Below are 125,541 nucleotides of genomic sequence, written 5' to 3'. Positions count from 1 at the left end.
CAAATGCTGGTGTAGCTGAGGCTGCAACCCTTTTGAGAGTCTGTGCTTGCCTCTTTCATCAGAAAGGGCTTTCCGCCCCCGCCCCCCAAACAGACCCAAGACAAGGGTCAAATATAGCTAGAATTGGCATAGCAGAGAGTCTGAAGGATGTGGGGCAGGGGTGACGGTAGTGGGTGGAATTGCCACAGTCCTGAGATGTGTCATTCTTGGGGGATGAACATGGTTCAGTCAGTTGTAGTGTAGAAAATACCCAAGTGGCTACATTATTATTTGATCTTGGCTATGAGTGCTGGTAAAACTGGTCAGGGTTGTGATAGCTCATCTCTCCTGCAGCTCCTACAGAAACACCAGTTCAGTCTACTGATAATGTATCTGTAGAAAAGAGCAAGAGTCCAGTAGCACCTTAAAGACTAACAGCATTTCTGACGGGGGTCACAGGTCACTTCTTCAGATACAGCTAGAACGTGAGTCCTTTTCGGAATACCACCACCATATGGTTTGCCCACTTATACTTATTATTTGACAACTCCTCGTCTCTCTAGAGACTTCTGTTTAGCTAGACTGAATGCCAACCCCTCTATGGTAATGCAAGGCAAAATTCTGAACATACCATACCCAGACAGGATTTGTCCTTGCTCTTCTGGCTCTATTGATTCATTAGCTCATGCCCTTTGGGAATGCCGCTTTTATGAGGAACTTCGATTACGTTATATCTCTCCCGTTTTAACATATAAATCTAATGCCTCTGTGTCTGACTTAATGCCTTTTTTATTAAGTGACAGGGATCCCAAGGCTGCATGGTCAGTGGCAAGATTTATTTCAGTCCTTATATCCCTCAAACATTAGATCTAAAATTACACTGCTCAAGATCAATGGATCAAGGAGCTTCTAAGGGATAAAGGAAAAAGGACGTGAGTCCATCTATCCTTAAGTAGAGACCGAGTGAATTCAGACACACAATGGCAATAGTATGTAAATGTCAATAGCAGGCAAAGACATTAGCAAACATGATTGTGTGGTGATAATGTATCTGTTACTTTTTTATACTATCCTTCCTCAAACCAGCAAAAACCTGTTCAGCAGGGTGGATTAGTCTGCCTTGGTGGGCCGACCTTGGGTAGTATTAAAGGACAGCAGAATGCCACAAGGGTATGAGTCCTGCTGGATCAGACCAATGGACCATCTTGTCCAGCATCCTCTTTCCCTACAGTGGCCACCCCCCTTGGCACAGAGGTCAAATCCCCTGTCATTGATGTTGGCCCCTTGGGGAAAGGTAAAGCAACTTGAAAAATGCATTTACTGGCCAAATAGATACTCTTCAGCATTTCTGGTTTAGCTAAGACTTGCTCAAGGAGGCTTGAGACAGATGGATAAAGCCTTTTATTCAGGAATCTGTCTCTGAACTGGATAATCCGAGGGTTCTTTTAGCAGGGGTGGATTTTAATACTATATTGGCAGTTGCCAAATTTCTTTCCCTGCCAATTAAGGTTAAAAAATACTAATTTCCTTATGGGTTATTTAGATAGATCCTTTTTTTTAATTCTGGTCTCAGTGTGACCTTGTTCAGGGCCAAACTGGCCACATGAACAGTATCATTAAAGAAAAATGCATTTATACTAGCAGAAGCCTTTTCCAGTAGATGCAATTCAAATAGCAGTTTGGCCGAATTTCTCTCTTAATCACACAAATCAAAGTAGCAGTAGAAAAGAGCAAGAGTCCAGTAGCACCTTTCTGGCAGGGTAGGAGCTTCTGAAGAAGTGAGCAGTGACTCACGAAAGCTCCTACCCTGCCAGAAATGTAACATTTAAAGGTGCTGCTGAACTCTTGCTCCTTTCTACTGCTACAGACAGACTAACATGGCTACCTGTCTTAAATCAAAGTGTGAGGAAGGACACAATGGAAAGGTTATTTTTGATCTAAGGAAAACTAGAGTTGTTCTCAATGCATCCAATCCACTCAATAATTCTACTGTAAAAATCAGAATATGCTTCTGTTCAGCTCATGATTTGGATGACTCTGCAGGATGTTTTTATATAACAAGGTTGGATAAACCTCTTAACATATTGGCTCTGACTAGCTGGGGTAGGACTGTGACAGTTCTGCTCTGCAACAATATTTGGGAAGCTTGATTATCTTCAGCCTGAAGAAGAAGAGTTGGTTTTTATACCCCAATTTTCTCTAAGGAGTCTCAAACCGGCTTACAATCACCTTCCCCTCCCCACAACAGACACCCTGTGAGGTAGGTGGGGCTGAGAGAGCTCTAAGAGAACTGTGACTAGCCCAAGGTCACCCAGCAGGCTTCATGTGTAGGAGTGGGGAAACCAAGCTAGTTCACTAGATCAGCCTCCACAGCTCATGTGGAGTGGGGAATCAAACCCAGTTCTCCAGATCAGAGTCCATCGCTCCAAACCACTTCTCTTAACCACTATACCACGCTGGCTCTTGGTGAAGCTGGGATTCTCTGGTTCTTTTCTGCCACAAAAAGGGCCCCTGTATAAGTTTTATTCTCCGGTAAGCTGGTGGTGATTGAGGCGTTCAGAGGAAAAACATAACTGGCAGTGTGGATTTCTGGGATCTCTGGAAGATGTCACACCACTTGACATTGTGTGTTCAAAGTGTTTTGTCTAAGGTATTCCTCTTCCTCCTTTGTTCCAGTGTTGGAGAGGCCATGCGCCATTCCACAGAAGCTCAGGAAAAAATGGCTGTCGGTACATATCCTGAACACACAGCCTTTGTCTTGGAATGTTTGGATAAAATCGCCACTTTCTTTAAAAAGGCTGTTCTCACATTGCGTACTGTGGCCCTTAAATTACCGTATGTGCTTGAAGAAGGCCAAACCACAAGTGAATTCTTTGCTTCTACTGTGGAGAACTTGAGTTCTTTGAACAACCACCTGTTTGGGACTGTGGCTTTTTGCATTCCAAACTTGCCCTGTCGCTATTTCCTGCATTGGAAGAAGTTCTGGGGATATGCATTGGTCAAATAGTCTTTAATTGGGGTGGGGGGTGGGGGGTTGAGTGCATATGTAACTTAATTCAATGGTAAAAGAGTACAGAACAGATTTTTTAAAAAAAGGTCTAGCATATTTCAGACAGACCTCATTGCTCTCGAGTATCCCATTAACTTTGCTCAGGAATCTTATACTTCGCCATACAAAGAGCATATTTAGTTTGAAAACAGCCATGTATCAGACCAAAGACTCTGCTTTTAATGGGGACTCATCAGGTACTACTTAGGAAGCTTACAAGTAAGATACAATGAAGATACCACGAAGAGCAAGCGTGGTGTAGTGGTTAAGAGCGGTGGACTGTAACCTGGTGAACCTGGTTGGTTGCCCTACTCCACATGAAGCCTGCTGGGTGACCTTGGGCTAGTCACAGTTCTCTCAGCCCCACCTACCTCATAGGGTGTTTGTTGTGAGGAGGGGAAAGGAAGGTGATTGTAAGCCACTTTGAGACTCCTTAAAAAGGCAGAGAAAAGCGGGGTATAAAAGCCAACTTTTCTTCATTTCCTATTGTGACCCCTTACTCTTTCCCATCTGCTACATGGAGGCCTCTCAGCTGACTGCTGGCTAGCAACTGTTGGAGAGATGTATTCTCCATGAATGAACAAAGCCTTTAAAAAAAAAGTTTTCTAAGGTAGTAGCCACCACCTGTGACAAGGAAGATCCCTTCATTTGAGAAATGCTTCGTTGCATGCTAAATTGATTGGCAATCAATTTTTCTGGAGAGTCAAAATACTAGAATAACTTCTGTGTTCCCTCTGCCATGAATGTGTTTTCTTTTGCTCCGAGTTTCTGGGCTGAGCAAGAAGCAGGACCTTAGCAGAGCTACAATGCTTTCAAGTCTCCTTAGTTTTCAGTGCTTCAGGTTCCCGCTTTAAAACCAGCATCACTTGGATTTCTCTGAATTCTAAGCAATGCACTCTTAACATATTGGCTTATGTGTGCAGACCTTGACTGAGCTGATGCTTTGTATGTTTCACAATGTGCAGTTTTCAAACTAGTTGTTCAAGTAAGAGAAATACGTATATTAACATATATTCTGTACTCTTCAAACTTTGTGTTTTACCTGCCACTAAGGATGGCTAACAGGTTTTTTTGCAAAAGGGGGCATATGATACTGGAGCTTTGCTGAAGCATCTCATGGAGAGCTCCAAGCAACCCTTTACTATTCTTAATTCTTAGGCAGAACCAAGTGGCATACAGATGCTGAATTCAGATCTCTGAATGGAAGCTGCTCAGGCCTTTGCGTGTCATGTGACTTGAGAGCTGTTAATTGAACACACGAGGCATTCAGACCAATCTTGTAAATACTGGGGTATTTGGTTAATATAGCAGAGCTTGCCCAGTCATAGAAGCGTGATATTGAGTGCAGTAAATAAATCTCCCCGAAGTATGTTGCAAAAAAGTAGAACTTGCGTTTATTCAAGTAGATTCTGTTCACATTCAGATTGCAACCGAGAGGAAGAAAAAGAAACCTAATCTAAAGAGCGCTTTCCCCCTGTCACAAGTGGACAGCTGATCCGGCATCAAATGTATGGGAGTATGAGACATTGTTTCTGCAGGGGAGACCTATAGATACATGTGACTCTGTGAAGACCATGTGGAGAGTGGGAGAACAATAGAGGGAGGGAGGAGGGGTCAGAGGGCAGCTCTCAAGTTAAGACAAAGAGAGGGACACCCCATTCATTTATACACACTTAGAGTGATGTAGAACCCCCTCCCAAATGTCCAGCCATGCCAAATCCTCACTCCAACACTAAATGCAAAGTCATACTGTGCTAGTGCGCACAATGGTTTGTGTACCAGAGACGGTGTAGAGACAAGGTGCTTTCCTTTGCTTTTTGCCTGTGGCTCTCCAGACTCTTAAAGTAGTAATGGGCAGTGTGAACAGGTAGCTATGCTAGCACCATTGAGCACTTGCCAGCACTTGAGTGGAAGCTTTGTTAATGTAAAAACATGTTCCTGCGTCCATGTATTCCTATTCAGGCTTGAATTAGATATGAATGAATTCTAGCCATTGGTACAGCCTGCAGTGTGTGTTGTATCTCCCACCATCTAAATCTACATTAGTGCCTGTGTTCCATTAAAAAACATCTGAGTTTCACAGCAAGATGAAGGCCCAAGTCTGCAACATCCCCCCTTTGTGCTCAGTATTCAGTGTGACGAAGAGTTCTGTAGAACTCAAAAGCTTCCTCACTTTCTGATGTTTTGGTTGCTCCTTCTAAAGGTGGGATTCTGCCTGTCGAATGCTTTTATCTTTTGGCTCAATGTGTAGCGTTTTGGGGTCTCTGCCTGCTCCCTCTGTGATCTAAATAAGGAGCCCATCAGAGAAAAGCACAAGACTGAACTAGCTGCAAGTGTGTGGGATCTGAATTGGGTCACTGACACCAGATCTCAGGTGCCATATCCCTTAAGTATATCTGTTGTTTTGGACAGCTATGAGCCTGAGTGATTCCATCTGTAAATTTATCCTGCTTTTCTATAAGGCAGCTGCCAAGTAACCATCAGCTTTGGTTTATAATATTTGGGAATTATATAGCACTTCCAGTGTTCAAAGTGCCTCCTGTACAAAATCTTCCTATAATACTTTTAATAAGCCTTAACTATTATCCCCATAATGCATATTATTATCCCAGAGTCCCTCAGAGTTAACGGGTAAGATTTGAACTGTGACCTCCGCCCAGCTCATTCACTTTACCACTCAGCTACTGCCAAATGCTGTATACTGCTAGCACCAGTTTTGCTCTTAAGGCCCCATGCCCAGATCTACTGAATCGGGGTTGAAGCCTGATCTTTGCATGTTTTCTGGAATGTAAACCCCTCTGAATTCCAGCGGATTTCCTTACATGCACATTTAGTAATCCTACCCACTTCCCTGAAACGAAAATGCATAGGAGGCAGTAGCAAGTTTAACTATTGCTTTGCTTCTTATGTTTTCCTGTTACCCCATGGTATGAATGCGTATAGTTGAAGGGGTTTTAAAATGTTAGCAAAGCTATTGTTATGGGCTAAAAGTGTGGAATCCAGATGAGAGAATTCATGGTTGTGCTTCAGTCTAAAAGCAGGTGTGCGCGTGCTGCTTGTAGGCCTAGGAAGCTGACTTGCAGGAGCCTCTCTCCCTCCATTGCATTGTTGCAGAGGTTGGCGAGTGATAGAGAGACACTGCCCATTTGGGGAGGGGCTGTGGCTCAGTGGTAGATCATCTGCTTGGCATGCAGAAGGCCCCAGGTTCAATCCCCGGTATCTCCCGTTAAAGGGACTAGGCAAGTAACTAACTAACATCTTTGCTAAAATTAGGGTGGGTACTTCAGGCTCATTGACTGAGGAGATGCCTATAATTAGAGGGGTAAAGCAGGGCTGCGTGCTGGCCCCTTTACTTTTTAATTTGCACTTAAATGACATCATCCTGAGATTATCTGGCTCTGAATTTGTCCCCCCCTCTCTGGGCTCACGGAAAATTTCAGTTCTCTTGTACGCTGATGACATGGTTCTGATCTCCCTTACACGTACAGGTTTAAGGAAACTCCTTCATAGCTGGGAGATTATTGTAAAGAAGAGGCCTTAAATATTAACCACTCCAAAACTAAAGTAATAATCTTTAGAAAAAGGCCTTGCAAATTGAAATGGAGCATAAATGGCTCTCTAGTTGCCAAATGTAGTTCCTTCAAATATCTTGGGATAACTTTTACTCAATCCTTATCTTGGAAGGAGCACCTAGTAACAATCAAATAACAGCCTTGAGATCAACTGGTGCTATTCTGAGATTTTATTTTACAAAAGGAGGGTTTCTTATAGCTCCAGCTATAAAACTTTTCCTCAGTAAAGTTATTCCCCAACTATTATACGGCATAGAAGTTTGGGGCTGGAGTGATCGTCTGATTTCCAGCCTGGAATCTATCCAAAATTATTTCATGCGGAGAATCCTTGCTCTACCTAAAGGAACCCCTGCTGCTCTGTTGTGGGCAGAACTTGGCATACCCTCTATACAAACCCGTGTGCATGTTGCCCTACTAAAATACCGAAGAGAGCATCGTAAAACTTCCACCAATATACTTGGCCATCTTAGCTTTGAGGCGATGCTCTCAAAAGATGGGGCTTGGTCAACATTTTATAACAATATTCTCATTCAATATTCTATCATGAATGATTCACAGGGTGTGCCTATCTCAGGTTTTACCATGCGGGAGTGGGTATTCAGGTGTGATGCCGCATCCGATGGTCAGATAATCTCTCGGTCTAAATTTTCACCTTGGTTTAAACTGTTTAATAGGAACCATGAAAGAGCCCATCTATCCAAAATTTCTGCATTCAAGCTCAGAGCAGCGTTTATGTCATTAAGATTTCAGATCATGCCAACAACCATGTTAGCTGGACGCTATGCCCAAATCCCGATGGCCTCTCGTGTATGTATCTGCGGATCCTCAGAACTCGAGGACCTCCCCCATTACGTGCTGAACTGCTCTATGTACCATGAACCCAGATCTAAATTACTTGTGTCTGTTTTATCCAAGGTTAGCTGTTTTAATGATCAGGAGAAGCTCCAGAGAGCTCCTGTCTGATACTGACTCTGCTGTCACTTACAATATGTCTCTTTTTGCCCTAGCAGCCAGGAAAATTAGAGCCAGCATTGCAGTTAAACCGGACATTTGTATTTGATTTAAATTTATTTTTTTACTTGATTTTAACTGTTTTCTTGTTGAATCTGATTTGATTGTGTCTACTTGATTGTAACAGCCTTTGGCTATATGCAATAAATCTGTACCGCTGGGTGACCTTGGGCCAGTCACGTTCGCTCAGCCCCACCTATCTCACAGGTGTCTGTTGTGGGAAGGGAAGGTGATTGTGAGCTGGTTTGATTCTCCCTTAAGTGGCAGAGAAAGTCGGCATATAAAAACTTCTTCTTCGTCTTCATCTTCTCCGCCATAGAGTCCAATTGCCAAAGCGGCCATTTTCTTCAGGTGAACTAATCTCTATCGGCTGGAGATCAGTTGTAATAGGAGATTTCCAGCTAGTACCTGGAGGTTGTATGTTAGCATTGAATAGTTAATAAATTGTTAAGTTGAGCCAGCGTGCTATTTGTTTGTTTGCAGTGCCTGGAGGTTGGCAACCCTAGTGGAGAGAGGCAACCCTACATACTCAAAGGTTGTTTGGCAATCAAAAGGGTTGTACAGGGAGTAGACAAAACTGACTTTGATGGATCAAGGGTCTGATTCAGCATAAAGCAGCTTCATGTGTTCATTAAAGAATAACAAAGGGCACTTTCAGACATGCTGAATAATGCACTTTCAATCCACTTTGAAGCTGGATTTCACAGTGTGAAATGTCAAAATCCACTTGCAAACAATCGGGGGTTATTGCACTTGTATTCCCAGCGATGTATTAAGAGTTTGAAAAAGGTTATAAAAAATACTGTTCGCACTTTCTATGTATTCCCAGCGATGTATTAAGAGTTTGAAAACATTATAAAAATTACTGTTCACACTTTGTTTGGCCCCTTTAGCTGTGAAGACGTCTTCCAACCATTTATAAGCCGTGGTATCCAAAAACCCTTTTAAAGCGATGTTTTTTATAACATTTTCAGACTCTTAATACATCGCTGGGAATACAAAGTGCAGTAACCCCCAATCGTTAAAGTGCATTGAAAGTGGATTGAATATTGTCTGTAACAATATTAGGATTAGAATCTTAAACAAAGGAGATTACAAATAAATGACAAGATTGAGGGAGGTGTAGGGGAAGTCTCTACATTTTACTTTTCATCTATATATGGATGTATTTTCAACAATTATTAATTAGAATTTATACTTTGATGTTTACTTATATTGATTGTTGAATACTTTGTCTAATCCACTGGTTCCCAACCGGGGGTCCGTGGACCCCCAGGGGTCCATGAGAACTAAATTAAGGTCCGCGAAACAAAGTTATAAACCCATAATAAATTAATATTTTCAATTGAAAGTTCTCTATTATAAAAATATATATTCAAATATTATTCTAAGTTTAATGTTTAACCAACAGTTACGATTAAAGTTTATTTTCAAATTCTCCGAATTTTTATTTTGAACCTTGGGGTCCCTGCACCGAACAAAAAAGTCCTAGTGGTCCCTGGTCAAAAAAAGGTTGGGAACCACTGGTCTAATCAGTATAGAAAATAATAATAAAAATTATTTAAAAATAAACAAATTAAAAAAAGAAAGAAAAAGGAAGTGGATTGAAAGAGCCTTATTCGGTACGTGCGAAAGTGCCCAAAGATGCTCCTGGGCCACATAACCCTGGCATGCCGAGGGAACTACATTTCCCAGGATGCACTCGAACCCCCCATTTTTTCCCCCTTTCTTTTGGGAAGGTGGGTAGAAGGGGATGACATAACTCCTCGAGCGTGGACACCTCTCGGCCCCGCCCCCTCGCCGACGTCACCCGGCGGGGAGCCCCGCCCTCGAGGGGGGGACGTCTTTGCAGCCAGTCGCTTGCAGATCGCCCCGGGCTCGTTCCGCTGCACGCGATTTCCTGCTGCTGCCGTCGGCGGAGAGCGAGAGAGGGCGAGTCCCGGACCTCTTGCCCTGCCTCCCCCCTTCCCGCCCCGGGGAGCCGGGCTTCCCCTTCCTTCCCCACCGGGGGTGGCCCCCGAGATCTGACCCCCAAATCCAGCTTTGCAACCCCGGGGGGCCGGGCTGGGGCGTTCTTTTCTCCGCCGCCCCTTCCAACCTGGGTTATGGCGTGTTGAGTGGGGGGTGCGTGGGTGGGCTTTTTTGTTTTTCTCCCCCCCCCGGAGCTGAATCGTCCCCCCCCCCGCGCCGGAAAGCCGCCTTCCAGGGTGCGTGTGGCGGCGGAGGGGGGGGCTGAGCGAGGGGGCGGGCGAAGGGATCCCCCCCCCCCTGCCTGCATTGCATTGCATTGCATTGCGGCTGTGCTCCAAGGGGTGCGGGAGGTCTCCCCCCCCCCGCGCCCCCGCATGCTGGCTTTGATCGACGTGGTTTCCAGTTGGAAATAGGAAAGCTATAGAAAAAGGTTTTTTTTTTGTTTGTCGTGGGGGGGCCCTTGAGGTCCAGGGTGCTGCTGATTCCCCCCCCCAAAAAAAATTGGCAATAAAATAAAATCACCTCGCAAGGTGGTCCCAGGGGAAAGCAACCTCGCCTCCCCCGTTTGCGTTTTTGGGGTTTTTGGTTTTGCTTTGCATTTTCCCCGGGACTCCCTCGCCGCCGCGTCCTGCAAGCTGGATCGCCATGGAGCTGGAGAACATCGTGGCCAACACGGTCCTCCTGAAAGCCCGGGAAGGTAAGAAGAGGCTCCCTGTCGGGAGGCGCGTGGGCGACCGAGCCTTGCTTTAGGGTCGCCGAATGGAAAATGCAATCATGGGAAGCCGTCGGCTGGTCTGAGCGGGCTCGAGGGCTGGGGCGCGCGGATTCCGAATTAAGCCTCATGGGGCGCTTCCGCACAGGCTGAATAATGCGCTTCCATTCCGCTTTCAGTGCGCCTTAACGATCGTTGGCGAAAGGCCATTTACGCATGGGAGGTTTTGCCTTGCGTTTGCCGCTCGCTAGGTGCACATTTCCCCCATCCGAATCCTCAAAAATCAGCAATAAGCCCCCATGCAGAGTTTTGAGAATTCTGATGGGGAAAATGTGCATCCAGAGAGAGGCAAATCCAAGGCAAAGCCTCCCGTGCATAGATGGCTGAAGAAGAGTTGGTTTTTATACGCCGACTTTCTCTACCACTTAGGGAAGAATCAAACTGGCTTACAATCACCTTCCCCTCCCCACAACAGACACCCTGTGAGGTAGGTGAGGCTGAGGGAATGTGACTGACCCAAGGTCACCCAGCTGGCTTCATGTGTAGGAGCGAGGAAACCAATCCAGTTCACCAGATTAGCCTCCGCCGCTCATGTGGAGGAGCGGGGAATCAAACCCGGGTCTTCAGATCAGAGTCCACTGCTCCAAACCGCCGCTCTTAACCACTATACCACGCTGGCACGAAAATGCTAGTAACGGGCCTATTTTACAGGGCTGTTATAAGGATTTCCAAGGAAAGGGACACAACAAGCGGCAATATAAATGCTTGCATCTGAAGGTAGGCTGAACGCCTCTTTGCAGATTAGGAGGCCACAGGTGGGGTCAGGGTCCCCTCCCTGTGTGTTCATTCTGGAATAACTGTCATGCCAGAAGTGTACATTGATAACCTGCCTTGTTGTGTCCCTGTAAATACGTCCCCTATCAAATGCGTTTTATGTTAAAGATGAAATATGTATTGTTCATGATCTAGCTTATATATTTGTTTTCCTGTCTGGACACTTTTTTTTTTTTGCAAAGGAAAGCAAGGACTGGTGCTTCTCTTTGGCACCAGTGTGGCACATGATGCTAATTCCCATGGTGTGAGATGGTGTCGGCGGGGCACATGTTTGTTTAGAGCCACAGGTTGGATACCTCAAATTGGTGCGGAGGACTATAGTGAAATAAAGTGCAGAATAGCTCAGGAGAAGTGTAAGCCTGCTTTCTTTAAGCACGTTTGACCTTAAACACACAAACAAGGTTATGGCTGATCTTTGAGGATGGAGATCGGGAATGCATTGGCACGAGTCAGGTAGAATGCTACCTAGCCTCACTTCCTTTAGGCAGGAAGCTTGTACATGAGATTGCTTGCCGCTTGGAATCCATTCCTTCTCTAAAAACTTGTAATGATGGGGAAATGGAGAATGCCTTGCAGAAATGTGATTTTGATGAGCACACGAAAAACTAGAGCAAAAAGGCAAAGTGACGAGTCCCTTCTGCGTTTGATTTCCAGAGATCAGCCTTGGCAAAACTGATACGTAGATCCAAACCGATTTGCTGTGCCTAAGAATGATCGATGCATTGGATCTAATGGGATTTCTTGCCTCTCTAGGTGTCTGGAACAAAAATCTTCACCTTGGTAGGTTTTCTGGTCCAGCAGGGCATGCTATGACTGGGTTCTGGCATTGCGCTCTGTGTCTACTCATGATGCAACAATCCCCCTTAGCCCAATGTGATGTGGTGGTTAAGAGCGGTGGACTCTTAATCTGGAGAACCGGGTTTGATTCCCCACTCCTTCACATGACTGGCAGACTCTAGTCTGGTGAACCGGGTTGGTTTCCCCACTCCTACACATGAAGCCAGCTGGGTGACCTTGGCCTTGTCACAGGTCTCTCTGAACTCTCTTAGCCCCACCTACCTCACAAGGTGCCTGTTGTGGGGAAAGGAAGGAAAGGATTTTCCTTAAAAGGTAGAGAAAATTGGCATATAAAAAACAACTCTTCTTCGTCTTCTTTAATAGTAACACCATCCCAACCATATGAATGTGATTCCTTGCTGAAATGTTGGTTGTCCTTACATAACCTTTGTTTCTTTAAAAAAAAAAAAAGACATGACAGTTCTTACGTTCCTAGCCTTTTTTAACTGGGCTCAGAGCCTCTCAGAAGGACTAACTTTGTTGGGAGTCAGAGCCATGAATTCCGTCTGGTTGCAACCCACCAAAACAAGGGACTAATTTTCTAGGTCTGAAAGATGCCTTGCCTGGAAAGCCACAATTTAGGTGGTAGAATGGGCGTTGGGTTGAGGGTGGCATGTCCCTTGAGGTCCTTGACTGACCCAGAAGCAGCAGCTAAAGCTCATTTCCTCTATACAAATTAGAGGTTTACTCTGCTGTAATCCAGACAGCAATGCTGTCCATCCATTCACTGAATGCATGATTTGTCCTGGGGGATGTTCACACGCACAAACGTATGGCAACCTGACTTCCTTGTAGGGAATTGCATGTACCCTTGCTTGTGACTCTTTCACCGTGCAATCATGGGATGGGGAGCATGGACAGGCAAAAAGCTCCCTCTGTGAGCTGGACCAAAACAAAGATGCATCGGCACATTTTTATAACTGTTCAGAAAGTTATAAGCTGCTTTCTTGAGAAGCAAGATCCGCCAACAGTTCTACCTTCTCTGATCACTTCCTAATTCGATTACTGTAAGGGATTCTGCGTGGGGTTGCTTATAAAGGCTGGTCTTTTATAGGCAGTCTTTGAAGAAGACTGGTGGGAAATGATCATTGCTCCAGTGATGAATGAACTCCAAGGGCCGGCAGATTGTCTCTGGTAATCAATTTAAAATGCTGGTACTTTCCTTTAAAACTCTAATGCGGTGATACTCGGTGGCTCTTCGACATGCCACCTGTGGATATTCTGAGCACCATCTTTCAGTAAGTGGGCAGTGCCCTTGCCTGCTGGGGCAAGTAGTTGGTGGTTGGTTCCCACCTTAAAACAGGTAAGATGTGAGCTTCCCTGAGGTGCAGGCCTCAAGCCAAGAATGGAAGTAAATGTGGCTGTTTTGATTGATGGGTAATTGCAAACGTGGATCTCTGTGAGCCACAGAGTAAGTGCCGCTGCCCTAAAGGGTCTAGATTCAGGATGCCTGCCAGTCCAAGGACTAAAAATTGTAATCAAAGGCCCTTTCTGTGTGCCTCTGCCTTCTGAGGTGAGGTGGATGGTCAGCAGAGTTGGGGGGTCTTTTCTGTTGTGGCACATTGAGTCCATGAAATGCCCTCGTCCTAACCATTTGCTTATTGTCATATCTGTTGACTGCTTTAATGCCAAGTAAAAAGTCCCTTCCCTTCAGTCATTTGTTTCTGAATTCTGTTATGCTTTCAGCGTAGATTGATATCTTCTACCTGCCAACCATTGCTGTCGTAGATGTCTTTTATATAATTCTCAACTGCCGTTTAAACTTTTAAAGTTGCTGCTTATTCTTTTATTCTTGGCTGAAATATATTATTTTTTTCAGCATATTTTTAATGTCACTGCCTTGCTCTCATTTCGATGTCATGGTTTTTAAACTGTAAGTGGTCCCAACAACTTTTGAGTTCAAAGCAGAGGAAAGAAATCCTTTCAAATAATCACGGCTTGACAGAACAGTCTCTGTCACCCACCCACCCTGTAACTTGTCCATGAAAATAGGAAGTAAAACTAGTTTACTAAAGTTCTAGAAATCCAGAAAAATGCATGGGAGGGATAGTTCTGTTTATTATTGTGAAAGCTAAACAGAACCTCCATGTTTAGAGGCACTATACCTCTGAGTACCAGATGCTGAGGACAAAGGGGAGATGACTGTCACTATTATACTCTGTGTTCAAGATTCCAGCAGCATTGACTTGGCAGCTGTTGATAAAAATACAAATGGGCTTTGTTTTGACCCAGCTAGATAATTTCTACCTTCTTAAGGATAGACGGTGGATTTAAAAAGTACTTCGGAGAGCAATACTATGCAGCCTGCTCAGAATCCTACTGTTCAACGGGGTTTTCTCCGAGAAAAGTGTTCTCAGGATTGCTTTGTCGAGGAAGATGCAAAGACTGCAGGCTTGTGGATAGTAAAATTCACTTCCAGCATGGAAGTTTTACAAAAGTTCTATTATTTTAAAGATCATTTATTACTGACATAAGCCTATGTAGGCAAGAAGGCCAATATCTTTTTTATTTTGGTGAGCTAGTACTTTTTGTGGTTTGTAGCCATAATCTTGCGGTTCAGAAATATTTGCATCATCTCTTTTGAGCATGCTGAAGGAAATTGCAGTGATATTACCACTGGATCTGTAGTAATGGAAGCCCAGCCTACTGTGGCCCAAATGTGAATACTAACTATAATACAGGCAGGGTCAGCTGTAAACATAACTGCAGGGTTGGAAACATTTTAAGACTTGGACGAGGATCTAAAGAGACTCAAAAAGGGTGAAAACGCATGGTCGCTTTATCCTCCTTTAATCCCTGTTTCAGCCAGGATTCAGCCAGGATCGAATGCATGCGTTTCGCCTAATGTGCGTTCGATCCTGGCTAAAACAGGGATTAAAGGAGGATAAAGTGACCATACCCTGACCTGGATGGCCCAGGTTAGCCTGATCTCGTCAGATCTCAGAAGCTAAGCAGGGTCAGCCCTTGTTAGTATTTGGATGGGAGATCACCAAGGAATACCAGGGTTGCTGTGCAGAGGAAGGCACTGGCAAACCACCTCTGTTAGTCTCTTGCCATGAAAACCCCAAAAGGGGTCGCCATAAGTCGGCTGCAACTTGAAGGCACTTTACACACACACACACAAAGTGACCATGCGTTTTCACCCAAAGAGAGGAGAGAACATGTATAAATGCAACCGAATAATCTTGGGCTGGATCCAGCCAGCTTTTCCACTCAATATCACCCTGTTCTCTCCCCCCCCCCACATATTATAGCCCCCATTCCATAATACTTTTGTGCATACAATTTCCATTATGCCCAGTACAGCTCTTTTGGTGGTCAAAGAGTAGGTTGCTTCCTTTTCCACCAGTAGAAAAGCTGATTGGATCTAAGCCAGTGACCAGACCAAGTTCTAAGCAACAAAACCAAATAAAACCTACCTTGAGCCAATTGATGGCAGGTGAGTCTAGCCAATGTGTTGATCTGAAATAACAGGGCAAACTGTCAGATCTGATTGCTGAACAGGGGACTGCTTTTTTCTGTGCTGCAGGATTACCTGTGTTTTAGGTTTATATGTATGTACACACCATCAAGTAGCAACCGACATATGGTGACACCAGCAAGGGGCTTTCAAGGCAAGTGAGAAGCAAAGGTAGTTTGCCATTGCCTTCCTCTGCAGAGTCTTCCTTGGTGATTCCCCCATCATAGTGCCAACCCTGCCAAGCTTCCAAGATCTGACAAGACCGGACCATACCATATCATTCTGCATCTTGGTGTTTTGGTTTAGAACAGGGCTAAAGTTCATTTTGACCAAGTTGAATTCTTTGACTGGGGACTTAGAGGGCCATAAGAAAGCATCGGCAGATATGGACATTATTCAGGTTCCAAAGGGTCTTGCCTACTCAGGAACAATGTTGATGTGTAACATGCACGGCAGTGGGAATGGCTTCCACTGAGCAAGTCAGTGCAAGGAGCAATGCTCAGACTTCTTGTTTTTGATGGAAACTGCAGCTGTGTGTTCTGATTGGCCTGTGCTGAGTGAAACAATACGGACGGAAAACTCGGGTTGGGATTTCCTAGGGTGGCAAAGGATTCCATTTTAATGGGTAGTGCTTGATGTTCAGATCTTTTCAGTACCTTTGATCACGTCCGTCTTAAGAAAATTGGGTATGTCTCCCCCCCCCCCCAGCTCTGGTTTGCTCTCATGCTCTAAATATTCCGGATATATTCTTTCCCATTGGCCTTAAGTCTTTGATTGCTTACCGACACCCAGACATAGATTTTTGGAATGTTTGTGCATGCAAACTTGCTGCCACAGGCATTGACAGAGGTGAAATATTAGGGCTGTAAATCACCTGGTGATGGCCTGAAGCTAGTAGTACATGAAACGTGAGGTCTTGCCAGACGATGGCCGCACTCAAGTGTGCACATGTCCTAAATTCATCATAGCGCAAAAATGTATGAAGTCGCCATCCTTCCCTCCTGTTCATTTTCTTCCCCTTCTGGTGTGTTCATGGTTGTGAGTGTAGATGTATATTTCCCCCAGTTGTTTGGTAACAGAACTAGAAATCTGATACTGGGGTAGTCAGATGAATACATCAGGGGAGCACACTTCCTCATGTATATCGGTATATTTATACGCCTATTTATGCATGCAATGCACAGATCTCAAGCATACCTTCAATGCTCAGCCGTCAGCCAACTCTTTAATGTTCGGTTTGATTTCTGTTTGCTTTGTGCCACTTTCTTAAAAACAAAAGTCTGGGAGAGAGACCTGGTTAGTACTTGGATGCGAGACCACCAAGGAATACCAGGGTCGTAATGCAGAGGAAGGCAATGGCAAACCACCTCTGTTGGATTCTTGCCTTGAAAACCCTACTGGGTTCCATAAGTTGGCTGCGACTTGATGACACTTTACATTATGAAATTGCCTTGCACCACATTTCCATTCACCCACCTTAGTCTAATGTCTGGTGGTGCGTCTTCAGGGTCCCAGGACAGAGGATAATCTTTGCCAGCACTGGCTTCCTGAGGTCTGTTAAGTAGAAATGCTGGGGATTGAATTTGGCACCTCCTGAATGCAAGGTGTATGCTCTGCCACTGAGCCGCAGCCCCTCTGACAATTCCCCCCCCTTTTACAGCGAGCAGATGAGGAACACGTGGTGTTTGACAACACGTGGTGTTTGACGTCTGTATCAGACTGCCTTGAGCTCCTTGGAGGAAGGGTGGGATAAAATTGTACCAATTTTGTGTGAAATGAGAAGGGGTGACATAAGTCCTGGGATTTAATGCAATGAAACAGCCCTTCTCAAATGGTATTTCTGAACTGTAGTAAATTCTAAAGACATCTGATATTATAAATGAAATGTCTTGATCGGTATCCAAAATGGAGTTCCCCAGGCAGGTGCAATGAATGCAGATTTATAGACTACAGGTGTCTATAAATCTCCTAACACCCACATACTGTGTGGATAATTCTTTTCTGCCCTAGGAAGTTGAACTACCAAAAACCTTGATAGCTTTCTAAAGTTTTTGGGAGGCCCTAGTCGGAGCCGTTGAGTAAATCCAGAGCTGTGTTCAAATCCCATCGCAGTTATGCATTTGCTGGCTTGACCCTGGAGAGTTGGGTCGTTCTTTTTTTGCACCATCGAGCTGGAATGAATTAGTTCATTCACCCGATGTAGATTCTGTCGGTCCCCTCCTTGTCACTACTGATAAGCACCAATGGAAGAAGTGACCTATCTGAAACACGGTTATCGCTAGTTGCTGCTTATCGGTAGGCTTGAAGCAATGAATGCAGCAATCAGCAAACTTCTTGAGGCCACAGCCAAAAGAAATGCAATGGGTTCACAGGTCTTCAGCCTATTTACAATCTGTGAAGAGTGATGAGCTCCGTTTTATGGCTTTTGTAGGGAGTGAATGAAATTAACATTCTAAATGCATTGCATAGCACTATGGAAATGCTTAAGGCTGTGTTAAAGCCATTAAATGTTTTCTTGGGCAGGATCTTGCTTCTCCAATAACTTCAGATTGTGAAAGCAACCTGCTGGATCAGGCCAGTGGTCCATGTAGTCCAGCATCCTGTTTCCCACAGTGGCCAAACAGATGCCCTGGAAGTCCCACAAGCTGTGGCACAGAGGCCGAAATCTCTCCTTGTTATTGCCCACTAGCAACTGGTGTCCATAGGTATACTGCATCTGAACATGGAAGTTCCATTTAACCAGGTTGACTAATAGCCACTGATGAATATATCCTCAATGAGTTTCTCTGTGTCTCAGGTGACAAAAACTAAAACTAAAGTTAGAAAACAAATTATGTAGTAAACCAAAGCAAGGGTATTATTTGGACAGAGGCTCCCTCAGAGTTTGGACAGCATTAAATTAAACTTTATAACAGTGAAAACACCAAATTCTGTCTTAATGTACTATCGTTACACACCTTATAGCATAGGTAACTGTCGACAAAATTATTTGTGTTTTGTCTACAATAGAAGTTCTTTCCCCCAGCATTCCCTAAAATTTCCCAGTTTTTCCAGCGGGGAAAAAGTCCTCAGACTTTTTCATGCCGCCCATTTGGAAAGAGTGAAATGCCTTGTCAGATGAGGTTTTTCTTATTTGAAACAAGAAAATATTTTAAAGGAGGCTTTTTTCTGTACTCTCCAACATTTCTCAATTTTTTTCCAGTGGAAAAATTGAAAGATGTTCTCAGCCTTTTTCATGCTGAAAACCTTGTCTTAAGAAGCATTTCATTTATTTGAAAATATAAAATATTTCGCAGGGTTTTTAAAAATCAGTGTTCCCTCAAATTTTCCATAAAAAGGAGGGGAAAGTCCGGGGTGTGTGTGTGTGTGCCAGAGAAGAACCTGCTGTTGTTTTTTTGCTAATCCCCCCCCCGTCTTCACTACACAGAAGACATCTTCTTGCTTATGCATATATCAATCAATCAATCTTTAATTTACAGTCATGTGACCAAATCAAAATAACATATGATCACCGTAAAACAATATTAATTGCTCAACAAATCCATAGATAAAAATTATCGACACAATCCCAATAAAATCCCATTTATGAAATGGACCATATTCTAACTTCTAAAAGGTTTATGTCTATACATATAATCTCCTCCACCTTCCTCTATCTTAGTGTGTCTTCTTCCAGTGTTAATTGTGAAGCTCCAGTCTGTGCCAAGGGCTTCTCTTCTATTGAAATAGAATTGGATAAGAGTGTTATGGATACAGTGGACTGCCAAAAAAACAAATCAGTGGGTTATAGATCAAATCAAGCCTGAACTGACCCTAGAAGCTAAAATGACTAAACTGAGGCTTTCGTATTTTGGTCACGTCATGAGACGACAAGAGTCACTGGAAAAGACCGTCATGATAGGAAAAGTTGAGGGCAGCAGGAAAAGAGGAAGACCCAACAAGGGATGGATGGACTCAATAAAGGAAGCCATAACCTTCAATTTGCAAGATCTGAGCAATGCTGTCAAAGACAGGACATTTTGGAGGACCTTCATTCATAGGGTCGCCATGAGTCGGAAGCGACTTGACAGCACTTAACACACACACAAATGGTAGAGAAAATCAGCATATAAAAACCAACTGATTGCTCTCTTTAAGTATTTGAAGGGCTGTCACTTTGAGGAGAGCAGGGAGCTGTTCCTGTTGGCAGAGGAGGAACAGGGCTCGCAATAATGGGTTTAAATTGAGGACAGAAAGGTACTGGCTGGATATTAGGAAAACATTTTTTTACAGTAAGAGTTGTTCGGCAGTGGAATCAGCTACCTAGGGAGGTGGTGAGGCTCCCCCTCACCGGCAGTCTTTAAGCAGAGGCTGGACAAGCACTTGTCAAATATGCTCTAGGCCAGGGGTCGGCAAACTCATTAGTCAAAGAGCCAAATATCAACAGTACAACGATTGAGATTTCTTTTGAGAGCCAAATTTCTTAAACTGTATAGGTAGGTACACTGTTTATTAACTTAATAAACTTTAATTAAAGTTTTAAGTCTTAATTAGACTATAGGTACACTGAATAAAACTTGATATCATACTTAATAATGATCTTATTTATTGATACAAATTAAATTGTAAGTAAGGTATCCATAAAATTAAATCATGACAATGACTGACAAACACTTAATGTGAACAATGGCCTTGCATCTCCATGGAAAGTTTGGGTAAGTCAGGTTTGTATTTCAGCTAGAGCACAGCTAGTCCCCAAGATATCACGATGTCTATTAATGTTCTAAATAGCATAAATTGAAACAAAGTCAGCTCTCTCACATGAAAGGCAGCTACATTTATTACTTGAAGAAGAATACTTCTAAAAACAAGCTCTGCAAATTTAATGTGTATAAAACACTGGGTTAAGGGTTGCTTTCCCCAAATCTAATAATTAAGAACCCTATGATGGTCAGTACAGTAACTCAAACACCAGGCCGTATATTAGCAAAATCCTGGGCCGTGGACAATCTCTCAGATGTGCAAAGTACAACAAATACAATTTGGGGGAAGGGGGAGGGGACAACTCGGCTGCGAAATTCAAACGGATGAAGGCCGTTACAACATAAGAAAAGCCAAGCTGGATCAGACCAAGGCCCATCAAGTCCAGCAGTCTGTTCACACAGTGGCCAACCAGGTGCCTCTACGAAGCCCACAAACAAGACTACTGGCAGCAGCACCATCCTGCCTGTGTTCCACAGCACCCAATATAATAGGCATGCTCCTCTGATCCTGGAGAGAATAGGCGTGCATCATGATCCCCAAATCCTCTCCTCCACTTAAGTTTGCCATTTTATCAGCCCTCCCTCCATTTTGGGTGCCTGCCAGAATGTGGTGGTGGTGGTGGAGGACAAGTGGTGGCTCAGCTCTGCCGGGTGCCTCCCGGAGGTGGTGGGGCACAGCAGCGGTGGGGCACCGTCGGGGCCTGCCTAGGTGGCCCAGAACTGGCCGGTGCCCCGCTGTGTGCTTTCCCCTCACACACACACAGGGCCGCACATGCGGCCCCACAGCCTGGTGCAACCGGGCAGAAGCCTTCGGCACTCCCTCTCTGGCCACGCACGGGCCCCGGGAAGCCCAGAAAAGGCCGGGGGAGGGGGGAAAGGGGCTCTTTCACTGGAGATGCCGGGGAATGAACCTGGGACCATCTGCATGTCAAGCAGATGCTCTACCACTGAGCCACATGGCGTCCCAGGCAAACACGGCGTCCCATTCACTCTTCGCCAAGCAGAGAGAAGGCGCTCAGTGAGCCCCGGCTCCTGCCCATTCCTTCCGCTGCCAGGCCCCGAGGAGCCCTCCACCCCCCTCTCCGACCTAAACGCACCTCCGCCCGCCAACCACCTTCTGCCGGCCACCTCCCGCCCTGGCTGGGCACGATCCCCACGCGCATGTGCAGCAGCTGACAGCCCCCCCCCGCCAGACCCCCCGGCGTGTGTGCGACCCCTCCCAGCAGTGTGGCGCAGTCCACGGCCCACCGCGCACCCGTGGGGGGAAACGCGCCTCGCCACGCACCCGCCTGCAGCCGCCTCCGCTTGGCTGGCGGATCAACGAGGGTGGGGGGCTGCGCCGCGCCAGCCTCCTTCTCCCTCCGCCGCCTCCCGGCTGCCTCAGCTTGGGGCCCGCCGCAGTCCCAGGGGGCACGTGGCGTGGTGTGGCCGGGGAGGCGGACGCCGCCACTCATCAGCCCGGGTCCACTCTGCGCCCCACTGCGGCCCCTCCCCTGCCCCCTTCCTAGATCCCCCCGCCCTCTGGCCACGTGTCGGGTCGTTTGTGCGAGAGCCGCACGCAAGGAGCCAAAGAGCCGCATGCGGCTCACGAGTCGCGGTTTGCTGACCTGTGGGATAAGGACTAAACAGTACGTTTGCTCTCCAAAGACCTAGATTAATTCTGCTAGTTAATTAGCACGGCCGTTTATTCCTCCTGAATTGTATTCTGCCCAGGGGAGCGCTCGGCTCTACTCTCTTGGTGGCCTGCAAATATCTGTGTGGTGCAGCGCTTGAGTGAGGTTTTCCATGGCTTTCTCATTCCTCTCTCTCTTCCCCCCCCCCTGAACATGTCTGGCCTGAGGCCGGTGCCTGCCCTTTAATTATGTGGGATTGGAACATCCGGCCAGAGCTCATCGGAAGGTGACCGGGCAGCAAGATGTCTGAAGAGCCTTTCTCTGCCAAGGGTTGTCAGAGTATCAGCGGCTCTTGGGTAGCATTCGGATAGTTGGTGCTCACTTTCCCCCAGAGGCTATCAGCACCGCACTGCCCTCCCCTCCCCCACTGTGAAGCTAGCATGAACATTGTGGTGTATAAAAATAATCAAACTTGCAGAAATATTAAATACGTGTGGTTTTAAGCCGTGGTGAATTTGCTTGCTTGCTTGCTTTGGGGTTTCGTAAGAACATAAGAAAGGCCATGGTGGATCAGACCAAGGTCCATCCAGTCCAGCAGTCTGTTCACACAGTGGCCAACCAGGTGCCTCCAGGAAGCCCACAAACAAGACGACTGCACTAGCATTATCCAGTCTGTGTTCTTAAGCACCTAATACAATAGGCATGCTCTTCTGATCCTGGAGAGAATAGGTATGCATCAGGACTAGTATCCATTTTTACTAGTAGCCATAATAGTTTCCTTGCATAATTTGTATGGGGGTCTATGAGGGGAGTAGAGACACCAGTTTCAAGCGTATGCTAGGAAACTAGATGCAAACTTAATAAACGTCCATTAGACACAAGGGTGAAAAGGGTTGCTGTTCAAGAAGGACAAGCCATATTTCTTGACTTCTGCAACTACAAGCAGGGAGGTTTTGAGGCTGATGTGGTACAGTGGCAAGCGCCACTTAGCATACCTATAAGGTCTTGAACCTATTCCCCTCCTGCCCCATGCTTGGGTCTTTGGCGTAGTGCAGCACTTGATCCAAAGACTATAGCTGCATTCCAACTTTACCGCAGTAGTGAAAGGCTGTTGCAAAACAGGTTAAGCTCAAAATCAAGTGTTTCACTTACAGACATGTCAAACTCATTAATGAAACCATGCACTTATATTCATATTACTCAGAGGCATTAAAATAAAAACCGCATGTTTGAAGCAGGTTTGTAGAATAGGGTTGCCAGGTCCCTCTTTGCCACTGGTGGGAGGTTTTTGGGGTGGAGCCTTAGGAGGGCGGGGTTTGGGGAGGGGAGGGACTTCAATGCCATAGAGTCCAGTTGCCATAGCGGCCATTTTCTCCAGGGGAACTGATCTCTGTCGGCTGGAGATCAGTAGTAATAGCAGGAGATCTCCAGCTAGTACCTGGAGGTTGGGAAATCAAAAATACAGCAGCAGGAAACAATTACTTTGCAAATGTGTCAATTTCATTCACCATATAACATTGTTTGGTAGACAACAATTTGAAACAAAATAGTAGTTATATAAATATAACAATAATGCATAGAGTAACCGTACCAAAAAGATATTTGTTTTAGTTGATGTAAAGTGCACTCATTTCAACTGAATTGTCTCATTTTTAGTCCCTTTATTTTTAAGGAGACCATTAGGCTTGTAGCTGTTTAACTTCTGCTTATAGCGTGGGAAGGATTTTTTAGCTTTATATCTTCCGTATTGCAAATATTATTCCGTGGTTCCTGTGATGTCCAGAATATTTTCTTGCCTGGGATCCGGTAATTCCACTGTTTCGATATTAATAATCTTCCTCAGGAATGTCATGGACAGATTGAAACAGTGGAATTACCGGATCCCAGTCGAGAAAATATTCTGGACATCACAGGAACCACATCATAATATTTGCAATATGGAAGATATAAAGCTAAAAGCTAAAAAACCCTTTCCACGATATAAAGGTAAAGGTCCCCTGTGCAAGCACTGGGTCATTCCTGACCCGTGGGGTGACGTCACTTCCCGATGTTTCCAAGGCAGACTTTGTTTGCGGGGTGGTTTGGTAGTGCCTTCCCCAGTCATCTTCCCTTTACCCCCAGCAAGCTGGGTACTCATTTGACTGACCTCGGAAGAATGGAAGGCTGAGTCAACCTTGAGCCGGCTACCTGAAACCGACTTCCGTCGGGATTGAACTCAGGTCGTGAGCAGAGCTTTTGACTGCAGTACTGCAGCTTAACACTCTGCGCCACGGGGCTCTTGTGTGTGTAAAGTGCCATCAAGTCGCAGCCAACTTATGGCAACCCCTTTTGGGGTTTTGATGGCAAGAGACTAACAGAGGTGGTTTGCCAGTGCTTTCCTCTGCACAGCAACCCTGGTATTCTTCGGTGGTCTCCCATTCAAATACTAACCAGGGCTGACCCTACTTAGCTTCTGAGATCTGACGAGATCAGGCTAGCCTGGGCCTTCCACGCTATAAGCAGAAGTTAAACAGCTACAAGCCTAATGGTCTCCTTAAAAATAAAGGGACTAAAAACGAGACAATTCCGTTGAAACTAGTGCACTTTACATCAATTATAACAAATGTCTTTTTGGTATGGTTACTCTATGCATTATTGTTATATTTATATAACTACTATTTTGTTTCAAATTGTCTACTAAGCAATGTTATATGGTGAATGAAATTGACACGTTTGCAAAGTAATTGTTTCCTACTGCTGTTTTTTTTATTTCCCAATATCCATTACAGCAGTCTAACCTGTTTTCTGCCAGTACCTGGAGGTTGGCAACCCTATTGTAGAAGGGGACAGGAAAATGGTGTGCCATCCTTTCAGGTGCCTTTAAACCATTGTCTTTTTTTAAATAAAGGGTTTTACAGGATCCCAAAGTCGTAATTTGAGAGCCCCAGCACCGATGGCCTTTTGAAGGCTGTTGTGAGCAAGCTGGTGGCAGGGGTATGGGGTGGGGGGGAATCATCTCTGCAACATTTCCTGTCTTGTGGGAGCTCTGAAGCAAACGTGACCTGCGTGTACAGTTGTGCTGGTGTCATGAAACACACAGTCTGGAAGGTGTTTCACCCCCCTCCCTTCCCTCATGTGAGCAGGTTTGTTGATACAACAGACCGGGAAACGCTTATGCCATGCCATTTGGTGCGTGGGCTTTTTCTCTCCCCCCCCCCCAACCACCCAGGATAATGGTTTTATTTTACGTTCAACAGTTTGTCTGCTTCCACAGGTCACCTTGGCAAGAGGGAGAAGGGGCTCGTGCATTCATTTGTGGATTTAAACTTCAAGTAACACACAATCTGAACATTGATGGGGGAGCATCTGAGGGCTTGAACGCTGCTGGACTCTTATCTTTGGGGGAGGGGCTGTGGCTCAGTGGTAGAGCATCTGCTTGGCATGCAGAAGGCCCCAGGTTCAATCCCCGGCATCTCCAGTTACAGGGACTAGACAGGTAGGTGATGTGAAAGACCCCTGCCTGAGACCCCGGTGAGCCGCTGCCAGTCTGAGTGCATGTGGATCTCCCCTCCTCATTTTATCCTCACAAAAACTCCATGAGAGAGCATGACTTGTCCAAGAGGTCACCCAGTGAGCTTTGCGGCAGCACAGGGACCCACTTTTTCCATGCCTTAAGGCAGGAGTGTCAAACATAAGGCCCGCGAGCCGGATCTGGTCCCTTGAGAGCTCTTATCCAGCCCGCAAGGCAGCCGAGGCAGCCCCCTCCCCAATCTGTGCTAGCGAGGCATGCCTCGGCCCCCACCAAGTGACATTTATGTCATATCCAGCCCTTGTAACAAATGAGTTTGGCACCCCTGCCTTAGGGTGAAGCTTTAACCACTGGAGCGCACTGTTGCTTGAGTGGACGAGCTGCTTCTCATTGGTGACGCATGACTCAAACGGTTCCCTGCTCTGGTCTGCCATCTCTTTGTGAACGAGGGCTTTGTTGTGCGGTTCTTCTGGATCACCAGAGCTGAAGGCTGCTCAGCCACGCTCGGAGAAATGGCGACACGAAATGCCACCTCCTCGTGCCCATCTGCTCCCTCGGTGTGCCCGTGGTGTCTCTCTGCATGCGAGTCACTGCATGGAACAGCCATTCGGCCTGCGGGAGTGGCGTGAGAGGTGAGCGAGCCGGATCCTCTCCTGTTGCAGCTGTTTTCTGACTGCAGCGTCTTGCTCAAAGGGGATGTCAGATACAGGAGGGGTTTCCTATTGTCAACAGAAATGGGTTGCGTGACTCAAAAGCCAGTTACTTTGTGTGAAGTTGGGGGGGATTGCTTACAAGCCATCTTATTGCGGCTAGATTAATCATAAAGCTGAATACGTTAAAGAACAGGGGCTCCAAGCCAAATGGGAATCTGTAGTCAAACTGGGTTCATTTTTCACGGTGAGAGCCAGAATGGAATAGCAGTTAGAGTGTCAGATTATTGTCTGAGATATCCAGGTTCGAATCTCCACTCTGCCATGAAAACTCCATGGGTGACCGTGGGCCAGTTCTGTACTCGCAGCCTAACCTACCTCACAGGGTTGCTATGAGAAGAAGAAGAAGAAGAGTTGGTTTTTATATGCCAACTTTCTCTACCACTTAAGGGAGACTCAAACCGGCTTACAATCACCTTCCCTTCTCCTCCCCACAACAGACACCCTGTGAGGTGGGTGGGGCTGAGAGAGCTGTGACTCGCTCAAGGTCACCCAGCTGGCTTCGTGTGTAGGAGTGGGGAAACAAATCCAGTTCACCAGATTAGCCTCCCCTGCTCATGTGGAGGAGCGGTGAATCAAACCCGGTTCTCCAGATCAGACTCCACCGCTCCGAACCACCGCTCTTAACCACTACACCACACTGGCTTATGAGGATGAAGTGGAGGCAAGGAAAATGATGAAAGCTGCTTTGGGTCCCCACCCCTTTAGGGAGAAGGGAAGGCTATAAATTAACTTAATACCACTAAAAAAATAAACCACGGGAAATTCCAATACACATTATTCCTGGCCATGAAGTTTAATGTGTGTTTTTTCAGCTCATTAACTCCTGAGCAGATGGCTCAGTTAATGAGGAGAAAGAGAAGTCAGAAATGCTGGCCCCGACGACGTTTTGTATATACAAGGGTCTCTTTATACAGGGACCTCTTCTCAATGCATAGCCTCCATTTTTTGGTAGGGTAGTGACTGCATGTTGGTGTCTGTGCAAATGAGACCTAGAATGCATAGAGCCTAGATGTGGGGCCAGTAGATGTGGTCCTGTTTTTTCCCTCTAAGCCAGGATTGTCAGGCATAAGGCCCGTGGGCCAGATCCGGCCCCTTGAAAGCTTTTATCTGGCCCACAAGCCAGCCAAAGCAGCCCCCCCCCCCGACACTCCTGATCTGGGCTGGCGAGGCATGGCCTGGCGTGAACAAGTGACATTTATGTCATATCTGGCCCTCATAACAATTGAGTTTGACACCCCTGCTCTAAGCATTTATTTCTGCCCTAGAGACCATCCTCCTGCCTGTGCTGGGCAGGAGGATGATCTCTTACCCAAAATAGTTACAATGGCTGCAAAATAGTTACAACGGTAGCCAACCAGTTACTCTGGGGGTCCAACAACAGATTGCGGTCATCCCCTGACTACTTTGGGGCTCTGTTTTAATTATGCTTGCTTTTTCCAACCATCAGAAGTCTCCTCGCTCTCCAGTCACGTTTTCAGGATGCTGTTTTACCCTGAGTTTAAAGTCTGCCTTGATCCCAAATTGCTAGCTGATCCTCTGCGTACTTGTCACTTCGTGTTTTCCTCCTCATGCCCATTCTCTCTTCTCTCTCCCATGTGTCTGTCCCCCTCATCCAACCCCTCCCCTTGAATCCATTATCGAGTGTGCTAGCGAGAGAATAATGCTGGAATAACATGAGGCTGCGTTTCGGTCAGTTTCACAGCAAGTGTTGTCTCAGTTTCAGATTGGACAGATGAGAGAAAGCTGAAATCTCGAAAAACCTATGCCACTGCTTATTTGGTCAGTTTCACAGCGAGTGTGGGTCAGTTTCAGTTCTAAACAGGATGGAACAGGGCTGATTTGCCACCCAGGCATGGAAGCCTTCTTTTTGTTTGCAAGTGCAAGACTACCGATGGAACAACAAATGTCACAAATGACTGTGTGAATGTATTAATGTTCTTATGACGCCTGCATTGAGTTATACAGAAGCAAGTTGGTTGGTAGGGGGTTGTCCGGAACCTTCTCTGCTTTGGTTGTAAAATGGCCACTTAGTTCAGATCAAATGAAAGAATCCCGCTGGTGGGGGCTGGTGACGTATTTTAAAAAAATACACTACAGCCAATTACAAAGCAGTGTTTTCACGGGGGAGGGACTCGTGTGGTTCAAAAGCTCTACATTTAGCTGGGGATGCATAATTGCTCACAAGGTATTCTTGGAATTTCTTCGGGGCAACCAGGTTGGTTTCCCCACTTCTACACATGAAGTCAGCTGGTGACCTTGGGCTAGTCACAGCTCTCTTAGAGCTCTCTCATCCCCACGAACCTCACTAGGTGTCTGTTGTGGGGAGGGGGAGGTGATTGTAAGCCGGTCTGATTCTTAAGTGGTACAGAAAGTCGGCATATAAAAACCAACTCTTCTTCTTCTCCTTCTTTTCCTCCTCCTCCTCTTTTTCCTCAGAGCATAAAAGCAGAGGCTTTGCCATCCAGCTTTTCTCCTTCAGCTTTTTCCCCACTTTTTAAATCCCCACAAGCGTTTCCTTTCGGCAGCTTTGTAGATTCCAGCCATTTCCCTTCCGAAGCTGCGTTTGATGCTGGATTTCATTTGAGCTGCGAGAAGGAAAAATAAGAAAGTGCCAGCTGTCCCGCACTCCGTTTCGTGTCTGTGTGGTGGGATCACCGTATGCTCAATGCCAGGAACATTCTTCAGGACGTTGTGGGACTCGCTCAGTTTCCTGTTGGAGAATGTAAATTGGAGAGGGAGGGCGGAAGGAGCCAGAGGCTGGTTTGGGAAGGTTACGGGGTAAGGCTCTGCAAGGAAAAGAGCTGGGGGGGGGTTATTGGGGGGTTATACAGGCTCCCCTGGGGCTGTCAGGTTATGAGTTGAGGGCTTGGCCTGACTTTGCAGAGTGAGGGTTTAATAGTTCTGAGGATTGCAGGACTGGGCCATGATAGGCAGAATCTAAGGCAGTAGTGTCAAACATAAGGCCTGTGGGCTGGATCCGGCCCCTTGAGAGCTCTTATCCGACCCCCAAGCCAACCAAGGCTCCCACTCTTGATCTGGGCTGGTGAGGCATGGCCCGGCCCCACCAAGTGACATTTATGTCATATCCGGCCCTCTAAAGAAATGAGTTTGACACCCCTGATCTAAGGGGATGTGGACCAACCAGAAGAGAAGAGGTGAAGGGCTCCACTTGCAAAGAGACGGCGAATTAAGTTTAGTCCTTACTAGCTGTTTTCCCAGTTGGAAGGAAGTAATGTCTTTTTCTCATCTTCCTCAAGACCAGTGTACTTTTAGGCCACTGTTGTGACATTTCTGGAAGGGAAATAAGGATGTTGCAAGGCTGTTGGGAGGGGGGAAATGTGTTTGATTTGAGTTACTAAGAGACAGGACTCGTGGAATGCTGTAGTGTGCAGTCACCGGCGGTTGATACCACAACACAGATCCCCTTTGGGGGAAGAAGAAGAAAAACAACAACAAAGTTGAAAGGAAGAGTGACAGGAAATGTTTCTGCAGCAGACACAAGGTGGATGAGCCCTGGAAACCACCTCAGATGGACCTACAAGCTGTTGAGAGGTGAACAGAAATGAGTAAGTTAGAGCTGCAGATGGAGGCATGCTAGCCAGGGAATAAATGCCACTGAACTCTATGGGACTTAGAGGTGAGTAAACAGGCATTTTATGGAAAGTGAGCCCAGTATTGGATAGGCGATCAGTTGCATTGCTACTTACTTTGAAAAGGAAGTTGTTGGGATAATGTTAACCTCCACCATACTCCTTGCTGGCCTCCCCAGCGTGGTACAGTGGTTTGGAGCGGTGGTTTGGAGCGGTGGACTCTGACCTGGAGAACTGGGTTTGATTCCCCACTCCTCCACATGAGCGGCGGAGGCTAATCTGGTGAGCTGGATTTGTTTCCCCACTCCTACATGCAAAGCCAGCTGGGTGACCTTTCGCTAATCACAGCTCTCTTAGAGCTCTCTCAGCCCCACCTACCTCACGGGGTGTCTGTTGTGGGGAGAGGAAGGGAAGGTGATAGTAAGCCGATTTGATTCTTCCTTAAGTGGTAGAGAAAGTCGGCATATAAAAACCAACTCTTCTTCTATGCGTGCTTACTCAGATCTAGGAGGACTCTTCTTACGTATAACATGATGAGTCTCGAATAAGCGGAATACCGAGAGAAGAACATGACTGGCTAAACATGTGCCAGAACCACAGCAATGCACCGTTGCACCACATGGTTTCGAAATGATTGGCGGTGTGCACACAACCCGGGGTTCCATGGCGGGCAAACAGCAGCAACCTTCACCTGAGAAGGGAGAGGCAAGACCTGCTTCTGTTTTTTTCTCTGTGGCCTGCAGGCCGTGCGTGCATGGCCAGCACTGCTGCTGGATCTTCTCCGCTTTCCTGGCTCAGGTTTGCCTTGCCCGCTCGCTGTGCCGCCGTAAGCACAGTGGCACCCTTTGGAACCCATTGACTTCAGCGGAGTGGACTTGTAAGGGTGTCACTCTGCTTAGGATTGTGCCGTGAGCCTCCTGGGAACTGCAGAGACTGCATGGCTGAGTCTCGATGGGTTCACTGCAGTGTGGTGTCTGGTCTTTCCTGTTGTGCAGTCCTTGGGAGCTGCCTGTCGCTCTGTCGGGACCTTCAAGAAGTCCGCAGAGCCTGTAAGACGGAGCTATTCCGCCGGGCTTATGGTCGAGGCCAGCAACGGTTCTCCCTATAAATACTAGCCTCCCTAGTCCTTCTCCCCTTCGCACCGTTGAGCCCTTTCCCCCATTTAGGGGGGAGGTCAGTTCCCTCTATCATGCTGCAGACAACTATTTTGTGATTTTAGCGCCATCGGGGGGGGTATTACTCCTTATTTATTGAATGACTCAGGCTATTTTAAACGTATTTAAATTATATTTTAAGGTTTTATTGATTTTGTTGTTCTGGATTTGTAAGCCGCCCTGAGCCTGGCCATTGGGCGGGGTAAAAGTGCAATAAATAAATAAATAACCCCCAAAGGTATTGCCCGATGAGCTCCTCTCAGTGAGCAGAAGAAGAGGTTGGTTTTTAGATGCCGACTTTCTCTACCACTTAAGGCAGAATCAAACCAGCTCACAATCACCTTCCTTCCCCACGACAGACACCCTGTGAGGTTGGTGGGGCTGAGAGAGCTCTAAGAGAGCTGTGACTAGCCCAAGGTCACCCAGCTGGCTTCGTGTGTAGGAGTGGGGAAACAAATCCAGTTCACCAGATTAGCCTCCGCCGCTCATGTGGAGGAGTGGGGAATCAAAACCGGTTCTCCGGTTCAGACTCCACCGCTCTTAACCACTACGCCACGCTGGTGTTCCCCTTTAGCCATGTCCCAGCTTGCAGCAGAAACTTGGTGCTATGCAATTTAATGCAGACCCCTTTTCACCTGGGCCCAGGATTTTAGAGGTCCGTTACTGCAAGTTGCCACCACTGGAATTCTTTGGGTGTGTGTGTGTGTTTTAATGTGTGCAGCTAGCATTGCTCTTCCGACCTGGAGATCAACTCGGTGAAACAAATCAAGTCCTGAACCTGCCTTAAGCAAACAGCCGAAAGGCAAATACTACCTGGGCCAGCTGGGCAGAGGCACCTGTAGCTGTTTATGTTAGTAGGGAAGAGGCAAAGGTTTGTCTGCGTCTGCTTGCTTTGGCACAAGAGGAGAGAGGCTGGGAAACCGAGACGGGGGATGCCCGTAATCTCGGCAAGGTGAATGAACGAATCAGAGTTCCACAGGTCTCCGGAAGAGGTGGATCCAGTGCAGCGTAGTGGTTACGAGAATGAGCTGGGATCCAGGAGGGCGCCACTTCTCAATCTGGTCTCTGTCGTGAACTCATTAGATGGCCTCAGCTGAGCCACATGCTCTTCCCCCGTCGGTAATACAGGGTTGATAACAGCGGCCTGTCTTGCGGGTTTATTTATTTGCGTTATTTGCGGGTTTATTTATTCACTGGGACTCCAGGATGATGACAGCTGAAAACAGAATTGACAAAACGGCACTAATCCAGACAATAAAGAAGCATTACAAAATTGGAGGAAAATGCAGTGAAACGTATTGTTTATAGCAGTAATGGAGCTGGGTTAAAACTGGATTACAACATTAGAGGACAGAATTTTTTAAAAAGCCAACAGCGTAATATACACAATGAAGACCACTGTAAACTCCACGGATACAACTCCAGTGACTTCATCTTTATTCACTTTGTATGAATGCCGTCCTGAACAGTTCTGCTACTTTTAGTCACTGAATTATAAAGAACAATTTGGTAGTCTGGCTGAAAACCTGTCAGTGGGAATAGTTTCAGAATAGTTTCAGCCGTGCTGGGCTGCAGCAGAACAACTAGATTTGAGTCCAGTAGCACCTTAAGAGACCAGCAAGATTTCCGGGGTATGAGCTTTCGAGTGTCAAAGCTCCCATTGTCAGATCTGGACTTGCATTTGGCTGTCAATGGGAAAACTCACTGATAGGACAGCTTGGAGGGAGGTGTTTTCGATGAGTAAGGCAGAATGCAGAAACAAGCACAGGCTTGGGAGAGAGGAAGGAAGCGGAAATAAGACTGTAAGAAAAAAATCCCCCCCTTTTTGGTTGGCATCGAGCAAATACTTCAGCTGACACTTACCTGACTGAGTAAAGGGGACCCGACCCTTGTTTGGCGATGGGACCGAGGCTTGAAAACACAAGCGTCCACAGGTTGTGTCTGCCGGGGCAGCGGCTGTTACCTTCATCCCCCTGGGCGGAACCGAAGCGCTTCCCCGGCCACGGTTTCTGCTCTGAGCTCTGCCACCAGCTGACGTCACTAACTGCAGGCCGGTACCTAAACCAGGCCGTCCCGTGTTGCTGCATCGCCTAGAGAACGTCTGTCTGATGTGTGGTCCACCAGTGGCTGGTAAACACCCTGTTTCCAGGGAGTGTAAAAACCAGAAGGCGGTTGAGGCCAGGCCATGAGGCTGGAAGGGACCCCCTGTGTGCTTATGAGCTTGCATAACTGATGAAGCCCATAGCGAAACGTGGTCACATGATCTAGACAACACGTCCTATCAATGAAGCTATGGATTAATTCTTGATGTTTGTTCCCAAGCCTTCTGTCTACTTCTTCCTGCAAAAGAGAAATACAAGATTATATAGAACAATCATTTTCAAGATCTGTGATCTGAATACTTACCTTTGAACTTGTTATATCATATCAGTTTCTGACGATTGTTTGAATTGGCTAGGCTGGGAATTTTTTGTTGTATATATTTGTGCATTTTGTTGTTTGTATTTTTGCTTGTTTCACCTTTTCACTTGTCACTTTAATATATTTATATTTATATCATATTGTTCTTGTGTGCTGTTTCTGGTTTGCCTTACCTACTGTACAGCATGGAGCCTTTCCTTTTTTTCCAGGCCGATTATGATTGGCATCAGAGGTCTCACTCTGTGTGCTGCCCCTTCTGAAGTAAAGTGGGTAGCAATCTGAGGCAGGGCCTTTTCTGTGGTAGCACCTCAGATGTGGAAGGCTCTTCTGATAGCAGTCTGCATGGATCTGTCCGTTACATTTGTATCTTGCCTTTCTTCCAAAGGGCTCAGGGTGGCTTCCATTACTTGGAAGGCTTTAAGAGGGGAGTGGACATGTTCATGGAAGAGAGGGCTGTTCATGGCTACTAGTAAAAACGGATACTAGTCAAGATGCTGACTCTGTCTCAGAAGAGCATGCCAATTATATGAGGTGCTTTGGAACACAGGCAGGACAATGCTGCTGCAGTCGTCTTGTTGGTGGGCTTCCTAGAGGCACCTGGTTGGCCACTGTGTGAACAGACTGCTGGACTTGATGGACCTTGGTCTGATCGGGCATGGACTTTCTTATGTTCTTATTATTCTCCACTCCGTCCTCACCACAGCCCTGTGAGGTAGTTTAGGCTTAGAGGTGGATGACTAGTCCCATGATAATGCCACAGTATGATGGGGCTTTGAATCTGGGTCTCGCAGTTCCTAGTCTGACATCCTAACCACTATATCACATTGGCGCGGCAACAAGCCTGCTAAATTTTATGTGCCAGGTGAAAATCTTTTTATTGGCCCAGGCTTTGGGTTAAAGTGCCTTGTGATTTCTATAGCCCGCTTACTCTTTCCCCCCCTCTGTTGACTGTCTCTTGCTGATCCGTCTTATTATTTCCTGGTTCTTGCTGGTTTTAATGGTTTTTCTGGAACTGCTTTATGTGTGTGTTTAAATTGTAAGCGTGTTGGGTGCTGCTTCAAGCTTCTTCCAGACAACATGGCTAATAAATACCTTCAGGAAGCAAATGCGTGACTTCGTATGTGTTCTTTGTATGGGTCAGTGGATCACAAATTGTGCAGGCCTATATAGTACTTACTGGCACACTTGCTAAGAAATGTACCTGCACACGTTCAAAAACGCTGCTCATTTTTGTTGTTAGTCTGATATTACATGTTTGAGCTCTGAAACTCAAAGCAGGATCTGGGTCCGGCTTCTACAGTAAGTGAGCTCTGGTCTAACAACATTTTTGATTATTTGTCAACTACTTTGATAACGCTTGTCATATGTACATCTCTGACAGGAATGAAACATCAGGTTTTTTTTTTTTAAAGAAGGCTGCGTTAAAATTGGGCAGTAAGTGTTAGTTTCCATCTGGCAGTGGGCACACAATGAGCCCTCAGAGTTCTGGCATTCAGTTAAGATATTCCACCGAATCATGGTTTATGCTAACCGTATTTTAAAAAGAAAACCACGGTTTGAACTTCCAAATATAAGACGAACTGTGGCTTGTTGCTGTTTCTTTGACCTCCCCCCCCCCAATTCGATATGGGCATGATGACCTCCCAAGAGCAAAGCTACATCTGTAACTCGTTGGTCGTTTCAAACACCACATTCTACCGCTGTAAACACAAAGGTGTGATTTATAAACCCAGCTCAATTGATGGATTCTCATATTGGGTTGGATCCAAGCAGCTTTTCCAGCGGTGTGCCAGGGAAGAGAGGGTTGGTTCCCTTTGATCACCAAAAAGGCAATGCTGGAGATCACGGGACCTACATGGACAAAAACGCATGTGGGATGGGGGCTGCAGTAAGGAGAGAAGTGAGAGAAAAAGCTGTCTGGATCCAGCCCTCTAGTTTGCCAGCCAATAGCAACCCATGGTTTAATTCAGGCATCACTCCAAACTGTAACATTATTTGCTTGTTTGCTAGATTTCTAAACTACTCTTACATTAAAAAGAAATACTTAAAGTGGTTTACAGAATAAATTAACAAAGCCAGTTGCAATCAGATGGCTTAAAACAAGCTGATGTAAACCAGTCTAAAGCAGAAACATAATAAACTTGCTGAAACTCCATAAAAGCCAATGCAGATGAAAGAACCATCAGTAGAAACTTGGCATTAGAACCCATATTAAAAACTTGGTGGAACAGAAAGATCTTCACTTCCCTCGTAAGAGAGAAAGGGATGCAGCTACTTGAAGCTCTGGGGAAAGTGCTTTCCACCATGTCAGGGCTACCACTGAGAAGGCCCTGTTCATGGGTTTGTTTTTTGTTTTTTACCAAACTGACATCCATCTATGCTGGTATTCTGCACAGGCATATCTTAAAAGAGTGAGAGAGTATGTATGGGAGCAGATGCTCTTGCAAATTCTTCCAGAGAAACTTCCCGATAGTTCTCCCTTTAGACTGCTGACTTAGGTTTGGGGAGTCATTATCAGGGGCAGGTTTAAATCTCAGGGCCATGAGCTAGCCCACACCCTTGATGGTGTCTTCTGTGCATGCTTGCTTATGGTGACTAGTAAGATGAAGATGGGGAGGGAAGGCAGCATGGTATAGCCCAATTTCGTAAACTAAGCAGGGTCAGTACTTGGAAGGGAGACCACAGAGGAAAGCTCTGCAGAGGAAGGCAATGGCAAACCACCTCTGCTTCTCACTTTCATTGAAAGCCCCTTGCTGGGGCCGCCATAAGTCGACTTGAACGGACACGTGTACATAAGATGAAGATCTGGCATGAACAGCTTGATGACATGTTATGCTTCTTGCATAGTGGATTTACTTGAAGGTTTTTTTTGTTGTTGTTTGCTCTGATGAATAGTTCCTGGTTTGAAGGATGCTTTTGAATCTCTGTTGGAGAGCCAGCGTGGCATAGTGGTTGCGTGTGACCGTATTGCATCACAGGTGACCTAGGCGCTCTGGAGAACAGCTCAACAGGATCAATCCTGTCAGAAATTAAAGTGAACTTTATGTTGATGAGAGTGACAGGACGTGCAGGGGGTAACCATCCAGCTTTCACCTTTTCTTGCCCATCTGTGGCCAACAATATAGTCAGGTAAGGCCCTCTGGGCACACCATTCACCTGGAGCACTGTTTCACCCCATCCTAAGTTTAAAAAAAAACCCAAAAACCAGATTTTAACTTGTGCCGTGGCAGTTTCTATTTGAAGGATGGAGTTTAATGTTTAGAATAGTAATGTTTCCGGCATGAAACAATTCCCGTTGACAGGGAGTATGAGCGCATAATTTACAGCATGTAAGTCAACATCATTGGTCTGAGGGCTTTGGCCCTGACATCCTTGCTCTTTCCCACCCACCCCTGAAAATCTGGTGAGGGACATAAGGGGAAATGTTGTAAGCCTTACCTCGTGAAGAAGACTGGCTGGTGTCTTGGATACAGCCTTTCTGTCATGGTTCACAGTGGTGAGTGTTGCTCGAAAATAGATCAGGCCGGTATATCGAAGGTAACACCCCCCCCCCCACACACACACACACAATAATTGGTGCAAGGGAATTATATTTCAATAAATTCTGAAACCACTACGTGTTTCGCACAAGCTTCTTCAGGGAGTTCTTTCTCCACTTCTGCATCCCATGCAAGCAATGAAGCAATCGCCAGTATATCACAACCCTCTTCTGACTGACCACTTCTCTCCTGCATTTTGAAAGAATCTAACACCCACGTATGCAGCAGCCTTATTCTGAGTCAGACCATTAAACGGTCGAGACCAGCGATGTCTGGTTTGACTGGCAGTGGCTCTCCAGAATCTCAGATTGAGGTCTTTCACATCCCATACTTCTTGATCTTTTAAAGAGATCAAGGATTGAACCTGGCACCTTTTGGTATGCCTGAGCTGTGGCCCCTCCCAAAGTGTTTGATCATCTTGTTGTCCAGCCAGGTCGCGCAAGTTTAACTTCTACACTGGATCAGCAATACCATTATCTGATATGTGCTAACTTGGAAGAGGATTTAAAAACAGATGCTATGCAAATCATGCTTAACTCTTTAAAAATATAGATGTTTAAGGTTACAAACTTCCAGGTGGGGAATTGCTCCTGGAATTACGTCTGAGGTCATGCTAGAGATCAGTTCCTTTGAAGGAAACAACAACTTCAGAAGATGAGCTCTGTGGCATTATACCCCCTGCTGAGGGGTTTTCTCCTCCCTAACCCCTGTCCTCTTTAGGCTCCATCCCCAAACCCCCAGGAATTTCCCAACCTGGAGTTGGCAACCCTAAATTACATCTGTACTAAGCTTAACCCCTTCTCCAAATTCCACTCTCCCCAGGCACTGCCTCCAAATCCAGGAATTTCCCAAGCTATAGTTGGCAATACTACAGTTACTAACCAGACCAGACCCCCCAAAAAAAATTAGGTAGGCGTTTTGATCCATAGTGAAATCCAGAAACAATAGCCATATAATGTCTTACGAAGATCAACCACAATAAAACAAGAAGCTTTTGAGCTCTCCAGAGCTCTTCATCAGGCCAGATGTTGATAGTTTTTGTTTTTTTAAGAAAGAGGATGAAGGGAGAAAAAAGATCTCTGAGCCCATGATATTAAAGTCTCTTTGTCCGCATCCTGTGCAGAATGCTCTTCTGACTTAAGTGGGGGGAAAAGTGTGGCTGGTATCAGGTTGCACCCTTGGCATGCGGGGAGCAAGATGAAAACAAAAACAACAACCCTGAAGCCATTCGATTAAAAACATAACAATCAAACATCTTTGTGGCGCCAAGTGGAATACATAGGTCCCTTAGAAGTCCAAAAGCAAAGGAAAAATGTAGTATACCAAAGCAGAGATTATCAACAGATAATGTGGACTTTTTCATATTTGGAAGCGTTATCCTGTTCTTGGAGGAGGGGGCGAATACCCTGTACAGTCCAGAGTACCGTAATATAAACATGCCTATGAATCCTGTTAGGAACCGTGAAAGGGCTGATCGAAGCGCTTAATTTAGAATTCTTGTCATTAGTATTAACTGCAGTGAAGCTGAAGGTTTGTTTTAATCAGAGATCAAATTTATGCTCTTCTTTCTGAGAATGTGGGGCATAACCACAATGCTAGCCTTAACTAATTAGGTTGATTTTGAGTGTACCTGTTTTGCATAATTTATTCCAAAAAAGAAAAGAAAAGGACTAAGCAGGGAACTCAAGATCCATATCTTTCTTCCAGGACTTCCAAGAATTCATCAAGCATTGTGTGTGTAAGCATTATGCTTTGATTTTTCTCTCGATCAGCGCCCCCCAAAAGTGGCTCACAATTCAAATCCGTTAACAATATACCATTCAGTGCCATTGGGCTGGATCTTATCAACCTGTACCACTAACAGGGCGCTTACCATTCAGTTGAAGAGGCGTGCTTCTTGTGGAGGGAGGCTCCAACATTATTAAAACCCGCTCGTAGATTCCAACCCAAAGGCCACTGTTGTGAGAGAACTTGGGATGAAAACGCGTACCCACAAATTGCAGAAGCACTGCTCATCTCCTTTAAAAAAATTAATTCACAGCTGTTTGTCTTACAGTAGTTACATGGTGCATTCAGTTGCTCTCAAAGCACTTAGCATAACATTAAAAAGGTAAAGGTAGTCCCCTGTGCAAGCACCTGGTCATTCCTGACCCATGGGGTGATGTCACATCCCGACATTTACTAGGCAGACTATGTTTATGGGGTGGTTTGCCATTGCCTTTCCCCAGTCATCTACACTTTACCCCCAGCAAGCTGGGTATTCATTTTACTGACCTCGGAAGGGTGGAAGGCTGAGTCAACCTTGAGCCAGCTACCTGGAACCAACTTCCGTCAGGATCGAACTCGGGTTGTGAGCAGAGCTTGGACTGCAGTACTTTAGCTTACCACTCTGCGCCACGGGGCATAACATTACTTTATTATAATCCCTGCAACAACCTTGAGAGGTAGCGTAACATTAGTCTTTGCTCGCTTGGCTTCAGTCTTATGGAGCCTTGTATTTTTGTGTAACATTTTCCAGCAGTCTTAAGAACAGAAGAAGAGCTCTGCTGGATCAGATGAGTGGTCTGTCTAGTCTTACACAGTGGCCAAACAGTTCTTCTGGAGGTCCAACAACAGGGTATAGAGGCCAAGGCCTGATGTTGCCTCCTGGCACTGGTATTCAGAGGTTTGCTGCCTCTGAACGTGGAGGTTCCATTTATTATCCATGGCTGATAACCACTGATAGACTTATCCTCCAAGAATTTGTCTACTCCCCTTTTAAAGCTGTCTATGCCTGTGGCCATCGTTACATCCTCTGGCAGTGAATTCCACCATGAATGCCATGTTTTAATCACTCACTGTATAAAGAAGTATTTCCTTTTGTCCATCCTTAATCTACTGCATCAGCTTCATTGGATGCAACCAAGTTTTAGTATTTAGGGAGATGGAGAAAAAGTTATTTTTGTCAGCTCTCTTCACTGCATGCATAATTTTATAAACCTCTATCATGTCCCCCCTTAGTCGTCTTCTTTCTACACTGAAAAGTCCCAGACTCTTCAGTGTTTCCTCATAGGAAAGGTGCTCCAACCCCCTAATCATCTTGGTTGCCCTCTTCTGTACTTTTATCCATCTCCGCGATTCCCATCTGCCCCATCTCAGAGGGCTCTTCCCTCAGGTACCCGAATGTCCATTGTTAAGAGTTGGTCGTTCTTAAGGACTAGGAGCTTAGGTTTTGCCACAATCTCAAAAAGAAAACAATAGCTAAGGACCTATGGTTTCTGCTTGCGACAGCAGATCTTGTGTTAGATGATCAGAAGCCATGCTGCATCACCAGATTCTATAGTCCCTGCAATTTAAAAAGCACACTAGTCATCAGCATATTTCCCCCACTCTGGTTTACTCTGGTTGTTTGTACATGTTAAGGGGCACCCGTATTATTAACCTGACATTAGGTATACATTTGAGGAATGAGCCTCAAGTTAGATTTAAATCTTGGCCGGTTCTATTTTCTCAGCCTCCTATGTATAAGGTATAATGTTCTATACAGCCAGGAAATGTTTATCTCTGCTATACTTGGAGGGGAAGGACAATGAAGCAAGCTCTGCACAAAGAGAACAAAAGAGCTGCATCCAGCAAGTTTGGGCATGCAGAGTCCACACGGGTGTGTGAAAAGAGATGCCCTCCCCCTTCTGTTCTGGCAAATATTATTTAATCCTCCTGTATTCAACAGAAGCACAGTCCCATCCTGTCTTTTGTGAACCGGTTCAGTGAAAGCCCCGAAGTTGCAGTGGTTTAGCGTGTCCCAGCTGGGGTGCTGTCACTTGTAAACTGAGGGGCCGATTCAGAAGATGTTCTCTGCCTACTTGCTCGGCACCGATGCTTCTCCACGATGACGTCTCAGACAAATTGGGAGGGAAACCGGAAGAGCTGGAAAAGCTGCAGAAAAGGGCAGCCAAAACGATCAAGGGGTTAGAGAATCTTCCGTACAAGGAAAGGTGAAGTTTAGGGAAAAGGACAGCTGGAAGAGAATATGATTGAGTGCCTGTTCTCCTTCGTATATAACATTAGATTCAGACAAAAAGAACTTTGGAACACAGTGCATAGTTAATGTACAGGGGAGGGGCTGTAGCTCAGTGGTGGAGCATCTGCTTGACATGCAGAAGGTCCCAGGTTCAATCCCCGGCATCTCCAGTTAAAAGGACTAGGCAAGTAGGTGATGTGAAAGACCTCTGCCTGAGACCCTGAAGAGCCGCTGCCGGTCGGAATAGACAGTACTGACTTTGATGGACCTAGGGTTTGATTCAGCATAAGGCAGCTTCTTGTGTTCATTTGGGTGGTCAAATGGGACCACCTTCTTTTTTGGGGAGGGGCTGTGGCCTTCCCCAGTCATCTACAGTTTACCCCCAGCACCGAGTTGGGTACTCATTTTACCAGCCTCGGAAGGATGGAAGGCTGAGTCAACCTTGAGCCGGCTACCTGGAACCGACTTCCGTCGGGAACACAGATACTGAGCAGAGCTTTTTGACTGCAGTACTGCCGCTTAGCACTCTGCGCCACGGAGTACTCTAGATCCTCCAGCAGCAGCTGTCTCACGGTATGAGCCACCTGCCAACTACAGGCTCTGCTGGGCAAGGCCACAGCCTTTCCCCTGGAACATCGAGCGGGTATCACTGGGGAGCAGTGCTCAGAAGAGCAACAGGTGGCATGTCAAAGAACCACATGAGGATCCCTAACCAGTGAATGAGCATCACTGTACCAGCTAATCTTAAGTTCGTTCCCCCTTCTTTAATAGAGGGATAATAACACCTACCTTGTAGGGTTACTTTAAGGACCGCAGGAAAATAATGTGCTGGAAATACTTTGAGCATTTGAAAACATGACACAAACGTAGTTGTGTAGTGGTTAAGAGCGGTGGTTTGGAGCAGTGGACTCTGATCTGGAGAACCGGGTTTGATTCCCCACTCCTCCACATGAGCAGCGGAGGCTAATCTGGTGAACTAGATTTGTTTCCCCACTCCTACACACGAAGCCAGCTGGGTGGCCTTGGGCTAGACACACTCTCTCAGCCCCACCTACCTCACAGGGTGTCTGTTGTGGGGAGGGGAAGGGAAGGTGATTGTAAGCTGATTTGGTTCTTCCTTAAGTGGTAGAGAAAGTCGGTATATAAAAACCAACTTTTCTTCTAAATGTTGTTAATGATAACTTCAGGAAGTAACGGAGAAAAATGACATGAAACGAATGCCGCTGTAGACATACGCTTACAGCAGTTTGCGTTGTTGGTTGCTGATTGCTATTGTTGCCATAGAGAAAATGACATCTAGGGTCTTTGCTTGTGAGCCCTGCAGCAAGAAATGATGGAGGCGGCATTCTTAAGAGCATGGAGAAATGCACAGTTGAATGTGTGTGGGGTTGTGTTACGACCTTCATACAAATGAAGGTTGTATAAAAAGCACAGACTAACTACTCTTTTTTAAAGCGGTTTATCTTCACCTTTAGAAAGGTGAGTTTAATGATAGATGAGCCTGTCATATTTTTTTTGCAGGACAGTCAGGTTTATGTGTATTTCTGTGCTATGTTTACCAAAATTATTTTTGCTATTTTTTTATACTCACTGTATGTGTGCACACTCAGCCATGCTTTAAAAAGCAACTACCCTGTGCTAGAGTTTTACGCATACCATGGACCACCAAAAAAAATAAACCAAGCCTGAATTCTCCCTAGAAGATAAAATGACTAAACTGAGGCTTTTGGTCACATCATGAGAAGACAAGACTCACTGGAAAAGACAATAATGTTAGGAACAGTTGAAGGCAGCGGGAAAAGAGGAGGACCCAACACAAGATGGATTGATTCAATAAAGGAAGCCACGGCCTTCAGTTTGCAAGATGTGAGCAAGGCTGTCAATGATAGGATGTTTTAGAGGTTATTAATTCATGGGGTCGTCATAAGTGAGAAGCAACTTGACAGCCCATAACACACACACACACACACACAATATAACGTAAGGGTAGCTGTACTGACCAGTACATTCATCTATGGCCAGTCACACTCTACAGGGAAATTCAGAATGGGTAAACATTTTATCTTTATTTTATTTATTAAAATATTTATACCCTGCCTTTCCCTTGCGGCTCAAGGCAGCTTACAATTCCAAGGTTAAAAACATACCAAATGCAATCATTCCCCCTTTCCAGGACAATGTCTGTAGCTTAAACTCCGATAAAAGCCCTCACAAATAAAATAGCCTTACAGTGCCTCCTAAAAATCTTCTTGACTGTGTCCATTCACTTCCTCAGGAAATCCATCCCACAAGGTTGGGCACCTTCTCTACAGAGAAGGAACAGCCTGCAGTAGATGCCAAGGGGGTGGGATTGCCAATGTTTCCATCGGTCCCTTTGGCCGTCCCTTTTAATGTCAGTTTGACCTGCAGCAATTATCAGGTGGTTTTGAGGACAAAGTGGAGGGGGGCGTGGAGAATCGCACATACTCCCCTGAGCTCTTTGAAGGAAAGGTGGGATAAAATAATGTGATGGATTCAATCCATAGGTTCCCTCGTCCACCATATGATGAGCTCATTGGAAGGAAGGCAAAAACCAGCCCTCCTGTCTCTTCTCCTCCTCCACCCCCTCTGCCATCCTGACAACATTTTCTGAAGTCTCCATGTATTATGGCAAAATACTGAAAGGGCTGAATGAAGTGGTCTACCAGCATAGTATAATATAGGGCAAGAGTGTGGAGCCTACTCAATGACTCTGGATTTTGTGACATTAAACATGTCATAACTGGGAGTACCTATGGTATGGATCATTTGGCTTGATGTGTTTGTGTGTTTTTTGGAGTGTGCCTGGTATTAGCTTAGAGATGTACTCCATGCCTTCCTGAATTGACCTTCTTACTGGTACTGCTTCGTATAAAAGAACACACTAACGTTCTGTGTTTGTTGCCGCTGATTTTAATACAGCAAAACCATGAGTGAATCATTGTTCGATGCCTGTTAGCTGGCGTGCTTCTCCCTCTCCCGCATTGTCCCTTTGTAGCTTTGTTTGGCGTTGTTGCTATTCTCAACTGTTTTCACTACCGGCATTGCAGGTGATGGGCACCAGAACAAGCAGGCCAGAGAAGACCAGGTGTGCATTAGCGATGCTTCGGGTTGACGAACCAACAATACAGATGTGGTCACAGATTCCCCCCCCCCCCCCACACACATCCTGGGTTTTGTTTCCCCATTGTATTGATGGGGATAGTAGCCCTACTCTCTAGTTCGGTAAGGATCGGTAAGGATGCTGTAACAATGATGAAGTACGAGATTACCATGGTAACGAGAGCCTGGATAATACGCTCCAGAGGGAGCAGATTGCCACGTGCTCTTAAATTAAAGCCATCTACAAGCAGAAACCTGGTGGGAACATGTGCAAGATATATTTTTCCATGTATGGAATATATTCCAACCCTCTCTGTGTGCCAATGGTAGTAGAAGAAGAGTTGATTTTTATATGCCGACTTTCTCTACCACTGAAGGCAGAATCAAACCGGCTTACAATCACCTTTCCCTTCCCCTCCCCACAACAGACACCCTGTGAGGTAGGCGGGGCTGAGAGAGCGTGACTGGCCCAAGGCCACCCAGCTGGCTTCATGTGGAGGAGTGGGGAAACAAAGCCGGTTCACCCGATCAGCCTCCGCTGCTTATGTGGAGGAGCGGGGAATCAAACCCGGTGCTCCAGATCAGTCCACCGCTCCAAACCACCGCTCTTAACCACTACACCACGCTGGTGCATGTGTATCTGTCCAGGAACTGATTGGCTCAAAATCAGCTAGTGAGGCTAGGCTGCTGTTGCTGTGAGCACTAAGGGCCAAACTTCTGTGACTGGCCCAAAAGAAAGTAGTCGGGGGGTGGGGGGGAGCTAACCTGGATCAAATGCATGTTGCTGGGGAAGGGAAAGCCAGTGTGATAATAATGGTTGGAGCGTCAGACAAGGATCTGGGAGACCCAGGTTCAAATCCCCAGCCTACCATGGAAGCTTCCTTGGGTGATCTTGGGCCAGTCATTCTCTCTCCCACTCGGTCCAGCCTACCTCACAAGGTGGTTGTGGTAATTACAGAATGGAAGAGGGGAGAAGGATGTTGTAAACGGTTTGGGGTTCCCTTTGGGGAGAAAAGCAAACATCTAAATAAACAAGTCTCTCCCCCTACCTATGGCATTGCCCTAATAGGAAATGCCTTAACCTTACCAGGGAAAGAAACGACATATACTCATATTGTGCTTTCTTTTGTCCTTCCAGTGCTTAAAGCAACTTGGTGGGGGGATGAAGATGTCTTAAGTCATTGATTTTGCCCCGTCGGATATAGCAGTGATGTGCTGCTCTTCTATGTAAATAGATGGAGGAGAAGTTGGTTTTTATACCCCACTTTTTCTCTAACTTTATGGAGTCTCAAACTGGCTTCCCTTCCCTTCCCTACAACAGGCACCTTGTGAGGTAGGTGGGGCTGAGAGAGAGCAGAGAGAACTATGAATATCCCAAGGTCACCCAGCTGGCTTCATGTGGAGGAGTAGGGAAACAAACCCGGTTCTCCAGATTAGAGTATGCCGCTCTTAACCACTACACCACGCTGGATCTCTGCAAGGCTGACTTCTTTCCTCTGGGAGGAGAGACGAGCAACGTGAGCCCATTGTGGTTATTTGGTCTTATAAATAGGCTTGCCAACCTCCAGGCACTACAAAATAAGGAGTTCAGCTAAGACAGTGTAAGTAGTCAAAAAATAACCAGCTTCTGGCAGTCAAATAAATCTTATCTATAACATATGAACACATTAGAAAAGCCGCGTAAAAATGAAGGCATTGAAACAGGGAATACCCACCGGGAACCTGTTCCGCTCACCGGATGATCGTATTATGAGACTTTGCTTCAATATATGAGCTGTGCTTACCTTTATTATTTATGAGCGGTACAAAAAAGTTTTTACGCGGTTTTTCTAATGTGTGAAAGTAACACTACCATTTAAATCATCACTGATGTAAACTGCTATTAAGTTGAAATTTACTTGTTCAAATATAAGTTGAATAGTTAGAAGTGGAACCTTGTTCATATGTTATATATGAGATTTATTTGACTGCCAGAAGCTGGTTATTTTTTTACAACCTCCAGGTACTAGCTGGAGATCTCCTGCTATTACAACTGATCTCCAGCCGATAGAGATCAGTTCACCTGGACTCTATGGCATTGAAGTCCCTCCCCAAACCCTGCCCTCCTCAGGCTCCATCCCAAAAACCTCCCACCGGTGGCAAAGAGGGACCTGGCAACCCTACTTATAAAAGATCACAGTATTGCAACAGATACAGACTGATTGGCGCTGTTTAGTTTAAAGAGAGTTGACTCCTGCTGCTGTCCTCTGCAATTTTATTTGGGAATTAACGCCACTGAACTTGGTAGGACTTCAGAGTAAGCATTATTAGGTCTGGGCTGCAGTGTCTTTTATGGAATCTGATGCAAGTTCATAAAATTGTTTACGAATGTTATGAAAGGCACAGGGAAAGTCGCTAAGTAGGAACTTTCCCCCCCTCGTAACACAGGAATACGGCTCTCAGGGAAACAGATGGGCCATAAATCCAGGACTGAGATATGGAATTATTTCTTTACAGAGTGTACAATTTGGAGGGCCCGGATTCCAAAGAACGACTTTGCCCAAACTCAGATTTCCTAAGCATCCCAAGAAATGCTTAGAAAAGCAAGAATTAAATTCTGTTTCAGTGTCTTGGTGTGTGTTTTTAAAGCCTGAAATGTGATTTTTACAATTCTATTTGAAACGTGCATTCCAACCCCCATGTGCTTTCGGGATTTGCCAAGCTCTGCCGGTGTGCATGAATTCCTTGGCCTTGAACCCAACTGCATGTGTTTGTGTTTTAGACACCTCCTCAGCAATTGTGCTTAGTTTGGTTGCCAGAATAACCGTAGCTGCCCTCTGACGTGCAAAATCAAAGACCGAAAGGACTGCCCTTCCAAAACGAAAATGGGCCTCTTGGCCTGGAGTTAGGGCTGCCATCTCCAGGTGGTGGCTGGAGATCTCCTGGGATTGCAGCTGATCTCCAGGCAACAGAGATCAGTTCACCTGGAGAAAATGGCCACTTTGGAAGGTGGACTCTATGGAATTACGCCCCATTGAAGTCCCTCCCCTCTTCAAACCCCGCTTTCCTTAGGATCCACCGCTCAAAATCGCCAGGTGTTTCCCAACCCAGAGCTGGCAAACCTATCTGGAGTGTTTGGCTTGGGAAGCACAGAGCTTTCCCTTTCTTCCTCTTCTGGGACAAGACAATGAGTTTACATGAGACTGCAAATGGATTGCAGGCTGCCTGGGTAGAAAGGCTGACTCATGGAAGGAGTTTGTTGGAGCAGCTCCCTGGTCAGAGCAGGGCAAATGCGAGCCTTGGTGAGGAAGCTGACTGACCGGCTTCCTTTTGTTCCTGCTGCCATCGCCCCTGGTCCTCCGTGTGGCACAAGCAGGCCTTCTAAGGAAATCTTGGTGTTTCCAAGGATTAAGACTAGTGGGGAGGCAACCTGAGTGGGTGGGGATGAGTAATGTGGATTTGGCTGCTTCTCCCTTCCCCCTCCCCAAAGTACCCCCAGCTGTTGAATGCAGGAGGACTTGTGGAGCCAAGAAGGCACTTTTGTAGACCTTCCCAGATTTATGGGTGGGTAAGTCTGCCTCCCAGGAGAGGAAGCAAAGCAATAGCAGATGTGAGAGCGTTGGAAATAAGGGAGTTTGCGTAGTGGCTGTGATTCAGAAAGGCACCGTTGAGATCTCATTCATCCACAAATTCACTGGGGCCTTAGGCAAGCCCCACCTTCTCATCCCCCTCCCCCCATCTGTAATATGAGGATAATGATACTGACCTGCCTTATAGGGCTGATGTAAGGATGTCTTTGATAATATGAATCACTTTGTACACTGAAAACTCTATACCAGGAGTTCCCAATCTTGTTACATAAGAACATAAGAAAAGGCCATGCTGGATCAGATGTGATGTGAAAGACCTCTGCCTGAGACCCTGGAGAGCCCCTAGCGGTCTGAGTAGACAATACTGACTTTGATGGACCGAGGGTCTGGTTCAGTATAAGGCAGCTTCATGTGTAGTTTGACATGCAAGCCCGGCCCCTCACTCCAGAGACCCAAGACTGACTGAAGTTCTGGAGTAGTGGAGAGAGACAACCGTACATGCTCAAGAGGTAGTCTGGCAATTAAAAGGGAAGGCACTGGCAAACTACCTCTGTTAGTCTCTTGCCATGAAAACCCCAAAAAGGGGTCGCCATAAGTTGGCTGCAACTTGACTGTACTTTACACACACACACACAGGTAAGAGTATCCATTATCCGGACATCCCATATCTGGACTGATCTGAAAACCGGACCCTTTGAGCTGGCATGCAAGCAGATCCGTGCTGCCTGCTTTCAGTGTTTCCTCTCAGCTTAAAAAAGAAAAGTGTACACTGCATCGTATGTGGAGAATGAAAGCCTGCCCTTGTTAGTTTGTTTGGTGTTTCTCTTGTTTAACAGCTGATACTTAACGGCTGGTGAGTTAGTTACACCTTTGCTTTCTGATGCTTCCGCATATACAAAATTATTTTAAAAATATTGTTTAAAATTACATTCACATGATCACATGACGCTGCCTTATACTGTGTTTATAAAGTGTTTATTTCAGGCTGTGTTTATAAAGTGAATATAAAACATAAATAGATTTGGATCCCTTGCCCAAGATATCTCATTATGCATATGCAAAAATTCCAAGATATTCCAATATACGGAAAGATTCGAAATACGGACCACTTCTGGTCCCAAGCAGTCCGGAAAAGGGATGCTCAACCCGTAGTTACACATGTAATATGAATACCGATATCTTGTTGCATGTGTGTGTTTGGAGGGGTGGCACCCAGGGCACATGGTAGTCATGCGGCTTTTTCGGCTGATGGGAATGGCAGAAGTGGCTCTCTTTCATCCATGGAGTGAATGCCATTGGGTTACAGGAAGCCACAAAAGTGTTCCCAAAGACTTACTGTTGTCGATTGTGAAAGCATTTTCAAGCTGAGAGGTTACAAAACTTGCCCGGGTTGTTTGTCATTTTGGTTTGCCGAACGGTTCTGACCAGAACAGTCCGGCGGGGCTGTGTCCTTTTTCTCATAACAATGCAAGGGCTTTTTGCCATAGATTGCAGCAGTTACCATAACAATTTCCCCTTTTCTACATCTTCAGCCATTTCACAACTTCCTTGTTTGTTTAAACGCGAACACACATCCCGACCTGTCCACCTACCTTTGTGCAACTTGCCAAATTAGCTGCGACATCGATCTCTGATAATGCAGCTCTATCACTTGGAGGCGAGCCAGGGGACTTCCTTAATCGCCCTGGGTCCAGGACAGGCAAATTTGGGCAGCGTCAGCTCTGACGTAGCTGGCAAGCCGTTGACATGGGCCATTAACCTGTCCCGCTCCAGTGAAAACAAAAGGGACACAGGCAGAGTCATAGACGGATGCTTTGTGTCAGTTTGGTTGGCCGTTATAAGAGGTATTACATGGATTTTGCCTCTACCTCTTTGAATAGCTTAAATGCCCTTATGTGCCAAGAGCTGAGGAGCAGTGTGGGGAGGGGCCATGGCTCAGTGGTAGAGCATCTGCTTGTCATGCAGAAGGTCCCGGGTTCAATCCCCGGCATCTCCAGTAAAAGGGACTAGGTGATGTGAAAGGCCTCTGCCCGAGACCCTGGAGAGCCGCTGCTGGTCTGAGTAGACAATACTGACTTTGATGAACCAAGGATCTGATTCAGTATAAGGCAGCTTTATGTGTTCATGTGGTACAGTAGTTGGAGTACTGGACAAGGATTAGGGAAACCCAGGTTCAAACTCCCAACTTTCCATGCAACTAACTGGGTGATTTTGGGCCAGGCACCTTCCCTCAGCCTAGCCTACCTCACAGGGTGGTTGTGACAATAAACTGGAGGGGAGAAGCATTTATGCCTCTGTGAGCTCCCTAGAGAATTGGTGGCTTAAAAATCCAGTTGGAGTTTCCAAGTTGATTTTGAGTGGAGACCAATGCATAGGGTTGCCAACCTCCAGGTGCTAGCTGGCGATCTCCTGCTATTACAACTGATCTACAGCCGATAGAGATTGGTTCACCTGGAGAAAATGGCCACTTTGACAATTGGACGTGTTCTTGATGTTTTTTCAGCAAAAAAAAAAAAAAAAACCTTGGTGAAAGTATCACAGCTAATTGTTTGTCCCTGGGACATTCGAGGCTCAAATTTAGGCAGCAGCAAATGCTGAGCTAGCTTGAACAACTGGGATGAGTATGAACTAGACACTATAATAGTAGAGAAGTAACCTCTCTTTGCTGCTGTCACCACAACTTCATAGGCCTTACAAGGAGCTGTATAGCACGATCTGTCTGATTCAGTTGGCACTAGCTCATTTATAAGAACCAGTATAGACTATATCTGTACAGGAGAGGTTTGAATGAGTAAGGCGCTGGTGTTTTGGGGCAAAAACAGTTCAAAAAAGGGCACAGTCACCCATGCCGCTGAATGTTTTTCTTCCATCCTTCTCATGTTACTGGTGTGCATACACCAAGTTTCTGAATCAGTTGATGGCCAGGCAGGAGTTTATTCATTAAGATATTGATCCCCTTATTTTTTCCTCCTCCAGAGTAGGGTACTGATATGCCAAATTTACCCAAAGCAGCTTACATCTTTATCTCCCCCGATGCTTTATCCTCACAACAACCCTATGAGTTAGTTTATGTTGAGCGAGAGTGGCCCGCCCAGGGGAATTCACAGCAGAGTGGGGTTTCTAAGCTGGTTCTCCCAGATCCTAGTCCAGCATTCTAACCGTGATGGTCGCATTGCAGAGTCTGACGTTTTATGTGGAATTTCAGTCTTAAATATGAGGCCCCAGAAACCTGACACGAAGAAGAGTTGGTTTTTATATGCCGACTTTCTCTACCACTTAAGGAAGACTCAAACCAGCCTAGAATCACCTTCCCTCCCCCTCCCCCTGACAGACACCCTGTGAGGTAGGTGGGGTTGAGAGAGTGTGACTAACTGGCTTCATGTGTAGGAGTGGGGAAACCAACCCGGTTCACCAGATTAGCCTCCGCCGCTCATGTGGAGGAGTCGGGAATCGAACCTGGTTCTCCAGATCAGAGTCCACTGCTCCAAACCACCGCTCTTAACCACGATACCGCTATGACTCTCCACCAGTGAGAGGTGGTGTACCAAGTAATGTGGGTTGTGTATGGACAAAGCAGACCCGGATTCAAATCTTTGTTCACCTGTTCACCTGTGAAGACCCGGATTCAAATCTTTGTTCACCTGTGAAGCGTGTGTGGTGGTTAGCCTTGAACAGTTTCCTGACTCTGCTGTGTTCCATGTCACAGGCTTATTGCTGTTAAGTGAGAGATGTGTTATCAGCATAAAATGCTTTACAGGAACTGCAGATCTGGTTATCAGTGAAAGCAGCTATAGACAGACTCTTGGGGGTTTGATAGATATCTTGCAAAAGAACAAAACCCTCAGGGGAGCCTGAAAAATCAACAGGTTCCATCAGCCTTTGACTTTCAGGCTGAGACTAACCTAAACTGACTGCTAGCCTTCAGAAGTCTGATGTTCTTGTAAACTCAATTTTGACCAGGTAGTAATATTTCCACAACAAAGGAATCAGTCTTGGCTCCCCCACCTGATCTGTCACACTGCTGCTGTCCAGTGCAGAAAACCAAATGAAATATATAATGAAGGATCTTTTTTTTTCAAGGTTTTCTTGAATAGCTGGCCAGAATGTGTAGTTTTTGCTGACGTCCCTTTCTGTGCTCGGTGCAATCGTTTGTTTCAGCCTGCCTTTTCCCCAAGGAACTCAGGGTAGCGTACATCATTCCCACCCATTTCATCCTCACAGCATTTGTATGAGGTAGGGTGGGAATCTGAACCTGTCTCTCGCAGCCGCCCCCCCCCTACTTTATACTACAAAGACTAGTAGAGAGCAGAGATGAAACCCCACTACATCTGACTTTGCCCTTTGGTGAGCATGCTTATGGACCTGTGTGTATGACCTTACACCTGTGAGGTTGGAAATGTGGCTGTCATATTGGCGGTTTATTGCTCAACTATATGTGCTAAGGTGGCTTCACTTTGAAAATTAAAGTCACACAGATTTTAGTCCAACTCTTTAACTTACACTAGTTTAGGGTTGCCAGGTCCCTCTTCGCCACCGGTGGGGAGGTTTCTGGGGCAGAGCCTGAGGAGGGTGGGGTTTGGGGAGGGGAGGGACTTCGACGCCATGGGGTCCAATTGCCAAAGCGGCCACTTTCTCCAGTTGAATTGATCTCTATTGGCTGGAGATCAGTTGTAATAGCTGGAGATCTCCAGCTAGTACCTGGAGGTTGGCAACCCTACACTAGCTCTCTGTAGGATCCCTAAGTGCATAGTTGGGAAAGGATTTGAAAAGAGGGAAAAGCCTCCATGTCTAATTCGTTTCCTCCCAACTGTGCCACTCGCCCTTCACCATTTCACCCCCTACCCGTAAGGAATGGACCCTTCCTTGCTGTATAAGCTCTGTGTTGTTCTAAAAACGGAGCACGCTCAAAATCCAAATAAGAGGAGGAAAGGGCGAGCTTGCCTGGCAGCGTCCGCCGTGCCCGCCCTTTCCCCATTTAAAAAATCAATTTGAAACATATGGAGGAATGTCATTTTTATTGGAACTCCAGACGTCTGCATTCTTATCGAGGCTTCTGCTGACGGCAGAAGTGAGGTATGAATGGCCCTTAATAAGATCCTTATCGGTCTCCGTTAAAGTTCACGGGAGGAAGGGGCCTGGAGGCTTCAGGATTTCCATGGAGGGGGGTGGGGGAGAGGAAGAAATCTCTCCAGGAACTGGCAAGGGCAAGCTGCATTTGTTGTTGCGGATTAGGAAAAGGGAAATCAAAAGCTCATTCATTAACCACACGCTGCGGGGCTGGAGGTGAAAGCCGCAAGCCAGGTTACCCCAGCCAGATATTGTTAGTTTGCATTACCCTGCACCGTACAGATTCTATAGATGCAAAAATGCCGTTGTGTATCAACTCAGAACTGTGTTGGCTGTGTGGTAGCATTTCACTGCCAATTTACTGGCCCCATTTGCTGCTATTGGTTCAGGTTCGCGGAAAATATCAACCCTCTTATATGCAGACGATGTGGCTTTATTGCCCATAACTCAAATTGGGCTGAGAAGGTCGCTGTCTAGACTTAGTGACTATGGCAAGGAAGAACTGCTATCAATTATTTCCCAAGGTGATGGTCTTTGGGAAAAGGCAGGGTCTGTCCAGATGGTCAACAATTTCCCAACTGCTATTGAGTTTAGATCTGCTATTGAGTATGCCTACTACCCTACTGCGTTTCACACCTAATCGAATCAAGCCTGCTAATGTCATTTATCTGCTATTGACATTTACATGCTTTTGTTATTGGGTGTCTGAATTCTCTCTTCTCTGCTTAAGGACAGATGGACTCATATTCTAGCTGTATCTGAAGAAGTGAGCTGTGACTCATGAAAGCTCATACCCTGACAGAAATTGGGTTAAATCTTTAAGGTGCTACTGGACTTTTGCTCTTTTCTACTGCTAGTGACAGACTAACACGGCTACCCGTCGTCAACTAAACATTTATTAGCAATAGGCACACCAAAAGGTGGGGAATGCATATGAAATTGGTGACTTACTAAATATTTAATCCCGCCCTTCCTCCGAGGGAGACCAGAGCAACATAAATGGTTTCATCCCCATCCTCATTTTTATTTTCACAAGCAGGGTTACTTAGATTGAGAGAGAGGGAGTTGTCCAAGGTCACCCCGTGAACTTCGTAGCAAGGGGGGATTTGAACCTGGGTCTTCCAGGTTGTAGCCTGACACTCTTAACTACTGCATGCATTGTCTTTCCAAAATGAATTGTAACTCTGTTCGTCATTGAGCCCCAGCCTCCCAGTTCCTTTCTGAATGGGCTTGCTTTGCCTTTCCCCCTCTTGTGCTTCTGTTTCTTGGGATCTTTGCCTGTCTTGGTGGCCCCTTCCACCCCCACCTCCTTCCCCTCTTCCCTTCAGCCCTGCTCAGCTGCAGCACATCACTTGGGGGCCCTAGGGTTGCCAGGTTCCTCTTTGCTACCGCAGGAGGTTTGGGGGCGGGGCCTGAGGAGGGCGGGGTTTGGGGAGGGGAGGGACTTCAGTGCCATAGAGTCCAATTGCCACAGCAGCCATTTTCTCCAGGTGAACTGATCTCTATCGGCTGGAGCTCAGTTGCAACAGCAGGAGATCTCCTGCCACCACCTGGAGGTTGGCAGCCCTAGGTGGCCCCCTCTTGTCCACGATGAACAGAAGCTTGTTTGCATCTGGGGGCTTGGAGCAAGCAGCAGACATTTCTCTGCCTCTTTGAGTCCCACACTGCCTACACGGCTGTATTTCCAGACAGTAGCTGCTGGCTGGCTAATCATGTCTGTCTGCCCACATTCGAGTTAAGTCAAGTTTTATTTGTTAAAAGGTGTTGGTCATTGCAGGGGGGGGGGGGGAGGTACGTGATTTTCTGCTTATGCGGCCGTTCGTTTTTGCTCCCGTTGCTCCCACAACCGTTTGAGGTGGATGACTTTGGGCCAAACTATTGGAAATGTTTGGCCTCCACAAACCTGCATCGCCTGCGGTGCCCCTGCCAGTAGAACCAGAGGGGTAACCATGTTCGTCTGTAGCAGCAAACGAAAGCAGGAGTCCAGTGGCACTTTAAGGACCTACAGCATTTATTCCAGCATGGGCTTTCAGGAGCCAGAGCTCGGCCCGTCAAACACCAGTACTGTGTTGTTGAAAAGTCACATTAATTGTTATTACTGAAGCGGCAGCATATGAAGAGAAGCGGGATTGGCAGGGAAATAAGGATTATAATTCCACACCATGTGTCTTTTTTCAGAGACATGGTACTGGTGTAGCCAGCGTGGTGTAGTAGTTACGAGCGGTGGTTTGGAGCGGTGGACTCTGATCTGGAGAACCAGGTTTGATTCCCCACTCCTCCACGTGAGCAGCGGAGGCTAATCTGGTGAACCGGGTTTGTTTCCCCACTCCTCCACATGAAGCCAGCTGGGTGGCCTTGGGCTAGTCGCACTGTCTCAGCCTCACCTACCTCACAGGGTGTCTGTTGTGGGGAAGGGAAGGGAAGGTGATTGTAAGCTGGTTTGATTCTCCCTTAAGTGGTAGAGAAAGTCGGCATATAAAAACCAACTCTTCTTCTGGTGAGACACCACCTAACTTAATACAAAATAAAACCAGAGTCCGGTTCCACCTTAAAGACAGATTTGTTCCTGTATAAGCTTTCAGGTCGGAGCGCACACTGTCGTCGAAAGCATAGGAGTGTAAATGGCATGGAGGCCAGTTCCAAACATGATGCAATCCAAATAGTAATCAGCATGGGAGGGAGATGCTTCCAACTGTTGTTGAGTCAAAAAGTCAAATCTAGTACAGGATGTGGTTGCAAGAGGAAGTTGCAGATGTATAGCTGAGATAATTAGTACCTGTGCTGGGTGGGAAAAGCAAGATGTGAACACCTGTAGTGAGTAAAGAAAAGCCAGGTCCCTGTTTCAAGACCTGGCTCAGAGAGAGTGTTAAACTTCTCCATGAATTAAGCAATTTTCCTTTGAAGTTCGTCTGTAGGAGAGGAGTAAGTTGCAGTACGGCAGTCCAAGCTCTGGTTTCTACCTGAGTTCGATCCCGACAGAAGTCAGTTTCAGGTAGCCGGCTCGAGGTTGACTCAGCCTTCCATCCTTCCGAGGTTGCTAATAGCAGTATCCAACTTGCTGGGGGTAAAGTGTAGATGACTGGTGAAGGCGGTGGCAAACCACCCTATAAACGTAGTCTGCCTAGTAAATGTTGTGATGTGACATCATCCCATGGGTTGGTAATTGACCCGGTGTTTGCAGAGTGGACTGTGTGTATGTAAAGTGCCTTCAAGTCGCGGCCGACTTATGGCGACCCCTTTTGGGGTTTTCATGGCAAGAGACTAACAGAGATGGTTTGCCAGCGCCTCCCTCTGCACAGCAACCCTGGTATTCCTTGGTGGTCTCCCATCCAAATACTAACCAGGGCTGACCCTGCTCAGCTTCTGAGATCTGTTGAGATTAGGCTAGCTTGGGCCATCACCTTTACCTTTTTAATGAAATGCGTTGGAAGATTAAAATATTCAGTTGCAAGTTATGCATGACTTGAATGTTTGAACTGCACACGTGACTTTTTTTTCTCCCCCTGGATCTGCACGTTTTTTGCCTGTTTGCACATTTTTTAAAAGCCCTGGGGCAAGGTATAGGCTTGAACTCTATTCCTGCCGTACATCCTGGACTGCAGCAGAAGCTAGCTAGCCTGACTGTCCATCCACAGCCCTCCCACACAGCTCACAATACATAGGGTTGCCAACCTCCAGGTGGGTTAGTTAGGAAATAACAGCAGAAAGGCAATGATACCACAAGTATATGCAAAGGATAAGTGTTGTTGGAAGTATCAAAGTTAATCAGTTGACAATACACAAATAGTACAAAATGCAATAATGTGCAGAGAAGCAAATACAAGCAAATACAATTCAACAGTCCAAGTAAGAAGATGAGTATTTGGACCAGATCAGTATATAAAGCTGGTCTTTCATAGAAGCCACCAAGGCAAATGATGACATGCTATGTAGCTTTCGTTCTTGGACATTAATTTCTGTGTACAAGTTCCCTTGACCAGTATCAAGAGTGCAATAGTACAGGGATCCCGTATTCAACCTCCAGGTGGGGCCTGGAGATCTCCCAGAATTCCAATTGATCTCCAGACCAAAGAGATCAGTTCCCCTGGAGAAGACGGCTGCTTTGGAGGGTGGACTCTATGGCATTATACCCTGCTGAGCTGCCCCCAGTCTCCCGGAGTTTCCCAACCCGGAGTTGGCAATCCTAGCAATGGTAGCTTGGGTAGCATGAGTACCTTTAGTAAGGCAGAAGAAGCGGAGAATACAATCCATGCAATACCCTTTGCTAGGACCAACCCAACAACACAAAACAGTTTGCAAGCATTCAAGTTCCCTGGAACTCTTCAGTAGACCAGATGTTACAAATAAAAAAGAGGGGGGAGCAGGTTTTTTAAGGTCATCATGACTATATGATCCTCTCGTGTAGGGCTGCCAATCTCCAGGTGAGGCCTGGAGTCCTCCCAGAACCATGACTTATCTCCAGAGTACAGGAATCAGTTCCCCTGGAGAAAACAGCAGTTTCAGAAGGCAAAATCTGTGATGCACCATAGATTTTAGGTGAAACCCCTCCCCTAATACCCCCTCCTCAGGCACTGCCCCCAAATCTTCAGGTATTCCCCAAGCCAAAATTGGCAATCCTACTCTCATGTCCGCATGTGGTGGGACCTGGTAGGGAAAGAAGATTCAGATTTCAAACTGCTCCTTGCCAAGGGGCATAAAAGCAATTGGCAATCCTACTCTCATGCCCGCATGTGGTGGGACCTGGTAGGGAAAGAAGATTCAGATTTCCGGCTGCTCCTTGCCAAGGGCCATAAAAGCAGGGGGCAATAAAGCAATTTAAATCCATAGCAACTATGGCCTCTGATTTCCCAATCACCCCCTTGACCAGTGAGACTTCAGCCCCTTTTCAGAGGGGCGGAGGCCTTGGGAGCAGCAGCAGCAGCAGAAAAGAGAGCTTTACGCTCTCCTGCGTGGTATTTACGGAGAACCAGTTCCAGCTCTGACGCTGGCCCTATTCATGTAGGAGGAAGTGAATTGATTCCAGCAGGAAGTTCTTGCCCGGCCGACTCCCTGGAGAATCCTGGAGACAGAAAGGGCTCTCTCGAAGTTTTGTGCAGGGATGCAGCCCGCTCGGACGTACTTCTGGGTTGCCGTGTGGGGTCTTCCTCGCTTCCTGTTTGCTTGCCTTGACGTCACCGCTCCCGGGATGGCATCTGGTCAATGGGAGAGGTTGTTCCTGGCCGGCGACCAGCCCCGGGCAGTCAGCGGGAGTGCTGATGTCACAGACCCACAGGGATTACTTCATAATCGAAGCATTTAAGGCCTCCGTGTGAATGAGAAGTGGGGGGAAGGCGAGGGAGTGCAAGGAGGAAACAACCTCAGCTGTTCCAAATCTCTCTCTTTTTTTTTTTTCCAGCGAGCACCAAAAAAAACCACAGGCCAACCCGCAAAACCTCAGTGACGTTCACCTGTGCCGGGCATATTCGGCATCTAGGTTGCTCAGACCTTATTTTGTGTCCTTCCAATTGAATTTTTTTATCGAGCTCAGAATCTTCTTTTTTAAATCGGAGCAGGGTAATTAACATAAGAAAGTCAATTTGGGTGGCTAGCTTTGAGCCCTGCAGCACCTTAGATTTTGGGGGTATGAACTTTCAAGGGTCAAAGCTCCCTTCGCCAGACTTTTGAAATCTCCTGCCCAAATATCTTATAGGCCTAAAATGCTACTGGACTCGAATCTAGCTCTTCTACTGCCGACCAACACAGTTACCCTCTGAAACTATCTCGATGGGAGTGATGAATCCAAACCTCTGCCATGAGAGGTGACTTTTCATTCCTCACCCTCATAAAAATAACTGCATGGATTCACTTTATATCACCTTGGAGGAGAGCCAAAACAGTAGAGATGCCAACGTCCAGGTACTAGCTGGAAATCTCCCACTATTACAACTGATCACCAGCCAATAGAGATCAGTGCACCTGGAGAAAATGGCCACTTTGGCAATTGGACTCTATGGCATTGAAGTCCCTTCCCTCCCGAAACCCCGCCCTCCTCAGGCTTTACCCCAAAAACCTCTCGCTGGTGGCAAAGAGGGACCTGGCAACCCTACAAAACAGTATGCAGGGCCTGGTGGGTGGCTGCCCATTTGTCACATGGCACTTCACACACACGCACACACACACACACACACACACACTGTCCAGTGTTATGTTCTTTTGGTTATTTTCAAGAGGTGCTGGTTTGGATCCAGGGGAAGGGATTTCCAGAGATACAATGGGATTTTTCTTCCTCCCCAATCTTCCTGTAATCCAAAATGCTCCCCAGAAAGCTGATCCTGGGGGACAGGGGAACCCCAGGGACAGTACGAGAGGTGAATTTACAGTGGAAGGAGTCTGTTATTGGAAATCTACTGCTGGATCCAGATGCCAACTTTTTGGAACAATGAGGACTAGAAACACACTCTTATGTTTCTAGTGTGCTTTTAAAAATAATAACAGCTTCTCTGTGGCCTCTCATCCAGGCACTGGACAGCAAAAGGCTGCTGTTTCGTGTCCCATGATCCTCGCAGGGTTCTCATGAGGATACAGTTGGATATAAATGGGATGAATAAATGTCCTGCTCAGAATTTTCAGACCTTTATTTTGAAAAGGCAGGGGGAGGACCGTGTGCTATGTGTGCAAATGTTGTGACTAACTGCCCTGGGAACAGTTCATGGTCTCCAGCGAGTTTGGAAGGCTACCGTGTCTGCGTTGTGTGAGTGGCTGCATTGCGCCAGCATGCACACTGATCTGCGCCCAGCCCCGAGCCTGGTGTGGACGTTCAAGAAGCCAGCCAGCGAGATAAGGAAGCCCAGTGACTATTAGCTGCAAAGGCTGGAGGATGAAGCATTGTTCTCGGAGGAAGTGGGAACCACCTTTGGTCTCCGACTTGTACACTCTGCTCCAAAAGCAAAACCCCTTGTCATGGCAGTCCAGCGACCCACCAAGGTCACGGAAAGGCCGTCTGTGACAAAGCTTTGCTTGTGACAAAGGCAGAATTGGAATGGACCTGACTGCAGATCGGAAGAATGGAAACCCTAAGATGGGGTTTTCAGGTTGTGACGTGTTGAGCAGGACAGGTTGTGGCAGAGGGGCACGTATTACCACTCCTAGGTTTGCCAGCTCCGAGTTGGGAAATTCCTGGAGATTTGAGAGTGGATCTTGTGGACAACAGGGTTTGGGGAGAGAAAGGACCTCAACAGGGTGTAATGTCGTAGAGTCTAACCTCCAAAGCAGCCATGTTCTCCAGGGGAATTGATCTCTGTGGCCTGGAGATGAGTTGTAATTCCAGGAGATCTCCAGGCCACACCTGGAGGTTGGCAACCTTAACCATGCCCCTTCCAGGGTTTGTAGTTCTACCCCTTTCTCCCTTACCAGTGGGCTATTTAGAGGGAGTCAAACTCTGGCTAACCCACATGCCGGCATTCATGTGTCACAGGTAACCAACATAGGTTTCCACCTAGGATTCTCCATGCCGAAAGGAAGAGATGATGTGCTTGGGAGTCCTCCAGCAAACTGGACTCTCTCACATTCCAGTTTAGCAATGCCCAAATACAACCTGGATTTCATTGCTTATTTTTCTTTAATTGCTGGTTAGGTCCATTATTTTAATCTTGATTGTCTTTTTATGACTCTTGTGTATTTTAATATGTGCTTTGTTCGACTTGAGCTTCAATGCATGTTTAAAGGTATAACTTTCTTATAAAATCTTATAAAAATTATAGAAAATGCATTATGTCTCTAGACTTAAGCACCTGTGATTCTGGCTAGAGCCTAGATTGAAGATTAGCAGGGAATCCTCATTTTTACCTCCGCCAGCTCCTTGGAGGACAGAGCAAACTTCGACCATAAATAAAAGTATAGAAGGAAGTTATTATATCCAAAGCTAGTCCTCCCCTTCTTTGTCTGTGTTTTGCAGGAGGTGGAGGAAAGCGGAAAGGGAGGAGCAAGAAATGGAGAGAGATCCTCAAGTTCCCGCACATCAGCCAGTGCGATGATCTTCGGAAAAGCCTGGGTGAGTGATGAAAACAGGTCGGGCAGACCTGTTAACCACGCAGCCTGCTGGCAAAATCAAGGGGTGCTCATAGTAGCGGAGTTGGTTGCAGGTGGTGTTGCAAGAACCAGCCAAACCTGCTTACCAGAGAACTTGGACATGGTGCCGTGTGTCTACGAGGAAGAAGCTGAGCAAAATGGCCCTTCCTACACCAAAAAGGTGACTCAGGTGCTCCTACAGGCCTTCTGGCAGGAAGTTCCTACCAGTAGAGTATCGGTGGCCCCAACTTTTCATTTCAGCAGCTTCCTGCAGGCAAAGGATCACGTTGATGATGGTTTCCACTTCAGGGCAGTGCAATCGAAGTGGGAAGCTGAGAAAGGGGAGGTAATTTTAGGGCTCTTAACCCTGGGTGGTAGGATCGTAGCAGCCTGTTGGAGAAGGGGCTTGGACCCAGTTTGGCAAAGTCCAGTTTCTTTTGCGGGGGCTTGGTTGTTTATTTAGAAATACCAAGCTTTACTCCCCAGCAGTGAGCTTCCATGGCAGAATGGGTTTCCCAGATCATGGTGTGCCACTGTAACCACTACACCATGCTGTCTTCCTTTGCCCCATCCCTGTGCTTTCAAATCAATGTAGTGTGAGGCAGCCTGGCTTATTTCATTTTCTTTCACTGTGAATCCTGTCTTTCCCCTAAGGAGCTTTGGATGAGTGCCTGGAGGTAAACTATGTCATCCTCACAACAACCTTGCATATTCATTTAGACCAGGGGTGTCAAACATAAGACCCACAGGCTGGATCCGGCCCCTTGAGAGCTCTTATCTGGCCCAGGAGCCAGATGAAGCAGCCACCCTCCCTCCTCAGTCTGGGCTGGGGAGGCAGGGCCCGGCCCGATCAAGTGACATTTATGTCATATCCAGCCCTCGTAAAAGTTGAGTTCGGCCCCCCGGGTTAGACTAAAAACAGGGTGACTGGCCCACATGCATCCTTGGTGTTTTGTAGCTGAGTAGGGATTTGTTACAGATACCCTGGACCGCCAAAAAAACAAATTGGTGGGTTATAGATCAAATCAAGCTTGAACTGTCCCTAGAAGCTAAAATGATTAAACTGAGGCTATTGTACTTTGGTCACATTATGAGAAGACAAGAGTCATTGGAAAAGACAATCATGCTAGGAAAAGTTGAAAGCAGCAAGAAAAGAGGAAGACCCAACAAGAGATGGATTGACTCTATAAAGGAAGCCACAGCCTTCAGTTTGCAAGACCTGAGCAAGGCTGTTAAAGATAGGATGTTTCGGAGGACATTGATTCATAGGGCCGCCATGAGTTGGAAGTGACTTGACGGCACTTAACACACACACACACACACACACAGAGAGAGAGAGAGAGAGAGAGAGAGAGAGAGAGAGAGAGAGGGATTTGAACTGAGGTTTTCTGTTTCTGCACCCAAATTCTGCTAGGACAACACATTGGCCATCAGATCTAGCTTCAAGCACAAGAGCAGTCGGAATGAGGTCTCTCGTTCACTCTGTGATGACCCCATTTCTGAGGGCAGCACCAGCAGGCCGATGAGACGTTGCTGGGTTCTCTTGGAGTCCAGCGTTGGTGTTGTTAAACTCTCTTTTAACGGGTCAGGTTATGAGTCAGGCTGGAAGTCTGAAAATGTGCTCATGCAGCATTGTGACTCAGAGATGGGGCCACGAATCGGGCAGTCCTCGTTTTGAATATTACCTTGGGTGTGATCTCAACCCTGTGGCTTCAGGCAAGCTGCCCTCTGCCAGCTTCCCATTTACAGTACGGGAATCATAACTCTCGCCTGCCTCACAGGGCTGTTGGAAGCATTCCAAGTAGATAACGTATGCGCTCTCGAGATGCCTTTTGCTTCTGCTATGAGGAGGTGACATACCAGAGAGGAGGAGAGATCAGCGTCTTTTCTCTCTCACCCTCTGAGTAGGGATGCTTTTTATATACAGAAGCATTTGATCATGTGAGGTCCCCCTTCCCCCAGCTTCAGCCTGAAGTGGTACAGCTCAGAATCAAGTTTGCGAGCTCATGAAATTCAGCGACTTCTCGGGTTACTTTTCCTTGCGTGAGTTCACGATGCGAGCGGTGAAGCTTGAGGCTTGTGATGTCGTGCCTCAAACGGTCCTCAAGTTACAAAGGCTTGTGAATTCTGTCTGCTTTCATGAGACATGTTTTGATTGAAGGAATGCCAGGAGTATGAATGTTGATGGGGAACAAACTGCCCAAGGGCCCCACAGGGCTACAAGCCCCCCACCCCACGTGTATTGGTTCATGTGGCTTACAGTTAGTGGATACAGGAGGCTGTGCCTGTCTGACCTTTCACTTTTGACCTTCGGGACAGTGTAGGGTTGCCAGACCCCCAGTGGGAGATTCCCCGCTTTGGCACCCTGCCCACCCCCCCAGCGCCATTCAGCCAGCCAGCGGGGGAACTCATGGGCAGCAAACTTAGGCCGAGGCCTCTGGCGTCCACAACGCAGTAACTCTCTAGTATCAGAGGAGCATGCCTGTTATATCAGGTGCTGTGGAACATAGGCAGGATGCTGCTGCAGTCGTCTTGACTGTGGACTTCCTCGAGGCACCTGGTTGGCCACTGTGTGAACAGACTGCTAAACTTGATGGGCCTTGGTCTGATCCAGCATGGCTTTTCTTATGTTCTAACATCATATCCAGCGTGCGCAGGCACGTTGGGGACCCCCAGTGTAGGGTGTTTATTGCCCTGACCTGGATGGCCCAGGTTAGCCCGATCTTGTTAGATCTTGGAAGCTAAGCCGGGTCATCCCTGGTCAGTATTTGGATGGGAGACCACGAAGGATCACTACACAGAAGCAGGCGATGGCAAACCACCTCTGAACATCTCTTGCCTTGAAAAATCCTATGGGACCACCATAAGTGTGCTGCTACTTGACAGCAAAAAAAGAGTGTTTATTATGTTGGTATTCCATGTGCTTAATACACGATGTAATTGTCCGCTCCTTCAGCAGGGTGCTGGAAGAGGGCCCCATGACCTCTGACATTATGGGTAGGGTTGCCAGGTCCCTCTTCGCCACCGGTGGGAGGTTTTGGGGTGGAGCCTAAGAAGGGCAGGGTTTGGGGAGGGGAGGGACTTCAATGCCATAGAGTCCAATTGCCAAAGCAGCCATTTTCTCCAGGTGAACTGATCTCTGTCGGCTGGAGATCAGTTGTAATAGCAGGAGATTGCCAGCTAGTACCTGGAGGCTGGCAACCCTAATAATGGGTACATCCAGCAGTTGAGGCTCCACACAGAGAGAGGACAAATTGACTTGAGTTCCAATTCCTCCCTGCAGACTTTGAATAAGCCTGCTCTTCTCCTAGGCTCCTGAAAACTACCCATGACTCTTTGCCCTCTGGATGCACTGCAGATTGTTCCCTGAGGCACATGCTGAGTTGCAAGAGAGCTCTCATGCTCCTATCTCTGAGAACTGTGTTTACCAAGGGGCAAAGGAGCACCCCTTCCTACTTAGTAAAGGGGGAGCATGAAGGGACTGACCAAAACAGGAATGGACAGTGGAGCGAGTAGCCCCAGCATGTCATGGGTGGTGGAGTGAGGTCACAGCTTGGGAATTCAGAGTGCGCAGCTGAGCACAGTGTGGCGCCAGCCCCTTTGACATTTGGTAGGGGGCCTTTCTGAGAAAAGTCAGCCATGCTGGCTTTTACACATGGCCCATGGACATCTTCAAAAAGTTAGCATTTTGTATGTCTTCCCCCTGCCCCCCGACCCCAGGGCCTACTGATATTTTAAGGCTGGTTCATTCCCTAGAGAGACTGGTGTCACCAATGGGGCATGTTCTGAGGTTATTGTGTTCTGGATTGCAGGCAGCCTTAGGCCTGGATCGCACATTCAGGGGAATGAGGAGGTGGAGACCTGAGGGGCAGTAGCATTGACTGCACCCTTTCAGATGATAGGTGGAGGGTCACATTTTGGAATTCTCCCCTCTTTTAAAACCTCCCTACAGATATAAAACCAACGCAGCAAGCTATCTCCATGCAATGCTTGTTTTCTAGTTGCACTAGGCACACGAAGCAGCAGCCTCTGAATCTAATGAATGCCCGGGCTAGAGACCTTATAGGTCTCTAATCTGTAGGCTCTGACTGTTGGAATGTGGAGGACTAACATCAGGGACACGTCCCTTGTAGTGTTGGCCAACCTTCAGGTGGTGGCAGGAGATCTCCTGCTATTACAACTGATCTCCAACCGATAGACATCAGTTCACCCGGAGAAATTGGCCGCTTTGGCACTTGGACTCTTATGGCATTGAAGTCCATCCCCAAACCCCGCCCTCCTCAGGCTCTGCCCCAAAAAACCTCCCGCCAGTGGCGAAGAGGGACCTGGCTACCCTATTCCCTTGCCATCTCTACAGTTAACTTTCCCAGCGCCTCAGTTTTCTCTCAGGCCTCGATTTCCTCAGGAATGCCCCTTTAACGGGTATCAGCCCTGCCCAGGCTATTTTGTTAGAGTGGATTTCCAGGCTGGAACCCCTTAGGCAGAGAGATTGTGGGTTTCACCTCCTTAAGCTACCAGCAGCTAGAAGGTGGTGGGGTTGAGATTGGAGGGATAACATCTGGGACTCATCCCCATCATCTCTACCAACGGCCTGTCTCAGGGCTGAGCCAGGTCCCAAGAGACGCTGAAGCATTTTGTGTCGTTTTCATTTGTTGCGGGGTGTGTGTGTGTGTGGGGGAACCCTGTGGAGCTGTCCATCTCACTGTCTTTTAATTAAACATGTGATAGCTGTTAGCCGCAATCTGCTTTGGTATCCAAACTGGCTGAAAAGCTGGGCATATACTTAAAAAGGAATCTTCTGAGTGCAGCCTTGAGTTGTACAAGGGACGAAATGTGGGATATAAACCTGGTGTGATAAATAGATAGATAGATAGATAGATAGATAGATAGATAGATAGATAGATAGATAGATAGATAGATAGATAGATAAAAAAGATCCAAGATAATTCAAATTCTGCACAAAGAGAGCTGATGCTTGCGCAATGGGGATATATATATATATATATATATATATATATATATATATATATATATATATATATATATATATATATATATATATATATATATCCCCATATATATATATATATATCCAAGATAATTCACATTCTGCACAAAGAGAGCTGACGCTTGCGCAATGTATCCTTCATGCGAAGTAATGAAACTGGCATACATGTGCTTATTTTGCACAAAACAAAAAGTATTCTCTTGCTAGTCACGGGGAAAGAGTAAGCAGCTACGCAAGACTCTGAAAGAAGGCAATTGTCCTCTGGATGGCTGGAAATTCCTCCGAGCCTCACCCCACAGTTGGTGACGCTTCACCAGATGTTGCCTCTCTGCTTCCATGCCTATATCTGTAGTCATGAGGGCAAGAAACATGGGCAGGGCTTCCAAATGCTAATGAGCGCCACGCCGGGCACGAATTGCTGATGTTCCGAAGGTGTTCAGCATATCGAAATAAAAGAGTTCAAGTGCCGTTGTGTGGAAGTTACAAGTCATACATTTTTTTGCATAAGCAAGTTTTACAAGGGTTTTACCACGTGTACTGTTTTCACATCTGCTTCCACACGTACCTCAATATCACAGCGATTTCCACACCCGCAGCTGGTTTCACGCACACCACCGGAATCCAGAAGTCGTCCTGTTTCGACGACTTTGTTTATCAGTTGAACGCAAAGTCAGACTGATGAATTTCCTGTCTCTGATACTACAGTAATATCCTCACTGCTGACTACAGTAACCGCTCCCACCGGATAAAATCTCTGGTCACTTGGAAACCCTGCCCTGGTCAGACGAGCTGCAATTTTTGAAGTCTGTTCTCTGCTGTTGTGCAAATAATACACGTGGTAATAGACTTGTAAAACGTGTTTATGAAAACACATATTTATTTATTTATTTATTTCACTTGTTGCTTACACATTATGCATTACTTTGATACATTGAACATGGTCTCTGAACATCTACAATTTGTGTATACTATGGTGCTTATCCGCAATTATGCAACTTTGTAGTTTTATTTTTTTTATTTGTACCCCCCCTCCCCCAGCTGGGCTCAGGGCAACTAACAACACACACACACATAAATACAAGCTTTAAAAACATAATTATTAATCATAACACTAAACTAATACATACTGTATAGGAGCCCCATGGTGCAGTCCAAGCTCTGCTCACGGCCTGAGTTCGATCCCGACGGAAGTCGGTTTCAGGTAGCTGGCTCAAGGTTGACTCATCCTTCCATCCTTCCGAGGTCGGTGAAATGAGTACCCAGCTTGCTGGGGGTAAAGGGAAGATGACTGGGGAAGGCAATGGCCAACCACCCCGTAAACAAAGTCTGCCTAGTAAACGTCGAGATGCGACATCGCCCCATGGGTCAGGAATGACCCAATGCTTGCACAGGGGACCTTTACCTTTTTAATACATACTATATACAGATGGCCCTTTGAATAAACGGTTCACCTTATCCACATCTACTGTGTTCTTATTTTGTTTGCTAAGAAACATGGTCAAGCATTTTCAAGAGGTTGAATTCTGCACCTGCTACCAAATTCCATCCTTGCATGGGGTAAATGCACGCGGAATATGCTTGCCTGTGCCTGAGTCCTCTTCTGTGGAGATTTCTGGTTGAGTGCCGCAATAACAGTATCCACTTCTCCTTCAGAGCTGACCAATGTAGAAAGCCCATGCAGCTTCTCTCAGGATTCTCCACAGCTTTGTACTACTGTCCCATCTAGCCAAGTACGGTCTGCTTTTAACTAACAGCTGTTCTCCAAGGTTTCTGGCGGGAATCTTTCCTGGCCTTGCCGTACGCGAGCCTTTCAAACTGAAATGCCAGGGAGTGAACCTAGGACCTTCAGTGTGCAAAACGTGGGCTGTACCTAGTGTTGCCAACCTCCAGGTAATACAATTCAAAAATCGTCCCTCGTGCTATAATAACAGAGTTGAAGGAAAATAACAAGCACTGATGGCTACTGGAAACATCAATAAGACTTTTTATAATTCAGTCATAAAAATCAAACCTTATACAGTGAAACAGAAGCAAACAAAGTCCCGTGGTGAAAATAATTTTCGCCAGGTGAGGTCTCCCGGTTGCCAAGTTCCAGGTAAAAGCTGGAGATCCGTTCACTGGGGCGGCACTAGCGGCATGCCAAGCCGCAAATGAAACAGGTACCGCAGGCAAAGGTAGTTGCAGATCGATATTGGCTGTATGTAGCCGAAGAATTTTGAGCCAAAACTTGATTTTAAAGTAAATTGTAACAAAAATTGGGGCTGAATTGCCCTTTACTTTGAGGAGAATTTCCTTAGAATATTTTAAGCCCGAAATAGGATTCCGGTATTTTCCTATTTCGCTGATGCTTTGTCCATCGGGCTTAAGGTGGCTTGAGCTAGTATATTTGACTCTATATAAGAAAAATAATACAAAAATGCGAGACTTGAATATGCTATACAATCTTAAGAATACTAATATTGCTAATATAATTATACAGAGGAGTCTTAACACATACATACCAAATGCCAGTGAATAATATCACATCTGTCATGAGGAAGGCTTGTAGCATTCTTAACAATGAGTACTCATAGCAATGCTTAAATGTGCTATATTGCCAACAGGTGCAACTAGCATTAAAGAAACAGTACATTTTAGAAACAAGAGAAGGCCTTGTGCCAATTACATGTTCAAAGCTACCAGGTCATTTTACAAAAAACAGGAATAATCATAGGCTGTGTTCAATCCATAAGGAGACATTGTGTTAAACATAAAAATAAAGCGATTTTCTTGTTGAGACAGAAGTCTGTCTATATTTTGTTTTGTGTGAGGTTTGGGTGCATATTGCCAGATCACAAAGAACTGAATGTCAGTGTCAGCATGTCTCATTTCATTGTAATGTGAAACTAAAGGGGCCTCTACCACGTTATTGCGAATACGTGACCTGTGTTCACCCACACGTAATTTAATGGGTCTAGTTGTCTTTCCTACATAAAGTAGACCACATGGACATCTCAATAAATAAATAACATTTTTGCTATTACAGTTTGAGAAATGTTTTAATTTAAAACAAAAATTAGTAACAGGGTTGGTAAATTCTTTTACTGGCAAAGAAAATGGGCACATGTTACATTGTCCACATCTATAATGATCCAATGGGATAATAGAAGATTTTTTAAGTAAGGCATCTGTATGAATTAATTGATCCCTTAAAGAGGAAGTCTTTCTATAGCCAAATCTGGGCTTTATAGTACAACCAGGAATTTCCTGTACTAGATGCCAATGCTTATATATGATATTTTGAATATCCCTGGTATGGGTAGAAAATTGTAAAGATGAGGTAATCCCTTGAAACACACTTTGCCTTCTTTGGTCACTAATTAATGTAGAACGATCCATGTTATCCACTTTAGCTCTAGCTTGAGAAATCACTTCATGTGGATAACCTCTAGAGAGAAGTACTTTGGTCAAATCATCAGCTGCTTGATTGTAAATAGCTTGTTCTGTAGCATTCCTACGAAGCCTGAGGAATTGACCATAGGGTAGGTTTTGCTTTAAATGTTTTGGGTGAAAAGAGTTGTAATGAAGGAGTGCTCCTTTGTCTGTGATTTTTTTAAATGGTTGCACTGATAAAGTTAAATCCGAGGTAACAGCCACAGTTAAGTCCAAAAAATTAATTTTGTTTTTGTGCATCTGTCCTGTCCACTGAATATGTGGATTTTTTGAATTAAGCCAGACTATTAATTCATCATAGTGTTGCTTATTATTTAGGACCATGAAAGCATCATCCAAAAAACGAAAATAAACCAAAATATTAGAAATAAAAGGACAATTACTGTACAAAAAGGATTTTTCATAATCTGCCATATATATATTGGCCAGAGAAGGTGCACACGAGCACCCCATTGCTACTCCCTTGACTTGTAAAAAAATATCATCCTGGAAACGAAAAAAATTATTCTCCAGTACTAAGTCAAGGAGATCCAACAAAAAATGAGAAGGAGGAATTTTTTCCATACGTGCCTCCAGCAAATCAGAGACAATAGCCCTAATATGATCTAAAGGAATATTTGTATAAAGGGCTATAACATCCAAAGTAACCAAAATTGAGTCCTTAGGGATGGAAATGCCTTCAATTTTATTTATAAAATCCTTACTGTCCTGTATGTAAGATGGGGTATTTTTTGAAAAATCCATTAAATAAAACTGCAAAAATTGAGCTAAAGGTTCAGTGATACTTTGATTCCCAGAAACTATAGGTCGGCCTGGTGGCTTGGAAAGATTTTTATGTATTTTAGGCAAGGAATAAAAAATAGCCATACGAGGATGTTGATTTAAAAGAAATTCAGCTTCCTTGCGTGTAATATAATCCATGGCTAAGCCTTCCTGAATTACTGTTCTGATAGATAACATTACTCTTGAGGTGGGATCATGATTTAATTGTTGATAATAATTAAGATTGCTGAGCTGGCTGCGATTTTCCTGAATATAATCCCGAGAGTTGAGTAGGACGATGGCCCCGCCCTTGTCAGCTTCCTTAATGGTTAAATCGGGATTATTGGCCAATTTAATTAAAGCCTCACGTTCATCTTTGGAAAAATTATTTCCTTGGAACCTGCGTCTTTTTTCCAGTTTAGTAAGGTCTTTAAGAACCTGATGGTGGAATGTCGTTATTAAATGACTGCAAGAGGAGGGAGTGTAAGTAGAACGTGGTCGAAATGTCCGAATTGGGGCGGCAGATTCGCCAAAATGTTCCCTTAATTTAATTAGTCGGACCAACTTAAATATGTCAATGCGGGTTTGAAAAGCTGAGTAGGTGGGTTTGGGAACGTACCCCAAACCCAAATTTAAAACCTGTTGTTCTGTAGGAGATAATACATAATCAGATATATTGACTATGAGATTGCTCTGCGCCGGCCGCGCCTGGGAAAATAATTATATCCCCGGCCTCTCCTGGGTCTTAAAGAGTATTCCCTGAATGAGGAGCGGCTGGAAAGGCTAGAGGAATCACTCTCAGTTTGATTTTGACGGGTATATCTTCTGCCTGTATTTTGAGGTTCTGTCCCTCCTTCCTGAATATTAAACCAAGGATAAACAGCATTTTTTGAATAATCCATTGTGTCCCTTTCAAATTTTTTAATTTTATAGGACCTTATGTTGTCAGTATAGGATTTCAAATCAGACTCCAATTTCTTAATTAAGCTAGCCAGTTCAGAAGTATCCAATTCATCTTTTAATTTGTCTTTCATCTCTTCAGTTTCTTTTTTAATTTTTATATTCTCAGCATTTGCCTGTTGTACAATAAGCAACATTAAATCATAAGAACATTTATTGAGGATTGCCATCCAACGTTTTTTGAAATCCTCATCCTGTCGGAATAAAGTTGGTGCCTTGCTTATTCTTAAACCTCTAGGTATCATTTTATTTTTTAAATAGTCAGCTAACGAAGAGGCATGCATATCGTTACGTACTCCTCGTTTAGATAGATTCAATAATTGCTCATAAGAATCTTTTCTAATAGAAACCTTTTCCTGTAATGGTGGAACAACACTGAGAACCCGTTCATGTTCTTCAGTGGTATAAGCAAAAGAGTCTGACCAATATGCCATGACTGGTTATACAATTCAAAAATCGTCCCTCGTGCTATAATAACAGAGTTGAAGGAAAATAACAAGCACTGATGGCTACTGGAAACATCAATAAGACTTTTTATAATTCAGTCATAAAAATCAAACCTTATACAGTGAAACAGAAGCAAACAAAGTCCCGTGGTGAAAATAATTTTCGCCAGGTGAGGTCTCCCGGTTGCCAAGTTCCAGGTAAAAGCTGGAGATCCGTTCACTGGGGCGGCCAAGGAAATAATTTTTCCAAAGATGAACGTGAGGCTTTAATTAAATTGGCCAATAATCCCGATTTAACCATTAAGGAAGCTGACAAGGGCGGGGCCATCGTCCTACTCAACTCTCGGGATTATATTCAGGAAAATCGCAGCCAGCTCAGCAATCTTAATTATTATCAACAATTAAATCATGATCCCACCTCAAGAGTAATGTTATCTATCAGAACAGTAATTCAGGAAGGCTTAGCCATGGATTATATTACACGCAAGGAAGCTGAATTTCTTTTAAATCAACATCCTCGTATGGCTATTTTTTATTCCTTGCCTAAAATACATAAAAATCTTTCCAAGCCACCAGGCCGACCTATAGTTTCTGGGAATCAAAGTATCACTGAACCTTTAGCTCAATTTTTGCAGTTTTATTTAATGGATTTTTCAAAAAATACCCCATCTTACATACAGGACAGTAAGGATTTTATAAATAAAATTGAAGGCATTTCCATCCCTAAGGACTCAATTTTGGTTACTTTGGATGTTATAGCCCTTTATACAAATATTCCTTTAGATCATATTAGGGCTATTGTCTCTGATTTGCTGGAGGCACGTATGGAAAAAATTCCTCCTTCTCATTTTTTGTTGGATCTCCTTGACTTAGTACTGGAGAATAATTTTTTTCGTTTCCAGGATGATATTTTTTTACAAGTCAAGGGAGTAGCAATGGGGTGCTCGTGTGCACCTTCTCTGGCCAATATATATATGGCAGATTATGAAAAATCCTTTTTGTACAGTAATTGTCCTTTTATTTCTAATATTTTGGTTTATTTTCGTTTTTTGGATGATGCTTTCATGGTCCTAAATAATAAGCAACACTATGATGAATTAATAGTCTGGCTTAATTCAAAAAATCCACATATTCAGTGGACAGGACAGATGCACAAAAACAAAATTAATTTTTTGGACTTAACTGTGGCTGTTACCTCGGATTTAACTTTATCAGTGCAACCATTTAAAAAAATCACAGACAAAGGAGCACTCCTTCATTACAACTCTTTTCACCCAAAACATTTAAAGCAAAACCTACCCTATGGTCAATTCCTCAGGCTTCGTAGGAATGCTACAGAACAAGCTATTTACAATCAAGCAGCTGATGATTTGACCAAAGTACTTCTCTCTAGAGGTTATCCACATGAAGTGATTTCTCAAGCTAGAGCTAAAGTGGATAACATGGATCGTTCTACATTAATTAGTGACCAAAGAAGGCAAAGTGTGTTTCAAGGGATTACCTCATCTTTACAATTTTCTACCCATACCAGGGATATTCAAAATATCATATATAAGCATTGGCATCTAGTACAGGAAATTCCTGGTTGTACTATAAAGCCCAGATTTGGCTATAGAAAGACTTCCTCTTTAAGGGATCAATTAATTCATACAGATGCCTTACTTAAAAAATCTTCTATTATCCCATTGGGTCATTATAGATGTGGACAATGTAACATGTGCCCATTTTCTTTGCCAGTAAAAGAATTTACCAACCCTGTTACTAATTTTTGTTTTAAATTAAAACATTTCTCAAACTGTAATAGCAAAAATGTTATTTATTTATTGAGATGTCCATGTGGTCTACTTTATGTAGGAAAGACAACTAGACCCATTAAATTACGTGTGGGTGAACACAGGTCACGTATTCGCAATAACGTGGTAGAGGCCCCTTTAGTTTCACATTACAATGAAATGAGACATGCTGACACTGACATTCAGTTCTTTGTGATCTGGCAATATGCACCCAAACCTCACACAAAACAAAATATAGACAGACTTCTGTCTCAACAAGAAAATCGCTTTATTTTTATGTTTAACACAATGTCTCCTTATGGATTGAACACAGCCTATGATTATTCCTGTTTTTTGTAAAATGACCTGGTAGCTTTGAACATGTAATTGGCACAAGGCCTTCTCTTGTTTCTAAAATGTACTGTTTCTTTAATGCTAGTTGCACCTGTTGGCAATATAGCACATTTAAGCATTGCTATGAGTACTCATTGTTAAGAATGCTACAAGCCTTCCTCATGACAGATGTGATATTATTCACTGGCATTTGGTATGTATGTGTTAAGACTCCTCTGTATAATTATATTAGCAATATTAGTATTCTTAAGATTGTATAGCATATTCAAGTCTCGCATTTTTGTATTATTTTTCTTATATAGAGTCAAATATACTAGCTCAAGCCACCTTAAGCCCGATGGACAAAGCATCAGCGAAATAGGAAAATACCGGAATCCTATTTCGGGCTTAAAATATTCTAAGGAAATTCTCCTCAAAGTAAAGGGCAATTCAGCCCCAATTTTTGTTACAATTTACTTTAAAATCAAGTTTTGGCTCAAAATTCTTCGGCTACATACAGCCAATATCGATCTGCAACTACCTTTGCCTGCGGTACCTGTTTCATTTGCGGCTTGGCATGCCGCTAGTGCCGCCCCAGTGAACGGATCTCCAGCTTTTACCTGGAACTTGGCAACCGGGAGACCTCACCTGGCGAAAATTATTTTCACCACGGGACTTTGTTTGCTTCTGTTTCACTGTATAAGGTTTGATTTTTATGACTGAATTATAAAAAGTCTTATTGATGTTTCCAGTAGCCATCAGTGCTTGTTATTTTCCTTCAACCTCCAGGTAATAGCTGGAGTTTTGGGATGGGCTGTGGCTCAGTGGTAGAGCATCTGCTTGGCATGCAGAAGGTCCCAGGTTCAACCCCCGGCATCTCCAGTTAAAGGGACTAAGCGAGTAGGTGATGTGAAAGACCCCTGCCTGAGACCCTGGAGAGCTGCTGCCAATCTGAGCAGACAATACTGACTTTGATGGACCAAGGGTTTGATTCGGTATAAGGCAGCTTCATGTGTTCATCTGCTATTACAACTGATCTCCAGCCGATAGAGATCAGTTCACCTGGAGACAAGGGCCACCTTTGGCAACTGGACTCAATGGCATTGAAGTCCCCTCCCCAAACCCCGCCCTCCTCAGGCTCCGCTCCAAAAACCTCCTGCCGGTGGTGAAGAGGGACCTGGCAACCCTAGCTATACCACTGAGCTGTGGCCACCTTCTTTCTTGATGGACCCCCCTGGTGTTTTTGTCACCCCCGGGCTCAGCTCTTGAGGATCTTGGAGCTAGTATGCTGTTCATCCGCGTACGAGAATAACGATTCTTCCCATCTCCTCCTTTGCAGAACGAGACTACAGCAGCCTGTGTGGCAAGCAACCCATCGGCAGGCTGCTTTTCCGCCAGTTCTGCGAGACTCGGGTGGAACTCCTCCGGTGCATCCACTTCCTCGATGTTGTGGTAAGGCAAGGGCTACATCGAGGGAGTTCAGGAAGCCTGACTGGCCATGCACGACTTGCTGCACTGTCTTTAAATATGACAGGGAAAACATGGATGTGTGTGTATTACCTTCTCTAGTTCGGGGGGGGGATTGGGGGGGAAGCTTCCCTGGCGAGCCAGCGTGGTGCAGTGGTTAAGAGCGGTGGTTTGGAGCGGTGGATTCTGATCTGGAGAACCGGGTTTGATTCCCCACTCCTCCACATGAGCGGCGGAGGCTAATCTGGTGAACTGGATTTGTTTCCCCACTCCTACACACAAAGCCAGCTGGGTGACCTTGGGCTAGTCACAGCTCTCTCAGCCTCACCTACCTCACAGGGTGTCTGTTGTGGGGAAGGGAAGGTGATTGTAAGCCGGTTTGATTCTCCCTTAAGTGGTAGAGAAAGTCGGCATATAAAAACCAACTCTTCTTCCTCTTCCTCCTCCTCCTCCTCCTCCTTCTCCTCCTTCAGTGAGTTTCACCTGACTGAAGAGTTTCAATACCTGTGGAAACCAATCCCTCAATGGAAAAAAACAAACAACGTATTTATTTTAATGATGTTATTATTTTATTGTTATTTATGTGAGGAGAGGGGGAAATAATGTTTCGCGCAGCAGTAAAAACCATCCAATAATTTGCTGTTGGTAGCAGTTTTACCATAAAATACAAACACCATGATACCGACCAAATGAGGTTAGGCAGTGCCCTAAATGCGAAAGGGAATACAGGCTTTGCCAAAGATGACTCACCAGAGAAGCAAACAGTGGCCGTTTCCCTTTCAAAATGTAACAGCCGGCAGCTATTCAGATCTCTGGGGTGCTAGTCGAGACACACGGGTCCCTCATTAAAGTCCGACGGCGGAAGCCCATGGCAGCCCTTGTGTTTGCAAAGCTGCAGCTTAATTTGAGAGGCTGCGATAGCTAAAAATCCAGATTGGGCAGTATGAGCTAGTGATCACCAGATATGCACCTGTGAGCAAAGTCCCGTCCTTAAATGACTGAAGGTCAAAAGTGGATTGCCTGAATCAGCACGGGTTGTGTGCTGTTAAATATGCAAGTGTGTGGCATTTAGAAAATGGTGGGTGGAGAATACATCATTTCGAGAATGCTTTTATAATGAGATTGGCTGCTGCGTCACTGTAGTCCTGTTCACAAGTTTTGGTGAACGCACGTACATTCTGTGCACGGTGTGCACTTGATTTGTCTTTATGCATGTGTTGAGTAGTTCTCATTTTGTGTTCAATGCCCGTACAGCTCAACGGGTGATTTTAAAACCTCACATTTATCTGGGTGCTGGTCCCTGGTTTCATTTGTAAAGAGCGCTGGCTCTTCCTTACCTACAGAGTACGCACGTACGTAGAGGATGCACATGCTTTCAGTGTAACCTCTAAACAGGCTTGTAACTAGAGGCTGGCCCCTATGCGGATGGTGTAAGTTACAACTCCAGGCCACCTGTATGTAAGGTAGGGTGTGTCTGCAGACTTGAGGGATTCCCCAGGTATGCAGAAAATTAGGACTTCGTAAGAAATGAACCAGAAGAAGAAGAATTGGTTTTTATATGCCGACTTTCTCTACTACTTAAGGAAGAATCAAACCGGCTTACAATCACCTCCCCTTCCCCTCCCCACAACAGACACCCCCATGAGGTAGGTGGGGCTGAGAGAGTTTGGAGAGAACTGTGACTGGCCCAAGGTCACCCAGCTGGCTTCATGTGGAGGAGTGGGGAACAAATCCAGTTCACCAGATTAGCCTCCGCTGCTCATGTGGAGGAGTGGGGAATCACACCCCTAAACCTGATAAGGGCAAATTTGGAAAGCATGGAAAGTCGAGGGCAGGAAATGGGGGGGGGTAGGTCTGCTCGAGCCTGAGAGTTTAGAGAATCCGGGAGGAAGTGATTTCGGAGGAGGATTTCCAATTGTAGCTGGTCCTCCCTTTTGCTTTTGTGTATACTTTTAAAGTGCTAGATATTTTTTTCTGAGGGGAGCTGAAGGCTTTGAGACATCTGTCGTAGGCACTCCACGAACCTTCTTCCAGCTTCAGCTTTCTTGTTTTCTTATCCATGTGTTAACTCTGAGATTGCCCCCTTCCTCTGAAAAGCTTATAACAACTTCTCTCTCTCTTTTTTGTGGCGGGGTAGCCTGAGATAGGGGATTTCTGAAGACCACCCAGTGAGTCTCAGAGCCTGGATTAGAGTCTGAGGTTCCCACATGCAAAGGCAATACTACCAACAGCCCCATACCCATAGTGTGAGTTTCTGCCTGGGGTTGGGGGTGGATGGATGGGAAGGATCGCAGCTCCTCAGTCATTCAGGGCATGGATTTGGCAAAAAAAAAAAGCCAGATAAAATTTGGGGAGTCCTGCAAAGGGTTCTCTTTTTTACAGGGCTTTTGTCCTCTTTTATTCTTTCCCGGGTTGTTCCCTGACTCTTTAGTACAGGAGAGAACTGAATTCCTGAAGAGCAGCTTTTCCACTGGGAGAGAAGAGTGTGTTTTGCTGCCTGTTCTAAAGTCAACGGTGCAAAAATTCCATCCAGCTGACGTGTAATTTTAAAAGTCACCCCTTCATCTGAAATAATATCCCAGTGTTTTCATGAGTCTCTCCTTCCCTCCCCCTTTTTTCCCCTTTCAAAAGTTTGCTGGTTCTGGAAGCATTTTACACGCAGCCAAGCAAATTTGTTGCTCCAGGGGTCAAGTCAACTCATTTGAGCTGGGAGGGTTTTTTTTTTTTTTGCAAGCTAATGCTGAGTTTTGATCTGAAATCCATTTGCTCTTGCTCCACGCTCATTCAGCACCAGAAGGCCATTTTTGATGCCATTTTAAAGAGGGGAATGCAAGCCTCTTAAACCAATCTGTGTTTCCCATTACCCAACTGTTTATGCAATCAAATGTAGCTCACTCTCTCTTTCTCTCTCTCTCTCTCTCTCTGTTGATTGAAAGGCGCTCCTTGAGCCCGCTTCAAGTCTGCGTGCGGGAGGCGTCCCCCAGGCCTGCCAGCAAATCTAAGCCAGCATACAAAAGAGTTTAAGCCTTTTGCTTATTTGCATAAACCCATTGGACGCAAATGACAGGAATGCCAATCTTGTCAGATGGCTGTTAAATGGGAAACACATGCTTGGAAAAAGATCCTCGGGTTTGAACAGGCTGAAGATGTCCTTCAGACTCAGCGATGTAAAGCAAAGCTTGGAATCTAGCTGAGGGCCAAATAACAAGGGGTATCGCAGGCCTGCAATAGGGTCGCCAGGCTTGTTACTGGACCCCCTGGATAGGGTTGCCAACCTCCAGGTACTAGCTGGAGATTTCCTGCTATTACAACTGATCTCCAGCTGATAGAGATCAGTTCACCTGGCGAAAATGGCTGCTTTGGCAATTGGACTTGATGGCATTGAAGTCCCTCACCAAAGCCCACCCTCCCCAAAGCTCCACCCAAAAAACCTCCTGCCAGTTTCCAAGAGGGACCTGGCAGCCATACCCCTGGAGCAGCCATAGGGTTGCCAGGTCCCTCTTCGCCACTGGCAGGACATTTTTGGTGTGGAGCCTGAGAAGAGCGGGGTTTGGGGAGGGGAGGGACTTCGATGCCACAGAGTCCAATTACCAAAGCGGCCATTTTTTCCAGGTCAACTGATCTCTATCGGCTGGAGATCAGTTGTAACAGCAGGAGATCTCCAGCTAGTACCTGGAGGTTGGCAATCCTACGCGGCTATGGAATGGGGAACATCAGGGAAATGGCATTGTGTCAGTGGGGCAGCTGAACTTCCTGTTCTCCAGCTTCGTGGCCCAATCTATGGCGGTCTTTTAGAAATGAAGAAATGGTGCACCAAAGCAAAATGAAAGCAAAGAAGCAATTGGTGCAAGGGAAATGATACCTTAATAAGTTTCGTAACCCCAACGCATTTCGCATAAAGCTTCTTAAGGGGGAATCTATTCAGAATTTATGTTAGGTTCCCATGCGGGACACTGAAGTAGAATCTGCATAGACCTCTTGAAGAAGCTTTACGCAAAACACATTGGATTTACAAAACTTATTGGGTAGTAGGCTTGCCAATGTCCAGGTGGGGCCTGGAGATCCCTCGGAATTACGACTGATCTCCAGACTACAGAGATCAGTTCTCCTGGAGAAAATGACTTATTTGAAGGATGGACTCAATGGCATTATACCCTGCTGAGGCTCCTCCCCTCCTTAAACCCCGCCGTCTGTAGACTCCACCCTCAAATCTCCTGGAATTTTCCAATGCAGAGCTGACAACCCTATTGGGTGTTCCACCCCATGAGAGTCCAGCGTCATGTGGGGTTTGACCCAGAGCTCGATGTTTGTGAGGATACATTTCTGTTTGAGGATTCAGTAGTAGCCTTGAGGGATTGGGAAGGATCTCTACCTTCCCGTTCTGAAGTTTTGAGGATTCTTTTCTCTAAGATCAGCCTATCTGAGACGTTTTTATCCCACCCTTCCTCCAAGAAACTCAATGTGGCATGCATGGTTCTTCCCTCCACCATTTTATCCTCACAGCAACTTTGTAATGTAGATTGGGAGAGGGAAAGAATGGGGTATGTGTGTGACTGGCCCAAAGCCACCTAATGAATTTCATGGCATAGTGGGGGCTTGAACCTGGATCTCCCATATCCTAGCCTGATATTTTGACTAACTTCGGTGCCAGTCTAAGGTTACAGGGTTATCAAGAGGCCCAAGATGGCTTCCTTGGTGGCTCCAGAAGGCATCCTACAATGAGGGTTGCCGAGTGTCCTGGCAACCTTTATTTTTGTCCATTGGCACCTGATTTGTCAGCAGAAGGGATTGGGGGAGGATTGGGGCACACACTGGCATTGTGCCAGTGCACTGACATCACTTCTGGTGAAAACTGGATGTGATGTCATGGACACTCTAGACTCTTTACCATAGAGAAACTCTTTACCATCGAGTTTTTTTGGTAAATCCTAGAGCATCCCATGATGGCATTTCTGCTTTTTTATCAAAAGTGACATCAGGTTGTCAGCATGATGCCAGCGCACCAGTCCCTGCCCCCTGATTGTGCTCAGGGGTTGCCAACTGTGGCCCTACCCAAAATGCTGGCATTCTTCCTTTCCCCCTCCTTTTCCGTTGCAAATTGCATTGCTCCATTGAATCTTTGTTGGAAGCAATTAAGGATTGCCCTGGAAATCAAAATGACACTATGCCAGTTGTTGTGCAGAGTCCGAGATCAGAAGAAGAGGGGCTGCGAATCAGTGGCACGAAAGAGAGAGGCCTCCAGAACAAGCACTTGAAAGTATTGCCCAGGCGTCTGTGAAACCTGGCCATTGGCCAGCACCCTGTGTGCATGGTGCCATATCCTTCAACAGGCATCAAATGAAAAAGGGTCCACGTGCTTTACACTGAGCATAGCTTTTTCAAGTCAGGGCAGCAAGCATGTGGCAGAGGCACACTGCTTCCACTGATGCCTGTTACTGGCTGATTTCATTAAATATTTTTGGGATCCTTCATTTTCCTATTGGCTGTGGGCTACATATAATTTTATCCACTCTCTAAACAAAGAAGCTATTCCTCTAGCTGCTCAAGAAGGCCTGCCTGGAGAATATGCTCCACTGTTAGGTAACTAATACCAACTGGTACACATAGAGCTCAGGTTCACATGAACACATGAAGCTGCCTTGTACTGAATCAGATCCTTGGTCCATCAAAGCCAGTATTGTCTACTCAGACCGGCAGCAGTTCTCCAGGGTCTCAGGCAGAGGTCTTTCCCATCACCTAGTCCCTTTAACTGGAGATGCAGGGGATTGAACCCGGGACCTTCTGCATGCCAAGCAGATGCTCTGCCACTGAGCCACAGCCCCTCCCCTCCCCTCTAAACAGGCACCAATGAAGGGTGGAGATAAATAGCGTGGCGAAGTGGTTAGAATGCTGGGCTGCATCTTGAGAGACCCAAGTTCAAATCCCCACTCTGCCATGAAGTTCTGTAAGTGACCCTGGCCAAGCTACCATCTCTTGACCTAGCCTCCCTCACAGGGTTGTTGCAAGGATACAGTGGAGAAGGGGAGGAAAACCATGTACCCTCTCCTAAGCTCCTTGGAGGAAAGAGGAGTAAACATGTTATAAATAAGAATACAACCTTTCACTTGCCAATCAGTGCCATTTGGGCTTGCGAGGGGGCTGCATCGAACAAAATTTCCTGTACAGAAGGCATTTTTGTGTCTATGAGACACACGCCAAGCATTGGGAAAACACTGGGAGCCAGATTTAAGGCCTACAGGATGTAAAATCTGGATTTTCCAGAGTTTCCTTGCTCATCATGTCTGTTCTTCAGTTGTATCTAATCTCAGGGCCTCATGCCCCTCAGGACATCATGAGTGTGTGTTTCATGTATGTGTTCTCTCGGGCTCGTCCCTGCAAATCATGCTTCCCTCGGCTATTTTGTGGCTCAGCAAACATGGGATCTCTAACAGATCAGCCTTATGGCTTCTTCCGACCCTCCTGGGCAATTGGAGACTCTTCCCTTTTTATTTCTGAGCTTTGTGCGGGACTCGCTATGTGGGGAGCTGTCAGCAAAGCCCCCCCCCCCCCCAATGATGGCAGCTGGGTCAAGGGCCTGCCTTTTGCCCCTCGGGAGTTGCAGCACATTCCTTCCGATGTGATTCTCATGGCCGTCACCCAGCGGCCTTTTCAGTAAGGAAAACACAGATGTCACTTGAGCCTTTGAGAATGGCAATGACCCACGAACCATTCCGGCTCTGTCCACCCCGCTGGTTTCCTATTTTGGTGCTTCTTGTTTTTAAGGAAAGGGGGTGTCTATATATGTATTTTCTTTTCCCCTTTTCGAAACACCTGCCCCACCCTTACCCACCGATTGGCTACTTCTCCAATTCCGGCCGGCCGCGATTGGCTTAAGCGGTTGTCCAGCCGGCTTCATACCTGACTTGACTGCGTTCTTCCACGGAGGTCGGTCCTATCCGGTGTGTGCCAGGCCAATTAACCCTTCACCTGCTCCTCATCCCTGCCACTTCAGGGGTCGTTGCCTTGTTTCTCTCGTCTCCTAGCACCAAGCCTTGTTCCAAAACATTCGGGAGGGGACCTGCAGGTCAGATTTTTATAGCAGCAGTGTGCTTCTCTCGGGGGTCAGGCAAACAGCTTGCATCCTGTGGAAAACGGGCAGAAAGGAGGGCGTAGACAGGAGAGAGGCAACCCAAAAAAAAAAAAATCTGCAACCGTAAGGGGGAACTCATGGAGCTTGTCCCAGTGTCTTAGGCGAGGGTCTGAGCATGTGGTGTAGTGGTTAAGAACAGTGGTTTGGAGCAATGGATTCTGATCTGGAGAACCGGGTTTGATTCTACGCTCCTCCGCATGAGTGGTGGATGCTAATCTGGTGAACCGGGTTGGTTTTCCTCCACATTAAACCTGCTGGGTGACCTTGGGCTAGTCATGGTTCTCTCTCCAAATTCTCTCAGCTCCACCTACCTCACAGGGTGTCTGTTGTGGGGAGGGGAAGGTGATTGTAAGCCGTTTTGATTCTTCCTTAAGTGGTAGAGAAAGTCGGATATAAAAAGCAACATTTCTTTTCCTTCCTTCCTTCCTTCCTTCCTTCCTTCCTTCCTTCCTTCCTTCCTTCCTTCCTTCCTTCCTTCCTTCCTTCCTTCCTTCCTTCTCCTTCTCCTTCTCCTTCTCCTTCTCCTTCTCCTTCTCCTTCTCCTTCTCCTTCTCCTTTTCCTTTTCCTTCTCCTTTTCCTTTTCCTTCTCCTTTTCCTTCTCCTTCTCCTTCTCCTTCTCCTTCTCCTTCTCCTTCTCCTTCTCCTCCTCCTCCTCCTTCTCCTCCTCCTCCTCCTCCTCCTCCTCCTCCTCTTCCTCTTCCTCTTCCTCCTCCTCCTCCTTTTTCTGCCAGATGTCAGGCCACGACAAAGACCACTTGGGCTTTTGAGCAATTTTTTCCCAATCACTTATGTATTTAAAAGCCCAAGGGCTGATCACCTTGTGGGTAGGAAAATCTGTACAGTGAGGCCAACCACGACTACAAGATAGGGTTCTGCAGACCCATGGGAAGCCTCCAGATTTGCAGAAAAATCTCGAGGAAAAGAGTAATTGGAGGTACCTCGCCCATCGGGTATAACAATTTCTCTGTGTGTACAGATTTTGCAAAAATAACAACCAGAGTTTGGTTGCTGCTGCAACCCGGAATAGGGTACGGAAACATGGCAACAGTGGCCAACGGAAGAAGGTGAGGAGGGGGAGCAGGCTCCAGCTTGCTTCCCCCTCTGCCTGCCTGCTTCCCCCACGTGTGAGAGGGTGGGAAGGGGGAAGCCAGTCAGAAGAGGGGCAGGAGACATGCTGGGGCAGAAGGGGGCGTACAGCAGGAGGCAAATGAGGCACAGGGCAACCAGAACTGTGATGAGGGGAAATGGAATCAGAGACGCCGGGAAGGAGGGCAGGGACTCAGATAGCTACAGCCGGGAAGCGTTTGCTGGTAATTAATTCGAGGGGCTGCGGTTTGAGAGGAGGGCAGAAGCCAGATAGTTGGAGGTCAAAAGAGGAGCTGGAAGAGAAAAGGGCCAGATGGTGGGAGTAAACAGCACATTCCAGGCGTTTGGAGGCAAAGAAGGGAGAGTAGATGAATGTAGGAAGCTGCCTTCATATTGTGACTCTCCCTGTTCTCGGGCAGTCAAAGGTCTTTCCCAATACTGCCTCCTGTAATCCTTTAACTGAGGGATGCTAGGGATTGAACCGGGGCCCTTCTGCATGCAGACCATGCACCGTACCACTGGAACATAGTCTATCCCGAAAGCTCCTTAAGGCTCAGACCTTTCCCCTTCCAGGCTCCAGCAAGAAGAAATGGGGTGGTTGTAGGGTTGCCAACCTCCAAGTACTAGCTGGAGATCTCCTGCTATTACAACTGATCTCCAACCGATAGAGATCAGCTCCCCTCCCCAAATCCTGCCCTCCTCAGGCTTTGCCCCCAAAACCTCCCGCTGGTGGCAAAGAGCGACCTGGCAACCCTAGGTGATAGGCAGAGGAGCATGAGGGGTAAAGTGAGAATTTGTTCTGAGAATGGGGGATATCACGGTGCGTTTGAATGCATTCCAGAAAAACGCAGCAGAAAAGAATTGAACCCGGTTCTCTGGATTAAAGTCTGCCACTCCTAACTCCAACACCACGCTTTCTCTCATTTTATAAACTAGGAGTAGGTATATTACTATAGTGTAACAAAGCTTTAATGATATACCTGCTGGCAGTGGAAAGTGCTGTCAAGTTGCACCCGACTTATGGAGACCCTGTAGGGTTTTCAAGGCAAGAGCTGAACAGAGGTGGTTTGCCATTGTCAGCCTCTGTGTAGCCGCCCAAGACTGGGAAGGGGCTGTGGCTCAGTGGTAGAGCATCTGCTTGGCATGCAGAAGGTCTCAGGTTCAATCCCCGGCATCTCCAGTTAAAGGGACTAGGCAAGTAGGTGATGTGAAAGGTCCCTGCCTGAGACCCTGGAGAGCCGCTGCCTGTCTGAGTAGACAATACCGACTTTGATGGACGGAGGGTCTGATTCAGTATAAGGCAGCTTCGTGTGTTCATGTGTTCCTTGGTGGTCTTCCCATCCAAGTGCTGACTATGGTTGACCCTGCTTAGATTCCGAGAATTGATTATATCTGCTACTGATTTTAAAAGCTGGCAAAAATGCCCACCTTAAGCAGATGATGAAAGGGAGGGCATCTCCTGGGCATGGAGTAGGGGTCACTGGGGGTGTGGGAGGGAGGTAGTTGTGAATTTCCTGCATTGTGCAGGGGGTTAGACTAGATGTCCAGGTTGGCCCCTTCCAACTCTATGATTCTATGATTCTATACCTTAAGCGTATGGCAGGCATGAGGGGAAATGGCACTGCATGTAGAAAGTCGCACCTTCCCCATCCACGTGGATCCCAAAGCCACTTTGAGTATCATATTCTTAGAAAGATCATACCACAGCAGGTTTGGAAAAAGACACAGCAAAGTGAGGGAAACCCTGGAAGATGGACAATGGCACGACATCAGTCCCACCCCCCACAACACACTTCAGTTTTGGGGTCAGAGAGAGACAGAACATCTCTGTGTGGGTGCAATCCTGGTTCGATCTTTCTGAACATTTCATGCTGATGCTGAAAGAGAGACCTGGCTACATATTGCTCTGGCGCATTATCTCTGATTCTTCTGTTCCTCCCTTCGTTTGTTATGGTGCTAAGAACATAAGAAAGGCCATGCTGGTCCATCAAGTCCAGCAGTCTGTTCACACAGTGAACACATGAAGCTGCCTTATACTGAATCAGACCCTTGGTCCATCCAAGTCAGTATTGTCTGCTCAGACCGGCGGCGGCTCTCCAGGGTCTCAGGCAGTTTTGGAAGTGAATTACAATCATATATTCCATTCCAAAACTTATCAATCGGGATTACATCAGTATCTTTATCTATCTCATAGCTCTCTGAGTGTTCAACACAATTCGGCAGATCTCTAGCCTAAATGTAAGCCTACCCAGGTGTGGGCTATTCAGCTCTTTTAGTTACTAGGTCATTTACAAAAAACCAGAGAAATCACAAGAGGATGATTTTTGGGCAGGCCTGCTCAGTGCATCTCCCTCTCCTTGTCCACAGACAGAGTATGAGCTTTCCCCAGACGAGAAGCGCAGGGAAATGGGAGAAGAGATCATCTGCAGGTTCTTCAATAGTGAGGTAGGTTGTTCGCCGCCCTGGCAGTTGCCACGAGTGAGAGACTACCAGGTGCTCGCATCCAGTTTCGGAGTCGGGCGTTCACTCTGATCCCACCGTAGCTGTTTGTTGCACAAGTTCGCTGCACCCCCTGCTGGCCTTTCTGGATATACAGCCTCATCCTTAGCCCTGTGCTTTTTGTACACGGTCAGTACCACCCTACGCAGAGTTACTCCAGTCTGCGTCCATTGAAATCAGTGGGCTTAAACTGGAGTAACTCTGCATAGACTTGCACTGTGAAAATGAAAATCTGCCTTATATTGAGACAGACCAATGGTCAGTCTAGCTCAGCGTGGTCTCCTGTGGCCAACAACAGCTCTCCAGGACTCGGGGCCTGAGACGTTCCTGGCGAGTGTCAGGAATTGAACACGGGACATCCTGCATGCAAAATGTGCTCCACTGCTGAGCCATGGCCCTTCCTCTGTTGTCTCATGGGATATTTGGGGAGTGTGTCTTCGTGCGCCTGTATGCACACATGTGTTAGGATCATTGCAGTTATCTCAACTGCATCCATATTAATTGGTAGCAAGTTTTTCATTTTTGCAAAATTAATCTGCAAAGTGCTAGCGATGCCATTTTGGGTTTCTGTCCTTCCTTTTAGAATCCAAACCTCGTGGGGTGTATGTGTATTTAAAGGCTGAGGAGCCAAAGAAAGAATTTGGAAATCACTTAGTTTACCCGAAAGGGAGCGTGTTGTAGTGGGGAAATGTGAGGAACTGAAACAGGCCCTCGGAGTGACATGGGTACATGGGGGAGGGGCATATTGTGACCTTTGCCATCCATAACTGTGTTGCCTTTTTGTCTTAGTCCCAGGACTATATGGCCGAGATCAGCCAAACCCTTATGAACGAGTGCAAGGAGAACCTGCAGAGAAGTTCCTGCAAAGATCTCTTCAGCAACTGCATGCAGTGAGTTCTTAGCTCGGTAGGGATGCAGGATAGGGTACCAGGTGTGGCCCGTCACTAAGCCCCATATTGAACATCCAGGTGCAAAATGGGCTGCACCACTTTAAACAACAGTTAGAGGATCGCATTTTGGCGAGGATACTGAGTGGGAGAGAATTAATTTCTGGAATAAGTAAAGAGACATGATTCTGGTGGTCCTGATAACCTCGGGGGCCCACAAAGCTGACCCCTGGGAACGGGCCGCCGGGTCTGAACTCCTGTCTTTTGCGCAGACGCCTGCACGAGTACCTGAGTGGAGCCCCTTTCACGAATTACCAGGACAGCATGTACTTCGACAGGTTCCTCCAGTGGAAATACCTGGAGAGGTAAAGCGATATTCTCCATCTTCAGCATCTGTCTTGAGGCTTTGCCAGACTGATCCTCATAAGGACAGACTTTCAGTAAGCGCTACGACTTTGTTGTTTTAGACAATCGGTGACCAAAGACACCTTCAGGCAATACCGAATTCTTGGGAAAGGTGGCTTCGGAGAGGTAGGTGGCTGCGACAACCAGGGATGCTTCTCTGGTACTGGCTTTTTGATACCATAAAATAGGGAAACACAGAGACAACAGGTAAATAAAACAGCAGAGCCTAAGGAGGACAGGGTTTGGAGAGTGAAGGGACTTCAGTGCCATAGAGTCCAATTGCCAAACAGCCATTTTCTCCAGGTGAACTGATTTCTATCGGCTGGAGGTCAGTTGTAATAGCAGGAGATCGCCAGCTAGTACCTGGAGGTTACAACCCAGAAAAACACACAGAGTCTGGTTTAAATATAAACCCCAATTTAAATGTAAACCTGCAATTTAAAATGTGCCTGTTTGCAAAGCCAATGGTAGGATGCAGCGTGAAATGCTGGATTGCTAGGCAGGGACTGCTGTGTAATGTGTTACTTGGCCGTGAGGTTTTCTGATGTGGCAGACATGAGTTCCATGCTGCCTCCAGTGCTTTCATTTGGAGGGCATATAAGATCTGCCCTCTGCACTCAGATTCAGAGAGAGCTGTTGAGGTGTTTGGATTTCCCTTCCTGGAAAATGGCAGAGGAAGGGCCTTGGACCCACTCGGCAGGCGAAGAAGCATCTCGAATGTTCTGCGGGTGCCACGATGAGTGGTGGGCCTTTCTTTTGGGCACGCCAGGCTCTCTACCAGCCCCCGGAGGCCATGAGGCATCTTTCTTAGTAAGCTCACCCTGTCTTGCCCCCAGGTTTGTGCATGCCAGGTGCGAGCTACAGGGAAGATGTACGCTTGCAAGAAACTGGAGAAGAAGCGCATCAAGAAGCGGAAAGGGGAGGCCATGGCTCTGAATGAGAAGCTGATCCTAGAAAAGGTCAACAGCCGGTTTGTGGTGAGTGTCCATCCAGACACATTGCTGATCCTACTGCACAGAGCCCAGCGCGGTGTAGTGGTTAGAGTATCGGACTAGGACCTGAGAGACCCAGGTTTGAATCACTGCTCTTCCACGGAAGCTTGCTCGGCAACCTTGGGCAAGCCACATACTCTCAACCTGATCTACCTCACAGGGTTGTTGTGAGGATAAGATGGAGGAGGGGGGAATGTTATGTTGTAAGGTGCTCTGGGGTCTCCATTGGAGAGAAAAGTGGGCTATAAATGAAGTAAATAAATAAGTCAAGACAGTCTGAATTGCAGTGGAGGGTTCCCTGCCTTTCTGAAACGCCTTTCGTGCTTTTTCTTCTGTGGAGTGCCCTTTCCGATGCCATGCTTTGGTTACGTCCAGATTAGGAGTGTGTTGTCCATGGAGCTGCTTGGAAGACTTGCTTGGAAACCCCAGCTGGTTCAAAACAAAGCAGCCAAGACTGTGGACTGAATGTATTTGGCCAGTATGAGACGATCTGCACCAGTCGTTTCCAGACCAGTTGGTTTCCAGACACAATTCCCAACTGGCTTGGGCTTGTCTTATCCAGGCTTTCCGCTAGATTTTTAACACTGTTGTTCTCCTGGTTTCCCCGCGTACCTTAAAAACTATTGATTCCCCCTAAAACTTGCCTTTGCATCATTTTATGCCGCTTCTGAGGTTTTAAGGCTCTTTTAGTATTATCTTAGCCTTCTATTGACTGTTTCATTACAGCTAACAGTTATGTCATTTTAGTTACTCCTATTATTTGGTTATTTTAATTGTTTTAACCTGATTTTAGCATTTTATGTGTACATCTCCTCCAGGAGTGAAGAATAGAAATGTGTTAAGTAACCAAACAACTTGGGCCAGGGAGCGCCACCTGCTCCCATACAAAGCCCATTTTTAGGTCATAATTGGAGTTTCTGCTCTTGATACCTCTGCCCTGTGCTATTGCTTGGTGGGCAACCTATTCCCGCTCTGAGGGAAAGGGCATCTTGGAGCTCGGGTTTTCCTGCCTATTGCTTGAGGAGGCAGGACCAAAATCTTATTTCCTGTCTCCTTGGCGGGAAAGCCTACGACTTCCACTTTTCGTCCTGCCTTCGCTGGGGAGAGCACGTTCTTTGCAGACCTCTGCTTTTGCTTTCTCTAATCTGGTGAACCGGGTTTGTTTCCTCCACATGAAGCCAGCTGGGTGACCTTGGGCGAGTCACACTCTCTCAGCCCCACCTACCTCACAGGGTGTCAGTTGTGGGGAAGGGAAGGTGAGTGTAAGCTGGCTTGATTCTCCCTTAAGTGGCAGAGAAGGTCGGCATATAAAAACCAACTCTTCTTATTATCTTTTTTGAAGTGTCCATTCCTAGGCATTTGTTGCTTGCTTTTTAAAAGTTGCTTCTTTTCATAGCTGTTCCATCTCTTTTATTTATGGGGGATGTTCAGATTTACATTGGTTGTTTTAGACAGGGGTCCCCAACGTGGCACCCATGGGCCCCATGGCGTCTGCCCACACCTTTTCTGGGGCCTGCCAGTTGTTTTTAGAAAGAGGGTGGGGCCTGGTGGGACCTTTAGCCCAGCAAGGCTTCTGGTTGGCCACTGGAGATTTGATTGGCTGTGCAGATTTTTAAAAACATTGCTTTAGCAAAAGCTGCCACCTCTGTGTGACTGAAGGTAAGCTATGGCAGCCATTTTGTGTCTGGCTCCACCTCCTGCAGCAGCCATATTGTGGCAGCCATATTGTGGCTGTGCTCACCCCCCTGGGTCAGAATTTCAAATGTGCCTGCAACCTCAAAAAGGTCGGGGACCTCTGTTCTAGATTATGTCCCCTTGTGGACTGTTCTGACATCAAAAGTCAAGATCTAAATAACATTTGGTACCCTCCAATCCTGTCTGTGCTCACAGGTTAACTTGGCCTATGCCTACGAGACCAAGGATGCCCTCTGCCTGGTCCTCACCATCATGAACGGGGGAGACTTGAAGTTCCATATCTACAACATGGGCAACTCCGGCTTCGACAATGAACGGGTCACCTTCTACGGTGCAGAGATTTGCTGTGGCCTTGAGCATTTGCACAGGGAGGGCATTGTGTACAGGTGAGAGGACAGCGCCGTTTGAAGACCCCCAGGGAGCCAGGAGCTTGGGGAGTTGCAGGCAAAGGTGGGGATGGGAGCCTTTCTTGTTCATCCTCCATCCAAAAACATCGCAAAGCCAGACGTCATGGAGGAAAGTGAAATGGGACCAGTGTGTTGTAGTGGATAGAGTGTCAGACGAGGAGCTTGCTGGGTGACCTTGGGCCAGCCGCACACTTTCAGCCTAATCTACCTCATGGGGAAGGGCTGTGGCTCAGTGGCAGAACATCTGCTTGGCATGCAGAAGGTCCCAGGTTCAATCCCCAGCATCTCCACTTAAAGGGAGTAGGCAAGTAGGTGATGTGAAAGACCTCAGCCTGAGACCCTGGAGAGCCGCTGCCAGTCTGAGTAGACAATACTGACTTTGATGGACCAAGGGTCTGATTCAGTGGCAGCTTCATGTGTTCATGTGTTCAGTTGTAGGGAGAGAATGTTATGTTGTAAACCGCTTTGGGTTCCCATTGGGAAAAGGCAGAACTGAGGTAAATAAAGAAATCATTCCTTCTCTCCCCCCCCCCCACACAATTGGAGAGAAAGGCAGAATATAACTTAAGTACGTAAATAAATAAATAAAACCCTTCCCCTCCCAATCCTAGTTTCCTTTGTGGGCGGTACTTGTGTGTGTGTTGTGCAGAGAAGTATTTAGTCACAAAATACCCTCACATGAAATCCGAGGTGGTACGGTCCAGCCTCAGGTGTACCATTTCATCTGCTTTTTTGTGAGGACCAGGTAAGCTCTTTCTAGGGTGTTCTTATCCTCCCCTCGCTGTTGTCCCTGCCCCCGGGTGTATACAAAAGAGGCTAAGAGTGTTGCCATCTGGGTTGGCCCCTGCTTCTCATTCAGGTTTGTATCTGTATCTCCCTGCAGGGACTTGAAGCCGGAGAACATTCTTCTTGATGACGATGGTGAGTGTTGGATTCTGGGCATGTCAGAGGATGGGTGGGGGCTCTGCTTTTTCCGCTTCTGGGGCTCTGCACCTCATTCCCTAGCTGCTGGTCTGCCCAGCGGCACATTGAAGAGATGTGCAAGTCAGGAAACTGGAGCAGGAGCTCTGTATGACCATCTGGAAATTATCCTTCAATTATTCCATCCTTTGACTTCTCTGTATCATCTATATCATCACTATATTTTCATATCTCATAATATACATTTACTGTTCTTGAACATTAATGATTTTGACTTCTTTCTTAGCTATATAATTAAAAACACATTCTATTTTTCATTAAATTCAGAATTTGATCTGTTTATATTAATGATGTTGATATTGCCATAATTGTATTCTCATTTAATTTGTTTATCCATTCATTCAAATCTGGACATTCATCTTTTTTCCTACATACACTACTCTTGCCGCTGTCACTGAATACTTAATTATTTCATTATATACTTTTGACATATTATTTGGCAATGTATTTAATAACATATTTTTGGATCCAACAAAAAATTAATCTTCAGTATTTTTTATATTTCATCTGCGGAAGCAGCAAATGTCGAAGGAAAGTGGATCCTTCATCTTTTGCTGCCTTCCATACTTTTTCTGTGCTGCAATATTTTCTTGCTCCTCCGTCCACTGGGCAGACAATCAAACTCCCCAATCGCTGCTCTACACCCGCTTTCTTCCTTTTCCCTGCAGGTCATATCCGGATCTCGGACCTGGGGCTGGCCATCAAGATCCCAGAGGGCGAGACCATCCGTGGCCGCGTAGGAACCGTTGGCTACATGGGTGTGTATTGATGGGAAATTGGAGTAGCCCGCACTTTGCACTTGGGGTAGTCTTACAAACCCCTTCTTGTTGTAACCAGAAGACTAGAACAAGGGGTACGAAGTACCAGAGGTCTGAAAAATGATTATAGGAACATCCAAATAGAAGAAGAGTTGGTTTTTATATGTCGAATTTCTCTACCACTTAAGGAAGAATCAAACTGGCTTACAATCACCTTCCCCTCCCCATAACAGACACCCTGTGAGGTAGGTGGGGTTGAGATAGCTCTGAGAGAACTGTGACTAGCCCAAGGTCACCCAGCTGGCTTCATGTGTAGGAGTGGGGAAACAAATCCAGTTCACCAGATTAGCCTCCGCTGCTCATGTGGAGGAGTGGGGAATCAAACCCGGTTCTCCAAATCAAACTCCACCACTCCAAACCACTGCTCATAACCGCTACACTACGCTGGTCCCCAAAGGTGTTTGTATGTGATTCAAAAATTGTGAAATGTAATAGAAAATACCAAAAAAAATTATGATAATTACAAAAATACAAGGTTATATCATAATGCATCCACTAGTCAAAATGGCAACAAATAGAAACACCATCAAAAGATTTACAAGCCGTATATAACAAATAATAATTTCAATACAGATATTATGTACAATTTCAATGTGGCAATTCCGTAAAACAGTTTACAAGCTGGAGAATAGCACACAACAAAAGACCTTTGTTTGAAGTTGCACCACATTACATATTATGAATTGTTCTTGATTTTCTGGCTTCCAAATTACACAGAGCAAGGTCGTTCATGACTGGTGAAGATTCATACATTGAAACAGGAACTTAGCCGGCATCCCGTCCTTTGGTGTGCGTGCTTCTTCAGCTTGTAAACTGTTTTATAGAATTGCCACATGGAAATTGTACATGATATCTGTGTTGAAATTATTTGTTATATTTGGCTCGTAAATCTTTTCACAATGTTTCTATTTTTCAGACCTTTGTTACTTTGCGCCCCTTGTTGTCATTCAGAGGTTTCCTCCCCTCTTTTTTAGCAAGCAGAAGACAACCTTAACCACTCATGGTCAGGGGAAGCTTATGTTGGAAGCCATGATATTCACAAGGCTTGAGTTTAAGACCTGCTTGGCTATGAGCTGTGGAAATCCACCTTTGGACGTCTTTGCAGATATAACCTCTAATCCACAAATTCTTGGCCAGTTATACAGAGGTTAATTGCTGCGACTGAGGAGCGATGGAAATGTGTTCTCCTGTTATCTGCTTTATTAACTCTTCAGGTGTTTTAGGGCTGAGCTATAGGGCTGGCTGAGCTATAAGGTAGTAATAAGTAATAAGGTAGTAAATTTTGTGCCATAAATTGTAGAAAACTGAAATAAGATCGGTCTGTTTATTTGGGGATCTATGCAGACATCCCAGCTGAAGCATGGGCTGAGGGGACAGGAAAAGGCAATTAGGATTGAATATGTAGGCTGCACGCGTTGCAGAAGCATCAAACAACCAAGGAAGGTGGATCCTTCATCTTGGGCCACCTTCCATACTTTTTCTGTGCTGCAGCAAAGTTGTCGTGTGCAGGCAGCCCTGACAACGTCTGTTCTCTCCGCAGCTCCCGAGGTGATTAACAACGAGCGCTACTCCTTCAGTCCGGATTGGTGGGGGCTGGGCTGCCTCATCTACGAGATGATCGAGGGACAGTCGCCCTTCCGCGCCCGCAAGGAGCGGGTGAAGCGGGAGGAGGTGGAGAAGCGGGTGCAAGAGGAGCAGGAGCAGTACTCAGATAAATTCTCAGAAGACGCCAAGGCCATCTGCAAGGCGGTGAGGATCAGAAAGGGTGACTTATCAGTAGGGTTGCCAACCTCCAGGTGGTGTCAACAAAAATAACATTCAGTTGTTCAAATAGTTAATTCAAAATTAAACATCAAGTGGCACATCAATGAAAGTCTTTAAAGTACTTATGCCCCCCTCACCAATGCTTTTGTGTTGACGGTTTTTCCTTCTCCCCCCAACCTTGTCTTGCCTTTGTTTTTGCATCTCTGGGGAGTTCAATGAGCTGCTCCAGTCAGTTTCAGGAGGTTTCTCTTTTCCTTTGCAAGTGTTGCTTTGGGTTACCTTTGCTGTATTCACGCTCACTCAGTGCTTGGTTTTGTTTTTCTCTGGATGCACATAAGTCCTGTTGAGCTCGCAATGCCAGACTGGCACTGGGGTTCTGCTTGGCATCCTGTACATTGTCATTGGTTCTGCAGGGCTTGCAAACCCCTCTCTCTTGCTTGGATGTGTTCTACTATCAGGACTAAGGGTCCTTCATGCTTTCATGGGCCAAACTGGGAGGAGCGAGTCATTTGACCCACCTGCCTGAGACGTTGTTCTGTTGATGGATTTGGAATCTACCCTTCCCCCCCACCCCCTAGCTCCTGACCAAAGATCCCAAGCACCGGCTCGGGTGCAAGGCAGACGGAGCAGTCCAAGTGAAGTTGCACCCGTTCTTCAAGACCATCAACTTCAAGCGGCTGGAAGCAGGGATCATGAAACCCTCGTTCGTGCCAGATGTAAGTTCAGGCCAAGAGGAGGGAGGCATTACTGGCACAGGTGGCGAGAGGCAGGTGACAGGTGTAGAAGAACTCTATCAGGGGAGATGGTGGAAAGAGCCAGTGCGTAGAGAGCTGGGAGCAAGCCTGTTGGTTCCATCGCTTGCACATAACTATGTGCGCTGGGATGGAAGAAGAAGAAGAAGAAGAGTTGGTTTTTATATGCGTCTTTCTCTACCACTTAAGGGAGACTCAAATCGGCTTACAATCACCTTCCCCTCCCCACAACAGACACCCTGTGAGGTAGGTGGGGCTGAGAGAGCTCTAAGAGAGCTGTGACTGGCCCAAGGTCACCCAGCTGGATTAATGTGGAGCAGTGGGGAAACCAACTCACTTCACCAGATTAGAGTCCGCCGCTCATGGGGAGGAGTGGGGAATCAAACCCCATTCTCCAGATTAGAGTCCACCGCTCCAAACCACCACTCTTAACTACTGCACCATGCTGGCTCCCAGCTCTCTACGCACTGGCTCTTTCCACCATCTCCCCTTGAACATAACTGTGCACTGGCTCCTCCTCCTTCTATACAGCACGTATAGGCACCCTCCCCATGACTAGGAATGATTGGGAATAAATGATTCTGATCCTGGGGTGGCATTTGTACACAGGTAGGCACTGTGCCCACAGGTGATGGATATGTGTAGAATGGGGGGCAGGGTGGCACTCTTCCTTCCTCCTCCTCTGCATTTATTGGTTCTGTATACAGATCTGTTACATGTACAGAGCCACTGTTTTTTCACCAGTGTGTTTATGGAAGTGGGCACCTGGCAGCATTTATGGGGACCCTTGGCTTTCATTTATGCATAAAAGCAACAGCTTGCAATCGCAAGTTGAGCACAGGGGAGGCAACAGAGAGAAAGAAGGAAGATAGAGGCTCGAAGGTCGACGGAGGAAGAGTATGCATTCAGATGGCACCTGCCGAATCCTCTTCCCTGAGCAAAACTAAATCTCAGAGTTCTGCACTGGCTTCAATGAAGGAAGGGCTTTGAAGGAAGCAACATTTTGTATGCATTCTAAGAGGCAGAAGGGGCAGTAAGGGAATAAAAACAAGAGGGTCATTGGACAGAGCAGGAAGTTTGCTCTCTCAGATACAAAGCTTAATGTGTGAGACTCGCAAAAAGCCAAGCTTACCTGTTGATCTGTCCTACAGCCCCGGGCCGTGTACTGCAAAGACGTGTTGGACATTGAGCAATTCTCCACGGTGAAGGGGGTCAACTTGGACCAAACGGACAACGACTTCTATGCCAAATTCACCATAGGCAGCGTCCCCATCCCCTGGCAGAACGAGGTGAAGATCTGGGGCCACTGACATGCAGCCCCTTGTATCTGGGTTTACACCCCTATTGGAACTGTAATTGTATGGTCAGCTACATTTTGAACTAAATGAGTCCAGGAGCACCTTAAACACCAACAACATTTCCAGGGTATAAGCTTTTTTGAGTCAAAGTTATCAGATAGCAAAATTCCCAGGCAGCTTGCAAGAGCAACCCCATGTAATACACATTACAGTAGTTTTAACCTTGCAGTCACTAAGGCACAGATGACAGGAGAAGCATCTTCACAAGGTAGTCAGTGGTGCAGCTGAGAAAACTCACTCCTGGCTGCAGCCTCTGTGGTGAATCCAGAAGAACCCAGGTGCTAAAAACTTAATCCTTCAGAGAGGTGTCATCCCTTCCAGGACAGGAATTTTATTCTGTCAATCCATGCCCTGACTTCTCTATCATATCTCTTCTGGATCAATGCTCATCCTCTTCAGGTTTGGCCTAAAAGGCCATTGGCTTGGATCCTTTGCCTTTGCTCTCCACGCACTTCTCTCTGGCCACTACAGAGTGTGCTTCCTCTCATGCTAGGCATTTCACATGAACACATGAAGCTGCCTTATACTGAACCAGACCCTTGGTCCATCAAAGTCAGTATTGTCTACTCAGACCGGCAGCGGCTCTCCAGGGTCTCAGGCTGAGGTCTTTCATATAACCTCCTTGCCTAGTCCCTTTAACTGGAGATGCTGGGAATTGAACCTGGGACCTTCTGCATGCCAAGCAGATGCTCTACCACTGAGCCCCCCCCCCAATTTCCACTTGTGCAATACCAGCATTTTTCAAGAAGCCCATAAGTGCCTCCCAGCAAAAACACAGAAGCTCATTTGGAGCTAAGGCACGGGATTCAAACCATTGCTTCCCCACATTGAGAGCATAACCTTTTTTACTGTTCTTTAGATGATCGAAACTGAATGCTTTAAAGATCTAAATGTCTTTGGACCAAATGGCACCCGATCCCCAGATCTGGACTGGAAACAGCTCCCCGATCCTCCCAAACGTAGCCTGCTGCAGCGGCTCTTCCGGCGAAATGTAAGGCGTTATGATCTGTGATGTTTTCTCTCCACTCTTGGGATGACAATAGAAATTCCTTCTAGCAACAGAGGTTTTTCCCCCCACCGTGGACTGAGTTAAGAGTGGTTAAGAGCGGTGGTTTGGAGTGGTGGAGTCTGATCTGGAGAACTGGGTTCGATTCCCCACTCCTCCACATGAGTGGCGGAGGCTAATCTGGTGAATTGGATTTGTTTCCCCACTCCTACACACAAAGCCATCTGGGTGACCTTGGGCGAGTCACACTCTCTCAGCCCCACCCACCTCACAGGGTGTCTGTTGTGGGGAGGGGAAGGGAAGATGATTGTAAGCTGATACCACTACCTTAAGTGGTAGAGGAAGTCGGCATATAAAAACCAACTCTTCTTCTTCTTAAACAAATGAGCAACTAAAACATGAGGCAAACACAGCTCAGGATTAATGATGAGAACTTCCCCCTGTCAGTTCCCATCTAGCGTTGCTAAGCATTCTGGGATGCCCCCTCAGCCTGGGTTTGTTGCCATGCCTGCTTCTGACTGTGACGGTTGCTGACTGAGCTTTTTCTTCTTCACTCATACGTCACGTGTCTCGTATTTTCCCCGCAGCCGAGTGACTTCACCATCAGCACCAACGCACACACCAACCTGTCAGCGGCTCCTTCACCAGGCCGGCCCACGGCACAGGCTCCTTCCTGACCCTTGACATGGAGGCCCCGTGGAGCTGTGGCCTTTCTGTTGCCTTCTCAGGGTTGCCTTAGGCACGAAACGGAAGTCAGGACATCCCGATCCTGCTGGGCTCCGCTACTGGCTAGGAACTGGGGGACGCAGCCATTGGAGCGGCAGGATAGCTGAGCCCGCTGGCTAGAAACTCTCACCGGCTCCCGGTGTCAACATGGATCGTGGCTCAGGACTCTCGTCTGATTCTGTTCCCAAGAGACGGGGCTGCTCTCGGCCGGGATGTTTCTGCCGCTTTCGCACTCTGATCTGGTGTAGACCAGCTTAAATCCGGGTCGCGGCTGCCCTTCGTCCTCTCCCTGCCAAGATGCAGAGGCCTTCGCCAGCAACGGGACACTGTTAGTTGTGGTGTTTGGGGAGGGCGAAGGTGTTTGTTCCTTGGAGACGCCTCAAAGGTGACATCTGGAGGACAAAGGTGGGCAGAGGGAGGACAGCTGAGGGCTAGTGGTGTCCTGGAAACAGAGGATGCCCACCTCTTGCAGTGACCTGTGTGCATAGAGCTGGAGAGAGGGATGCCCAGAACCTTTGGGTTCCTCCAGGGCTTTTCAGGAATAAACCCCCCTCTTTCCAAACCAGAGCCTGGGACACCTGTTAAACCAAGAAATGGAAAGCCCTGGGGCCACCTCAAGCACGGGGTGAGGTCAGAGGTGGCCAGTTCTAGCTGCCATGTAGAGAGAACCGCCTGTGGGTGTCCTCTGAGTCGAGAGGACTGGCAGGGAACAAAAGGAGCCCTGGGCGGAGCTGAGCCGTGGGCTGCACCCCAGAGCTGATCAAGACAATAAGAAAAGGGTTAATTGAGTGAGTGACTTTTGAGCTGTCACCTCCCTCGATCTCCAGCTTGCAACGTGGAGCTTGTTTTTTATTCCCCCCCTCCATATTATTTTACGTTGACTAGCAGCACTTTCACACATACTGAATAATGCACTTTCAATCCACTTTCAGCACACTTTAACGATCGTTCGCAAGTGGATTTTGCCCTTTCACACAACAAAATCCAGCTGCAAAATGGGTTGAAAGTGGATTGAAAGTGCATTATTTGGCACCCCCAAATCTCTCCAGCCTCTCCCCCACCTTGTTATCTCCTGTTCTTTCTGCCTCTTTTGATTTTTCCCTTTCCTTATCTCTTTTTTCAAGCAGAGGTTGCAAGCACCGCCCTTGATCAGGTCCCAGCCCACCAGCCTAATGTCAAAGCTTAAGGGGCTGCAGATTCATCCCTTTACCCTTCCTAACCGTGCAGCCCTCTTCTGATTAATGTAAGCCTCACCGAGAGCCAGTTATGCACAACGACAGGAGAGATGGAGGGGACAGAAGTGTGGATTCTGCCACTTCAAACTGTAGGGTGGGAGGCTCGGAGCAGAAAGTTTGGCTTAGTGGTAAATTCACATGCTTTGAATGGAGAAGGTCTCCGGCTCTAATCCTTGGTCTCATCAGCGAAATGATGTAGCCAGTGCTGGGATATGCTTCTACCCATGAGAAGCTGCTGCCAGTCAGAGTAGCCAACACAGTCATCTAAATGGACAGCTGAGTCAATATGAAGCAGTTTCGTATGTCCGTCTCAGAATGGGAGATGGGCTGTTTCGAGAGCGTTTACAGAGCAGGGAGAAGAAGATCACAAAGATCCAACGCTTCAGTTGCAAAACTTCTGCTTTCTTTAGCCTGAAATGCTCAAGATCCACCTCTGCACTTATAAAGAAACTGGACCATTCCAGTTTTTTGCAAGGGCAGGCTTGGCCCTCAAGCGATGCAACTGGCAGAAGCCAAAGCCTGATCCAGGTTTGTATGTGCCACAGGGAAAGGCCAGGCATAAGGTTCTCAACCTCCAGGTGTGGCCTGGCGTTCTTCCAGAATGACAGTTGAACTCCAAATAACAGAAATCGGTTCGCCTGGAGGAAGTGGCAGCTTTGGACGGCATCGTATCCCCACTGAACTCCTTCCCATCCTAAACTTCCCCTTCCCAGGCACCACTCCCAAATCTCCAGGAATTTCCCAAACCAGAGTTGTAACCCTCGGCCCAAGCAGGTCTGGTGCCATCATGTTGACATAGGGTTGCCAGGTCCCTCTTCGCCACCGGTGGGGAGATTTTGTGGGCGGAGTCTGAGGAGGGCGGGGTTTGGGGAGGGACGTCGATGCCATAGAGTCCAATAGCCAAAGTGGCCATTCTCTCCAGGTGAACTGATCTCTGTCGGCTGGAGATCAGTTGTAATAGCGGGAGATCTCCAGCTAGTACCTGTAGGTTGGCAACCCTATGTTGACAACTTCAACACCAAAGATGCCCTGGAGGTGCACTGAAATTCTCAGAAGCAGACTCTTGCCCCTACCCTTGCAAGAAGGGCTGCCAACCTCCAGGTGGTTGGAATTCAAACAAAACAGCACAAGAACAAAGAGCCAACCTATGGCACATAAATACCAAAACTGGAAATTGCTAATAGAAGCGTATTATCAAAGCAACCTACAGGTATACAAACACAGTTGACAAAAATCAAGTGCAAGATCAACAGGTCCAGGTGGTGGCTGGCAATCTACTGGGAATACAACTGATTTCCAGACGACAGAGATCAGTTGCCCTGGAGAAAATGGCTGCTTTGGAAGATGGACTTTATGGCACTTTACCCCATTGAAGTCCCTCCCCTTCCCAAACCCTGCCCTCCTCAGGCTCCACCCCCCAAATCTCCTAGTTATTTCCCAAACCAGAGCTGGCAAGCCAAGTTTAATACTCTTCAGTGGCTCTTCCTACCAGGTGGCTTTTACTGAGGGCCTTATCAATAGGGTTGCCAGCTCCAGGTTGGGAAATACCTGGAGGTTTTTGGAGCAGAGCCTGAGGAGGGCAGGGTTTGGAGAGGGGAGGGACTTCAATACCATAGAGTCCAATGGCCAAAGTGACCATTTTCTCCTGGTGAACTGATCTCTCTGGGCTGGAGATCAGTTGTAATAGCGGGAGATCTCCAGCCACCACCGGGAGGCTGGCAACTCTACCTATCAGTAGCAACTGGGAGAATGGGGACAGTGAAAATGCATTGCTTGGAGCCTTAAAGAGCCGTGGGTCAAGGGAATTGTATTGATTCCATCCGAGGTTACGCCTGGGCTGCCAGGGTCTTTGCTTTCCAGAGTCGATTGCTAGCTGGCCAGATCCAGTGTGTTGTGCTAGAGGCCATCGCTTGCTAGGGAGGCCAGTGGTAAGATGGGTCGATTCTTACTTTGGAGTTTCTCCTTGTATCTTATCGTATGCGGCTGTGTGACCTACGGCTGGCAGGGCCTGCTCCCTGCCTGGGGCTTGGCTTTATCATTTTTCACTTTGCAAATAACAACAGATCTGGCCTTGCGGGAGGAATGGTGGGCCCTGGGCCTTGGCGGGGGCTCCCCAGGCCAGCTTGCCCATGGTTAGCCTTGGGCACAGGGATCTCTTTCTGAAGTCATTCCACTCCCAGCTGCAAAATAGAAACTTCTGGGAGCAGTCCTGAACTGGGTCAGGCTAAAAAGCCAGTGAGCTTTGCCTTTTAAGCATGGCATCTCTGTTCAGTCCCCACATCTCTAGTGGAGAAGCTGCCCTCCTGGAGCTCCTGATGTTTTTTGGCCAGGGGAGACTGAGGTCTGTTGCTTTATTTGGTGCTAGAAGTGTGGGGGAACTGCTGTGCAGTTGCCTTCCGAAGGAACGCTTCCCCTCTTTTCCCATTCCATGAGTCTAGAAAGGAGACGCTCCTATGCCTTTCTATAGCTGTAAGATAGAGATGTGTCAAGCAAGATGTACTGCAAATTCATCCCAGGAGAAATTGCAATCTTCAGATTGCGCACGCTTTAAAGATAAGCACAAGTGACTTTTAGGATTGGACTCTAGGAAGCCTACAGTGGAAATCAAGCCTCTGGGAGCCAGCGTGGTGTAGTGGTTAAGAGTGGCGGACTCTAATCTGTAGAACCAGGTTTGATTCCCCGGTCCTACACATGAATCCTGCTGGGTGCCCTTGGGCTACACCGTTCTCTCCAAACTCTCTCAGCCCCACCTACCTCACAAGGTGTCTGATGTAAGGAGGGGAGGGGAAGGGAAGGAGGTTGTAAGCTGGTTTGAGACTCCTTAAAGAGATCCGTTCACCTGGAGAAAATAGCCGCTTTGGCAATTGGACTCTATGGCATTGAAGTCTCTCCCCAAACCCTGCCCTTTTTATGCTCCATCCCCAAAATCTCCAGGTTTTTCCCAATCCAGAGCTGGCAACCCTATAGGCAAGGCTCAGGTTGAAAGGGAACCATCCAACTGAAAGGGAAGTCTGTTTTTACAGTGTTTTCTATTGCCATCACGAAAGGTGGAGAAGCCTTTCGGGCACAAGACAATCAGAGGCCTCGAAATGTGTCGGAGTTTGGACATAAAAGTTCACACCACTTCTCTTAATGATGATAAGAAACCAACGGGCTAATCGCCAGACAACGTTAGATTCAGAAACCGGAATTCCCTCCAAGGCCCATCACTGCCCCCCTCCCAGCTCCATTTTCCTAAGCAAAGGATTTTTTTTCCCTTTAAGCCAGTGATTGAGATTTTCAGCCGAAGAGGGAGAAATTGGCTCACTTTACATTTTGGAATGGCTAAACTGGGTATGTGGGCTCCCCTCGGGGCGCAGAATCAGGGACGATGCATCAAAGGGAACTCTTGAGGACGTTTCCGCCTATCCTGGCCTTCCCAGTCATTTGAGTGATTCTGTTTTGTATCGATGGACCCCTCTTTTCTCTGGAGAAAATCATATAGGTGTGGCGATTCCAAGCCAGACTGAAACTCCACCTTAAGAACGCATATATTTTTGTAAGGGTTTTCCCCCCCTCCCTGTCTCTATTTTTCATTAATGTATTGACATTGGTTTTGTTGCTGATTTAAACACACACACACACACACACAGTTAATTTCTGGTTCTGTTGCATTTTGGTTTACGTTGTTAGGTTTTTGATTTTGTACATTTGTAAATATTTATATGTCCAATGCCTGGATGTACATTTTTTAAGCTTTAAAAGCTGCAAGCCAAGCCATGTGGTAATGTTACCCAGATGTGTCAGGGATATTTTTTTATTGGGGGAGGTGGGAGTAGGGGGGTCTAACCTCTCTGTAAAGAGTGGCTGCCACTTGATCCCAGTCAAAAGGGAGGTGGGGAGGAATCAACTAGGTTTTCTTTCCTGGTTTTAAAATTTAATTTACAGAACTATATATACTAGGGATTTTTTCCCCTGTTTATTTATCCCCAGGGCTGTGTGTACTCTGTACTGAAAAGAAATTAAAAAAAAATCTGCACCAATCAAAACTGATTTCTGTGTCTTGTGTCAAGTATGCAAATGAAACCTTTTTGCATGCCTTTCATCTTCTGTATCATTGTCTTCTTGCTAAGAGGGAGGTGTGAAATGTACCTTAAAGTCATGTGGACTAGAAACTTGCCTTTAAAAAAAAATATTCTTAGGATACAGAATTTATAGCGGATACCAATTTCTGTTATATGAGACTGTAGAATGCACACAGCCCTTCTTACATCACTGGGGGGGGGAAAGCACAGTTTCCTTGGGCTGGGTGTGGAGTGGGCAGGTTTGCGTCTTCACATTTCTGTGTCTCATCTTTATTTTATTAACTTTATATTTGCTAAAACGTTTTCTTGACAGACAAACCCAAAACGGCTTACAGTGGCACAAAAATGTAATAAATCTGCTCACTAAAATACTGTTTTAAAAACATTTTAAAAACAAAGTCACGTAACAGAAACCAACAGTTTTCCAGCACTAGATCCCCGAATCAATCCCCGACAAGGTAAGGCTAAGCTACCCCAGTTACTTATCTAACAGAATGTTGCTCGCCCCCATCATAAACAGCACAAGAAATCATAAACAGAAATCATGCTTCACAGGTAAGGGCAGATCTCAGTACCATAGTCTCGGCACCACAACCAAAAAGACCATCATATGGGTTCACCCACTAAACCTCTGATGGTAGCGATCACCGAGCACAGCTTGCTATATCTTGGCATCCGTGTACCACCCTAATCCGTTCCAGTCCGTTTCCCAGAGAATCACACCCGGAAGACTGATGACAGGATTGACACCAAACCTTCCTCTGTCTCAACTCCTCCTTCCCCCCTCAACTTCTGTAATTTTTCTCATAAAAACATAGACTGCGCTTTCCTCTTCATAGCTTCCGAAGGAGTGAGCTTTGCCTGCTGAACGGTCATGCTGGAATAACCGCCGTTGGTCTTCAGGGTTCTCTTTGACATTGGGAGAAGACGGTCCTTTTATTTTGCATCTCCTCTGACATCATCAGGTCTCGACGAGAGACCTCAGACCAGCATTCAGCCAGCAGAAGTGTACCTTGGGCAGTCCAGTTATTTTGCTACTCCAAGCCTAGCAGAGACCTGAAAAAAACACCCATTCTGCTCGAGTTTGCATCTGAACACCTCTGGTGTCTGAATGGCTCTGCCAAAAACGATGCAAGGGAGAAGGCACCAGCAAAGGAGTGACGGCGCAGCACAGGCAGGGTCCAGGGACACGATCACATCCTGCTTCCTTTGGGCAGCCCAACTGGCGCCAACCTTGCTTTCATCCCAAGCCAGAAAAGTGAAGGACCAGGGGGCAAGTCTATCAATGGGTCGTTGGTCTGATGCACCAAGCAAATGTATTTTGGCCCTCTTCCCCACACCTAGCCCTATGTGCATGTTCTTGAGCTCTCTTAGTGTGGTGCAGTGGATAAGAGCAGACTCTAATCTGGAGAACCAGGTTCGATTCCCCACTCCTCCCCATGAAGCCTGCTGGGTGACCTTGGGACAGTCACAGTTTTGTCCGAACTCAGCCCCGCCTACCTCACAAGGTACCTGTTAGGGGGAGAGGAAGGGAAGGTGATTGCAAGCTGCTTTGAGACTCCTTTCGGTAAAGAAAAGCAGGGTATAAAAACCAACTCTTCTTTTAGTTGCAGTAGAGATCAACCGTTTGCAGGGGCGAAAAATCCCCTTTCGCATGTAATTAAGAAAGCAACATGCATCAACCATTCTCTTCTTTAAAAGCTCTGCCAGATTTGACCCACAGATTATCAGGATACTTGATTCATTCACTAACTTCATTTATAAACTGCCTTTCTCCCCAAAGCCGCTCACATTGCAGTGCTCTCCCCCCTTCTATTCTCACAACAATCCTATGAGGTAGGTTAGGCTGAGAGTGTGACCGGCCCAAGGTCACCCTGCAGGCTTCCATGGCAGAACAGGGATTCAAACTTGGATGTCCAAGATCCTAGTCCAACACTTCACCACCACCACCGCACTGGCTCTCAACAAAGAAAAACCTACCCAACCTTTTCTCTTTCCAGTACGCAACCTAAGCTGCCCAAGATAAAAGAGTTGTGCTGAATAAGACCACAAATCCAGCTACTCCAGCATCTTTTCCCCCACGTTGGGCAACTAGATAAGCCGGAGGGTCTTCAAAAAGTAGGGTACAGAGGCCTTTCCCTCCTATGGCCCTGAAGCAGCTGGCATGCAGAAGCATACTGCCTCTGAGTGTGGAGGTTCCATTTCACCATCATTAAAAGCTATTCTCCATGTATTCAAACAACTCCATGAGCAATGCCAGGAAACGGGGCATTCTATGGCTGCACAGATGAGGGGGTGGATCCAACCCGCTTTTCTGCTTGTGTAAAAGGAAGGCGGTGTCCTTTTTGACCACTCAAAAAAGGCTACGCTGAGACTAATGGGATTCTGCGTGTACGTGTACAAAAGCTGTGTGGAATGTGGGGGCCTAGTACAGATGGGAATAGGGTGAGATTGAGTGGAGAATCTGGCTGGATCTGAGCCAAGGAATTCAGAAGTGAGGAAGCCCCTCTGACAGCTGCAACAGCACATTTATTGACAAGCGTTCCAGAACTGCTGCTGCTGTTCCAAGCCTGCCCGTCAGTTCTCCAGTAAGTCCCCCCTGTTCTGTTTCTGCAACGAAATCTGAGCCTATGGCACCCAGCATACAGTTGTGCAGTGTTTGCCACTCTGGGCCCTGGGCGCGACAACACAGAATGTGTAAGTAACACAAGTTCTTCATTAAGGGTGTTCCACCAGAACAACAGACCTGGAAGAACAGTTTATTTCTTAGGCGGGTTTATCCAAAATCTCACTAGGTGAGTGGAGTCGAGTAGTAAGACTGTGTCGTGGTTAAGAGTGCTGGACTAGGTTCAAATCCTGCCTCAGCCATGAAGCTCACTGGATGATCTTAGGCTGATCACTCTCAGCCTTAGCACAGTTGTAAAAGACCTTTAAAAGCTACGGTAGAGATCATCTTAGTGGCTGCAAAAAGCCAACTGGGCCACAAGGGGGCCCCATAGGTCAGCAGTGTGGAAGACAAGATCACACCTGTCTGTGATGCTGGCAGTTGTACCTGGTTTGCCCAGGCAGCACCTTGAGGAGTTGGCATCTTGAGGAGACAGGCCGTTGTATCTAGGGATGCCAGCCTCCAGGTGGGACCTGGGCATCCCCCAGAATTTCAGCTCATCTCCAGACTACAGAGATCAGTTTCCCTGGGGAAAATGGATTTTTTGGGGGGTGGACTCTATGGCCTTGTACCCCATGGATGTCCCTGTCCTCCCTAGGCTCCATCCCCAAATCTCCAGGAGCTTCCCAACCTGGATCTGGCAACCCTACCTCTTCATCCCCTGCTGGTGGCCAGGGGGGACCTGGCAACCCTAGTTGTACCACTAGGGTTGCCAGTCTCCAGGTGGTGGCAAATTAAAAATCAGCCCACAATAATAAACGCACCAGAGCAATTAAAAGTCAAGCAAAAAAAGGACCATTTAAAAACAGTGGATAGTGCTATAAGCCTAAAAGCTAGTAGGCAAGATGCCCATTCAAATATCTCTGGGAGGGAATTCCCAAAATGGGGTGCCACTCAGCACCCTCTTGACCCACCAAGCCTACCTCTGTGCAGTTAGCTGTTCTGTGGATCACTTCCATTGAACCCGATGAGATTTTCTTCTGAGCAGATATGTTTGAGATCCTGCCGTCAATGTTGTGGTCCTCTTAAAAGCTCCAGGGTATAGATCCATTATAGTATATGGGAATGTGGCCATAAAGGGGGTGGATAGATAAATAGGAATGCTAGCGTATGGGGGTTTGGATAGCTGCTGCAGCTGATTGCCCCCAGGAGATGCTCTTGGACCTTCTGGTTCTGGCAGCCAAGTTCCATCTGCTCTTCTGAGGCTGCTTTCAATGCCAGGGCCTTAACCTCTTGCCTTCTGTACCCCCGGTTGGGAACTCTTTGAGAAGGCAACAATCCAACAGCTGATGACCTCTCAAGGCTGCAGGGTGAGCACGAAGCTGCCAAAGCAAGTGATTTTTCACTAGGCCTCTGGATTTCAGGCCTGTAACCTTTGCTTGCAAGTTGATGCTGTCTTCTCAGTGATCAAATATTGGAAAATGTGCAGGTAAAAGTGTGTGTGTGGGTGGGGGGGGGGAGAGAGCGTTGCTTCTTTGTTTCTGGCTCAGTTCACGAGCCTTTAATTTTTCAGGCAGACATTCAGCCAGTGAAGTTGGTCGCGCTATGGAGATGCTGAGATGGAAAACATTGCCTTGCAGAACTCTGCCCTGTGCAGTTTGTTAAAGGCACGACGGCCCTGCCAGAAGCAAAGAGAAGCATATCCTGCTGGCGGTGCTTTGTGGATTGCAAAGCGAATTTGCTTTTGCCCAGGATCGAATACGGTGGGATTTTCTGGAGACCTTCGCAATAGATCACAAAAATGACAAAAGTCATATGAATAGGGTTGCCAACTGCCAGGTAGTAGCAGGAGATCTGCTAATTCAACATCTCCAGCCGACAGAGATCAGATCACCTGGAGAAAAATGGCCCCTTTGGTAATTGAACTCTATGGCATTGAAGTCCCTCCCCTCCCCAAACCCCGCCCTCTTCAGGCTCCACCCCCAAAATTTCCCTCCGGTTGAGAAGAGGGACCTGGCAACCCTACATATGAACAGGAGGTCAGATTTAATTACTGTAACATTTATTACAGCAACCATATTTTTTTTTCCTTTTGCAGTCAAGTCACATCTGACTTAAGCCTCTGCTTATAAACCTCCAAAAAAGGAGAGCCCACCACCTCCCGAGGAAGCCTATTCCACTGAGGAATCGCTCTGTCAGGAAGTTCTTCCTAATGTTTAGCCAAAAATTCTTTTGATTTAATTTCAACCCTCTCACCGGAGAAGGCAGGGGCAAGAGCAAACTTGCTTGGGATACCACTGGAGGCAGCAAGGCTGCGAAAATCTGCTCCCGCAGAAGACATGGCCAGGTTCTCCTTTGCCCCGGCTGGGCCCACGCGTGGCTGAAGCATAGGCTTAAAAGCTGCTCCAGCAGGGTGCATTCTTCAGGCTGCTCTCATGCCCCTTGCTTTCCATGTGCGCGCTGGTGTCCAAGGAGGAAGGATGGAACGTGACCACCTCATTCTCCTCCGAGGACTTCTGGGTGGAGGCTGGGCTGGAGTGCCTCTGGCCCCGGAAGCAGAGAGCGTAAAGGAAAGCCGACAAGTGGAGCAGGCACACGCAGCAGAAGATGCTCACCGCAATGATTGTGGGGGGCTCCCACATGGGCGTCTCCACAGCAGGGGCCAAAGGAGCCCGGGTTACGTTGCCAGGTTCTTGAAGGCTGCCCCAAGTCATTTTGGGTCACCAGCTGGACCTCTGGCGAGTAGGACTTCAGAAGCTCCTGGGTCGGACCTCTCGTCGTCCGGGGGTGGGGGGTAAAGCCCTCTGTGCATTTGGGAAAGAGGCCAAGTTAGCAAGTGGATAACGCTGCAAAGTATCAGCTGCTGCTTGACATATAAGGCAATACTTTAAAGTTGCTGTCTTTTTAATTATGGATTTATTTGCCCCACTTTTCCTCCTCAATGGGGACTAGGGTTGCCACCAGGTCTTCTCTGGCCAGGGTGGGGTGGGGGTAGGTTTGCCAGCTCCAAGTTGGGGAACTCCTGGAGATTTGGGGATGGAGCCTGGGGAGGACATAGGGTTGCCAGGTCCCTCTTTGCCACCAGCGGGAGGATTTGGGGGGCAGAGCCTCAGGAGGGTGGGGTTTGAGGAGGGGAGGGGCTTAATTGCCATAGAGTCCAATTGCCAAAGCAGCCATTTTCTTCAGGTGAACTGATCTCCATCGGCTGGAGATCAGTTGAAATAGCAGGAGATCTCCTGCTGCTACCTGGAGGTTGGTAACCCTAGAAGGACAGGGTCCTCAGTGGGGTAGAATGTCATAGAGTCCACCCTCCAGGGCATTCATGTTCTCCAGGGGAGCTGATCTCTGTAGTCTGGAGATGAGGTTTAATTCCAGGGGATCCCCAGGCCCCTCCTGGAGGCTGGCCTCCCTGATGGGGACCTAAAACAACTAACATCGTCATTCTCCCCTCTTCCGTTGTCTTTCACAACTTTCCGATAAGGAAGTTGAGGCTGAGAGAGAGTGAATGGTCCAAGATCACCAGCAAGCTTCCATGTCAGAAAGGGGATTGAAACCTGGGCCTCAGAGATCCCAATCCGATACCCTAACCACTACACCATGCTGGCTTTTCCTCCTTTCCCTGCTTTGTATGCGCCCATTTGTCTCAGCAAATTTCAGGAACTTAGGAAAAAACAACCAGACTTACCTCCTTCGTTGTATCAGGAGGCACGCTCCATATCTCCCACCACTCCCTCAGGTTGCAGCGGCTGCCATTTAGCCCTTGGTTTGGACTGGTACCCCCCCACCCCGGACTTCAGTCTGTCCCTTCAGGAAGCTGCATTAGGGCCTTCAGCTTCTGCCCCAGGTCCCTCCTGCCTGGAGTCCCCACCTTCAGCATCTCACTGCTTTTGCCAAAGTCTGGCTGCTCGTAGGCTACTGTCGGCTATGAAGCCACCACTTCTGTTGCCCTGGAAACCATGCCGGAGAGACCACTGGGGTTTTTCTTGGCTTGCATAGGGGCGAAGCTAGAGCTGCATCACTTTAGTTCTGAACAATATTGCAATCGGGCCGTGGGCATAATCTGCCACCGTAGAGCCAAACGAGGGGATTTGCTTTGCTGCAAGTTGGGTCACGGTTTCCCTGAGGGTCCTCTGACCTGACTAGGGTTGCCAGGTCCCTCTTTGCCACCGGCGGGAGATTTTGGGGGCAGAGCCTGAGGAGGTTTGGAGAGGGGAGGGACTTCAGTGTCGTAGAGTCCAATGGCCAAAGCAGCCATTTTCTCCAGGTGAACTGATCTCTATCGGCTGGAGATCAGTTGTGATAGCTGGAGAGCTCCAGCTATTACAACACCTTAAACTAGTCTTTATTTTATTTTTTGCCATAGTGACTGTCCAGATTTGATTAACTTTCATATACAGCCCAAGTAATTATTGTGTGTAGTACCTGGCGGTTGGCAACCCTAGACCCAACTGATCCTATCACAGTCAGAGAGCAGCTGCTGGGAACTAAGTTCTGAATTGTGCTGGGGGCGCTGAGTCAGATTGGGACTGTGATGCAAGGGGAGGAGGGTCTTCACTTGCACATTCAGGCCCCCCCCCCTTCATTTTCCCAACCAGAAACAGCCTCCCATTATTTGCCCAATTGCAGGGCTGCAGATTGGAGTTGCCAGTTCTGGGTTGGGAAACACATGGAGATTTTGGGGGTGAAGCCTAAGGAGGGTGGGGTTAACCGTTTGGGGAAGGGAGGGACTTCAGTGAAGTATAAGGATTCCAGGTCCTTTGCCACCAGCGGGAGGTTTTTGGGGTGGAGCCTCAGGAGAGTGGGGTTTGGGAAGGGACTTCAATGCCATAGAGTCCAGTTGCCGAAGTGGCCATTTTCTCCAGGTGAACTGATCTCTATTGGCTGGAGATCAGTGGTAATAGCAGGAGATCTCCAGCTAGCACCTGGAGGTTTTACAACTTGCAAGTAAAACTTTGATTGCAATGTGAAGCTATTCAACCAAAGGGCAATCACTATGGCAAATTCATAAAGTAACAAAAAACCAATGATATTGAAACAAGTCTTATATTGTTTTGTTCCTTCACAAACACTATTATTTAAACCGCAAGTATATTACAGGACCAACAATCACAAATCAAGACAGAATTCCGGTATTCATTCTGTTTCAAAACTTTCCTCAGTTGGATATTGTTATAGTCCATAAACAGGTAAATATTGTCCTGAAATAATAATCTTGTATTATTATTTCTGTCTTGATTTGTGATTGTTGGTCCTGTAATATACTTGTGGTTTAAATAATAGTACCTGGAGGTTGGTAACCCTAGTGAGGTATAATGCCATAGTGTCCACCTTCCAGAGCGGCCATTTTCTCCAGTTGAATTATTCTCTATTGCCTGGATATCAGTTGTAATCCCAGGAGATCTCCAGCCACCACCAGGAACTTGGAAACCCTACAGCACATGCCCAGGAAGCCCCAACCCAACTCATGGCCAAGCAGACCATCATATTTGTACCTTGGCTTACCTGAGTGGGAGAAAGCTCTGCAAGGTTATGGTGTGTTTGAACTCTTTAAAAACATACAGATGAAGGGACAGAGAGGCACTCCTATAGGGCAGCAGATCCACTCCCCCATCCTAGTGGCTGTCTACTTTCCGTCTCATATTTTGTCTACTTACTTCCTTTCCCCTATACGGAGACCCAAAGCGGTTGACATCACTCCCCTTCATTTTATCCTCACAGCTTTGTTGAGAGGTTAGGTTAGACTGAAAGTGTGTGACTGGCCCAGCAATAGGGTTGCCAACCTCCAGGTACCAGCTGGAGATCTCCTGCTATTACAACTGATCTCCAGCCGATAGACATCAGTTCACCTGGAGAAAATGGCCTCTTTGGCAATTGGACTCTATGGCATTGAAGTCCCTCCCCAAACCCCACCCTCTTTAGGCTCCGCCCCCAAAATCTCCAGGTATTTCCCAACCTGGAGCTGGCAACCCTAACTATAGGGTTGCCAGGTCCCTCTTTGCCACCGGTGGGAGGTGTTTGGGGCGGAGCCTGAGGAGGGCGGGGTTTGGGCAGGGGAGGAACTTCAATGCCATAGAGTCCAATTGCCAAAACAGCCATTTTCTCCAGGTGAACTGATCTCTATCAGCTGGAGATCACTTGTAATAGCAGGAGATCTCCAGCGATTACCTGGAAGTTGGCAACCCTACCTAACTATAAGCCTTCAGTGCTATCTTATCCCTTATCTCTTTATCACCTCCGGGAGAAATGGGTAGCATATACCAGTATTTTCAAGTGAGGAATTCTTTAGAACCTCTGAGAACGGGGCTAAGAGGCCCTGAGGATTACAAGTCAAGCTGTTCCCGTTCCCACTGTCACTTTTCACCCGTGTTGCACAAATCTTGCTAGGCAGCCAGGGCTCTGCTGGTGCATGAATCGGAACACAGCAACCGCCTACCCAAAAGGTATTTTTTACCACCAGCACCCCACGGAAGTGACAACACTCCTGCGATGATTTGCAGGATGCAAATGTCAGGCTGAGATGTGTGGAGGAATCTGTGGAAAAGGCCGAGGGAACACAAGGACGGCTGCAGCCAGTGAGGGACCTAAAATGAGGTCCGCCCTCCCTTCAGAGGCACAAGGCTGAGGTCAATGTTTATAGCCTTTGTGGATATTCCCTTAGTTCCCAGCAATGTTTTTCCATTGTAGATGAAAAGGGAAATGACTGATTCTCTGTTTGCAACACAATTTCCAGCCACACTTTGCCTTAGCTAGAAAAATAAGTTTGATATTTTTTAGAAAAGTCTTCACCTGCTGGCAGAAGACGGCAACAGAAGGGGTCAAATGAATCTCTGTGGGGAGAGTTCCAGAGCTTTGGTGCCATGACCAAGAAGGCCCTCTCCAGGGTTACTACTTGCCTAATCTCAGAGGCAGGACACCCAAATTAGGACTTCTGAAGATGACCTTAATGGTTGGGCAAGTTCATAAGGGATTAGGCAGTTTTTCAAGTATGTTGGTCCCAAACCATATAGGTATCCACATGTGTGCAAAAAAAGAGTAGGGTTGCCAGGTCCCTCTTCGCCACTGGCGGGTTTTGAGGTGGAGCCTGAGGAGGGCGGGGTTTGGGGAGGGGAGGGACTTCAATGACATGGAGTCCAATTGCCAAAGCGGCCATTTTCTCCAGGTGTAATAGCAGGAGATCTCCAGTTAATACCTGGAGGTTGGCAACCCTAAAGAAGAGCCAGTGTGGTGTAGCGGTTAGAGTGTCGGAGCCCCAGGTTCAAATTCCCCCTCCACCTTGGAAGCTTGTCAGGTGATCTTACAGGGTTGTGGTGAGGATAAAACTGAGGGGGAGGAGAAGGACATAAACCTCTATGTGTCCTCACTGGGGAGAAAGGTCAATGAAGTATGTAAATAAATAAATAAATAAATGCATGTGTGGTGCCCCATAAGTAGGGTTGTCAGCTCTGGGTTGGGAAATATCTGGAGATTTTGGGGGTGGAGACTGAGGAGGGCGGGGGTTGGAGAGGGGAGGGACTTCAATGCCATAGAGTCCAATTGCAAAAGCTGCCATTTTCTCGAGGGGAACTGATCTCTGTTGCTTGGAGCTCAGTTGTAATAGTGGGAGATCTCCAGCCACCACCTGGAAGCTGGCAACCCTAGTCCACGCTTAGGCGTCAGATGTCACTAGCCCTTTCCCAGACTTGTCCTGCAAGCCTTTTCGGCTCAGATGTCTGCATTAGCTGCTGCAATAAAGGGATCTTGCCTCCCAAAAGAAGGCACAACGTGAAAAGTCTCCTTCCACTGGGAGGGTGAAATGTGAATCAGCACCTTGTGACTCAAAACTAGGGTCTGACTGATCACCATAAGGTCTCTATATTTGGGGGTATGAAGAAATTTTCCTCTGTGTCAGCTTAGCTAATCAGCCTAGGATGTTTTGTACAAGTTCTGGCCTGGCTCACTTTCTTAAGTAGCCCATCCTCTCCTTCATGAACCTACCTGTCAACTAAAATCTACTTTTAGTTGCTTCCATCTTTAGAGGCTGAGTACTAGTGGCAGAGCTGGTTTTATTGTTGTGCTGTGTGTTGTATAGGGTTGCCAACCTCCAGGTAGTAGCTGGAGATCTCCTGCTATTACAACTGATCTCCATCTGATAGAGATCAGTTCACCTGGAGAAAATGGCCACTTTGGCCATTGGACTCTATGGCATTAAAGTCCCTCCCCTCCCCAAGCCCCGCCCTCCTCAGGCTCCGCCCCAAAAATCTCCAGGTTTTTCCCAACCCTAGCATTGTACTATAGGGCTGGTACTTTGCATTTCTATTACTTATATTTCTTCCTTTCCTTTCCTTTTTATGTTTTTGTAAGCTACTTCATGGTGAAGTGGAAGAGCAAAACAGAAATTTCTAAAAACAAGTCATCTGGAATTACTTCCTCTGCTAGCACACTTGGGTGGTGGGCCTGTCCTTGGGCTTGTGTTGTGGTGTCTGTGTAGGTTGAAGAGAAGGATTGATCCTGCCTTGTGACAGGTCTGCTTGCCTTTTTTTTTGTCCAATCATTTTTAAATCTATGGTTCTATGATTTTATGATGGTATATCTGTGAGTTGCAATCTGGGATGTGGGGCCTCAGGACCATGACCTATCCAGAAGCTGCCAGAAAAGAAAGTCATAGAAGGGACCTTGAAGATCATCTGATCTAAAGGCCTGATTAATGTAGGGAATCCAAACTAGAGCATTGCCAACAGATGGCTGCTGGAAGATCTCTAGAAAGGGAAAGCCCCCCTGCCCCAGGGGACTGGTTCTCCTGTCAAACTTTTCCTTCCATTAGTAGGGTTGCCAAACTTCAGGTACTAGCTGGAGATCTCCTGCTTTTACAACTGGTCTCCAGACGATAGAGATCAGCTCACCTGGAGAAGATGGCTGCTTTGAAGAAATCTCCTCTCCTCTAACTGAAGCCCATGATTGTCCAGGTAGTCCTTGTTGCTGTGAATACCTGGTGTTCACAGAAGCAGTGGAGCATCCATATGACACCTTTTCCCTGCACCTTCCTTGCTTCTCCCCTGCCCCTGCACAACTCACCCTGACCACCGGTGAGGTATGGGGAGGTAGGGTGGCCAGATCCAAGTTGGGAAACTTCTGGAGATTTGGGGATGGAGCCTGGGGAGGACAGGGGCCTCAGCGGGGTACAATGCCATAGAGTCTACCCTCCAAAACATCCATTTTCTCCAGGGGAACTGATCTCTGTAGTTTGGAGATGAGCTGTAATTCCAGGGGATCCCCAGGTCCCACGTGGAGGCTGGCAACCCTAGTCATGTCTCACACAGGGAGGGGACCCAGACCCAACCTGGGTCCTCCTAATCTCCAAAGAGGCGTTAAGCCTACCTTCAGATGCAAGCATTTATATTGCCGCTTCAACATACAAAGCTCGTTGCGTCCCTTTCCTTGGAAATCCTTGTAACAGCCCTGTAAAATAGGCCCTATTACTAGCTCTTATTGCCTATGGGGAGCATCTGCATATTTCAAGTGGATTAAAAATATCGCAATGGGGCTGTTTTCCTTATTTGTTCTGTTTCTTTTTCTTTTCCATGGCGATCGTAAATTGATTTGTAAGATCAAATGATCTTTTTTTTAAAAAATGCCGTTTTAAAAAAAATAGCTGCTCTTTTATTTTGTATTTCAAATACAGGTTTGGACTTGGGACTTGGCCTTTGGGGAAAAGGAAGGGGATCAAGTATAGAACTCAGAGCCCAGAACTCAAGGGGGCCGGGAGGTGGCACCGACAGCAGTGTGGTGTTTCCCGTAGATTGTCAATTTCCCGATTATTCCATCACATGCTTTTGGCAGATGGGGGCAGTAGTACTACCAAGGACAAAACTGTCCGCTATGCCGTGATTTACAGTGATGAGTGCCCAGCTTGCTCTGATGGGAAGCCACGCAGGGGCTTTGGAAATTTTTTAGCATTGATAGCCATTAACTTCTGTGATTGTTTTCAAGAGTTCTGGAATGGAGCAGAAATTCCAATGTGTGTATCTTATTTCCAACGCCACCTATCCAGCCTCTATGCTAGGGTTGCCACTGGTGGGAGGTTTCTGGGGGGGGCGGATCCTGATGAGGGCGGGGTTTGGGGAGGGGAGGGACTTCAATGCCATAGAGTTCAATGGCCAAAGTGGTCATTTTCTCCAGGTGAACTGACCTCTATTGGCTGGAAATCAGCTGTAATAGCAGGAGATTTCCAGCTATTACCTGGTGGTTGGCAACCCTACACTATGTGCTGGTTATTTGTGAGAAGCTTGGGGAATATGGTGATGCTTTCTACAACTTGGTTATCACAGCAAGCAGCCTGGTGCCCAGGTGGGCAGTTCCCCGCCTGGGCAGTGTGAGTGGCCAAGTGAGATAGGCACCCAGGCACATGAGTAAGCCACAGCATGTTTTTTGCATGTTTTCTCAGAGGTAGGCCCATTGAGTTCAGTGGGGTTAACTCCCAAGTAAGTGTGCATAGGAAAGTGCTGTGAGTGAGCAAGGGGGAAGATGTGGGCAAGGGGGGGTCTCATTGCTAGGGTTGCCAGGTCCCTCTTTGCCACTGGTGGGAGGTTTTGGGGGCAGAGCCTGAAGAGGGCAGGGTTTGGGGAAGGGAGGGACTTCAATGCCATAGAGTCCAATTGCCAAAGCAGACATTTTCTCCAGGTGAACTGATCACTCTCGGCTGGAGATCAGTTGTAATAGCCGGAGATCTCCAGCTAGTGCTTGGTGGTTGGCAACCCAACTCATTGCCTCCAGAGGCAAGTCCTTGGAAGGGGTTTGGGGACCCATGAGTAAGGAAGCTAGCCTCCAGGTGGGACCTGGGGATCCCCCAGAATTATAGCTCATCTCCAGACTACAGTGATGAGTTCCCTTGGAGAAAATGGATGATTTGGAGGGTGGACTCTATGGCATTGTGCCCCACTGAAGTCCCTGTGATCTCCAGACTTCACCCCCAAATCTCCAAAGGTTTCTCACCCTGGATATGGCAACCCTACCCCCCATCCCCTGCTGGTGGCCAGGGGGGACCTGGCAACTCGACCCATGAGTCCTCTCAGTCCAGGGCGCACCAAATCCTGGACCCAGACTTGAAAACAGGTTTTGGAAAGAGGGGAGCCCAGCAGGGGAAAGGCTGTTGCTCAGGAAGTGAACCACTGGAGGATAATGATGTCATGTGAATGCTTTGGGGAAAAAACAGTTTGAGGCCCCAAATGGAGTAAAACCCCTGTGTGGAAATGAATTTAGTCTGATTTTTGGTGTTTGAACAGGGGTGGCAAATGGACCTCACTACTGATCACACATTTTTGTTCAGGGCAGCTTTGGCCTCCTCTGCCTTGGCTCGACGTCTTGCTTGACCAGGCCCTTGGGAGATCTTTACTTGCTTCCTGGCATCTTTGATGAATTCAAACAAAGGAGACCAGCATTTCTAGCTGGCCAGTGGATGATTCAGAAAGGAGGATGGACTCTAAGGTCCCCTTCTTGGGAAGTCTCTTGCATTTTTAATACATTTCAAGATGTCATCATGCTTATCATTTATACCGTGCTTTCGGTGTCTCAAGTGTGGCATCACAATAAGCCATGCAACAAGGGAGATATTGTGTGTGTGTGTGTGTGTAAAGTGCTGTCAAGTCGCAACCGACTTATGGTGACCCCAGCAATGGGTTTTCAAGGCAAGTGAGAAGCAGAGGTGGTTTGCCATTGCCTTCCTCTGCAGAGTCTTCCTTGGAAGGTCTCCCTTCCAAGTACTGGCTAGGTTTGTCCGGTCCTTCTTTGCCACCAGCCGGAGGTTTCTGGGGCAGAGCCTGAGAAGGGTGGGGTTTGGGGAGGGGAGGGACTTCAATGCCATAGAGTCCAATTGCCAAACCGGCCATTTTCTCCAGGTGAACTGATCTCTATCAGCTGGAGATCAGTTGTAACAGCAGGAGAGCTTTAGCTAGTACCTGGAGGTTGGCAACCCTAGTACTGGCCCAGCTTAGCTTCCGAGATCTGACAAGATCCGGCTATACCATGCTGCCTTCTCTCCCTGAGACCGACATTATTGTCACCATGTTGGAGAGATCCAGGACTGAGAGTGGCTTGCCTAAGACCATGTAGCAAATTTACGGCAGAGATGAGTCAAATTTGCTCCAGCGCCATTTCCATTCCATCTTTCTGCATTTGGTTGATTTGTCTCATCGCAGGAACTGTACATTCTCTTTGTCCTTTTCCAGAAGGCTGAGACCCGGTTTGTGGCTTTGGCAATTAAAGCGCTGCTTTTGCAAGATGTCTGGGCAGCTGTTAAGCTTTTCTGCAGTTTGCTTTTGTGTGGTTTGTAGATAGACCTGGTGCTTTATCTGCTGATTGGCTTGATCTTCCTCCGCCTTGGCTCATTTATTTTAATGGTTCCCTTAAAAGCTTAGCAGCCGGTTATCTCTGTGGTGAACAGAAATGTGGTTTGCTTTTGATCCAATGTCCTTGGAGCACAGTACTACAACTTGCTTTGAAAAGCCGAAGGAGTACTTTTAGGTACTCAGACAGGAGGGGCCAAAGATATGATTCAATGTGTGTGTATTTGGGGAGGGGAGTGCTACAAATCTGCACGAATACTTACGGTTCTATATTTGTAACACAGATTTCCCCCCTCCCCCATATGCTTCAAAGATGAAATTGGGGAGGTGTTTTTTAACACCTCATTTTTCATGTCAAGAATCACTGCTAGAGTTGCCCCAACCCCCAGGTACTTCAACAAGCTAAATAACACAAATGACCAATGCTGAAACAACTGTGTTGAAATTACAAAAACAGCATGTAGACTCAATTTCTATGCAGTAATAATTTTGCTATACACAATCACAGTGCATCCTACAGACTAAATCCTAACTCTAATACAAAAACTACAGCATAGACAAATACACAGACAATACAGTGATACAAAAATATATACAAATTTCTCACAGAGCAAGAGGCTAGTCGCTTCCCTCGTAGGGGCACTCAATCACAATGTGTGGAGACTGAAAAGTCCTCTACCATTGACTTAATATTGGGGCAAGTCTTGCCCGAAGTCCATCATTTCTCATAAGTAGAAGAAAGAAGACATTGACAAGAGAGGCATAGCCCAAGAGCGAAGACTAGGCTTGGCCCAGAATTGGACGCCACCTCCGGATCAGTGTGCGTTTCGCCGAACCCGGCTTCTTCAGCTAGATAAACTCCTTAATGCGTCTAAGCAAATTTGCTCAATTTTAGCATGCTCATGGGTACAAAAACCTCACAAGTACAGAAGACCATCAGACCTCTCTGGAGGAACCAAATACCCTGGCAAGATTGGACTAGTCTGAACTATTAGGGCTGCTACACCCCTGTCTTTAGACCCTGATAAGAAGCAAAACCTTCCAAAGATGGAATAACAGGGGACGCCTCCTGAACTCTGGGCAATTAGTTGCTGATCACAACTGGTTGGACCTGGATAAGGGCTCCTGCATCCCGCAAGTGCCATGGGATCTGGGATGGACATTACATGGGGGCAGGGGCTGAGCTTCTAGATGCCCACCTTCATCTATGCTTGCAGAAGGCTGCTTCCTTGGATGGGTCTTTAGTTATGGTGGCGGCGTACAACTTTTTGAGGGGGAGAAATAGGATAAACGCATTACAAACAGCCAGTGTGGTATAGTACTTAAAGTGTAAGACTAGGATTCACCAGGTGTGAATCTCCCTTCTGCCATGAAAGTTTGCTGGGCAACCTTGGGCCAGTTGCACCCTCTCAGCCTAAACTCCTTTGCAGGGTTGTTGTGAAGATAAAATGGAGGAGAGCAGAACGACGCCAGCCTCTTTGGGTCCCAATGGGGAGAAAGGTAGGATGCAAATGAAGCAAACAAAGAAATCAGAGCCAAATAACACAGCAAATCTGACATCCAAATCTTCTGTTTTGGAATCTAAGCTTGGACACCCTGGCTTCCAGTGCAGCTGTCTAACCACTGGGCTGCATTGCCTCTAGGCCCAGCATTTTGGCTTTTCCATGGAAAGCACAGCTGGCCTCACCCCTCCTCCAAGTTCTTGCACCAGTAACCTGGAAGGTCAGGTTCTCAGTAGAAGAGCATGAAAACTTACGTCAAAGGAAACAGCTGGTGATTCACTGGCTCTTTGGAGAGCGCATCCCTTTGGCTGTAACTCATCTGCGAAATGTCATCTCATCCTTGAGTGTTATCATCTCCCTTTTGGCATCATGTTAGCCCATGGCGGGGGGGGGGGGAGAGGAGATAATCCAGCCCCTTCCAAAGATACAGCTTATGTGTGTGTTTCCAAACAGAAGAAAGAGGCCTCATGTAGCAGCCCATGTCCCCAATTTGTTTGCATCTCGGCACTCGAAATCCACTCTGCCCACACGCCTGTTCAGCAACAGCCATCCAGGATTCAGCGTGAAAGCCGTCCTTCCACGCACTACGGTTCTGCTACAAGGCCAGATGGTTTATGAATAGGGTTGCCAGCTCTGGGTTGGGAAATACCAGGAGATTTTTGGGGCGGAGCCTGAGGAGGGCAGGGTTTGGGGAGGGACTTCAGTGCCATAGAGTCCAATAGCCAAAGTGGCCATTTTCTCCAGGGGAACTGATCTCTATCGGATGGAGATCAGTTGTAATTAGGGTTGTCAACCTCCAGGTAATAGCTGGAGATCTCCTGCTATTACAACTGATCTCCAGCCGATAGAGATCAGTTCACCTGGAGAAAAATGGCCGCTTTGGCAATTGGACTCTATGGCATTGAAGTCCCTTCCCTCCCCAAACCCCGCCCTCCTCAGGCTCCACCCCAAAAACCTCCCGCTGGTGGCGAAGAGGGACCTGGCAACCCTAGTTGTAATAGCAGGAGATCTCCAGCTACTACCAGGAGGTTGGCAACCCTATTTATGAACCAAACTTCGTTCCAGTTTGCTTTTTATTTTAAGTACTCAACTTCACTAGTTTAACGACGAAAATATATTTTTGCTTCACGCACCTATGCTTGAAAACTCAAAGTCTTGCTTCCAGAGTTCTGCACTTTAAACTATTCAAGAATCATGGATTGAAAGTGAATTATTCAACCTGTGTGAAAACACAGTGAGTCTCAAAGGCTTTCAACAGGTTGTGCCTCCTGGAGCTTATTAAATCCTCACGTCCCCCCACCCCCGGTTAATTTACTAAGTCACATGTTTCTTCAAAAATATTCTGCACATTTTTATCCTGCCTATGTAGAAACTTCTATCTTGCCTGTGGATGGCCTGGCTGTGCTGGTTATGTAATTGGTATAACCCCACTCCTCCACAAGAGCAGCTGTCTCTAATCTGGTGAACCGGGTTGGTTTCCCCACTCCTCCACATGAAGCCAGCTGGGTGGCCTTGGGCTAGTCACAGTTCTCTCAGAACTCTCTCAGCCCCAACTACCTCACAAGGTGTCTGTTTTGGGGAGAGGGAGGGAAGGCAATTGTAAGCCAGTTTGAGTCTCTTTAAAGTTAGAGAAAATCGAGGTATTAAAACCAACTCCAACTCCTCCTCCTCCTCCTCCTCCTTCTTCTTCAACAATGCAGTCACAGGAGCACCTCAAAGCAATGACAGAACAATTCAGAGCTCAAGCCACTGACCTTACATAAAACTGAGGTTCTATTGAGAAATTTGGGGCAGAAGAAGAGGGGGCGCCTGGGCAATATTTGTAAATGCTCACGAACACCTTGCATAAATAGGCTGCATCAGTATGTCTAAGCATTCCCTGAATAAACGCTTCATCCTGCGAGCACACAACCCGGTATAAAATAATAGGCTGCATTCAAGCATCACAAAGAAACCAGACAAAAATGAGACTGGTTTATTCCAAGACTCAGGTGCTCAGTCCCTCTTCTCCTCCATTCATGCAGCATGGAGTCGCTGAAAACGTCCTTGTTCAATCTAGCTGCAGTCTGCCGTGCTATCACATTTGGGTGCCTGGACTAACTTGAGGTTCTTTTAAATCCATCAAGTTTCTCAGCCTCACTTGGATCTTGGTTTAGAACCCTGGTGACTGGGAAAGAAACAAACTTCCATTTTATTATGAATGTTGAATTTGTATTGTTGCGACAGGTGGATGTAGGTTGAAGACTTCCATCGTGAGGGGTGGATGGTGGGCGGCATGCAAGCCCCAGAGTAAGCTGGATCAGACTTATTGCAAACAAAGTCCAGTTGATCAGACTGGCTTTGGGAGTACCGTGCTCAAAACTGCAATTCCAGAGTGGGCATTTTCTATCAGATACATAGAAGCTTCATGTGAGCATGTTGGCATGGATTTTAGAGAATCTACATGATGCTAAAGATATAACAGTACACAAACATGCATTGCACAATTGCACTGACAAGATATTTATGAAAATAAGCAGGAACGTTGCAGTAAGTTGAACAACATGTGTGATGCATTTGTCACATTGTCTTCTCTGAGCTTGTAAAAACTGGATTTTAAACAGCAAACAAAGAAGGTGTGTTTGTAATACCCAGCGCTGGTTTGACTCATCTTTCCATCCTTCCGAGATTAATAAAATGAGTACCCAGTTTGCTGGGGGTAAAGTGTAGATGACTGGGGAAGGCAATGGCAAACCACCCCATAAACATAGTCTGCCTAATAAGCGTTGGAATGTGACATCACCCCATGGGTCAGTAATGGCCCGGATCTTGCACAGGGGACTACCGTTACCTTTAAGAAGTTTGTACCTTTCAGGCTAGACTTAGCCCATGGTTTCTCTGAAGATGTAAGGGTTATAACCAAGGCTGACCTTGAATATTTTTATGCCATTAAAGGTTTTGGTATTTGGTTTGGATGTCACCCCATGGGTCAGTAATGACCCAGTGCTTGCACAGGGGACTACCCTTACCCTTTAATATGTCATTATCAGAACTCAGCATGACATCTTCATCCCTAGAGTTGCCAACTTCCAGTTACTAGCTGGAGATCTCCTGCTATTACAACTGATCTCCAGCCGATGGAGATCAGTTCACCTGGAGAAAATGGCCACTTTGGCAATTGGACTCTATGGCATTGAAGTCCTTCCCCTCCCCAAACCCCACCCTCCTGAGGCTCTGCCCCCAAAATCCTCCCGCCGGTGGCGAAGAGGGACTTGGCAACCCTATTCATCCCAGACTTCTCCTTACATATTAGCTTGCCAGTTCCAGTGATAGGGCAATACATGCCAAAATATTTATTTGGGTATAACATTTCCAGTATTCCTGATTGCCTAGTGGTGCCAGAAAAGCAGGACAGATGTCAAGCAAAGAAGTAAATGAACAAAATAATTCCCTTAGATTCAGCATACTTTTAGAACAGGGGTGGGGAACCTCAGGCCCGGGGGCCATATGCGGCCCCTGAGGACATTTTTTGTGGCCCTCGGGAGCTCCGGGGCCCTGCTGCAGAGGTGGGGTGAAGGCGGCCCTCCCAGAGGGTGTTCCTGGCACCATGGCTTACAGCGGCGCTGCGGTGCCCTTTAGACCTCCTCTCGCCGACTGTCTGCTGTTGAGCAGCGAGAAAGAGGGGAAAGAGGCTGGCAGCTCCCGGCAGCAGAGCATGCATGCAGGAGCCGATCGGGCTTCAAGGGGGCCATTTTGTGGACTCTGGGGAGGAGAGGGCATGGAGACTGGGGCCCAGTTGCGTGGGGCTCTGTGCGCCGCCGGGTGTGTGTGTGTGTGTGGGCAGGGGAGGCTGGGGCCCGGTCGCACGGGGCCAGCGGGTGTGTGTGTGTGGGAAGGCTTTTCTCTCTTTTCTTCCTCTTTTTCTGTCACTCTTTCTCCTTTTTCCCCTCTCTTTCTCCCTCTCTTTCTCCCTTTCTTTGTCTCCCTCCGTCCTTTTCTTTCTTTCTCCCTCTCTCTCCATTTCTTTCTCCCTTTCTCTCCCTTTCTCCCTCCCTCCCTTTTCCTCTTTCTCTGTTTTCCTTCCTCCCTTGCCGATCGACTGTGGGCTGCGCCCCCCTGGCACTTTGTTTGCTCGGGCCCACTGCTGGCTGCCCTTCCGCCTGGGAGGGGGGAGTGGGGGCACCCTGCAGGCCTTCTCTGTGTGGCCTCCCCTGGGTTGCCAACCTCCAGGTGGTGGCTGGAGACCTGGCAACCCTAGCCTCTTCCCCCCCCCCCGGGAGATCTACACCTGGTATGGCCCCTGAATGATGTCATAAATGTGCAAATGGCCCTTGGCAGGAAAAAGGTTCCCCACCCCGTTTTAGAATATCCAACTAGGATGCAAAGTTGGCAGAAACTTCTTCCTGGATTTAAGAGCCAGTGGGTGCAGTGGTGAGGAGTGTTGGACTAGTATCTGGTATCTGAGCCAGGTTCGAATCCCCGCTCGTGCCATGGAAGCTCGCCGGGTGACCTTAGGCTAGTCACACCCTCTCAGCCTAACTTACCTTACAGGGTTGTTGTGAGGATAATATGGCAGAGAGGAGAATGACGTACCCATATTGGGTCCCCATTGGGGGAGAAAGATGGGGTAGAAATGAAATAATCAAATAAACATAAATAATAAATTAACTCAGGATTTAACGGTTGCAGCATTTCAGCAGACACATTTCTAATGAAGACTGGGAGAGGTGGCATTCATATGCCTGTCTGATCCTACCAGTTCATCTCAAAGAGCAATATCCCTTCCTTAGCATGGTGTAGTGGTTAAAAGTGGTGGTTGGGAGTGGTGGACTCTGATCTGGAGAACTGGGTTTGATTCCCCACTCCTCCACATGAGCGGTGGAGGCTGGTGAACTGGATTTGTTTCCCCACTCTTCTACATGAAGCCAGCTGGGTGGCCTTGGGCTAGTCACAGTTCTCTCAGCCCCACCTACCTCACAGTCTGTCTGTTGTGGGGAGGGGAAGGTGACTGTAAACCAGTTTGAGTCTCCTTAAATGGTAGAGAAAGTTGGCGTATAAAAAACAACTCTTCTTCTTCTTCTTCTTCTTCTTCTTCTTCTTCTTCTTCTTCTTCTTCTTCTTCTTCTTCTTCTTCTTCTTCTTCTTGGTTTATGCACAGATTCATCCTTATTTTGCCATTTCGTCAACAGTTTGGAGTGGTCTATACCCTCTCAGAGTGGATCCTTTGGCTTTTGACTGGATCTTGGTTTGATCTGTGCTCTGCAGAGTAATATGAGAAACTGGCTCTCCTGGCCTTTTTTTGTTTGTGATAATCTCTCCCCCTCCTCTTCTGCTGATTGTCATTCTGGGTATAATCTCTCTGCCAATTTAAATGCAGGATTCCCAATTCCTGGAGATTTGTGGGCAGAGCCAGCAGAGGGAGCTCAGCGAGGCTGGGATGCCATAGAGTCCAACCCCCAAAGCTGCCGTTTTCTCCAGGGAAAGTGACATCAGTTGTAACTTCTGGGAGAACTCCAGGTTCCTACTGGAGGTTGGCGACCTTACGCTTCTTGCATCAGAAGTGAGCTCTTTCTCAGGAAAACATATGCCACAGTCAATTTGTGATTCTTTCAGGTGCCACAAGATTCGTTGCTATTTTTGGCCACCCCTCTGGAAAACCTTCCCAGTTTATTGAAAATCAATACAAGGGATTTTGGCTTAAACTGTTTGTGGATTACACAGTCTCCTCTGAGATAGGGTTCCCCCCTCCCAAGCATGATGTGATACATTTGACCTTGGCGTCAACGGGCCTGCTGTAAGTGATGTCTTTTCTTATCTCTCTGCTGACAAACAAGCATCCTTCGTGGAGTCTATTTAAGCCCTTGGAGAGCAGAGGAAACGGCAGAACAGCACAGCTGCAACCTCCAAGACAGAGAACCCTCAAAACAGGAGCTTTTTGCAACAACAGTGGACGATAATGTTGCCAGCAACCTTCAAGCTGTGTGCGGGCATCTCCTACAGACACCTGCACAACATGACAGGTAAGAAGAAGCCAAGCTGCAGTTGTATTTTTTAAAAATAAAACATCACTGGTTGAAATGGACTAGATGACCCTGGTGGTCCCGTCCAACTCTACGATTCTATAATTCTATGAAATAAAGCAGCAAGTTTGGGGCTAGGAGGATTGGTAGACTGATTGCTAATGAGTGTATATGATGGTCTGGAGAATTCAGGGTTGGATCAAAACTCTCTTGGCCAAGCACTGCATGTAACACTAATGTAAGACCCTGAAAAGACAGAGGCCATTTGTGCATGGCTGTTTCCTCGCGGTCACCCCGCTGACTACCTCAGGGCTTTTCTTTGATTATGCTTTCATTTTCCGACCGTCAGAGGTCGCCTCCCTCTCCCCGCGCGTTTCCACCCGTTTCCCCTGCGTTTTCTGGATTTGCATTAAGCCAGCATCCAGAAAACGCGGGGGAAACACACAGGGAGAGCAAGGCAACCTCTGACGGTTGGAAAATGCAAGCATAATCAAAGAAAAGCTCTGAAGTAGTTGGCAGGGTGACCCCGAAGAAACAGCCATGCAGAAATGGCCATATAAACCTTTCTGATAATCTCTTCTCTTCTCTTCTCTCTTCCTCTCTCTCATTCTCTCTCTCTCTCATTC

General features: G+C 46.7%; 2 protein-coding genes and 1 non-coding gene across 3 annotated transcripts in view; all 3 read left to right on the top strand.

Moving 5' to 3' along the window:
* Positions 1–10,202: 10,202 nt before the first annotated feature.
* On the top strand, positions 10,203–97,209 carry LOC130486955 (G protein-coupled receptor kinase 5-like). Its single transcript, XM_056860267.1, has 16 exons — positions 10,203–10,279; positions 60,395–60,490; positions 74,560–74,672; positions 85,271–85,348; positions 86,192–86,292; positions 86,562–86,654; positions 86,757–86,820; positions 87,531–87,671; positions 89,577–89,767; positions 90,672–90,709; positions 91,438–91,527; positions 93,128–93,336; positions 93,930–94,067; positions 95,255–95,392; positions 96,321–96,452; positions 97,055–97,209. Exons 1-16 carry the CDS (start codon positions 10,228–10,230, stop codon positions 97,142–97,144), a joined length of 1,764 nt encoding a protein of 587 aa, XP_056716245.1. The 5' UTR covers positions 10,203–10,227; the 3' UTR covers positions 97,145–97,209.
* TRNAD-GUC (transfer RNA aspartic acid (anticodon GUC)) lies at positions 49,316–49,390 on the top strand. The gene has a single exon. It is a non-coding gene; the product is annotated as a tRNA-Asp (tRNA).
* A 27,626-nt stretch (positions 97,210–124,835) lies between the features above and the next one.
* The window catches only part of STAR (steroidogenic acute regulatory protein), a 9,496-nt gene continuing 8,790 nt past the window's right edge, over positions 124,836–125,541 (top strand). The window contains exon 1 of the mRNA XM_056860731.1: positions 124,836–124,915. Coding sequence (XP_056716709.1) covers positions 124,852–124,915 — 64 coding nt within the window. The 5' untranslated portion in view covers positions 124,836–124,851. The remainder of the gene's footprint in view (positions 124,916–125,541) is intronic.

Source organism: Euleptes europaea, chromosome 14 (genome assembly GCF_029931775.1).
Source record: "Euleptes europaea isolate rEulEur1 chromosome 14, rEulEur1.hap1, whole genome shotgun sequence".
Lineage (NCBI taxonomy): Eukaryota > Metazoa > Chordata > Lepidosauria > Squamata > Sphaerodactylidae > Euleptes > Euleptes europaea.
Note: the sequence above shows the minus strand (reverse complement) of the source record. Positions and strands in the feature narration are given on the sequence as shown.

Coding starts and splice junctions, on each gene's coding strand:
- LOC130486955 (XM_056860267.1), top strand. CDS start 10,228: ATGGAGCTGGAGAACATCGTGGCCAACACGGTCCTCCTGAAAGCCCGG. Junction 87,672..89,576: donor AGGTCAACAGCCGGTTTGTG/GTGAGTGTCCAT, acceptor CTGTGCTCACAG/GTTAACTTGGCCTATGCCTA. Junction 90,710..91,437: donor CATTCTTCTTGATGACGATG/GTGAGTGTTGGA, acceptor TTTTCCCTGCAG/GTCATATCCGGATCTCGGAC.